Here is a 112,566-nt window from a genome sequence, read left to right as displayed (position 1 = left end):
TTCATAATGAAACTCCACTTCTAGTTTTTTTTAAGTTGAAGCAGAAGATTCTTGAATTTAAATTCTTAAGTTTATCATACATTTTTTGATATTAAACACTATAGAATTATTTTTACTCTTCTTCTGTGTGATTTGTGGCTGTGAATTTGTGTTTTGTTTTTTTTTCGGCATTTTTTTTGGATTTTAGCAAATTGTATAAATTGTATAAAGAAGTATGAAGGTTATGTTAAGTAATGAAAGACAAAATGTGGATAATGGCGATTGCTATTAATGAGTAAAAAAAAAAAAAGAGTAGATCAAAATTTCGTGATCATTGTGATGAAAACGATGATGATGATGATGATGATGATGATGATGATGATGATGATGATGATGATGATGATGATGATGATGATGATGATGATGATGATGATGATGATGATGATAACGACAATGACAATAATGGTTAAATAATTTATAATTTAAACATTTTTAGAAACTATTAAAATATTATTACCAGCATTTTTGCTGCTGCAGATCCCATCTTGTTTCTTGGAGAAATTATGTTCACGCCCTGAATGGTTGGTTTTATTTTTTAAAAAAATATGAAAATAAAATTATTTTAGCTTAGGAGTTTTTTACCTGTTTTAAGTTAAACGTGATAGGAAATTTTGTTCACCTTGGCTTTAAGAAAATAAACAAAAGCAAAACGAACTTAATTAAAACCTTTTCCTATATTTACATTCGTTTTAATAGCAAGCACTTGGTTTTTGCGCCTTTGAAATATTCACAAAGACAAAAGGAATTTTCGCAAGAATAATAAGAAATAGAAAAGAATAAGGAAAAGATGCCTTTGTTCGAAAGTATTTGACATCGTAATGAAAGGCAAACATAAAAAACAAAACAAAGAAGATCGCCTTCAAAAAAGTTAGAAAAACTTTGATAATAAAGGAACGCTGTTTTTTCTTCTGTTTTTTTTTTTAATTTTAGTGTTGCGAGTAAAGAATAGAAAAAAAAAAGAAGGAGAATAAAAAGGTGAGGGAACAAAAATTTTAAAACTTTTATTACATGGAGTTGTTACTAAAAAAAAAAAAAAAAAGTCCTTTTTCTTACTACGAGTACGATTAATGAACAAGGTATGAAATCTTACAAAATTTATTTTTTTAGAACTGAATAATGAAAAAATCTGGTAATAACGTTTATATGGCGTAAAATATTTTTGATTTTTAGAGTAAGGTACAGAAATAAATCGATTGCAAATAACCTTTTTTTTATGCGAAAATCCCAAAGCACTTCCTTTTATAAGCAGTTAAAAATAAAAAATTCTACATGCCAAACTTTACTAGTTAAAATGTTTATCTATTTCTGTACATCTATCTGAATACTTCTACACCCCCCTCCCCCACCATATATATATATATACATATATATATATATATATATATATATATATATATATATATATATATATATATATATTTATATATATATATATATAATGTATATATATATATTTATATTATACATATAAATATATATAGATATATATGAATATGTGTATACAGATATATGCATATATATAGATACTCATACATATATATATATACATTTATACATATACATATATATATATATATATATATATATATATATATATATATATATATATATATATATATATATATATATATATATATATATATATATATATATATATAAATGTATATATATATGTGTGTGTGTGTGTGTGTGTGTGTGTGTGTGTGTGTGTGTGTGTGTGTGTGTGTGTGTGTGTGTGTGTGTGTGTGTGTGTGTGTGTGTGTGTGTGTGTGTGTGTGTGTGTGTGTGTGAAAGCGTATATTACTTTTAAAATTTTTTAATTTATTTTATCAAGACACATTTAACTCAGTAACTGCTCTTTTTTTTCTTTATTTTTTCTCATCATCATCATCATCATCATCATCATCATCATCATCATCATCATCATCATCATCATCATCATCATCATCATCATCATCATCATCATCATCATCATTATCATCATCACCATCATCTTCTGTTCATTAACAATATCATCACCATCATCATCATCATCATCATCATCATCATCATCATCATCATCATCATCATCATCATCATCATCACCATCATCTTCTGTTTATTAACATCATCATCTTCTTCTTCTTCTTCATCATCACCATCTTCATTATCTTCATCATCATCATCATCATCATCATCATCATCATCATCATCATCATCATCATCTTCTTCTTCTTCTTTTTTTTTTTCTTCTTCTTCTTCTTCTTCTTCTTCTTCATCATCATCATCATCATCATCATCATCATCATCATCATCATCATCATCATTATCATCGTCATCATCAGTTTTTTTTTTGATCAAGAAACAAAACTTAACTTCAAAGATTATATTACTAATTAGGTTTTTTTTGCTTGCCGATCTTTAGTGTGCTTGCTAACACTGTTGAAGCCTTTTATAAGAAAATTCAAATTTTTGTAAAACAATTTACATACCGATTCACAACTTATTGTTATTTCTACACACTGAATAAGTAAAACGTACCACTTACGGTACAGAATTACTACCTTGCTATGAAAACCAAAGTCATAAAATAATTTAGCTAAAGTAGGTATTTATCTAAATTAGCTCATACATTTTATTATCATTAACTGTTAGGCATATTGTCTGTAAGCAAACTCTAGCTTGCGTTTGACAAGCTGTTGTGCATAGCAACCATACAAACGAGCTTGATTTGTTAACTGCTATGATATACTGCTTGTTGCTTTCTCCCGTCAAAAATCTAAATTCAATATTTAAAAGAGTTACAAGAAATTTATCATAATATCGAAATAAACAAGCGCTTTAACTGCTCTTAATTATTGTAAAAAATTTAGGAACCCTAACTCGAAATTGGCCTTTACAATTTTTATCCAACGCGGTGTTTAAGAAGAAAGCCTACAAACAAAATTTTAACTAAAATAATTTTTTGTCGATTATGGATTTTGTTCATCATTTTGGATGTTGTTTGAAATGTCATAAACATTTGTGCCCTTGTTTTTATCTTTTTCTTCTTCTTTTTTTTTTCAGTTAAATAGTAAATGGTAGTTGAAATATCTTTGAAAAAGCTCTTCACTCCATGGCTAAATGTTTTCATGGGATTCTCGCATTCAAAGTCAGCATCAAAAACAAAGCGTTTAAAGTAAGTTTCTTTAAAATTACTCTCCGTGCTTCACATTAAATTCTTTGGTTATTAAAGTTTCTTTTTGGAAATAAGAATTTAATGCTGTAAAATTGCCATGAATTTATGTCTCTTATCCGCTAAAAAAAGCTGGGAATGAATGGTGAAATTAGGAATAATAATGATGAGAATGAGGATGATGGAGACTGGGCATAAAGGTGAAGTGGAAGTGCAATTGGGTTTATGCTTTTAAAAAAGAAGTTAATATTATTATTACTAATATTTAATTAATTCATCTAAAAATTTGTAAACAAAAATTCTACGTATATAATACGCATGCGCATTTTTATTAGAGATGAATTTATAAATTCATGCAAAGCATAAACATCAAGCTTATTATATTAAATTAAAGGAGTTTTCTTTGGTTAAATTTGTTATTTTTTCATGGAAAATTCCACATTTGCAGATTGTTGAATTTAAAACTGTGAAGTTGTCACTCACGCATGTTAATTCTACAGGAGCTCACACAATACGATATTATGAGTTGAAAAATATCATATTATGTGTTGAGCATGTATTAAATGGGTTATTACTATTAAGAGGTATTATCCGATAGAATTATTTGTAAAAGAATTAAATTGGTATTTTATTTAATGCAGTTCCTATGTATTTCCTAAAAAGTTTAAGTTTAATCCGATCTTTTAATGTATAACTTTTAATCTGGTGTCGTAAAAGTATAACCTTTAAAAGGCTACTTTGATTTTGCTTTTACGATCAAGCCATTTGTGATTGTTAGATAATTCATAAAATGTATGGTTGTTACCATTTGTAATTTAAGGTACTACTTCATTATTTCTTTATCTTTGGCCGTCTTTTCGTTACAACAGTTTGTTTTGAAATTTAACCTCGAAATTCGGCTCGATTTTTAAGCTCAAAAGCGAAATTTAAACTCGGGTAAACACTTTTGCTGCTTATTGCAGTATAAAAATATAATCTTTTTAAAATGGAAAAGTTAAAATAGAGGGAAAGAGAAAGTGACCGTAAAAAAAACTGCAAAAAATATTGAAGCATGATTATAAATCTTAAATATTATCAGACTTTTCTAATCTATCTTTTACATAGCGCCCCACCCATATCCCTCCTTAACGTTTAATAATAACAAATGGGAAACGTTCTTTTTTAAAAAAAATTTCAATTTTTAAAACGATATTATGTCATAATTTAAAACTCTTTATTTATTGATTCTAAGAGCGAGAAAGGAGCCTTTTTCAAAGCGAGACCTTTTTACTCTATTTTGATATGTTTGATTTTTTACTTTTTAACATGATTTTCATGTTGTTTTGATTGTGGGAAAAAATATCCTTTTTACTCCTTAAAATTTCAAGCAAATCGATAAGAAATTTTTTTATTTAAGCTTTTTTACTTATATAAAACTGTTTAAAAGTCATTAAAGGGGAAATTTTTACCTTGCAAAAAGCGGAAGAGGTAAACTATCGAGTGAGAAGGCGTATAAATAAAAAGTATACAATTTTTATACAATTCCGTACAAATGGACATTTGGCGGTCAGATGCTGCCAGGAAGAGTTACCGTTCATAATTCGCATGTGAAAGTTTCTGTAATTTATCATTAAACCAACATAGTAATATGATCTAGTAGTAACGTTTTACCTTGTTAAGGGTTTTTTTTCCCTTCCTTCTCGTTTGATAATACTAATAAATATTCATGACGTTCAAACGCTATATAGCGTTTATTTAATGTCAATTTGAGTAGTTCCATCGAAAAGGAATATTAAATTTGTGTAAGTAAGAAGTATTGTTGATGATGTCTTTGCGATGATAGCACGCGATAAAACTATTTATTTACATAAATAACTGACTCGCATGCGATTTTCACTGAGTCTTCTGTTTAAATATAGTTTTAAAACTTTTATCCCTTCTGATTTATTAAACGCATTAACGCAAGACACACCGTTACTAAATTGAATATCAAATTAGTTTAGCATGACAATGGATATAATAAAAACTTTTATTGTTGAATTGGGCTCGTTTATATATTTTTACTATTTAATTTGTAACAATTATTCGATACATTTTATTTTGTTAAAACATTTCAAAACAACAGTTTAATACTGGAACGACCACTAAATCGACAAATGCTATAAATAGTAAAACTTACTTGGGACAGTTGAAACAGCAAAAACAACGCCAATAAATTATCAGCAGCACCAGCAAATAAGAGAAAAAATAAAAACTTAATCGCTTAAATTCTCTGCAGTTAGCAAATATTTTACAATAGAACCTAAGGCCATTGATCCATAATTAATGTCTAACTCCACCATTTTCATTGCATTTAAAAACAGAAAAAAAAAACAAAAAAAAAAACAACAACACCATCGTAAAATATAAAAACAAATTCAAATAAATTACATTGACCTCTAAAAAAAAAATTTTCGAAACTTGCTGTTCGATCAGATAACGCAGCTTTCTGGCGACAACTTTTTTATTTCGAGACAATAAACAAACATTCGAACGATGGAAAAGGTTGATTTCTTAACGTAACTAAACTTGATTTCTGTTTTAAATGCGTCGATTGATTAGAAAAATAAAGAGTGATTTTTTCAATATCACTTCAAACAACATCAGTGAAAATTATTTTAAGTTAGTGCATGCCTTTTTTAGGTTTAAAAGTTGCTACTTTAAAATTAATACTTAGTTTGAAAATCTCCACAAATATATTGTTTTTAAAGAAAATCGTTTATTTGGTTTAGTTTTCTTAAATATCTGCATTGAATGATATATATGGAGTTACTTCAAACTAATTATGCATATATGGTTTTTTGTATTTGTGAAGCGTTTATGAATTCATTTTCGTATTTCTTACTGATTTGTGTGCGCCAAACTAGATGTTTTAAAAGAAATAATGACAGCATTTTACAAGAGTTTAATCTAAAAAAATTTTCTTTTTTACAAAAAAGCCATGAAGCTTGGAATGTGAAGTTTTTAAAAACAGATTTCCGATATTGAATTTTACTGAAGAAAATGCAAAGAACTAGTCTTTAAGTGCAATTCAAATAGGTTTGCTTCTGTTTAAATATTATAACATTTTATTCGTTTGATTGCACTTGTTGCATTTAAATAGCCCAATAAATAAGTAATTGAATAGTAGAAAATCAATTCTTAAAACCTTTGAATTGTTGATGTTTACAAGTAGCAAAATTAAAGTCTGAGTTGTATTGAATCTGTTAATGAAAAGTAAAACTATTTTAAAATCTTCACCGAAAGCTTTGGCTATAAACATTGTGAAACTATTCTTGTAGTTTCTGTGAGTTATTTTCTTTATATATGTCCCCATATGTTTGTGTTTTTTTTTTGTTTTGTTTTTTATCTAATGCTAAATTTTTGCAGTCTACCATCATTATTTTCTTTGTTGGTATTATTATTTTTAAATTATTAATATTAAGTATGAAATGAAATAATAAATATGATAAATAAGCTTTTGTTATTATTTTTATTCATACATAAAAAATTTAAGTAGAATTGTTTTGGAAATATCTGATTGAAACATATGCATGATTTATTTATATGTTAATGCATCATGTTACAACTACTTAAAATAATTGCAACTCTTGTAATACTAAGCATTTTAAAATCTAGTTGAAAATTATTGCACCAATATAATAAAAGAATGGGAAGAAAAAGAAACAGATTTCATAACGAAAAAAGTGTAACAATTATATGCAGGAAATGATGAATTGTTTTTAATAATGCACTTTGCAATAATAACATTTAATAATTAAATATTTATATTTAAAATTTCAAAAAAAAAAACCTATTTGAACGCTTAGAAACGTTAGATAAATTTTAATCTTATATAAATAAACATATTTATACTTTAAAATGTTTGTGGTTTAAAAGTAATGTTGATGAATTAGTTACTAAAGTTTTCTCGCTGCGAACAATTACAACTTGTTTGAAAATTATTACAACAATTTACGTATTATTTGTTGTAGTGATTGTATATAAAAGTAATCTTAGGAAAATATTATGTTAGTTTAAAAATAACATCCTTTTTTCGAAAAAAAAGTTAAACTTTTTAAAAGTCGTAATAACCATGTTATGGAATTACAATGACCTCATTCTAAGAGATTACTTTTAATACAAATCTACAACATAATACACGAATCCAATATTTGCGATATTTATTAGCAGAAACAATCTTATCGATGAAATTTGAATGCATAAGAACAGATATAATAAGATCCCTATTATACAGCAGTGGATTTATTTGCAGTGACTATTCATTTATGAGTTCTTTAAGGGACATAAATGAAGGTTATTTGATAAAATACCAAAAAAGAATATCGGTGGTATTTGTCGGAAATTACCAAAATATTGAGTTATATTTAAACTTTAATTTTTTATATTACTTACACTTGAATAGTTTTAGTATAACTAATATGACAGCAAACCGAACTAAGTTCGGTCCTTCGCGACTACACTCCATTGAGGAAATGGAAGATGCTCCAAATTTTAAGAGCGATAAGGTTTTGCGGAGGCAGCAGAAAGTGGAGACAGAACAAAGGTAAATAGAAAACCCCTTTTATTTTTGCAACGCTTCGCAGTAGAAACAGATTCAGGCTTTATTTTCAAAAATCGATATTTCTTTTAAAACGAGCGAAGGTGTTTTTTCGGTTAAGAATAATTTAAGACGCTCACATGAAACTTTTATGTAGGGAATCTTTTGCTATATAAGAAACTTGATTAAAATAAATATAATATATAGGAAAAACTTCTTTAAAATAATGGAATATTCTGTTAGAGCTATCCTAAGAATGTGTATCCTAAGAAAGTAAAATTTGATATTTGTATTGAGATGACTTAAAAATGCTACGTATTTCCATTCGTAGCTAAAATTTGATTAACTCGAAATGTAAAAGAAACTTAAAGAAACTTAATGCTCTTAAGCATCTCTTGTTTTAGTCTGAAAAACTTTAAGTTTTAAACGTTGCCATATCAATCATTATCTTCGTAGGCTCTGATTTTCTTTCTAGATACTATTCTAAAAGATTGCGCTTTTTTCTTTCGATTTTATAGGCTTCTAAGTAGTAGGTTTTTAAGTTTTTATTTATGATTTGTCATTCTACTTATCACAGTTTTTCCTAATGTTCAGAGGTTCATTCTGCAGTTTTTCCATTCTGCATTTTTTTGTTAACCAACCATTCTGTATTGTTTTGTAAACCAATAAACATTAAACCTGATATGTTATTGCAGTATTGACCAGCAAGGTAGCAGCGAGTCAAGAAAACAGTATATATATATATATATATATATATATATATATATATATATATATATATATATATATATATATATATATATATATATACTGCTTTGTTGACTCGCAGCTACCTTGCAGGTAGCAGCAATTCAATAACCCAACAAATAGAAGATGTCATTATAAGTTTTAAGACGATCAGACGTCATTGAACGTCTAAATGACGTCTCACAGACGTCATTTAGACGTTGAAAGTATTTCTCAAACAATATATTTTTTTAAAAACTTGTTTTTGTTTAAAATTTAGTTTAATACATACATGAGTCTGTAGAATTGATAATCGTAGTAGCTAAAAGAGATCTCTTACAAAAAATTGCGATTTTCCAAGAAAACAAATAAAACTTGGATAGATTTGGAACATTCAAAAAAACTGATAAATACTGCCATTTCCTTTTTTCTAAACATTTTCTGTATTGGAATGGCCTAACTTCATTTGTTAAATTTAAATTAGCCGAGTTTACATTTAACACTTCTGTTTTTTTTAAAATAACATCCATCTAACAACTATTTCTTTTCAATTATTTATACTGTTTTTTGTCAACTGATGTCATGATATCTATAACTTTCTGTGTTTTTATTTCATTACCTCGTAAAAACGTTGGTAAACGACGTCAAATGTAATATTTTTTTCCGCCTGCCAACTACAAAAATATCAAGATAATTTTTGTTTGTTTGTTTTTTTGACGTACGGCGCAGTTAAGAATGTTGGGATTTTACTCATATTGAACCAATTTTATTTTCTCTTACGTAATGTGCACAATACTATGGAGCTGATATAAAAAAAGCCTAATTACCAACTATCAAACCTCAATTACGAAGTATTCGACGATTTCCTTCCTACTCGCTTTCCATACGCAAAATACTGCAAGAAATAGCAAATAGCCATCAACATTACTTTTATTAAATATTTTCAGTATAATTTAAAGTAATATTCATCAAAATAATCTAATCACTATTTTTCATTTTTCGGCATTAATTTTAAAGTTTATATGTTTAGCAGGACCTACTAAACTTTTATGGTTAGCAAGATTTTGTTAAAATATTTGTTAACTAAAAGAGAGTGCTGGTGAGAAGCAAATGAGTTGCTGCGCGAAAATCCACTTCTTTTCTCTTTATTAGATCCCCTTGGTCGTTATATAATTCTTTTTTTTAAAAGCCTTTTCTAAAATTGAATTCATAAAAGTTAAACTTTAATAACTGAAATTTATTTTGAAACGGTTTGAAATTTAAATAATTCGCTTATTTTTTTGGCGCGTTTTTCCGAAGAGCAACAAACATTTGTACAAAATTTGTCTACGAAAAAGAATATTCATCAGAAAAACATTTTGTCATAAGTAGCTTATCTTTGATGTACTTTTGACGGCGTCGATGCTATATATTTTTAAAAAAACTCGTTTTTAAAAACGAAAAGTGCTGTTTCATAATTTTTATCGGAGTTAGATGTTACACTCATGATGTATTATTTACATATTTTACTTATAAGGCATCCTTTACACGAGGCCGAAGAAAACGCAAACCGGTCAAGATAAAAAAAATCTGATTAGTTTAAATGTGTATTCAGCCAATCAGAATTTTTGTTTTATCTCAAACGGGTTAGGGTTTACATCGGTCTCATGTAAAGGCTGATAACATGATAAATTAAAAAAACAACAACCAGCTGCCATTTGTTTTAAAATAAGTATCCTTTGTGTAATTTGAATAAATTTGGTAGAAAAAAAAAAAAAAAAGTTGGTGCAGCATTTTTCTTAGTCTACAATAATTGGGCAACATACATGTCGCTCCCTACTTGTAAGCAACTAAATTAAATATTAACAAACGTTTATTTAGCATTTTTGAGTTGATGTTTTCAGAAATTAAAATTAAAATTTATTCTATTATTAGTAATAAAATGATAAGAGTGCTAAAAGAAATAATGGGAATACTTCCGTTAGCTTCACGAACATCGGTAACGGATTTTTAAGTTAATCAGTGTCATTCAAATGAATTTCTACGACTATTCAATACTATTGTTATCAACCAATTTAATAAATTGCACCATATGGAAATACTTTTCTTAAAAATAGAAAACCACGCACTTTTTCTGAAAAAGACCACGCACTCATTTTCGTTTAACTTAATATATTAGTGCTTTACCATCATAAAACTTGTTGAAAACTCCACAAGACTATCAAGAAAATAAAAGAAAGAAAAAAAAAAAAAAAATAGTAATAATAATTTAAAAAAAAAAAATTACGAGTCAGCAGAGGAAGCAAAGGTCGGGAACATTTCTTCGATTAAGTATATTAAATGTCGCTCACATTCTCCAAAAGTGCATTCTTTTCTGTATTTCTATTGTTATTTTTAGTGTAGATTTTAATGAATTTAGTTTAATATAAAATTTTTTATCTGTTTTTATTATAGGAAATTTTATTTATAAATTTTATTATTAACTTCTATTATATCAGTATTTTTCTATAAGAAAGATAAGTTTCTAAAATCTTCTATCATTTTATTGTCAAATAGCCGTTATTTTATTGAATGAAAATCCATTATTTAATTGGTTAAATATTCGCTTTGTGATTGGTTTAATATCTTTACTACATATTACTCTTCATAAAACATCGTTTTTTAACTGTTTTCATGCATATTCACTTTTCATAATTTGGTTTGCTAGTAAAATCTGATATCAATCGTCTCGTGATAAATCCTAAAGAAGCTTTTTATTTTATCGTGTCTGTAAATTGGATATTTTTAACTTATTTCATACCAAAAATATTTGTATTAAAGGGGAGGAGTTTAGAGACTTATCTGCGGGAAATATAAATTCTGCGGGACTTATCTGCGGGAAATAGTCTGAAATTAAAATTAAATTATTAACTTCTTGTCTTTTTATGTACGATCTTGCACTATGAGGCCGAAGGATTTCCGTTTTTCAAGTGTTGATAACCAATAATCAGCGATTAGTAAAAAAAAAAAAAAAAAGGCCTCTTTTGTATTCACTTGATTTAGCTTATAGTTTAAATTCGAGTGATTTTAGATTCTCTTTGAAAATTCAAATCACATCAATTTAATTTTTATACTTACATTTTTTTTGTCACAAGTTTTTTTTGACAATCTTGTTAGCAGTAGCCCTAAATTAAAAAAATGAAAAAAAGACCTAAAGTTTGTAAATTTCTTATTTTCAAGGTCTTTTTCTGATGTTTCAAATATTATGTTTTCTTTCTGATTTTTCTTTCATTTTCTTATTTTTTTAAGGGAAAAATTAAAAAAAAAAAAAAAAAAAAAAACCATCCAAAAGTATCCGAATTCGGACTTGATTCTTGGTTTTAACCTTTTATCGTTTATTTAAATGTCTCTAAAAGGAATCCTTTATTAAATAAGTTAAAGTTTATCTGAAAGTTAAGCATATCACAGAAACAATATCTAACTATACAGCAACTTGAAAAGTTTCAAAGGTCGATAGTTGTAGGGGCAGCCTTTAACAAATTATCAGTTTTTCTGCACACAGAAGTTTATGATTAAGTCATGCGACTATGAGGGAAAAGCATTCAGAGAGTTAAGGTTAATTTCGGCAAAAGTTATTCCAAAATACTTAGCTAGCATTATCAAAACTTTTGTCACAAAAACAAAAATGTTTATTTAAAAATTAATCATACAGTTTTTAGGTTTATAAAAATTTATTTGGTGTTTTTTAAAATGCTGTTCGGCAAACTTCTGTCGAAACCATAAAAAAGTAGAACCAACAAGAGCATTTAGCACGTTTTTAACAAAATAAAAGTTTTTGAATTCAATTACAACGAATCTGCTACGGTTTCTACGGAAACCTTTTATTCCTGATTTCTCTGTTATTCCTCACGATATAAATTATTAATTTTTTTTGTTTAAAAGTGCCTTTTGACAATATTCGGTAATGTTTAACAAATCGTTTCACATTATTTGTGACAAAATTGTAAAACGAAATATTCGGTTATTACTTATATTCGATTGAGTATTCTATTGACGTATGGTCATAATTGAAATGTTTTAGCTTTGAACATTTTAACTAACTGTTAACAGTTTGTGCGATTATACAGACGATTACATTGGCCGCGATAGAGTCGAATTTAGCCGGATAGAGCCTTTTTTTTTTTTTAACGAAAAATCTGGCGAAGTTTTTTTTAACATTAAATTATTAGATAAGTGAAGAAATCTTTCAGATGGAGGCTTTCTATCGCTATTCATCGTGTAAATATATGCCTCCTCAGCGAAAGCAAATGAAAACTTGCTATTACACTGATTTTTTGCTATTCTAATTAACGTAATATGTTTGTATTGTGTAAATTAGTGTTATGCTTCAATAATTGGTATTAAGTATTATAATTTCAAAAATTCGAGTTTAAAAGTTTTTTGAGACAAGTTCAATGTTAAGATGTGTATACAAAAAATAGCATTTCTATAGCATTACTCTAGAAAGGAACAGCGATAGAGAAATGTGTTTGTTAATAATAATCTATTTTAAAGTTCATTTGCACGAACAGATGTAAGTATTTTGCGGTCTTTTAGAAGAAATTATCGACAGTGTGGAGCTAACAAACTCTATCTCCTTCTCTATATTAAAATTGCTGCTATTTTGATGAAGAAATATTTTCACATCTAATCTTTTTTAAAAGGAATCTTAATTTCTCCCACTGTCTTAAAAATAGTTTCACATAAAAGAAGCAAGAGGAAAAGTAACTTCATAAATCACATAAAACGAAAAAAAAATACAGTTATTATATCCCTATTAATGTATATTTATCTGCTAATCAGGCAATCGAATGTTGCAATCGAACGTTGGAAAGTGGCGATGATTTTTATGAGTTATTTTTTTTGTTTTATGAGAGATCTTGCTCATTTTACATCCGTCAGCTATTATAAATTTTTTGAAAAAATATAATACATTATTCTGTTTTTTTTTTTTTTTTTTTTTTTTTTTCTTAAAGCGTAATAATGAATATATAAAATAGGTGATAACGCAATGCTTTCATTTTAGAATTAGACAGAAAAATATATCTAAAAGAAGTGCTTAGTAAAAGGTATCCTAATTGTGTAGCCAAATGTATTCTCAAAATGATTCAGAAGCATAAAAATGCTTCCATTCAAATATGTTTTATCAACATCATTGGTCAATGAAGGTTTAATTGAGCATTTAGAAGAAAAAAGAGAGATGTTTTGCCCCGTTCTGAGTTCGTAAGTGGCATTAATATGGCTTATTACAAAATGTAGAATTGTAGAAGTTTAGCTTTTGGTTATGCAAATATGCAAACGTATCCGTCAACTAGTTTCTTTAATATTAAACAAGTTTATACCGAGGTATTGAAATGTTTCCTTATGAGCTTAACTTATCCGATGCGTTGATAATTTCTTCTCTAATTTTTACGATATTACCAATTGAAGAGCTCAACCAATTAAAAAATCTCACATCTTGATGTTAAAGATAATTAACATTTAATAAAATTCTATTTTGTATCCAAAGGAATTTTGATAAATATGTCTGCGTATGGGTAAGATAGCAAATCTAATTTGCAACTTTTTTTATTTTGATAAGTTAAAATAATTACATTAAATATCACCTGCGAAAAAAATCGAAAACTCGTTAAAAAAAAATAAATGTAAAATCCACAAATTCAAACTTAATCTAAAAAAGCGTTACTTTGAAAAGTATTAAGGGCGCCCTTATCCAGTTGGAGGCATGGCCATCTGTTATGTTCTAATTTAGTAAAAAAGTTATATGGTAAAACTTTATATAGATAGTTAGGATATGGCAATTACATGGCACATGTATAGTAAAATATAACTTAATAAGGCTGCAATTTTCATTACAAATCAGCAAAGTTTAAAAAAGTTGCGAGTGTTTAAAGGGTCATAATTATTATTTTACCATCAATTCATTCTGGATGCTAATACCATTTAAGAAAGCTGTTGTCTTGAAAACAATTATGAAACCCAGCTGTCGACTTGTAAACAATGATTTTAAATAAAGTTTCGCAAATTTATACAACTTTTTTATACCTTACATTTTGTTTGATTGCTATTACGGAATGCAAATAGTTTTTTCTTTTCCAAAATATAGTTTTATATTTTCTTTTTTCGTTTTTTTTTTTTTTTTTTTTTTTTAAATTGATATTGAAGGTTTTCTTACTATGAGGTAACTGGGTTAATACTTTTACTTGAATAATATATTTAAACTCACGAAGAATTTTTTTCTTCTAATCTGCATTACTAATGTCTCCGCTGAAATATTACGGTGATTTTTTAATCGTTTAATAAAGAAGATTAAAAAAAAAGGTATTTTAAGCGTTTCATCAGAAAGCTTTAATGGTCCTTTTGAATAAATAACAGTTTAACTAATTATTATCTTTAAATTTTTTCTATAATTTAGAGAATTTGAATAATTTTACCGCCAGCTTCCTTCAATTTAAAACCATTAATAGGGTACAATTTTTAAAGCAGCTTTTGACTATTTCTATTATCATATGACTGAATGTCTTTTCGTTTAATCTACTAACACTTCAATTTTTTAGATAAAAAAAATAGGCTTCTTTTAATGATGTACATTTTTCCTTTTTCTAAACCGGAGAACTGTTACTTTAAAGCAAAGAGTACATACAAATCTAACAAGCTTCTGTGTTTGGTTTTTCGGTTGTTAGCGTATAACAACGAATTAAGTGCCAACTTCTATGTTAGTCTTTAAAGACTAATTGATTCTTCTGAAGTTTATTAAAACAGAACTCTGTGCGTTTAAAAACAGCAAAGTTTTTAGTTTCAGTTCATTCATAAATTTATTATTCAAAAATTGGTTATAAAAATAAGTTTTACGATTTTTTGATCGAAGATCATTTCTGCACAAAATTGCTCGAACGGTTGAAATAAAAATAACATAAGAGAATTTGGTATCGCTGTTTTTTTTTTTTTTTTCTTGAATCTTTTAGATTCGTGTGTTTAAATATATAAATTATTTTAAACTCGATTTTTCAGATGGTTGATAAAAAAAAATTTGAAAATTATTATTTGCTAAAAACGCCGATGCTTAAAACCTAATATTGAAAATAGAAAAGTGTACAGATTTTATTCAACTGTCGCTTATGTACTGTTGCAGTCTATTGAAAACGGAATACAACCAACCGTCTCAAATATTTGGTTAGCCGTCATTTTAATTGAATAAGTAAAGCTGTTCCCATACTTTTGATTCAAGATTATTAAATAAAGCGGTCAGCGTGGAGTCAGCTTTATATTTAAGGTTTTCTTTTGCTCTATTAATTTTGAATATGAGATGCGAAGGTGTACATAAATTCTTCTGAAAAAGTAAAATCATTTTTATTGGCGAAGATCGATTGAATTGAGATTTAGACTTATATTAATAAAATAAATAAATAGAGAAGGAAGATTAGAAAATAGTAAAAAAAAAAAATTATATAATAAAATACGAACAAATACAATAAGTCATTATAATATTTCTAATTTACAGCTTTTCGGTGGTATTTCAAATGGGAATTTTTGAAAGCTTAACACGTATAAAAGAGTATATGCTTAATATTACAACGAATAAACCTGTTCATTTATTTATAGGATTATTGTTAAAATTGATCAAGTTCCATGGATGTTTTTATAATTTGTGGTATAAAATGCTGAGGTAACTTTATTGTTGACGCTTGGAGATAAAGTTTTCATATTTATCATTTTAGAACCAAGAATAACATCAGATAAAGGCTTCACCGGTTTAACAAATTGTTGATAAATTTTTATTTTTTTGAATTGCTAAAATAACTTCAGAAAAACCTCAACAAAATTTAGCGTGCCATTTACTTAATTTTCAACGCAAGCAATAAAACCCAGTTTAAAATGCTTGCTACACGCTAAATTATAAACTTTTGAATCGAATGTCATTAAATTTAAAAGAAACTCTTGTAGTACCTTGCAAGTAATGTAGCGCTGTAGCGCCCAAATATTCTAAAACTTTATATAAAGTTTCTATTTTATGACAAGTCGTAATTTTTTGTAGCTCATCTTTAGTTTTCATTCATTTAACTTTTATTGTTGTTGTTGTTGTTTTTTTTTTTTTTTTGCTTTTATAAACGAATCATAAAAAAGAGATTTACGCTGATTTTTATAGGGCATGATTAGCGATTTCTCTGATGAACTGGCGTTCTTTTCAATAATGCTTTAGTTTGATATAACACATTAGTATTAATTTTCGTCGTTGTTGTTTCAAAATAGTCATTCATTCTATTGTCTACGACTCGGTTTTTAAATTGTATGTGTGTGGTTTCTAAAATTTCCTCAGAATTCTGACAACATTTTTTTTTTAGCTAAGTAGAATAATATTAAGAAGTTACAAAATAAATAAAAATTTTGAAAAAAAATCTAAAAAATTATTCCCAACAAAATATTTACACAAAACAAAAAAAAAATCTTTGAGAAGTTGCAAAGAAATTTATTCTAGATTACCCAAAAGATCAATGTTCTTTGTATAAACACAATATTTCTTACAAGATCATTATAAATACTTTGAATTTTTTTTGCTTGTTGGTCCCTGCCATCTGTTAATATTCCGATCGAAAGAGAAAGGTTGCTCTGGGGTTATTTTAGTTATTGCAGGATTTACAAGAAGTTAGAATATGCTTACATAATAAGGAATAAGCTGCCGTGCCATAGTTCGGCCGAATCTTCAGTTGATTGCAAATTTTGATGAGGATCTCAAGGGGAACATTAAGCATTTCATTTAAGAGAGAAATAGACTCAAGATCTTAAGTTCAGGTTTCTTTTTTTTCAGGTTTCTTTTTTTTTTGTTTTTATTTAAAGAAAACTTCAAAAGTTTCTTTTTTTTTTTTTTTTTTTTATTTCTATTCTCTTAATCTTTCCACATTTCTAAAAAAAAAAGAACAAAAATATTAGTTTCGGACAAAATTAGTTTCGGACAATTAGGTGACCTTTGACTTCTGTCATTAGTGAACTTCTCAACACCTCGTAATTTATGATAATTTTCTACATATGCCACATTCTAATTGATGAATCTTTTATCAGGGATACAACAATATTGGTAGTTGTTCAAATTTGGATGTCTGTTCAATCAGCCAACTTAAGACCAATAGTTTCATTGAATTTTCATATTTCAAATAAATAGTTTTTAATTGTTAGACAAAACAAAAAAAAAACAAAAAAAAAAAAAACACCGCTAACCGAACTTGCAAAGCCTCCATCACCCACTTTTGTTTTTCTCATTATTTTATTTATGTATGTTGAGAGTGGATTCTTTTATGTTTTTAATGAATAGTTTAAATTTTTTTATCTTTTCTTCCCAGCTATCTTTTAAAAAATCTTTTTTACATGACTGAAAATCAATCAGCATATGTATAATTACTTTATTTTACCTTATTTAAGTATTTTTCTCATATTTTTACCAGTTTTTATAGTTTTTAATTTAGTAAATCATTTTTAAAGGGATAAAATTTAAAATTGCTTTGTATATATAAGTGAATGAAGGGCCATGATTAGTACTTCATATAGTGTATTATTTCCCATCATAATAAAAAACACAGCAAAAATTGATTCAGTTGTTCAGTATTCAGTCCTAATGCATGAATGTAAAATAAAATAAAAAAAATTAAATTTTAATTTTTTTGTTTGTGCTTATTGCAATACTGTGATGTTTATTATAGGAATTGGATAGATGTTAAATTTTTGAATTATGTATCCCAAACCTTAGGAATGTACATAAATGTAGGTATTTATTTTAGTAAAAGTCAAGCTGTTGATACAAGCAAGCTTCTCAACTCTCATGGGCCAGCAATTGAAAATGATCGATTGCAAGTGCATCCAGTTCCAATTTATCCTCTTCAACGTAAAGGAAGTTTTCTCTATCGTCCAGAAAGTGATAATGAAAATGGAACACCTCGTTCTTCACGAAATTCTTCTATTTCAAATGAAGGGTTAGTTAATAGCTTGTAATAGAAATAAGTTTTTATATACAATTAATTTTATAAATTAGTTTTATTTGTAAATTAAAAACTTTACATAGTTTCTTTATAAATAAACATATTTATGTAGTGTTTCTGTGGTTGAATCAGTACATAAATTTTATTTTATTTCTTGAAAAAATCAATTTGTAAAAGAAGGTAATCTTTTTTTGTTTTTTTTTATAAAAAACATCAGCCTATTTAATTATTTACCTTGTGTAAACTGCTATGTAACTCAATATCAATTATTTACCACTTCTTGCTAAAAATAATGAGGTGCTTTCAGGATGAGTATGAAAGTGTTTTATGAAAGAATGTATATATGTAATTAGAATAGCTTAAAGTATTTAGTAATTTTGTTGGCAAGTTAAAAGTAGTTAGGAATGACTCAAAATATGTATATTTTTTTTATTTATCAGTGTTGGTATATTTAAGTGTTAAAATATTTATAAATCATCAGTTTTTCTTCTGTTTATTTCAATTTGTATTGCTACTTCTTGTTAGTCTTGTGTATCTTTAATTCAAAATTTAATTTTTCTAGAGTGCATAGTGAAGAATTAATTACTCCATTTGCACAAATTCTCTCTTCACTTCAAAGTATTAGATCAAATTTTGTGTTGTTAACTAATGTTCGTGACAGTCGTTTGAGACGTGGATCTGAAGGTTTTCATGCTAACTCACGCTCATGTCAGTTGTATGAAACAAGTGATGGAAGCATGATTAGAGGTTTGTGTAACCTTTATTACAAATTTTCTTTTCAAATTAAGACAAACAGCAAATTTATTTTTTACAAAAATAAATGAAAAAGGATTGTTTTTCTTGATAAAAGTATATTACAGAAAACACAATTGATAAATACTTTAAGATTGTTTTTTTTGCGTTCAAAATTCAGTTAAAAGCTCAAAATGATAGTTAGTATTTTTCCATTTCTTATGTTTTAAATCACATTTGGATTATTTTTGAAAATATTGCTCAATTTTTTATTATTTTTATTTTATAGATAACATGTTTAGCAAGGTAAGAAATGTCAAATTCAGAATTACTTATTATTTATATACATATTGATATTGTTAGTGTAACACAGGTTTACAGTTGCAATCATATTTTGATCTTAACTTAAAAAAAAAACAAAACACGGATATTCATTATATTGTTGAATTTTTATACTATTACATTGAACACCTTCATGTAATAAGATGATAGAAATCCAAAAGTTAGTTCAATTTAGGGTTTCTAAAACTTCTCCCAATTCAATTGATGCTTGTTAAATTTTTTGGATTTTTGTCTTTAAACAAACATTTTCCACATTACTTTTTCCTTAGAGGAGAGGCTGAGGGGTTTTGAAAATGGGTTTAAATGACTTGTGATTCCCCTTTACTACATTTAGACTCTTGAAAAAAAGAAAATCAGTCCATAATACTGATTTTAGATTTATTTATGAAATGGATAAATTTTGTGATTATTTTTGCATTTTTTTACTCTTACAATAACGTAGGTACTTTTTATAATTTATTGCGGATCAATTAACATAAAAAAAAAGACAATATTAAATTTTCAACAAAATAATAAATTTTGTTAACTTCACTATTTTATGTTCTATTTTTAAAAGAAACATGGATGAAAAATGTTTATTGTTCAAAATCATTCAATTTATCACAATGATTTGAAAAAAATCTAAAACTTAAGAATCCAGAGTGTTCTTCTTGAAATAGAATACAGTTTTCTGCTTCTCTATACACCCTGGAGGATCTCAGATCTCAGATTTTTATCAGAATTTTACACTAGTCCTGCACAATCTTTGTCTCTCACTGCTATATCATTTTTGAATTTGACAGTCACAAATGATGTGGCAGTAGTAAAGCTTCCCTAAGAATCCTTGATATTGGCAAAAACTTATATTCTAGGCTAAGATCTGTTTCAAACAACTGATATCAAATATCCTTGAAGAATGGCCTTTCCATTAAAATCATCAATCTGATTGTTGCTCCCTTGTTTATGCCTGTTTTGGAAGCAGTAGAATCAAACCCTAATATCCTGATGCACTCTTCCAAACCCCATTTCTTTATTTGTAGGAGAACCTTGTGTCTTTTTTTCCCATAATCATATTTTTTCTCCTCTCTGGTCAATTAGAAATTCTAACCTTGAGTTTTTGTATTAGAATCTAGAAAAAACTAATCCTCAACAAAGGCTTGGTTTTTTCTCCAAATGTAAATAGGCTATATCAAATAGTTTCTTGTTGTCATTTAGAAATTCTTGCACTTTCTTATTCTTTTTCTCACTCTTTCTGGGCATTCTCCTATAAAATTATTATTTTAACTTTTTATAAAAGTGTTTGGGCAATAGACATTGACAAAGAAAAACTCCTATTTTTATCTTTTATTATCAATATTTTAAAAGAAATCCAGATCTAGCAGTTTCATCAAAAGTAATAGCATTAAATAGTCTTACTTTTGCAGGTCACAGTACTTTTTATACATCTTCCTTACACTGTCTCTACTCTGTACACAACTTTGGTTGTGTACCCAGCTATACTCCAGTACCTTATAGGTAAAAAAAATTGAAATTTAACAAGCTTTAATAGATAATAGTGGAGCTTGATGGGATGGAATAAGCACATTTATCCATTTTTTAAATTGTCTAAAATTAGTATTAATGGACCAGTTTTCCTTTTTTAAAGGACTAAAGGCTACCATAAGTTATTTAAATCCATTTTCAAAACCTCACAGCCCTTCCTGTAAGAAAAAAGTAACATGGAAATTATTTTTAAAAATGCTAAAAATTCAACAAGTTCAGCAAGCTAAAACCAATTTTGGGGAAGTTTAGAAACCTTTAAGTTGGACTAATTTTTTGATTTTTATAATTTTATTATAGGTAGGTGCCACATGCAGGGCAGAACACTAAAATTTTTAGAAATGTGGTAATTATAAATATGGGAATTCATCAAATTGAGATGACTGGGTAGTTTCTTAATTTTAAAATTTTTCTGGCCGTCATAAATTAATTTGAGTTAATAACTACATGATTTTACAAAGCATGATTAGGGGTCAAATATGCTCAAGCATAAACTTGAGAGTATTTTTTGTGATATACTGCAAAAAGTGGTGTTAATCATTATAACAAGGATGCATCATAGTGCAGAGTGTCTCGCAAAATAAATATATGAAAAGATTTACTTCCCAGGCTTTTCTTCTAAAAGTAAGAATATGAAGTTTGTCCTTATATGAGGTTTGCCTATAAACCCCTAACATTTGAAAAGTTATGCAAATTCGTGTAAGTTTTCAAAAAAAAAAAAAAAACATTTTAACTTACGTTTGAAGATGTAGTAGAATAGTACTTCTTGAGACTTTTACATTTTGAGATGATTTTCAAAAGTAATATTGATAGCCATTCATATGATTGATTAACATGAATTTACAGAAGGTAACCTTTTAGGAGTCTCCATAATGGGAAAACCAAGACAAGCAAAATGTTTTAACTAATTAACAAAACTAATTGAGGAATGGGAATTTTTTGATAAGTCTACCAGTAACCATTTGTCATTTCATTAAAATTTCATGTGTATTGCAGTATTTCATTAACTTAGAGACAAAATAAAAAAATATTTAAAATATATACTTTCTAACTTGGTATTAGAAACTTGTCAGTTGTTTCCATTAAAAATACTTGTATCTGACAATTAAAGAAATAATTGATATGGTTACTCAGCTGTATTTGGTTTCTTCAGTTTTTAATGAATATAAGTTAACATTTATATCAGTTTTTAATGAATATTAGTTCACATTTATAACATTTGTATCAGATATTCATACATAAATTTCTTATTTAAAACTTATTATAGAAGTGAGTTCAACAGTTTTAATAGAATAACAGTTCAATATCTTGATGAATTGAAACAAATGACATGAGATGAAAGGCATTTTAGTTTTTTTTCTGGAATCCTATAGCTTTGTATGTCTAAATATGTAAATCATTTTTAACTTGGTTTATTTCAAATGAAAGATATACAAGCCAAAAAAGCAAATACTGATGCTTAGTAAAAGTTTACTGTTGTTGGAGATAGTAAAATTTTAACCAAATATTGATGATTTTCATAAAATGGTGTAAAGTTCTTGTTTTAATACATACTTCCTCTGTTGTAGTTGACCATGGAAACAATGAAAGAATTTGATTGGTGTTTGGATCAACTTGACACTCTTGGAGCTAGTATGTCTATCAGTGAAATGGCAACTAACAAGGTAAATCTTAAATTTTTCTGCTATTTTGGTAAAACAGATTTCTTGTTTTTACAATTCAAAATAATTTAAAAGAAACAATAATTATTCCTTGATACATAGTCAAATTAAAAAATTAACTAAGAAAAAAAAAAGAAGTTCATAAAACTCAATAGTGGGGCATTTCATTTACATCAACGTATTGTTCTGAGATTATTCTATCATCACATAGATACCAGAAAAGAATAAAATGTGATCTTAATTCCATTTACATTTACACAGCTTTTTTACTTCTTATAGTATCCATAAAAATGTAGATTAATTCTATTCTGTTCTTTTGATTATCATTTCTTTAGTCCAGATAATTGGTATAAATGTTATACAATGTCACATTTTGTTGACAAAATTGACTTATTTGTAAAATTGGAACCAATTTCATACATTTTATTATTTCTTGTACTTAAAACGTTTTTGATATTATATTGTTTCAATATCATTTGCAACTGTACCATGCATAAGCTTCAATTATCAACTTTGTTTTTACAAAAAGGTTTACACATACCCAACAATAGCTGTTGTGTTATTAAAACAACATGGAAATATATATGCTTTATATAATCATAATTATAAATATTTGTACCATTTCATATTAAAATAACTATATAATTATCTTAAGTGTTATGACATCTTCATACAAATATATCATGGAGTATCATAAAATATTTTCCATGATATACTGCTTTTTTTCTTTTGGTGTGCATATTTAAAAAGGGCATTTACAACCTTCAGTTGGAATAGAGTTTCTTTTTCAGTTATGTAAAAAATGCCTAATGAGACCATTTGAGAATTTCCTGGAAACAATGCTTTATTGTTACAAAATGATGTCTGAGATAACTTCTAAAGTAAATATGATGAAATATGATGAAGTATGATGATATATGATGAAATATGGAATTTGCAAAAAAAAAAAAAAAAAAAAGTGAGAATCAAGCAAACTTTTAAAATGGTTGCTTGCCATTAAGTAAGGTTTTTCTAAAGTACTAGCTTTTTAAAGGGTATAAAAGAAATGAGTTTTTTAAAATTTCTTTTATTAGTTCAAAAAGATGCTTGACAGAGAGTTAAAAGATTTCTCTGGGACTGGTCTCGGAGGAGAAGAAGTTTCAGCTTATATTTATGATAATTTTCTTGGTAAGAAAGTTTATTGCTGATATGTTTTATAAAAATAAAGATTATAATTTTTTTTTTGCACTTAAAAACATCCATTGAATTTGTTTCTGATGTTAAGTTTTGAAATTTTTACAGAAAAATTTTTTTGAAGTAGTAAAAAATGTTAATACATTCTTTAATTATATTTTTATGTACCAGATAAAAAAATTGAAGCTGTCACAAAACGTCAAACAAGACCTTTGCGTGCGCGTTCCAAAAGTCTAGTTCAATCATTAAAACAGTTATCAAGAACTGTTAGTGGATCTGGTTCTGTTCCAAGGTTAGTATATTTTTTTTTTTATCAATGTTAAGATGAAGTACCATTTGTATCTGAAATCATGTTTAAAACTAAGGTTTAGCATTAGTTTTACTTTTATTTGGTGTAAAAATAATATCAAAGCTTATTAAAGTTCCATTTTTCATTAAAAAATTTTAAGTTTAGTAATAATTCATTTTTAGGTTTGGTGTTGAATGCACAGACGAAATAAAATTAGAAAAAGTAAGTTAATTCTTTGTTAAAATTGCTACTTTATTGTTAAGTGAAAGATGCTTTGAATGTTTCCTGAATTCCACCATGCTTATGCTTTTGAATAAAAAATTCATAACTATATTCTACTTAACTAAATATAATTTCAAAGCAAAACACTTAAGAGCTAATTCAATATAAAACTAATGCCTCTATATTTAACAACTTTAGTAAAACCATGACACATGTGCATGGATGTTAGATACTATTTGATACATTTATAAATCTACATTATAAAGGTTGCTTTATCATACTTATGTATAATTATATAGTAAAGTATCTTATTATAGTATGAAAACTTTGTTATGATGGTAATTTTGATCATTAAGATCGTTAACGTAACCTAGTGATGATGATATTGATTATTTTAACTTTTATAGATAATGGGAAATGTTGATAAATGGAATTTTGATATATCTCAACTTGCAGTTTTCACAAAAAATCGTCCACTGATCAGTATCACTTACACAATACTTCAGGTTTGTCCTAAAAAATGGTATCACTTCATAGAAAATACTTCAGCTAATCTACTTGACTAATAATGTAAAATGTTAAAAAATTCATATTATCATTTTACTTTTAGACTAGAGACTTGTTAAGAGTGTTTAAAATACGACCATGGGTTCTTGCAAACTACATAAATATTATTGAGGTATGTGTTTGGCTTAAATATTTTACTATAACTATATATGCATACATTTACATAAATGTATGCATGAATATATATATGTATATATATATTTACAAATATAGATGCATACATAAATACATACATACATATATACATACATACATACATACATACATACATACATACATACATACATACATACATACATACATACATACATACATACATACATACATACATACATACATACATACATACATAAATACATACATACATACATACATACATACATACATACATACATACATACATACATACATACATACATACATACATACATACATACATACATACATGCATACATGCATACATGCATACATGCATACATACATACATACATACATACATACATACATACATACATACATACATACATATATACATACATTCATACATACATACATATGTCATGTATCATATATCATATATAAAATATATATGTATCAAATATATTGTTTTGTTATATGTATTAAAAAGAACTAAATCTAAAGTTCTTAAGTGTTGGTAAATTTTCTATTATCATTTTTATTATATTGTAATAGTTTGTTATAACTAATAGTTGATTTATTATTATATAGTTAGTTGTTGATATTAAATAATTATTATGTATTAATAATAGCAGTAATAAAGATTTGGTATTCTTTAGTCTCATTACATTAATGAAGTCCCATTCCACAATTCTCTGCATGCAGCGGATGTTGTTCATGCTACACACTGTCTCTTATCTTCATCTGTATTTGAAGTAAGATTTATGTGTTTTTACCATATGAACTGTTAAATTAAATTTTATTTGATATAATTTTTATCTTTTTGAACATAATTCACATTCAATTAATTTTGTTTTAAAGGGTGTTTTTAATGACATGGAAGTGTTAGCTGCAATAATAGCTAGTGCTATTCATGATGTTGATCACCCTGGTGTTAACAACCAGTTTCTTGTCAATACCAGCTCACAAATGGCGCTAATGTACAATGATGAGAGTGTATTAGAAAATCATCACTTAGCTGTTGCATTCCAACTCATGCAAAATGAAAATTGTGACATTTTAGACTCGCTATCTAAATCAGAGCGACAACTCTTTAGAAAAATGGTCATAGAAATGGTCAGTTGTGCTTTAAATTTTGTTAAATTTGGCCTGTTTTATTAGAACCTGTGTTTTTTGTTTTTTAAACAAACTATTTTGTTAAAATTTAGGTGCTTGCCACAGATAATGCCAAACATATGAATATCTTAGGCTCTCTCAAGACTATGGTAGAAACCAAACGGCTTTCAGGCAGTAGTGCAGTTAAACCAGTGCAACTTGATACTTTAAATGAAAAAATGCATGTACTTAAATGTTTAGTACATTGTGCTGACCTTAGCAATCCTACAAGACCCCTCAATTTATACAAAATGTGGGTTGAACGTCTTATGGAAGAGTTTTTCAGACAGGTAATATTTTAATCAAAAATCAATTCTTTTCAAAACATTTTCTTAAAGTAAATTTATAGAATGTCTTTATCAATTCATTTAATTTTTCTCTTACCTAAGTAAGCTATTGATGTTATTTTTACATCAGTAAAAATAGTTGTAATAACTTCCTTAGCTAAGAGAAAAATTAAATTTTCACCTCATTTTTACATCATTTTTACATCAGTAAAAATAAATATCATTTTATTATTTTTTTTTAAATTTCAATCATAACTTTTCTTCAAAAAATTTATTGTTCATAAATTAATCATTAGTACAAAGTGTGAAAGAATTTTTTTTTTTAAATTATCCCAGGATTTTTTGTTATATTGGCATATTGATGTTAATTGAAGTTGAGTTAACTTCATTTTTAATTTATAGGGTTCACATTTCTTTGAAATTGCATAAAAGTATTTACTTTCATCTTCTCAAAAAACTCTTTGATTTTATTTTTTTTTATGTATAACTCTTGTGGTGCTTTGTAAGAAATGTTTAATAGTTAATCTCCATTAAGCACTAAAAAGTTTTTAGTGTTTATATTGTTTGAATATGGTTTAAGGAAAAAATTTATTCTATTTAAGGGAGATATTGAACGCGAACGTGGAATGGAAATTAGTCCAATGATGGATAGATTCAACCCAAATATTGAAAAATCTCAGGTAATGTAAACGTTTTTCTGCAATTTAGATATAAAATTCATTTGAGCTTAAAAGTTTTTCCTATTTTATCATAAAATTATGTGGACTATATATGTTTTCATTAAATAATTTTTTAAATGCATTTAGTAATTATATGATGCTAACATGCTACACAATGATTTTATTGAACAGGTTGTATTTATCGACTACGTAGTCCATCCATTATGGGAGACATGGAGTGATCTAGTTTATCCAGATGCACAAGAAATTCTTGATCGACTTGTGATGAATCGAGAGTATTACAGGTCATTAAGTTCGTCAAGCAGCAGTGATATATCAGCTACATCTTCGACCCACACAACAAAAACTATGACAACTTGTGACAATGAGATTAGTGGTATATTTTTTATTTTGTTATACTGTCGTTCAAATTTAATTTCGGTATTTACATTTAATCGACTGTCTGGTCAATTAAATGGAAACGTCATATTAAATGTTTGAACGACACCTAAAAGTTTCTAATTGCAGATTTAATGAATAATATTCATTTATTAATGAAATGTTTATATTTTGTATCTGATAGATAAGCTCATCCCTTTCATCCTGCTAACAAATATTGCTACTAATAACAAATATAAACATTCTTTATATTCTAATTATATGTTTAACATAAATATAATATACATATGTTATAACTACATACATACATACATACATACATACATACATACATACATACACACACACATACATACATACATACATACATACATACATACATACATACATACATACATACATACATACATACATACATACATACATACATACATACATACATACATACATACATACATACATACATACATACATACATATATATGTATATATGTATATATATATAAAGGTATAGCTAAAAGATTTTCCAGCTTATTTTGTGTATTTTTTTTCAAAAATTGTTTTTAGAATCTTCGTCTGATGTAAAAAATAGTGTTTCTATACCTAAAACCAATGTTAAACTTTTTCAACAGCATGAATCTGAACGAATCGAACTTCTTAGTATAGGTAGTTTACGGCGAATGTCTGATACCGACGTTTTAAGATACAAAAGTAAAGGAATTAAGTCTACAGAAGTTATTTATGAACAAGAATCAAACAAAAGTAAACTTTGTAGCCGCCAATCTTTAGATACAGCAGCTAAAAATTCGAGTACAGACGAAAATCAGAACTTATTAAACGGTGACTTGCTAACGAACTTAAGGACTAATGTTACTAGCATCCGACCGCAAGTTTCATAGCTTATTGCACTGATAATATAGGTATGCAGTTCTTTTGAATAAACGGGAGTTGATTTTTTATGTTACTCAACGAAAGTGCAGAGAAAAAAGGTCGCATAAAGGTCGAGAAATGTAAAGACCGACAAGTTTTTGCGTGTTTTGAACGATAGTATCAAAGAGTACAGAATTCTCGAATATTGCATTAACTCATCACGGGTGACAGCGGTGGTAAAATAAAAGCTAACAAAAAATAACACGTTTGCATTGCGCAAGCTGCGTTGCAAGTCGCACAGATATTTCGAATGAAATAATCGAATGTGTATATCTTTCAAGAATAAATCTTTATATAAATTTATTGTAGCTTTCATATGATATATAGGTGTATTTTATTAACTCTTTAACGACTTCAGTTGAACCATACTCAATCATTTTCTGTTAATATTTTTTATACCTTAATTATAAATGAGATTATATTAATTAAATTCGTGTGTATGTTATTCGCGCTTCCATTGCTTTATAGAAAATTTTTTGTTTTGTTTGTAAACCGTCATTTTCGACATTTTTTGTTTGCGCGATCGCGAAGTTCGTTGAGCAACCATTTTGTTCATCTTCGTCATTTTGTTACTGATAAGGCACTAATTGTGCTCATTTTTATTTATTAACTTTCTTATCAGATCTAGTCCAGTTTAGACTGCATGGTATTTTTAATTTATTTATATTTATGTGCATATTTTGTGCGCTTTGATATTTGTCATGTTTTCTTATGTTTGCTGTGTTATTTACTTAAAAAAACTAATGGAATTCTCGGTTGCAATTTTTATTAAATCGAAAGATCTAATGACTTCTATCTTTTGTCATTCAATTTTACTTTTGTAAATGTTCTTCTCCACACATTCATCAATCTCTGGGTTGGTGTCATCAGTTTTTTTGATGTCTTTTTTAATCAATTGATAGTTGTTTGGCAAATAGATATGCAGGAATTACTTAATAAAAGTAAGGATAAGAAGGGTGAAAGTTGAAAATTCGTTAAGTTTATAAAAAGCTTCTAAAAAGTGCCAAATTATTTATCGCCTAAAATACAACTGGGATAACAACCGCTCTATAAAGGTCCTAGTTGTGTCCTGGTTTTTTAGTGCTGTTATTCAAAGTAACTTAAAATTGCCACAAACGTCACCTTTAGTGCACTTTCGCGGAATGTTGCAAATTTATTTTTTATTCAAGAGTGAATAAATTTTAATACTTTTTCTTGCCAATATAATAAGTAAATTTTAAGTTGTCTTCTTAGTATTTGTTGTAGTTGAGAAAAAGTTTTTTTTTTTTTTTACAGTACAAAGTCAAAGCTTTTTTGAAAGATTATCGAATTATCGAATTGAACCATGACATTACCGAAGTATTCCATATTTAGGAAAAATATTTAGGAGTAACATCTGCATAATTAACAAATTTCGAATGTACAAGATGATCTGGTAAGTTGGCTATAAATAACATAAAAGATGATTGAGATTTCCCGATTTTTTTTTTGATAATGTTCATTCATTTCTAGATAGATCCCATTTTTGATAAATAGTTGGTACACCTCCAACATCTCCATCATTTTTGGGCAGTTTTTGTTAGCCAAGAATTTCTTAGTGAGACGAAACCATGGACCATTTGGTGGATTAATTCTCTTCTTTAACAAAGAGGCTTAATTCTTCTAACAATATTCCATTGCTTTTAATAAATAACGGTGTGAACTTCCTCTTTCTAGATAAGACGCTTTTCGCCATTTTGTGCCATGGCTAAGAAAGTGTTTTTTAAAACCATGAAAAAGTAACAGGCATCTAGACCTAAATCGAATCCTTCTCAAAAGGTTGCTTGCAACGCTTTGTATGCTTTCGTGGATCAATGCTATCAACTTAGATGAACTTGAGTAATACACAAGAAAAACACCAGTTTAATATTTTATATAGAAAAACACCAGTTTAATATATCTGATTTTAACTTTGGTTTCCCAGAGCACAATATGCTCGTGAACGGCCCTCAAGCTTGTTAAGAACAAACAAGCTGCAGTTGGGCTTTTTATCTTTATCTTTATCTAAGGCTTTAAACTCAGCAGAGAAATATTTCGAACAAAAGCAAGGTGGAGCTGCTCGAAGAAGTTGAACCTCTTTCGTTATACTTACACACAAACACACACACACACACACACACACACACACACACACACACACACACACACACACACACACACATATATAAAAAATCTTTTTACTAAACAAAAAAAAAGCTTTATAAGAGGTGTTTCTTTTTTTTAAAAAAAAAAAAAAAAGAGGTGCGAAATGTTGGCGCTTACAAAAAATAAAATCCTCATAAAAATAGTGAAATGTCTGAAATATTTCTCGCAGAAAGCATTTAAAAAATAGTAGTTATGGATTTTTTTTTTTGAAAAATTGCTAATCGCGGCTCGATGTTTTTATCTTGTCTTTTTTTGCGCGAGTACTAAGAGCTAGGGATAAGCGTTCAACTGTTTTGCCCAATCTTCGGTTCAGCTGAACTTTAGAAAATGTTCGGCCATAATTGTATTTAAATTATCGTACTTTTGCTTTAAAGAATATAAATTAGTTCTTAAATACATTAGTACTAATGTAGCAAGAATACATGCTTCCATTTTACAATAGATTTATTTTAAGTGGCAAGATTCAGACTTGTGTAAAAGATTTACCTCAGCAGCAATTTTTTCTTTGATCACATTTTAATTTAGTGGCGCTTTAATATGAAATATACTTTAGTGTTATTGCGAGTGTGCTATTCTTAGAAGTGAGGCCTATGAAAAACCCGGACCATTTTTAGTTCTCCACACTACACTACCAACAGCCCATCCTAAAGCAGATTTCCCTTTCGAAAGATCTCTTTCCATTTTTTCACACAAAATTTTTCTAATTTAAATTTTTAGGTTATCCACAGCGTCGTAACTTGAAAAGTTGCGCTTATAAAAACGTCTTGATCATTGCCTTTCACTTTTCGAAAAAATTTCAAAGTAAAATTTCAGAGTCGAGTTTGAAGTTTTTAAGGTAAGGCAACCGAACCGTTTGGTGTTCGATAAAAATTCATAACCGAACTTTTCTCTTTTTCTTCTTCTTTTTTTCGTCTAAACATTTAATTGGCATAAACGTAATTTGAAAACATCTCGAGCACTAAAGATAAAAAATACATTTTTTGAAGCTACTTCTTTAAAATGAACATTAAGGTTGAAATGAAACCCAATGTCAAAACTTCCATTCTAACTGCATTCCAACTGCATTCTAACTGCATTTTCACGCTTTGTTCGCGATTTCTTAACGAATGAAGCTGTGAAATCTTTGTGATCGAATTTTTTATTTTAGAAACTGTTTTTTTTTTTTACACGAATTGCACGTTTCATCCAAACCCTAAAGATTCGAGAAAGAGAAGATTTGAAGAAACGAAAAGACAAAAAGAAAATCGCTTATGAACTATTCTTGTATGATTCGAGAAACTCTGAGCTCGTTTCCACGAGATAAAATCACATTCAACAAAAAAAGTTCTCCAAAGAAAAAGATGCGAGTAAAAAAAATCCTTTGTATTTTAAAACGTCTATGATTTATTAAAAGCTGCATTTAAAAAAAATTAAAAAAATTAAATATTGGAAGGTCAAAGAAGATAAAAAAGCCAAAACAGATTGACAATTAACTCGATTGAATACTTTAAGCAAATAAAACGAATTTTCCAAACTAAAAAAAGCAAAAAAAAAAATTTTTTTTTCTTCTACGCCTGATTTTTTTTTGTCGAGATTTTAAGTTTTATCGAATTTTTTACATAAAAAACGATGAACTCATAAATTTGATTTCAGATTTTTCATTTGAAGTTTTTGAAGTTTCATAGCTAACGCCATATTACCGCTGATCTTCACCTTTCCTTGGAGGAAAGCCTGCAAAAGAAGAAAAAAATGAATAAATATAGAAAACTTTCAAGAGTTAGAAAATTTATTGAAAACTGCGAACTCAGAAAAAAAAAAGTATTTGTTATAGGGATTCAGATTAAACAAGAATCTATTTCAGGTCTGTAAATCAAATCGAAAAAAAAAAAAAAATCTTTCAAGTCGTTTTACCGTTTGTGGATTAAGTTGTCCGACCATCATTTTGAAGCAGTCTTCATCTTTCATTTTAATTGTACAATCAGCTTGTAATTCTAGAAAAAGAGAAATCACGCGGAACACTCACCTTATACTGACTCTTTTTATATTTTATAAAAATTCTTGCTAATAATAAAAACAAAAAACCCTAACTGGAATCTTTTCCTCTATAAATAGCTGCGCTAGATTTAATGTCGACCGTCCAAACTCCAACCTCATCTCCTTTAGTAAGTTCGAAGCGAAAAACCGCATTGAACTCTTTTTTCATCGACTCCGCTTCCTGTCAACAAAAGAACGCCACAAATAAAACGAAACGTTCAACAAGATTAATTTCTAAGCAATGAAAGTAACGTACGCTTTTAAATTTTCTTTCGATTTCTTTAAACACAGCGTCAGATTGAAAAGTGCTTTCTACACTCGTTTCTTCTTTGATAAGTCCGGTTCTTAAACAGAAAGTTTTCAAGATAAAAAAATGCGTACAAAAACTGTTACTAGTATTATCAATGGATATCACGGTATTAAACGTCACATCTTAAAGTTTATGGACCGTAAAGCAATTATAAAAACCAGAGCATAATTTAATACAAGAGGAATAACACTTACTGCTCCAGAGGAATCATTTTTTTGTATAAACCGACAACGCATGCACCACCTAACCCAAGATTATGCTGAAGTCCAATGACGGCATTTTTTACCTGTCTTTGGTCACACTCGCCACGGAGTTGGCTGCACAACTCGAAGCATTGTGCAAGACCTAAAAAGAACACTGCATATTTAAATGTGTTACTCAAATATTCAATAAGTTATTGAAATATTTGCTGAAATTTTCTAAATTAGCTTCTATAAACAGGTCACATCTAATACGTCACATCTAATACGTCACATCAAATAAGTCAAACCTATTCAATAGACAATCCAGGAGCAGTTTCAAAAATCTTTCAAAACTTGATAATAAATCGGTTGAATCAAAAAATAAGTTTAAAAGAAATTTCATTTCTTACTCTTTTATAATAATTTTCAAATGATTTTTAAAACATATAATAAGGTATTATATAAGCTTTATTTACACGAATTATTTGTAAGCAATAAATACTAAAAAAAAATAAAGTTCATATATTTATTGTGAAAAAATATTGAATGATAACTACATTAAATTTATTTAAAAAAAAAAAAAAAAGCAAAAAATTTAAAACAAACAGAACAACAAGTAAAATGCTGGACAAACCAAATATTTCACATGATTTAAAGATTTTTTTGGATAATGCTTTAAATTTTTAACTGTAATTTATTGAAAATTTTTCTTTTTTGCAAATCTTTCTATACTTTTAGTTTTATAAAGTTTCAGAAAATTGAAGAATATTTTTCCTTTATTAAAAAAACTATGTTTTTACTTTAGTAACTTGTACCTTCAGTTGATAAAAACGTTTTTTCCAAAAGGGTTTTGAGCAAGATATGCAACTTGATAAAAAATTTTCACAAACCTGTGGCTCCAAGAGGATGTCCTTTTGAAATGAGCCCACCACTTGGATTGATAACAAATTGTCCACCATAAGTATTATTGCCCTTGTCTACCATATCACCACCTTTTCCTAAAGGAACTCAAACACTTGAACTGCCAGAAAACACTTTTTCAAAAAAAAGTTTTGTTAAAAAGTGGTAAAAACATTATCTTCATGTAAACTCATATTTTATGGAACTTCAACGTTGTACTCACTTCGCTGTGCAACGTTGCACTTGCTTTACTGTGCAATGTTTCGTTGACCTTACCTTCAGGACAAAGGCCAAGCCCTTCATATGTGATGAGTTCATTAGTAGAAAAGCAATCATGCAGCTCAACAACTTGAACATCATTGGGTGTGAGCCCTAGTAGAGTAGTAAAATAACACTTTAGAAAAAATTCAAATCTTATAAGATCAAACCATATTTGATCACATTATAAGATCACATCACCTCAGATGTGATCTTGTAAATGTGATTCAACATTTTGTAGTCTTAAATATCAATAAAGTTGACATTTAAGACTACAAATTATTTTTAACTTTTTTTTTTCCCATTTCTATTTTTAGCTATTAAAATAAACAAAAAAAATGATGACCTGCTTTTTTAAAAGCCAATCCAGCAGCTTTCTTTGTCATATCTTGGCCTGCCTACAAAATCAAATTATTCACGGATTAATTTCATGTTCTCTGCTTGCAAACAACACAGCAACAATTAGAAGTAAACTGCTGATTGAAATGTATTAACACCTTTACTTTTAATGAACTCAGACTAATTAACGTATCGTTTGATGTCACATAATGTAATTGGTTACATATAATTTATCTGCACTTAACGTATCAATCTGTAATTGAAACACTGCTCACCACTTTAATCATGCTTTTTTCTTCAAATAAACCATGAACATCAGTTGCCATTTCCAAAGCTAGAATTTCTACTGCTCTCTTATGTAAGTTATATTTGCTGAGGAATGCCTCGCTGCATATGATAGCTGCTGCTCCGCCATCTGAAGTTGGACTAAACCAAAATGAAACTTTTTTATTTTCCTATACTTATATGACAAAACTGAGACTGCCTTCAAAATGTCATTTGAAAGCTTGAGAAAAAACTTGATAAAGAAAAAATAACACAACAGAAAATATTCTTAACATTCTTCTTCAATAATTGTAACACAAAAAATCTTTACTTCAGTAAAACCTCTTAAATTAAAACAGAAGTATAGCAAATTTAAGTAAAATAAACTCACTATTACTACACTAAATAACTATTTTTATGTTTATACATCCCTTAAAATGGACATGCCAAACTAAACATCTCTCACACATTTTAGACTTTGATTACTTAGTCAGACATTGAGTAATCAAAAGTTTAAAATCATTGAGAGATTGATAGGAAATTTTGTTTGACCAAAAAGTGTAAAATGTTAATTTTCTTGAAAAACTTGCTTTACTTTAATTTGTGTTCATTTTAAATGTTTTAAAATTTTATTAATACAACAATAACTTAATACTTAAATATAATTTTTTGTTATTAATAATAATATTAATACTTGCACTTAGTTCAGCCTATAAAAAATCAAAATAGATTTCTTTATTGAATAAAAGTTAAAAAAATAAAAACAGTGAAAAAAAAAGGTGAAAAATCAAATCATTAAACTCACCAACATTGAAGTTTTGTTAGTGGACTGTGTACTTCACTTGATTTCAATATTTGTTCTAATGTGTAGTCATCACAAAATTGAGAACGCCTTCAAAAAAAAAGTTTGCTTTAGATAATTTATGCATATTAAAAGTTCATACAAATTTAAAGAAATAAATTTGATTTACAGAGACAAATTTCTCCAGATATTTAAAGGAGCATCATAAGATAAATACAGAAGAGTATCTCCAGATAAAAAAAATTTTATTTTTAGGCTAACTTGTTCATGACGGAATGCCTGTGATTTTTTTCAGCGATCTTTGCAAAATGCTCTTTCTTTGTTCCTTTAAAAAATCTCAGTTTATTTAAAACATGAACTAAACATAAAAACAGGCAAAAAAAAAACAAAATTGTTAAAAAAACTCACCATACTTCTCCATGTGCTCCCTTCCAGCATTTCCAAATATTTGGGCAGCAAAAGGGGAGGCACCAAGACCATAAGTAGAATCTAAAACCTCGAGGTGTTTGTCAATAGGAATTGTACGATCTGTGTACTAAAAGTAAGCAACAAATATTACAACTTTGAAAATATTGAAAACAAACTAATAAAATATAAAACTAAAAAAAAAAAGAAAAAAATCAACAAACAACATTGCTGCAAGAGTTCATGTAGTTTTTCAGCACTATCAAAATTTTAAATTTTCAGTCATGAAATATGTGAAAAAAACAAATTAAAAAAAAAAAAACACCTTGGTACCAAGAGAACCTCGTTCCATCTTCTCAAAACCAACAGCTAGAACACAATCAGCTATTCCTAAAAAGAAAAATGTAAAACTTTCTTTTCGGATGTGAAAAAAAAAAAAGCATTATAACTTTACTAAAAGCATTACAAACTTAAATTTTTAAATAAAATAAATTTACTTTTGAGAAGAAAAATAACAACTGCACAGTATTTCAAGAAGAACTTGTTATTGGGCCAAACCAATCTTTTATTAAACTATAATTTTCCATTACTTTTTGAAAACACCTGTGTATATAAATCAGAAAAATAAAAAAATTAACAAAAGTACCTCCTTCTACCAACTGCTTTGCTATATAGAGAGCTGACGAGCCTGTGGAACAGTTGTTGTTCACCTAGAAAAGAATTTATCAAATTAAAACATTAAAAACATATAAAACTATACATAATTTTAAATCTTTAAATTATTTAACTAAAAATTATTGTGACACGTTTTAAAGCATTAAATAAGGGATATTGTTAGAGCAGTAAACAGATGGTTGATTTTAAGAACAGTAATAGAAAGTCTTACATTTAAAATAGGAATTCCAGTTAAACCAAACTGATATAATGCTCTCTGACCACAAGTTGAATCACCTGAATTAAAATATAGCTAGCTTAAGCTAATATAACATAATAACCCTGATTATAAGTAATTTAAAAAGAAAATCAACAGCAAAACCTTTTTTTCTTCTTCAATGCATAAAGCAATAGTTTTGTCTTTTTTAAAAAACTTTGAAACTCTAAACTTCCATTAAAACAACTTAAGAACATCAAAGTTATTTATTTGAAAATTCCATTTCAAAACTTTTGAATAAAACTATCACTGAAATGGGCTAATTAAAAAAATGTTTTCTACCCTTTGTGAATTGTTGCAAGTGGAGTAAGGCTGAGTGGAGGGTGGTGGTGATGGGGGGTTCACTGTTTAAAGTCAAGAGTCGAAATTTAATACTTACATGAGCCGAAGAGCGGCAGAAAATTACTTTTCACAGATAAAAGTTGAAAAAGTGAAAATAAAAAACTACACTTTCCTTTTTCACTTAAAATAAACTTACTTTCTTTTTTTGGTTTCACTAAACTTAACTTTTCTGCAAAATATTATGTCAAACTTATATATTTTACAACTATTATAATTAATATAAACTAAAATGAGGTTAACTAGAAAGCCTTAAGACAATCCAAATGTATGAAAGTCTTAAAACTTGCTTTCAAAGCCTTCCAGTAAACTATATAATCTTCCCTTTATGATTCAAGCCCATTACAGTCATATTGAATATTAGGAAATAAACCATCTTTATGTCAGAAAAATAAGATACGATGTTTCTTTCAAATAAAGTAATTTTTTTTTCTGAAAATGTTAAAACAATTTAAGGCAAGACAACTTTTTTTATAAAATTTTTCAACTCTTAGTTGTAGAAGAGATCTTATTAACGCGTTCCCTAAACAAATTTAGTGATTGCATTATCATAACAGCAGTAAGATTAACTTCTCAGATATACTGAGAGCATTTTCATCTTTTGATAAAACAAAGGAAATATTTCATGTGTAATGAATTTTATGCAACAAAATATTCTGTTGGGTTAACTTATACCTTCTTTGCATTGTTAATGTTAAATATTGTTACTTATCATTATTGTTAATGCTGTAGTTAAGTAATTTTGATTTAAACTGCAGAAATTTTATTTATTTCGTTAGCAGAAGATTTATATATTTTGTTAGCAGAAGATTTATATATTTCGTTAGCAGAAGATTTATATATTTCATTAGCAGAAGATTTATATATTTCGTTAGCAGAAGATTTATATATTTTGTTAGCAGAAGATTTATATATTTCATTAGCAGAAGATTTATATATTTCGTTAGCAGAAGATTTATATATTTTGTTAGCAGAAGATTTATATATTTCGTTAGCAGAAGATTTATATATTTCGTTAGCAGAAGATTTATATATTTCGTTAGCAGAAGATTTATATATTTCGTTAGCAGAAGATTTATATATTTCGTTAGCAGAAGATTTATATATTTCGTTAGCAGAAGATTTAATGCAACAGATTATCATAAAAATCTTTGAGGACTGAAGTTGATTCTTTTTGGTTATAAATGTTCTCTAAAACAAAACTCAAATAAAATAAACCTACATTTAAAAAAAGTTTTCAAGTTTAGTAAATGAAATTCATGCAACATTTACACAGTTCACTGCCAGAAAAACTACGACATTCAGGTTTATGTATATCTTACATTGTCCAATATCAGTAGCTATAAATTTTAAATATAAAGAATAGCTTCCAATATTATCCTTTGAAATTTGAAAAAAAAAAAAAAAAAATGCAGCTGGCATGATTTTAGGCGATTTCATACAAATGAACAAATACACAATTATATTTAACAAACTTAATTAAATTTATAATCATTTCGGGGGGTTGCCTGCATGACTTTTTAAATCAAATGATATTTTTTAATAATTTAAATTAAATGATATTTTTTGAAGATTGGGAAATCAACGTTTCTTAAAATTTCCAAACTCAAGTATAAAATGAAAAGCATAGCTACTAAATATTTTTAAAAAAGTAAAATTTTTATTCATTTTTTGTTTAAGTATTTTTAAAGTACCCCAAGTCTGTTTAAATATTGTCAGTGACCAGGTTATTAGTTTAGTCTTTCTGGCAACTAAGAACTGTATGAGTAAATAAGCATGATATGAACATTTATGAACATGTGCGTTATGAATATTTAAAGCATGAACCATATAAAAAGTGACACTTTCATCCAAGATTTGAGGAAGAATCTTTACAATCTCAATAATCCTGATCCCAAAAGCTATAATATCAAAACTCAATCCTAGAGCTTCCCAATAAGGTTTATAAGAAATTCTTCATATACATTTGAATATGCCCAAGGGGAAGTCATTTTATCTTTTCATGAATTTTTCAGCCCTGAGGTTTTTTTTTAACCTTATTTACAAATCTATTTCCCCCTCTCCCCTTCCCTGGTTTCTAGGAATTATACTTGTTTGTGTCTTTAAAATAAATGCTACAGGGCTCACCTAAAGTAATATTATTATCTTCATGGTTTAACTTCATTAAGTTATTTTTTTGAATGGCTTTAGGAAAACATTTCTCAGTAAGATTTATATCTTCTGCAAAATTTTCTTAAATTCTTTCGTGAATAAAAACTTTTTGATTTTGATTCAACTATCTTTGTGTAAAACACAAGATAGATGCACTTTGTTGGTCAATTTTTGAATAACCTAAACAATGATAACTCAAAAAGCACTCAATAAAACATTTTAAAACCTTGCATTCTGACAGTAAGCAATGAAAGGTTTATATACCTGTTTGTCTTTCCTAACGGATATATTTTGCGTTGGAGTTTTTCCAGATAGGTGGGAGTTTATCATAAAAATAAGAAAACAAAACATACCATACCATAAACATACCCACATACAGCTTGTTGTATCTTATCATAAGTTATGCCAGCATCATTTAGCGCCTGAGTAACTGTGAATAGAGCAATTAGTATCTCATTATGAAAATCAATATAGCTTGTTCACCAAAATAAATTTTTGTTTTTAATTCACTTACCAGACTCTTTTACCATGACAGGATAGTCAAAATCTTTTCTTGCACCAGGTTTCTCAAACTATAAATTCATTAATAAAAAGAAATGTATTTACTTACATAATAAAATTTAATATGTATTTACATAACAAACTAAAAAGACGATTTTAAAGTGCAATGAATCAAAAGGTAAATACTATAAATTTTTAGAGAATTAATTTAGGTTGCAGAAAATCTATTTGAAAATTAAAACAAAACAACATATCATATTTCTACCTTGGTCATTCCAACTCCACAAACAAAAACTCTCTTTGTTGGAACAACAGACATCTTAGGTTTGTAGCTATGTTATAACAAAATAATTTATAGGAGAGTTACAAATAATAAATCTTTTCTCATTCATAACAGACATTCTAAGTTCATCCTAAGAAACTGAATCTTTACATTTCTTTTAAATAACATAACATACCCTAAATGAAAATAAATAAAAAATAACATAAAATAATCTAAGAAACTGAATCTTTAATCGTTTAACCATAATAAAGTAAAAATTTAAATTTTTAAAAATCCAGAAAAATTTCTTCGACAAATAAAATAAACTACATCAGTAATATTCGACAAATATCGCTTTATATTAATTTGATCTCAACTCAACAGCACAAACAAAATAGTCACAGTAATATATAGTTGCCAATTACATTTATCATTGAAATTTTATTTTCTATTGAAAATAATAATACAAAAACTTTTATCAACACAACTTTTATAAACTATATTTTTAAAAATAAAAAAGCTATGAGTTATGGAAAGAAGAGAAAAAACTACATATCAACAAATCTGTTGTTCCTCTCATTACAGTTGACTTACAATGTCCCATTCATATACAACGCAACAATGTCTTACATTGACAGGTCCTTCTATACATAAATAAAATAATGTTTTTAGCAATTAACGCTGAAATCATCTGAGAGATGAATGCTTGACAAATGCAATATGACCATCATATAATTATATCTAAGATAATTATTCAGCTTGACCATCAGATTTACCACGACTTCCACGCCCACCTCGTGTACCACGCCCACCTCTGCCTCCTCTTCCACCACGAGGTGTTCCACGACCTTAAAAAAATGCATTATGAAGAACATTATGTTAACAATATGTTAAAATTGAAACATGGGGAGAAAGTCATATGTAATAAAGTACTCTTAACTTATTGCAAATTATTTTTTAACCTATATTATCAAATCAACTCAATAATACAAAAATAAAGCCAATGTTATATTCAATTTTATGGATAACACATATTATGCAATTAGTATATACAGAAGAAGTAAACAAGAAAGCATTAGCTTCTAAAAATGATAAATCTATAGTTTTGAATGGTGATACGCACACATTGGTATATGGACATATATTATGATATTATGGATTACAGAACACCACCATAACAAACTTTATAACTTCTCTTACCACGGGTTCCTTGAGATTTTTGCTTATTTCGCTGAATATCTTCTTTAACCATATCAATTACCTGAAGCAACACAACAATTATTTTTAACTATGGAGTAATACAAAGGATATATTTCAGCATATATTCAAATATATATATATATATATATATATATATATATATATATATATATATATATATATATATATATATATATATATATATATATATATATATATATATATATATATATATATATATATATATATATATATATATATATATATATATATATATATATATATATATATTAACAACAATCATTTTTTATTTAATTGTTTTATAAAAATCTGTGCTAAAAACTACTCATTAATTTAAATGCTTAATGTACAAAATAAAAAATATACCTCATCTGGAATTCTTAAATATTTAATTGTGCTGCCACGAATGTAACATTGTGACATTCTCCAAAACCTGTCACCATCCTAATCAAGATCCCCCAAAAAAAAAAAAAGAAAAACAACATTTTTTTGAACATGTATCAATTGTTCTACATTTGAGATGAGGAAAACATAAAAAAATCTTTAAGCTTTTACCAAAAAATCCATCACTTTTTTATGCATAAACCTTTAATAATGTTTAATAATTTAACCTATATAAATGAAAAAACTTTTCTCCTAATTTCTTTCATCTTTAACAGACAGTGGTCAGGGCCAAGTATTAATTTTAATAAGTAGTTGTTGACATGTGAATGTAAGACATATGTTGTGAAATCTTATCTTGCTGTGAATGATCTATGAAAGACCTATGGGCATAAATATTATCCACAAAGAATAAACTCAACTTCTAATTTTTGATTTTAAATTTAGTTTTTTTGAAGAAAAAACTTTTTGACATTTTTTTGTTTTTGTTTTTGTTAACAATCTAAAAATTTTGCCCTAATGATTACTGTTGCAGAGACTGGGTAATGGTTGGTACCTTAAAACTTAAGTGATAAATAGTTATGACATAAAAAAAGTTAGTAAACATAAGTTACAAAAAATTTTAAACAAATTTTATAGAAACAAATTTTATAGCAACAAACCCTGGATGTACAAATGACTTCTCTAAGGTTTATATTCATCCAATTATCACAAGTAACCAAATGTCCATTATATGTTTCACCGTTCTTTAACTCAACAAGCTGGTAAGAAAATTGGTAAGCAAGTAAAAAAAAATTCTTGCTGTTAAGGAAAAAAATCATTAACTGCATTTCATAGTCTATAAAGATAATCATGATAAATACTTCAAAACATTGGTTACTACTGAAATATTCATCCAGAAAATACAGGTAAATATTTTCATAGCAACTTATTAGTATGATATGCAAAAATAATATTAAAAAATGATTTATTGTATATATAAAATTAATCCAGTATGCATGTCCTGCTTTGGTAATAAAATACTTAATGAACAAACCACACTCCTTTCTTACATCATTTATCAATACATTTTAATAAACAAAAAACAAAAATTACCAATCTAAATGAATTATTTTACACAGAATTATTTACTTCAAGTTCATAAGCTAATTTATTGAACTGTTGCTTATATCTAATTTACAATGTCTTCGTAGCCAAAGTAATAATAAAAAAATTACCATTGGGTGATTTTGAGAAGTTTGCAGCAAAGTCAATGGCAACTGAAATGTTTATAAAAAATATTAAAACAGATAAAATAGAAGATAATTTGTAAGTAAAAATAAGTAGTAAAAAGTAATAAGCATTACCATGACAGTAATAGCTTAAACTTAACTTTTATATTAGGCATTTCTTTTAATTGTTAATTTCAACTCAGTGTTAAATTTTATTAAAATAAGTCTTTTTCATAATTGAGTTAGTGAAAAATACTTTTAACAAAAAATGATGAAAACTTTTTTGCTAAACATATGTATATCAAATACTAAATGTTTATTAGGATTTCAAAAGAAACCTCACACTTGTTTTTTTTTAGTTAAAGTTAACACTTTGGATCTATGAAAAAATATTTCAAACAAAACCCTTTTTACCCAGTTTAGACATGGAAAAAAAACATTAGATATTTCTAAAAGGGAAAAATGCTATAACACAGTGTCTTTTATGCCCTTCTAAGTTTTTAAAATTTAAGCTACCAGATTTTTTTTTTCTTTTTCTTTTATAATGATAAGCAAATTTGGATATTTCTAACCAATCAACTAAAATTAAATACTACTTACAACCATTTTTAAGATAAACCTTTTTTCTTTGGTTTAAGTTTTTTGTAGTTTAACTTTGAGCAAATCAATAGATTCCTATCAGTTGTTTGGTTCTAAACAATACATTTCTATGTTATAAACAATCGATTATAAATTATAAAGGAAATCTCATTGACAAAAAATTAAGTTGCTAATAATAACTTTAAGGTAAGAAGTGTAAAGTAAGGTAAAAACAAACTATTGAGAGATGATTTTGATGAAACCAAAAATTGGTGGTTCCATTTGATCCGAATTTTTAAAATTTTATTTCCCTCCTTGAATATTATTTTTATACCATGAAGACATCGAAAATTCAAATTTGTGTTCATCATAAACAGTAAAAACAAATCACATATGTTTTAAAAATTAAATTTTATCAACATTGGATATCAGAAGTACAATTTTGGTTTATCAGAAAATTTTAAACCTTGCTAAAAAGTAGGAGATATGAATACAACTCACACACTTGACGTGTTTTTTCACGTCAACTGTCATTTATTCTGTGTTTTCAGATATTTATTATTGACTCTGCTGCGCAGTTGGAATGGTTTGTTAAAGCACCTCACTATAAAATTCAATGGAAAGCATGACCTCTTTCGGCATCTTTGATGGTTTCAACGCTAATTCCAGCAACATGACAACTCGGATGATTTAAGGCATGTCTGGGGTTTATCAGTGTTCAGTAGCACCACTAAACATTTCTTTTGAGCATAAATTTTTTTGGCAAACAACTCACTTAAGTGAACGTTACCAGGCAAAAGTTGTTAAAAAATTAAACTTTTAGTTTTTTACGACGTTATGGGTTAAGACGGATTTTGTCTTTTCCGAAAAAGGAGAATATCTTTGAAATTAAAAAAAAAAGATCTTTAGGCACAGCTTTTTCAAAAAGTTCAGACTAGTACACTTCGATTATTGTTACTATCCACTTGCACAACTTGTAATTTGTGGTGCGATTAGAAAATACGACGTTTTTTATAAACTTCCGGCGTCGCCCCTAACACGACTATAAGGAGGGAACATCGTTAATGACACTTTGAGCAATAAAGTCGATAAGCTTATTTAAGCTTTATTTTTGTGGGGTGAAACCATGTGATCAAATTAGCATTTTTACTTGAAAACACCAGGTTGTGATTAAATAACTAATGTTGAAAAGCTAATACTTAAAAAAGTGAGTTTCTTCTGCCTTTGGTAAAAAAAATTATATAATGATTAGTAAATAAAAATATCAACAATGAGCAAACAATCTTATATAGTCAATCTTACATACATACATACATACATACATACATACATACATACATAAATACATACATACATACATACATACATACATACATACATACATACATACATACATACATACATACATACATACATACATACATACATACATACATACATACATACATACATACATACATACATACATACATACATACATACATACATACATACATACATACATACATACATACATACATACATACATACATACATACATACATACATACATACATACATACATACATACATACATACATACATACATACATGCATGCATGCATGCATACATGCATGGCCGCCGAGAGGGGGGGGGTGGGCGGGGAAGATTCCCGGGGCCCCGTGTGTGAACAAATAATTTTTTAAAGTAATTTTTAAAAGATTTAAATAGTTTTGACTTTTAAAAGATTTAATTCACTTTTATTTTTAATTTTCAATGACCAGAGCGCGCTTCTTTTGGTCCTGGTTATATAATTGATCATAATGAGGGCCCCTTAAGAAAACTTCCCCAGGGCCCCAAATTTCTCTCGGCGGCCATGCATACATGCATACATACATGCATACATACATATTTTACTACCTTATGTTTATCTATAAATTTTTATTTCCTAAGCTCGAGTAAGTTATTATCTTCTGATTTATTAAAGTCAAATGTTAAGATGTAGCCTATGCTAGTAAATTGTCCAATTTTTTCCATAAGAAGAATTTTATTAGTGAACCAATAAAGGCATTTCTGAGCAGTATCCTCAAAAAGCATGCAATATTTTGGAACCTCAAGTTCAGTAAGAACATACACTTTAAATAGGTAAATATAGATATTTATATTTAATAAAAATAAAGTACTATTTTAATCAAATATAAATATCTACATTTACCTGTAAAATTTTAACTATTATCGATTGTTTTCATAAAAACAATGTCGGCCTTTGAAAACGGTATACTTTATGTCAAATTCTTAATGCGATCAATCCCGCGATGTGAAAATACGTCACACGCGTTTAAAAAAAAATAACACGAAAAAAAACGAAATTTTCTCAGACTGGCCTTAAATCACCAAAGAAAGGCTTTGCGAGAGTTGTATTTTTAAAAAAATCTAAGCCGATGCATGCCAATTAAGACTATATTTAAAACAAATCAAACTTATTAAGGCACCTGTGAAGCGTTGCACAAACTGCAATAAAACGTACGCTGGCGTCATTTTTTTTAACTGTAACTTTTTCCAAAAGTTTATATTTAAACAATTTAACCAAAAGATGATGTGCAGCATTCAACAAACCTTCTATTAAACTAACACAATATTCTCCAAGTTAATGCAAAGCAGTTAACGCGTAATGGGCCGCGTTTTACTGAGTGGTTCAACTTTTCAATCAACAATAAATTAGCTATCGTCAATAAAACGACGGCATGTAAACAACCTTTTCTTCCGAACATTGTGTATTTTGTAACAAGTGTCCAGTAAAATATGAAACAAATTTAGTTTGCATGTAACAACTTTTAGTTATTTTCTCAAGTTTTTTTTCTTTAATGATAAAGCAACTCTTTAGCTTTCTGTTCAATTTATTTCTTATTTTACATGTTTGATTCATGTATAAATTGTTAAACGAACCACTTTTGTCATTTTTGGAAGCTTTTTAAAACGAAGGTAAAGCTCGTTCACCAACTTACACATGAACTAAACATGTAGAACAAGAATTAAATGGTACTAGAAAGAAAAGAAGCGGTCGAAGGCTGAAATTCAACACTTCTAGTCACAGTGCTCAACTAAAACGTTTGATAATAAAAAAAAAAAGAACTCCTTAAAAAGAGCATCAAAAATTTCAAATGTAACAAAAAAAGACGATTTCATTCATACTCAAAAATATAAAGAAACTGATAAAATCTTCTATAAAAGATAAAATAGATCACCGGTACAACGTTTGGTAGTAAAATTTTGGTACCCGAAATGCCGCACATTTCAAATATAGAAATTGCAATGATATAATTGATGATGAGTCGTACTTCACATCACATCGAACGCCATTTTGTCTGGGAATGACATTTTTATTCCATTGAGAGAAATAAGGCAGATGACAGTGTCAGATATTATCAAGCAAATTACGAAGACAAATTATTATATAAAAAAGCATCGTTCTAATGACTCGGTCTACATTCTGGCCAGACTTGGGGTCTTCACATTATGCAAATTCGGTACAAACATGGCTTTAAAACAACAAGATCCTGTTCATATCAAAAACCATGAATGTTGCAAACAGAAAAAGTACAACTAAAGATTATTGAGCGTTTCTCAAATGAAATGTGTACAAAGCATTTTGTTTGGCAGGTAAAAAGTTTAGATAAGCCAAAAATAAAATATCTAAATGCATCCGAAATATCGATATCAAAATCGTTAAAAAATTCGTTAAAGACAAAAGTGTATCGCTAAAGACACGATCAAAAGAATCGATAAACACCATTGATTTGGTGTTAATTTTTGAATCGAATTTTCCTTAAGTTTTTACATGATTAAATATATTTCCGCTCTTTTTTCATGAAAATAAATTTTTATGCAAAAAAATCGAGTTGGATTTTTGACTCAATTTATTGGACACATTCTATTAGCAGACTGTCAAGGAAACTGAGGTTTAATGCTACAGTCTTGTTTCCCTTGCTCTGATGGTATCTTAAATCTAAAGTTTTATATGATTTAATAAATGTTAGAAATAAAGCTTACAACTTTAATTTAAAAGAATTAAATATATTGATGATGAATCATGCTATTTAAAACAAGTCATCAAAGTAAAGAATTGAACTATAAACAACGAAAAATGAAACACAGAGGTATAAAATGAACTGAGTTAATGGGGGAAAATGCTGTTCAACAAGCGAACTGCTCGAGGAGAGGAGAAAGAGAAGAAGAAAAAAACGAACTGGTGAGCTAAGTTTTTAGCGTTCTTCGTTAAATTTTTTTAATGTTCCTACAATCAACCAATCAGCTTAACTTAACCAACTAATCAGCTTAATTTAATTAACCAATCAGCTTAATTTGGCGAGTGATGTTTACATAATAAACAATTAGTGACTTGATATTCTTGATAATCGTGTAGTGGCATCATTTTTTATTGTAAACCTGAAATGAGACTTTAATGACATCACAAAAAGAGAATGTTGGCATTTAGTAAGAATTCGAAACTTAAGTTTAATATAAATTAGGCCGTTGCTACTTGAAGCGCAATGCGCTCTATGCAGCTATATGCTACTCGGAGCGCAATACTTTGTACGCATGCGCTAAATTTTTTTTTTTTTAAATCTTGTTGATGTTAACCCCATCCCCATCCCCATCCCCATCCCCATCCCCATCCCCATCCCTATCCCTATCCCTATCCCTATCCCTATCCTTAACCCTAACCCTTCCCCTAACCGCCTATCTAACCAGCTTTATTGCGAAATATAAATCGCATTGTTATAATAAAATAATTGCGGATGCGTGTACAATATTGCGCTCAGAGTAGCTTATGGCTACGAAGAGCGTATTGCGCTCTACGATGACATTTCGTATAAATTAACTATAAAAAAACTTCCACCCATTTCTGCATGCGCAACTAAACAGAACTCTGCTCATTTTTATATACTTTCACATTTTCATTACTAGATATCTAGTTAAGTGAGGTAAAGCTCTTCAGTGACAAAGTGTAAATAGAATCTCAGCTTAAAAACCTAACGCACAACCATCTGATCGGCTGTCTGATCCACACCATAAAACGCGATTTCCCTGGCTATCATGCTGAATCTGGATAACTTGTCCACGCCCAAACATCATTCGATTGAACCCCGATATAATTATGACATCATGTCCGAGTTCCTTTAACTCTTTAATGACCTCTTCGGTTGTCCCTTCTTCTAGATATGTAACTGGTACTTTTGAATTCCTAAATTTAATATAACAACGAGGGTGGCAGAGTGCGCTTTGAGGAGCCATACCAAAGTCAATCATGTTTGACAAAACCTGACATCAGAAACAAAAACTCATCGTGAAATACTCGGTTCAACAACATTAAAAGCAAAACGTTTATTGTTTTAACGAAGAACATTCTAACCTGCATGTGACCTTGAGGTTGCATAAAACCCCCCATTACTCCAAAGCATGCAAACAACTCATTATTGGATGAGTGAGTTGCCATTCCCGGAATAATTGTATGATAAGTTCTTTTCCCAGGCGCAGCACAGTTCGGATGGTTTCTGTCGAGTGAGAAACCCATCCCTCTGCTCTTAAAAATATGTTTTTAAAAGTGAAATCTCTAGAGTAAATATGAAAGATCGATAAAGTAAATACTTAATGTGTTTCTTACTTGAAGTGCGAACCCACAGTCTTTTGGAACCAAACCACAACCAAAGACTTGATAAAGGCTATTGATGAAGGAACAAGCGTTTCCTTCATTATCAACAATAGAGAAATAGACTGTATCGTTGCCGACATTTACAGTGGAGCGGAAAAAGTTCTTCGGGGAAGCTCTGAAAGAAATATTAGATGATTGAATCTTATAATCATAAACTTAAAAATGTAGCAATACATTTAAAAATATGATAATACACTGGTGAATCACAGTAACAACACACTTTTAAGAATAAAACAACATTTTTAAATAAAAACAAACGATTTTTATTCAAGGGGGCAGCAACTTAACAACTAACGACGTACTTTTTAAGGTCGATACGATTTCTCTTTTCTTCTGCGCGAGTTTTAGATAACAATTCATCAAGACAACAAGGATTTACTGAAGAATCGGTTATAACTTTAAATCCGTCTACTAAAGCAAGAGCCGTTGCCTCAATCATTTTATGCAAGTATGATGACGACATTCTGTTTTCTGTGAAGATAATAAAAAAGAAGTTAAATAAACAGTTGAAATTTACGCATTTAGCAACAACAAGTTTGATCAGTAAAAATCATAAAAAAGTTTGATCAGTAATCATAAATCAGAAACGTGGTATGCTTTAAGTTCTTGCCTTAAACAAAAAGGTTACCGTTTCCAAAATCATATCCTTCTAAAATATTCAGACCCATCAACGCAACGATTCCTTGACTATTTGGCGGCACTTCCCAAACTCTATAGCCTCGATAATCTGTGTATACTGGCTCGTCAAAAGTGCTGCAGTGAGACTCCATATCTTCCATCGTTAAACACCCGCCGTTTTCTTGGACTGTTTTAACGATAGCTTTAGCAATTCTTCCTTTATAAAAAGCTTCTTTGCCTTCTTTTGCCAACTCCTGTTGATAGTCATGATAAAGGTAAAATACATCTAACAACCTGATTTTATGTTTACAGACTTTTTTTAATCGAATAAGATTAAAACGAAGAAGTTATTTATTTCAAAGTAGGATCATATTGTAACGGAATTTGGTTGAAGAATCAAATCATAAAGACATCTTGCATAAAAACAAAACCGTTGTAAATACATCAAACATCTTTTATCATATTTTGAAACAAACCTTGAGCACTTCAGCAAATTTTGGATTTCGGACTACTTGACCAGCTCTCGGAGGGTTGCCATTAATCAGCAAATCGCTTCCATGAGAACTAGCATTGGTCTTTAAGTGTGTGTAGTTCGATTGTTGTAATTGAGCAGATACTTCGTGCACAGGAAAGCCGTTTTCAGCCAATTGAATTGCAGGTAGAAATATTTCTTCCAAAGACATCTACAAGAAAAGTTCGCAACTAGTAAACAGTTATATTGATATTTAAATATTTAACAGAATCTCATGTAGCAAAATGACAAAATATTCAACAGAAATCATTCAATGACGTAAAAAGTTTGTTTATTATTATATTTATGATCACTACCATCAGCAGTTTTTTTTATTTATTACTTTTTTTCTATAGTTTTATGTTGTAATACAAAACGCATTTACTTATGCGTGAGTTTCGCGCGAATAATGTTCTTTGCAAAACCAAGAAACAGCAAACTCAAAAGATACCTTTCCAGACCCAAACTTTTCAACACAATCAATCCATCCTGCTGCTGCACCCGGAACGGTCACAGAAAATGCTGAGGAACGAGGAATTTTGTAGTTACCGTTTTCTCTGGAAATACCATGGCTCGATAGCAAATCCAACGTTAGATCTTTCGGAGATCTCCCACTAAATGTTCGAATCAGGGTATTACATGCTTATATTTCATGAAACTATTCTAAATGAGTAAAAAAAACGAACCTTCCGTTTATTCCTTTTACAGTCTTTAGTTTGTTGTCATAAAACAATACAAAACAGTCTCCGCCAAGACCCGTCATTCCAGGATCTACTAAATTCAAAACGGCTGCTACGCCAACGGCAGCTTCAGCAGCATTGGCCCCGTTTTTCAACAGACTTAAACCAATTTCGCTGGCAATCGGATCACTGGTAGCAACGGCAGCATGTGTAGCGAGAACGTTTGATCGTCGTGAATGAAATTTCTCATTGAACATCTTTAAAACTGTTACAAAGTATCTTCTTGAGTTTTTAATTTGTTTAGATATGTTGTTTGTATGCAATAATTCCAAGATGTTCAGAGTTATTCACCTTTACGAAAAAATTCATGGAAAAACCATGAAAAATACTCATGGTATTATAATTGGTTTTTTTTTAAAAACCGAAAAAAAGCCAAAAAATTCCTAAATGAAGTTTTATAAAAAGCAATTAAAATACAATTAGTTTTTTTTCATGGTTTCATCTCACGGTCGCGTTTTGTTAAGCTTGGGTTACACAAAACCTCTTTTTATCGGACACCAGCATCATGCTCTTGATACTTTATTAAAACATGTGATGAATAATCATTTTGAAGGGGTGTGTATCTCACCTCATCTCAATTATTGGTTTATTATTAAAATAACAGAAGAATATGAGCAGCAGAAAACATCTTTCTACAATTCTGGATTTGTTCTGAAAGAAGTAGAAACATTTTTGCTAGATAATATGGCTTTCCTTCATCACTTGATTACTTATTACGGTCAGTTTAAGAAAACAGGCTGCTTCCCTAAAGTAAGTTTCTTAACTTTGCCAAATATTATCAATACTTCCATAACTTCAACAATCAGTCGAAGGTCAGTCATCATGTGACTTTACGAGCAACACGTGGAGTGACATCTGGCTTTCCAGCCAGTTTCATAATTTGGTTAACTACAATAATCTGGGATAAGTTTGAAAAGATCGCTCAAAGACACTGAAGATATTAAGGGTTGTTTGGTCTGTTGCGCCAATACCAATTCCAACTCAACGTTTAAATATTTGTGCTAAACATTTAAGTCACCCAGGATTTACTTCCATTGTGCAAAAGCATTGAAAAAATTAAGTTTATTTTGATAAATGAACACTAAAAGCCTATTTTTTTTTTGCATTTTTCATTAAAAAAAAGAGACCATTTTATATAAAGAAACTGTCTTAAGGGTTACATTTTTTAAGAGTTGCCATTTCTATTTTCTTGATTTTTACATAAAAACTCCACAAAAAACAACATGCGGGTAGAACTTTAAACTTTGTCACATCCTTTTCATATGCAAGTGTTATTTATATAAATTTCTAATATTAATTGTATTGAAAAATGTTCAATGAAAAATCATAAAATAAATTGAAACTAAAACACTTAAATTAAAAAACACAACAATTTTTTTACCGAAAATGTAACGGATTTTAAATGTCAATATTTAAAAGGAAGATCTTTAACAAATCATCGATACAATAAAGTAATCATATCAACTGGGCACTCGATTTCTTATCTGTAACAAATTAAAGCAATACACTAAACATTACTGAATAACAAAATAACAAAGTCTATATACAGTCGCTGTAAAAAAAAACTTTATAACAATCTTTTTTAACAGTGTTAAACGCAATTCAAAATTCCTTTTGTTAACTTACGCTCTGTTGCACGAAAGTAATGACGAATGATCGTTGCCTTGAGAATTATAGAAGCATTGGTTGGTCAGGGATTAATAATTACCGCATCAAATTTCATTAAACGACTTATGTTACCAAATCTGATATTAAAACAGTTAAAAGTAAAATCTTCAAAAATAAAACCATATCTCTGAAAACTAAAAAAAGAACTTTTTTTTTATTGTAACGATGAAAGTAGAAGTTTCTAGGAATTCTTTTTGTAAAAATATAGTTGTTCTGACATATTAAATGGAATTCTTTGCTCAATATTTTGGCAGATATTGTGAAAAATAAAAATATTAACATACAGTATGCGACAAAATTATTCACGCCCTGTTATAAAATATGCTGTAGCAATAAAACAAAAACCAAATAAATTTAAATAACTTTAATAGAAACTAGAAAAAAAATTATTATAGCAACTATTAATAAAATTAATATGATATCATTAAATAATAATAATAATATAATATTATTAAACAATAATATTAATAATATTTTCAAAAATAAACCTTGCTTCTAAAAAAAAAAAAAAATAATTTAAAAATTGTGATATTAGGAAGCGTCTAATGTATTCATACCTCTTAAAGTTTTTTGTCTTATAGTTAATTAAAGAGTTTTTTGTTTTACAGTTAATTAATATATACTACCAAAAAGCAACCCGTAATACGGGTTATGGTCGGTCTGTTAATTTATGGTGGCTGTTTTCCACAATTTAAAGTTGCGAAACCATTACTAATACCCTTTTATAAAAACGCCTTCAAATTGACAAAATTAAACCATCTGTAAAATTAAAATAAAAAGTATGCGGAGGTAAAATAATTTACCAATTATTTAACATTATTTGAGAAATTTAAAACTAACATGTCATATCAGTGTAAGGCAGAACCATTTTACTCGACATTAATAAGTTCAAAACAATACGTTTTTAGTCACTGACAGAAAATAATTACACTTCATCATGCTTTAAATTGACGAAAAAAGCTAAATTTTTGTTATATTTCTTATAACATGAACTTTGATTAATAAGAGTAAAATAAAGCGAACGATAATTATACATGAACTATTACTTTTTTGGTATCCCCTTGATACATGTTTCTTTAAAAAAGGAAATTGTCTTTAAAACGTTAAATGCACACAACTAAATAAATCAAAAATAACTGAACATTTGACCATTAGTATTCATGGCACTAATCTGACCATTTTTATATATGGCCTCTTTGTTTCAACAGTTTTTAATAAACGGTAATTTGCTACCATTTACTAAAAATTCCTTTCGTTACTCGAAATTTAATTCTCTTAAATATTTTGACACTAATGAAGGACCTCCCTTCCCCGTTTTTGCCTTAATGGTGGTCAGGAGAATAGAGCTATTTTTATTAAGAGTAATCAAGTTTTTGATGAAGACCTTTTACCAGAATAATAAAATGTGAAACAATGATTTAAGAATTTAACATATATAAGAATTTTTCTTTCCTCAAAATTAAGCTAATTAGTTAAACACCTTATAAAATTTAAGTAACTCGATATTTGACAAATGCGCAAAACTACAATATTCATCCCCCGTTTAAAAAGATCCCCTAAGTTACGTACAACAAATATTATTAGGCATAAAATAGAGAAAATTAAAAAAAAATTGAACTAATTGCATATATTTATATCATTTTAACTGACAAAAATTTACAATAAAAGGTAATCAGGTTTTCTTTTTATAAATCGTATAAATGCGTCAACCGTAAATCTTAAAGAAAAAAAAAACCACATAAAAACTGAAAACCGATTTACCTATTTATAGTAACCTATTTTGACATGGCAGTTAATATAAACATTTAGCGAAAATGTAACTATAAAATCTGTTTCGAAGTGCAAAGGATTAACAATACTAAAATAAATTAAAAAAAAAAAAAATCAAATTAAGATGTAAACTGCATTTTTAGCATAATGTTGTCCTGATTTTAGTAAATAAATAAAAGCAGTAAGTTCCAATAATGAAACTACCTATTACTCATTTTTAACAATAGACACCAACGTGAAGGTAAGCCAAGCAGTCTATCAACACAAAACATCACAACAGTAACTCATAACAATAGAATATTTATACGCTTGATCCTAAAATCCAGCGAAAATAACAAACCAAATTAAAATATGAAAGGCAAAATTAGAAAACCAATTTAATGTTAACTATATATTTATCTTTTTACTAAACATATAACTACATAAAAGTATATTTGTTTTTATGTTCAATATTAGTTGTTCAATTACTTCAAATTTAGGACATTAAAACACCCTAGATTTAAAGATCAAGGTTGCATACTCTCCCATACACATTACGCTAAACATTAACAGACATTGTGTTTCCAGAATAACTAAAAAAGGCTAGACAACACAACCTAGCTCTGAAGCAGTAAAACCACCTGACACTAAATGCTGCCAAGTCACACCTCTGCTATAAGTACACCACTTGGCTGGCAAGGTTATCAATCTTGCTCAATATAATGACAACTCACACCACTTTGAAAACATGGAAACAAAATATTTTAAACATATATACAGCTATAAACAAATATGGTTTCATATAACACATATAAACATATTAAATGACAGGTATATTTATCAAAAACTATGAAAAAAATATTAAAGTAATAAAAAAAAAAATAACATTATTTGTGTAACACTTTTCACCTACCATACCTTGAATGAGATGCTTATCAAGTTTGAAAAACAAACTATTAAATGCTCTAGTGCTTGAACATGCAACATATACTTGACCATGAGAGAAACACGGGTTTTTGAGATATACCCCAACTCTATCAAATGTTTGACCTTGACTTTTAAAATTGTCATTGAATAAGCCAATCTGACAGGAAACTGACGACATTTCAGAACAAAAGGTAAATTAGAATCTGATGGAGCCAACTGAATTCGAGGAACAAAAACCCATTTACCACAGAAACACCTGTCAAAACCTCTGCATCAATATAATTATTTTGAAGAGCACAAACTTTCATTCGAGTACCATTACATAACCCAGCTTTGAGATCTAAATTTCTAAGTAGCAAAATTACACAACCAATTTTCAATTTTTAACAATGAGGTAGCATACCTGAAGGAGTTAAGCTGTTCAAAAACTCAACAGGAAAATTGTTTCTTTCATTAATGTCATCAGTATCAATTTGATCAGCACTAAAATAAATTTTGACCTCACCCGGCAGACATTCAAGCTCTTCTTCATTGATAATGAATCAACATTAGTTGGTGTTAAAATCAGGCGTTTAGAATAATCATTTTGATCAGCATCTCCAAAAATCTTTTCAACAATTGATTTATTTTCTCTAATAATGCACTGATTTGGTATTTCAATGCATCCTTTAAAAGGATCCTCCTCTTTGACAGGTATTGTTCCATTCCCAAGTTTTAGTACCCATTGGGAAAATTCACCTTCCCCATCTTGTACTCTCATATTTTCAGTTAATGCAAACTTCTGCACCCATTGCCAATGCAAAGAACATTTTACACACAATTCTACTATTTCAGCTGGTTGTGTTTATACACAATTCTACTATTTCAGTTGTTGAACATTTTCATCAAAAGTTTCTAGATTTAAGCCTATAAACTCATCAATAACAGGCAGATTGTAATCAGCCAGCATTTTACCACTTTCATTAATAATCTTTTCAATTTGATGAAGAGTAGCTTGTTCAGCTATTAGAAGTGGGATTGAGTGGTGAATGAAATCTTCCATCATAAAAGCTTTGCATGTATTCCAGAGATGTAAAGGATTGTCAGATTCACAAAAGGTCAAAGTAATTGAAAACAACTGTCTAATTTGCTTTGGCATACGTGTTAAAACCGCCTCAGAAAGAGTATTCTGCCATTCAGTGTCATCTTACAACAATTCTTTCAAAACACATGCTTCACGAAACGTTTCAAGGACAATACCATTAACAGAACGCACATCCTCCCAAGATATTGCTCCTTTTGCTTGCAAAAATAACAGTTTAAGAAAAAACAGTTCGTCAGTTGGATTCACTTCATACATTCTTACTATCACCTTATTACCACCCCTTTGTCTAACCTTCCATTTACAATGTTTATCATCAAATATAAAGTGATAAGGAATGTCTACATAAGAATAGCAATGTGCTCTTTCATTTTCAGCATTTAACTTAAACCATGCCGTTAGGTGCGTATCACGTTGAGCTGCACAATCTGAAGCCATTTGTTCTGCTCCTTCTCTAAAATACAATAATTGATTTTAAGGTAGATGTTTACCAAGTCACAGTACTTGGAAAACACAGAAACAACATAACATAAACATGTACCAACTATAAACACAATAAATGTGTTTAAATGTGTATATAAGGCTAAATATATACCTTATATACATATTTCAACACAATTTTAAAACAATTATATAACACATATTAACACATACACAAACAATAAAAAAACACTTTACATTGTTGTAAAAACACATTGATAAAATAACTAAAAGGCACTTATTTCAACATATACATACATATCAAAAAAGCATATATGCAAACAATAAACGTGTGCAAACAAAAATTTTAAAAATAACGCCATAAAATTTAAAAAGATTCAAAGTAAACAAAATATATATATTTACAAACAATATTCTTTACCTTCTTTTTTTTTTTTTCATAAGAACTGTAATCCTCATAAGAAAATTTAACCTTTACATACAATAACATGTGACATGCCATGTCAGTTTTGGCACAAAAGTTTAATTTATTTTTCTAAATTTTCTAAAAAAGAACAAAAATAATTAAAAGCATCACAGAAATTTCAAATAACCATTTTATGGAAGTAGCATTAGTGTAACTTTAAATAACATCCATACCCCTATTTTCTTTCTAAAAATTAAAATAACAAAAATAAAAATGCTGAAAGAAAAGCTAAAACAAACAAAATACAAACGATTTAAAAGATTAAAATCCTTTCTACTTTTTCTGATAAAAATTTAAATCCTTTCTACTTTAGCTAATAAAAATGTAGGCGCTAGTGCACTTTCGCACCACCCACCCCCCCCCCTTTTTTTTATTGCAGATTATGATAGAAAATTTCATGCTGATTCAGAAAAATATAAAAACATATACTTGAAAATTAACGGAAAGTGCTCTAATTCGAAGTCAAAGTTGTAAAAAATCCTACTAAAAATCCTAATATTCGCCATTTTTTAAAAACCTTTTTCAAAACGCTTTCGGTTTTAAAGAAAATTAATTACCGTTACATTGCGCAATAAGCAGACCTGGTTTCCATCAGCCTTTGCATTAATATTTTAAAGTATTATAACGAAATGAAATTAATGGAAGATTTCAAATAAAGGTTGAACGTAGAATGTGAGAATGTAGACAAATTAATGAATAATTATTATTGAATCGCCCTATCCCTATCCCTATCCCTATCCCTATCCCTATCCATCCCCATCCCTAACCCTTACCTTGACCCTAACCGCCTATCCAACCAGCTTTATTGTGAAATATAAATCGTACTGTTATAATAAAATAATTGCGCATGCGTGTACTATATTGCGCTCTGAGTAGCTTATGGCTATGTAGAGCGCATTGCGCTCTACGAAGACACTTCGGAAAAACATACTTTAACGACTTTTTTAACGTAAAAACCATGCTATTAACGTATTGCTTTTGTAAGCTAAAAGATTATTAACTTACTATTCTCAAAATGGCGAATATTAGGGTTTTTAATGGGATTTTTTACAACTTTGACTTCGAATTAGAGCACTTTCCGTTGATTTTCAGGTCCATGTTTTTATATTTTTCTGAATCAGCATAAAATTCTCTATCATAATCTGCAATAAAAAAAAGGGGGGGGGGGTACGAAAGTGCATTAGCGCCAAAAATGTATATATAACTATTTTATATACTTACTTCAATTGTAATATGATCTTAACGATTATCATTTCTCTTAATATGATTCTTTATGTAATATATCTAAACTAATAATTAAATTCCAAAAGGAAAAAAGTTTCAACTCGCTTAAGAGATCTTTCTCCAATGGCCGCGTGCATTTAGAGAACGCGCTTTTTCAAAGCCTAGTAACTAATGACGAAACGACGTTGAGCATTAAACATTAAACGTTTCTGTGCTAATTATATTAAGATATTAAGATGAGGACAATTCAATGCGAGTGTTGTGTATTGCTTTGGGAACGGTTGGAATTAGTCTTTTGAGTACGATTGTAGCCAGTCCAGCGGCGATTGCTTGTGAAGGTGTGGCTATTGGAGTAGGTTTTTTATCCATTGTTGGAGGGCAAGTGAATAAAAAGTTGGCGTTAAAAGCGGAAAAGCATGAAAAGATAAAAGTGTTGGCAGAGTCAAAATTGAACACGATTAGCGACCATATTTCGAAAGCGTTGGTGGATGGAAAAATAAGCGATTCTGAGTTTCAGTTGATTTTGGAAGAGCTTCAAAAGTTTAAAGAGATGGTGGAGGAGATAAGATCAAAATCTAAAAAAGGAGTAGATGAGTTGACTAAAGAGTCTTTGATCCAAAAAGGACGAGAAGACGCGATTCAAACGTTTAGCAACCTATTTAAAAAGGGATCTTAAACTTTATTGTTACTTTTTTTTCTGCGTATTTAAAAAAATGACCTTTTATAAAATACAAGACCCGAATAAACGGGATGAGATTGTGAAAGAGGTGATGTCGAGAAGAAATAAAATTTATCAAGACAGTGTGAATGAAAACATGATGGATTCTCAATTTCAGACGGATTTGAGCAAACTGTTAAACCGATCATCGAGAGCAATAAAAAGATGATAAATAGCATTAAGTCTGAGGCTGAACTCAGGCCAGTGATAGAGTCTACTGTTATAGATGAAACAATTCCTTTAGGCAATATTTTTGCAACGTATTTGAGTCTTAAGAATAAAGTCAACCGAGGGAAAAGAAATTTTAAAAACAAGTTTGAATTGAATAGAAACGATGGTCAATATACGATTGGAAAAATGGGAGTGTTGCTTGATGGAGATGATATGATTGTCGGAGGTTAAAGTATGAAGGAACAAGAGGTCTTTGGGGGTTGATGACTAGTCCAAACATTTTAAAGAATTTTGACGTAACAGATGAGGGTGTGGCTAATTATTCGAAAATATTGATAGATAGCGGAGCCGTAAAGCCAGATGCAAGAATGAACAAACCCAAAGCTTCAGAGGTTGAGAAATACAATCAACTCATCATGCCTAATGAAAACGATCTCAAGTCTCGAAAAGGTTATGGACTTATCGTTCTTCCAAGCAATCCGAATGCGTTGATGGAAAAGCTTCAATTGAGTATCGCTTCTAGTCGTGCTGGAAACGCGGCTTCAAGAAACGAGGCTGTGAGCATATGCGATGAACTGCTGAGACAAAAGGTGATTAGCAAAGATCAGTACAAGTCGATTCAGAGATTCATTGCAAAATAATTTTTTTTGCTTATAAAAAAATGATCGTTTACAGAAAGAGATATGTGAGAAAACACGTGATTGGTGGAAGCGGTATATTTGACACGTTTAAAAATTTTATGAGACGAGCGGCCGCGTCGAGCGCCTCGAGAGCAGCGTCGACTTTGGCTAATAAAATGGTGAAAAGCGAATTGGGACGAGAGGCGATTATGGCTGCCAAGTCTGCTGGAAAAGAATTAGCTTCATCAGCCATCTCCACTGCTAAAGATCTGGCTGTTGATAAAGATAAAAAGGCAATAGAGAAGGTGTATGCTAAAACTTGTACGCCTCTTACTCAAAAGAGCAAAGTTCTTACCCAGAAGAGCAAAGTCATTATTTCAGAGTTGGTTACACCTAAAACAGGATTTGTGGACGAATATTCTATGATGGGCGGTTCTTTGAGTCATGCCGTTCGAATCCAAGACCTTGTTAAAATGGGAAATGGTCTGAAAATCGTCTGATTTTCAGAGGCCTGAAAATAATCTGAACTTCGGAACTTCGGAACTTCGGAACTTCGGAACTTCGGAATTTTGGAACTTCGGATGTCTTCTAAAAAATTTTTTTTCTTTTATATAAAAAAATGGCAAACTCCGAGATTTTAAATTTTACAGAAGAAGTCATGATTGATGAAGGAATCGAGATATTCGAGTTTTACGAGTATGAGCCCGTGAGCACCAATTTAAACAACACTGGAGAGATAAGAACTAATATTGAACAGAAAGATTTGTTTACGCTTCCCTCTGAGTCCTACCTTTTAGTCGAAGGAAGACTGACCAAAGCAGACGGTACGGCTTATGCAGACACAGATGTGGTTACTTTTGCAAACAACGGCATCATGCATCTGTTTAGCCAATGTTCTCACTATTTGTCCAATCAAGAGGTAGAAACCATCTATAGCCCTGGTCAATCCACCACTATGTTTGGCTATCTTAAATATCCGGTAGAGTTTCAAATATCTAAAGGAATGAATCAACTGTGGCAGCGAGACACGACCGTGGATGATGATCTTGCTAATAACACTGGATTTATCAACAGACGCGCTTACAACATCAAGCAGCCTGCTGATAAAGGAACCTTTTCGTTCTGTATTCCTTTGAAGCACATTTTTGGTTTTTGCGACGATTACGACAAAGTTCTTTATGGCTTTTAGTACACCTTTACCTTTGTGAGAAAGAGCGACACTGATGCGATTTTTAAAGCCAACGCCACAGGCGCAGGAAAAGTTGATTTGACAAAATTGTCTTTGTTTATGCCTCATGTCACTCCCTCTCTTTTGGAGAGCAACAATCTTTACAAAATCATCGAGTCTAAAGTAGACGTCCCATTATCGTTCAAGTCTAGACAGTGCGACACCATTTCCGTTCCCGTGGCAAACACATTCAGTTGGAGACTAAGCGCGAGATCTGCTAGCGAAAGACCGAGGTTCGTCGTGATTGGATTCCAGACCAACAGAAACGGAAGTCAAGGCCGAAATCCATCCGTCTTTGATCACTGCGACATTAAAAACATGTATGTGACCTTAAACAGCGAAAGGTATCCTGCTGTGGACTACGACTTGGACTTTAAAAACAACAAATTCTCAAGGGCTTACAGAGATGCGTGCAAGTTTGACAATAGGCTTTACGGAATTGACGACATTGTGGCTCAACCTAATATGACCGGCTTAAATTACAGATACATTTGCCCTCTTTTCGTCTTTGATGTGAGCAAGCAGGCAGAACGATTAAAATCAACCGTGTTGGACGTTCAAATCAAGGCCACCTTTAATGCAAACGTTCCTTCAGGCACTCAAGCCTTTACTGTAGTGATCTCTGATAAGATGCTCAGGATTAAATCCGACGGTAAAAAGATGAACGTTGTTTATTAATAATTTTCAAGCCTCTTAAAAATGAGGCACACGAAAAAGGATTCGAAAAAGCTGCTGAGAGATAACGGCATTACTCAAACGTCAAAAAGCAAAGTGTCTTTGTTAATGCTGGAGGTGGAGAACCATCTGATTGATAAGAGCGAATGTATGAAAGACGTGATGGAAGAAAGACCTGTGGGACGATCTAAAAAAGAGAGTTAAATAAATTTCTTACAGAATTAAAATGTTAAGCAAATTTGCTAGAGATGTAGAATTTCACTGTTCTTGGGTAAAAAAGGAAGATCTTTTAAATGCTCTCGACGATGACGCATATTTATCTTCTGATGAGGCTTTTCTCAAATTTCAAAGAAAAGTGAGAAGACTTCCAAAGGAACACAAAATCGCTTTTAAAGGAATTGTTGAAAGAGAAAGCATGCCACTTGAAAAATTGTTAGACATAAAATCACATATTAATTTTCATAATTCTATTAATGTATATTGTTCTTCTCAAAATAGAAGATTATATCCTTCAGGACGCTTAATTTATCGTAGTTTAGCTGAATTACTGAATCATTTTTAAATTCGCTTCTTGTGAAATTTAAAAATTGACTTTTTTGGAAAAGATTTTAAAAAATTGAATTTGAGTTAGGAAATTTTTTTCTTATCTATTAAAAATGGATAGAATGACCGTGAAAGACTTAAAAATGATGGCTAAAGACCGTGTCATCAAAGGTATCTCAAAAATGAGAAAAGCTGAGCTTATTGAAGCCATAAAAAATACAAAACCCAATGATGGGTTTGGACCTGATCCTCGCCGTGATGAAAGACCTACTGTTGTGAGACTGGTTAGGCCTGCTATAAAAGTTAAACCTGCACATAGGTCTTCTGTAAGGTTTGTTGTTGGACCTGATACTAAGCCTCCCATTGCTCCAAAACCAGCCATTATTCCACCTGTTGTTGTGAGACCTCCTCTTCCTCCAAAACCAGCTCATTTGCAAAATCCTGGGTTATTTTCAAGGCTAACGACAGATGCAAGAAATGCTGTTATTAGCAGTTTTAATAGTGTGCTCTCGTCCATTGATCCGTACGTCCCAGAGGCGGTGAAGAAAACAGTAAGAGATGCAAGAGACGCAATCCTATTCAACAGACCGCTTCCTATTGTTGTGAAACCAATTCCCGCACCTAGACCTGGGTTAGTTTCAAGGCTTGTAACAGCTGTAAAAAATGTCGTTCAAAGACCGGTTCCTGTACCAAGACCTGCTGTTCAAAAGCCAGTTCCTGCACCGCGTCCCGTTAAAATAAAGTTTATATTAACGGATTATGCTCTAAATTATATTACCAAGCAATTTTCTTACAGCCCTTCTGTAATTTATCAAGACCCTGCAGCCTTTTTAAACATGGTTAAAGAAGCAGCCATCAAAGTCATAGAAATAAACACAAGAACGAACCTTGTTTTAACATGTGAAATGACACAGGTAAATATGGTTACAGGATTAGAGAAGATTCAAACTGTTTCTTTTCCTTCTAAATATGAAGTTATTCTCGAATCAACAGATTTAGAAGATAACTATAAAACATGGGGAGATAGAGTTCTTGAAAACGTGGTCAATTGCAGCAATGAGGGGTGTAATTGGAAAGTTTCTAAAATTTTAAAAATAGATGTTAACATGATTAGTTACACTCCTCTCACCGCTTCTTCCTACATCGAGCTGCCTGATGACTTGAAAAATAAAAAGGCCATAATTAATATGAAAAACAAAGACAATCAATGCTTTAAATGGAGCGTTACCAGAGCGTTAAATCTGGAAAACAATCATAATGAAAGGATTAGCGAAAACTTAAATGGGAAGAACTTGATTTCCCCGTCAAGCTTAATCAAATCGACAAGTTTGACAAGAAAAATAAAGAAATTAGCATCAACGTTTTTGGATATGAAAACAAAAAACTTTACCTTTTAAGAATATCTAAATATTCAGATCGAAAGCATAATGTTGATTTACTACTCATTTCAAACGACAAAACTAATCATTATTGCCTCATTAAAAGTTTAAGTCGATTTATGTCCTCTTCTACATCATCACACCAACATAAAAAACATTATTGCAGAAATTGCTTGCAAAGTTTCAACTCCGAAGAATCGCTTCTTAAACATTGGGACTACTGCATTGATCATAGGTCGGTAAGAATTGAACTTCCTGAAAAATGAACCACCACTTAATTCCAAAACTACAACAGATCAATGAGAGTTCCGTTCGTCGTATATGCCGACTTTGAAAGTTTCGTCAAACCCATTAACGATGAAAATAAATATCCTGACGGCGAGTCTTACAAGAGACAATATCAAAAACACACTCCAAGCTCCTTCTGTTATTACATCAAAGGTCCTGAAGGTTTTAAAGAAAAGACTGTTACGTACACAGCAGAAAGTGATGATGATGACATAGCTCAAAAATTTATAGACAGTCTTGAAAAAGATGTTCAACCTATTTACAATAAATACAAGTTTAAAAGAAAGCCTGTCATGACTTATGAAAATAAGAAAAATTACAAAGATGCAACCCAATGTCACATCTGCAAAAAAGATCTTGACGGTGATAAAGTCTTAGACCACTGTCATTTAACTGGAAAGTATCGTGAAGCTGCTCATAAAAAATGCAACTTAGATTATCAAATTCCTAAATTCAATCCAGTGATTTTTCATAATTTGACTGGTTACGACAGTCACTTGTTCATCAAGAAATTATCTAGAAAATTAAAATGTATTCCAAACAACGAAGAAACATTAGTACATTAGCTTTTCAAAAGTTAAAAATTAAATTAGGCGAGTATATTAAAGACGGGAAGGTGAATGATATAAAACGAGAGTTACGATTTATCGACAGTTACAGATTCATGGGAAGTTCATTAAAAGATTTAGCAGACAACCTTATTAAAGATTTGTGTCATGAATGTAAAACATTAGATGTGGAAACGTGTAAGGAAAGTTGTCAAGATAAAAAAGGAAAGGTCTGCTATTGTAAATGAAACTGTAAAGATTGTAAAGATAGAAGCCTTAAAAAAGCTGATATTATGTGTAAAAACCTCAATTTAATGTATAGTGGAGCGAAACGAAATTTGCTGTTAGGAAAAGGTGTATACCCCTACGATTGGGTAAACTCGATTAAAAAGTTTTCTGAAACAGCATTACCTCCCATCAATGAATTTTACTCTAAACTTAACGACAAAGGTGTAGAAGTTGAAGACTATGCACACGCCATAAACGTTTGGAATGAATTTGGATGTGAAACGTTTAGAGATTACCACGACTTGTACAATGTGTCTGACGTCTTAATACTAGAAGATGTCTTTGAAAACTTCAGAGACGTATGTAGTGAATATTACGGTCTTGATCCCGCTTGGTATTACACCTCTCCAGGTTTGGCTTGGGACGCTTGCTTAAAAATGACTGAAGTGAAATTGGAGCTTTTGAGCGACCCTGACATGCTTCTCATGATCCGAAAAGGAATACGTGGTGGAATCAGCATGATTTCAAACCGACATGGAACTTCGAACAACAAATACATGGGCGATTCGTATGATCCTACAAAACCATTTAAATTCATCCAATATTTAGACGCTAACAACCTATACGGATGGGCGATGAGTAAGCCTCTTCCTACTCGCGGATTTGAATGGATGACTGAAGACGAACTTTTAAATTGGAAAAATATTCCATGCATTTTGGAGGTTGATTTGGAATACCCTGAACATCTTCATGACTATCATAACGAATACCCTTTAGCTCCTGAAAGAATGACACTCAGCAAAGTCAACAAGCTTGTTCCGAATTTAAACAACAAAGAAAAATATGTCATACATCATTCCAGCTTAAAACTTTATGAACGATTAGGTCTAAACATTAAAAAAATTCATCGAGGTACCACATTTGAAGAAAGACTTTAGATGAAAAAATAAATTGATCTTAACACTGATTTAAGAACAAAAGCTGCTAAAGACTTTGAGAAAGATTTTTTTAAACTTATGAACAACTCTGTCTTTGGAAAAACAATGGAAAACATTGAAAATCATGTAGACGTCAGACTGGTGACTAAAAAAGAAGAAGCTAATAAGTTGTCTAAAAAGCCTAATTTCGAAAGTCGAACCATTTTTGATGAAAACTTGATTGCTGTGCACATGAAGAAAACAAAGTTAGTTTACAACAAGCCTATTTACTTGGGAATGTGTATCTTGGATTTAAGCAAAACTTTAATGTTTGAACACCATTATGATTATATCAAACCAAAATATAACGACCGTGCAAAGCTGCTTATGACTGATACAGACTCTCTCATTTATGAAATCAAAACTGAAGATTTTTATAAAATCGAAACTGAAGATTTTTATATTTTTGTATATTGCTGAAGATGTTGAAAGCAGGTTTGATACGAGTGAATTTAGCAAAAAACATCCTGCCATTAAAAACGTTGGTTTCAAAGTTAGAGCAAATAAAAAGTTCATTGGCATGTTCAAAGACGAAACTGGAGGAAAGCAAATTGAAGAGTTTGTTGGACTTCGACCTAAACTCTATTCTTACAAGATTCTTAAAGAAAAAGACGGACACAAAAAATGCAAAGGGGTTAAGAAAAGCGTTGTTAAAAGTGCGTTAAAGCATGACAATTATAAAAGCTGCTTAATGAACGGAGAAAAAAAGTTTGCAAAAATGAACATTAGTAAAATAATTAAAAATGAACATTACTAAAATAATTCTCAATGCAAAAATGAACATTACTAAAATAATTCTCTTATCATCTTCATTGCTGAGAACAAAGTTGCTCTCAGCAATGAAGATGATAAGAGAATTATTTTAGAAGACAGAATTAGCACTCTGGCTATTGGACATTATAAAAAAAGACCTTGTCCTGATTTAATTGATAAGCCTTGTTTTAACTTGATTGATTATAATAAAGTCTTTGGTCTTGATAATTGATATATTAGCTTATGATATTTGCAAGCTATTAATAAAAACTAGCAAAAAGCAACCCGTAATAGGGGTTATGGTCGGTCCGTTAATTTATGGTGGCTGTTTTCCACAATTTAAAGTTGCGAAACCATTACTAATACCCTTTTAGAAAAACGCCCTCAAATTTAAAAAATTAAACCATCTGTAAAATTAAAATAAAAAGTATGGAGGTAAAATAATTTACCAATTATTTAACATTATTTGAGAAATTTAAAACTGACATATGTCATATCAGTGTAAGGCAGAACCATTTTCCTCAACATTACTAAGTTCAAAACAATACGTTTTTAGTTACTGACAGAAAATAATAGCACTTCATCATGCTTTAAATTGACGAAAAAAGCTAAATTTTTGTTATATTTTTTATAACATGAACTTTAATTAATAAGAGTAATATTAAGCGAACGTTAATTATACATTAACTATTAATTTTTTGGTATCCCCTTGATACATGTTTCTTTATAAAAGGAAATTGTCTTTAAAACGTTAAATGCACACAACTAAATAAATTAAAATTAACTGAACATTTGACCATTACTATTTATGGCACTAATCTGACCATTTTTATATATGGCCTCTTTGTTTCAACAGTTTTTAATAAACGGTAATTTGCTACCATTTACTAAAAATACCTTTTGTTACTCGAAATTTAATTCTCTTACACTAATAAAGGACCTCCCTTCCCCGTTTTTGCATTAATGGTGGTCAGGAGAATAGATCTATTTTTATGAAGAGTAATCAAGTTTTTGATGAAAACCTTTTACCAGAATAATAAAATGTGAAAGAATGATTTAAGAATTTAACATATATAAGCATTTTTTCTTTCCTCAAAACTAAGCTAATTAATTAAACACCTTATAAAATTTAAGTAACTCGATATTTGACAAATGCGCAAAACTACAATATTCAACCCCCGTTTAAAAAGATCCCCTACAATATTCACCCCCCATTTAAAAAGATCCCGTACAACAAATATTATTAGGCATAAAATAGAGAAAATAAAAAAAAAATTGAACTAATTGAATATATTTATATCATTTTAACTGACAAAAATTTACAATAAAAGGTAATCAGGTTTTCTTTTTATAAATCGTATAAATGCGTCAATCGTAAATCTTAAAGAAAAAAAAAAAAAAAACCACATAAAAACTGAAAATCGATTTACCTATTTATAGTAACCTATTTTGACATGGCAGTTAATAAAAACATTTATCGAAAATGTAACTACAAAATCTATTTCGAAGTGCAAAGGATTAACAATACTAAAATAAATCAAAAAAAAAAAAAAAAATCAAATTAAGATATAAACTGCATTTTTAGCATAATGTTGGCTTTTAGTCAATAAATAAAAGCAGTAAGTTCCAATAATGAAACTACCTATTACTCATTTTTAACAATAGACACCAACGTGAAGGTAAGCCAAGCAGTCTATCAACACAAAACATCACAACAGTAACACATAACAATAGAATATTTACACCCTTGATCCTAAAATCCAGCGAAAATAACAAACCAAATTAAAATATGAAAGGCAAAATTAGAAAACCAATTTAAACTTAACTATATATTTATCTTTTTACTAAACATATAACTACATAAAAGTATATTTGTTTTTATATTCAATATTAGTTATTCAATTACTTCAAATTTAGGACATTAAAACACCCTAGATTTAAAGATCAAGGTTGCATACTCTCCCATACACATTACGCTAAACATTAACAGACATTGTGTTTCCAGAATAACTAAAAAAGGCTAGACAACACAACCTAGCTCTAAAGCAGTAAAACCGCCTGACACTAAATGCTGCCAAGTCACACCTCTGCTATAAGTACACCGCTTGGCTGGCAAGGTTATCAATCTTGCTCAATATAATACCAACTCACACCACTTTGAAAACATGGAAACAACATAATTTAAACATATATACAGCTAGCTATAAACAAATATGGTTTCATATAACACATATAAACATATTAAATGACAGGTATATTTATCAAAAACTATGAAAAAAATATAACATTATTTGTGTAACACTTTTCACCTACCATATCTTGAATGAGATGTTTATCAATTTTGAAAAACAAGCTATTAAATGCCCTAGTTCTTGAACATGCAACAAATAGTTGACCATGAGAGAAACACGGTTTTTTGAGATATACCCCAACTCTATCAAATGTTTGACCTTGACTTTTATTAATTGTCATTGAATAAGCCAATCTGACAGGAAACTGACGACGTTTCAGAACAAAAGGTAAATCAGAATCTGATGGAGCCAACTGAATTCGAGGAACAAAAACCCATTTACCACCAGAAACACCTGTCAAAACCTCTGCATCAATATAATTATTTTGAAGAGCACAAACGTTTATTCGAGTGCCATAGCTTAACCCAGCTTTGAGATTTAAATTTCTAAGTAGCATAATTACACAACCAAATTTCAATTTTTAACAATGAGGTAGAATACCTGAAGGAGTTAAGCTGTTCAAAAACTCAACAGGAAAATTATTTCTTTCATTAAGGTCATCTGTATCAATTTGATCAGCACTTAAATATATTTTGACCTCACCCGGCAGACATTCAAGCACTTCTTCATTGATAATGAATCAACATTAGTTGGTGTTAAAATCACGCGTTTAGAATAATCATTTTGATCAGCATCTCCAAAAATATTTTCAACAACTGATTCATTTTCTCTAATAATGCACTGATTTGGTATTTTTCTCTAATAATGCACTGATTTGGTATTTTAATGCATCCTTTAAAAGGATCCTCCTCTTTGACAGGTATTGTTCCATTCCCAAGTTTTAGTAGCCATTGGGAAAATTCACCTTCCCCACCTTGTACTCTCATATTATCAGTTAATGCAAACATCTGCACCCATTGCCAATGCAAAGAACATTTTACACACAATTCTACTATTTCAGCTGGTTGTGTTTGTACACAATTCTACTATTTCAGTTGTTGAACATTTTCATCAAAATTTTCTAGATTTAAGCCAATAAACTCATCAATAACAGGCAGATTGTAATCATTCTGCATTTTACCACTTTGATTAATAATCTTTTCAATATGATGAAGAGTAGCTTGTTCAGCTATTAGAAGTGGGATTGAGCGGTGAATGAAATCTTCCATCATAAAAGCTTTGCATGTATTCCAGAGATGTAAAGGATTGTCAGATTCACAAAAGGTCAAAATAATTGAAAACAACTGTCTAATTTGCTTTGGCGTACTTGTTAAAACCGCCTCAGAAAGAGTATTCTGCCATTCAGTGTCAACAATTCTTTCAAAACACATGCTTCACGAAACGTTTCAAGGACAATACCATTAACAGTACGCACATCCTCCCAAGATATTGCTCCTTTTGCTTGCAAAAGTAACAGTTTAAGAAAAACAAATTCTCCAGTTAGATTAACTTTATACATTCTTACTATCACCTTATTACCACCCCTTTGTCTAACCTTCCATTTACAATGTTTATCATCAAATATAAAGTGATAAGGAATGTCTACATAAGAATAGCAATGTGCTCTTTCATTTTCAGTATTTAACTTAAACCATGCCGTTAGGTGCGCATCACGTTGAGCTGCACAATCTTAAGCCATTTGTTCTGCTCCTTCTCTAAAATACAATAATTGATTTTAAGGTAGATGTTTACCAAGTCACAGCACTTTGAAAACACAGAAACAACATAATATAAACATATGTACCAACTATAAACACAATAAATGTGTTTAAATGTGTATATAAGGTTATTTCAACACAATTTTAAAACAATTATATAACACATATTAACACACACACAAACAATAAAAAAACACTTTACATTGTTGTAAAAACATATTGATAGAACAACTAAAAGGCACTTATTTCAACATATACATACATATCAAAAAAGCATATATGCAAACAATAAACGTGTGCAAACAAAAATTTTAAAAATAACGCCATAAAATGTAAAAAGATTCAAAGTAAACAAAATATATATTTACAAACAATACTCTTTACCTTCTTTTTTTTTTTTTTCTCATAAGAACTGTAATCCTCATAACAAAATTTAACCTTTACATACAATAACATGTGACATGCCATGTCAGTGTTGGCACAAAATTTTAATTTATTTTTCTAAATTTTCTAAAAAAGAACAAAAATAATTAAAAGCATCACAGAAATTTCAAAGTAGTAATAACCATTTTATGGAAGTAGCATTAGTGTAACTTTAAATAACATCCACACCCCTATTTTCTTTCTAAAAATTAAAATAACAAAAATAAAAATGCTGAAAGAAAAGCTAAAACAAACAAAATACAAACGATTTAAAAGATTAAAATCCTTTCTACTTTAGCTAATAAAAATGTATATATAACTATTTTATATACTTACTTCAATTATAATATGATCTTAACGATTATCATTTCTCTTAACATGATTCTTTATGTAATATATCTAAACTAATAATTAAATTCCAAAAGGAAAAAAGTTTCAACTCGCTTAAGAGATCTTTCTCCAATGGCCGCGTGCATTTAGAGAACGCGCTTTTTCAAAGCCTAGTAACTAATGACGAAACGACGTTGAGCATTAAACATTAAACGTTTCTGTGCTAATTATATTAAGAAGAATATCACTTCGTTAAATGAAAAAAATTTTAAAGCATTCGACATTGATGCTTCAAATGACATTGAGAACTTTAAAAAAATATCCGTTGAAAAAGCATTCTTTATTGCAAAAACCATCCATCTTGTTCAAAGGTATGAAGATATTTTACAAACAAAGATTCCCTTTGAAGAAATTGATAAATATAAAGATGAAAAAGAAGACATTCGAAGAAAATACTTTCAAATGGCGATAAAATTGTCAATAATAAAAAGTGGACTCATATTAAAATTGAGCAAAAGCCAATCTACTTGTATAAATGCAAATACTACTCCAATAAAGACCTGAACAAGTTTGAATTAGATGAGTGTGGTAAAAGGTTTTGCATAAAATGTTCTTGCCAACAGGATACTCTAGACATTAAAATAGAGTACTATCACTCCAATATAAATAGACTAAGTTCGTCAAGAGTTATCCATTTCCAAGAATGCATAAAACAGTATAATGGAAAGCAAAAATGCAAAGTTCAAAAGGAGGTGTTTGAGAAACTAAAAAGCAAATTTCAAGCTTTAAACCTTCTAGTTGACTCTAATAAAAAAAGCATCAAATGTTCTAAAATTACTAAAGAGCATATACTCATCTTCTTAAAGCAACTTGGGTTTAGTAATCACTATGAAGATGCAAACTATATTTATTTCGTGCTGACTGGTAAAAAAATTGATGACATTGAATACTTGGAGGAGCAAATCGTTAAAGACTATATAAAATTCTCTTCTCTATATGACGCTTTTTATGAAAAAGACAAGTCGAAAGAAATTAATAGAAAAAGCTTTATTTGTGTGCAATATATTTTGTTTCAACTTTTAAGAAACAGAAATCATCCTTGCAAAATTGAAAACTTCTCATTTCCAAAAGCAATTGATAAGAAAAAGATGCATGATGAAATTTGCTCTTACCTTTTTCAAAAACTTGGATGGACTTTTACTCCCACTTTTTAATTATTTTAAAAACATTTATTTCTTGTCCTAGAATTGGCAACTCATAATAGATTAAATAAATTAAATTATCATTATTATTATTAACTATTATTTGTTAATTATTATTACTAGCAATAAGCAACCCGTAAAACGGGTTATGGTCGGTCTGTTAATTTATAGTGGCTGTATTCCACACATTAAAGTTGCGAAACCATAACTAATACCCTTTTAGAAAAACGCCTTCAAATTTAAAAAACTAAACCATCTGTAAAGTTAAAATAAAAAGTATGCGGAGGTAAAATAATTTACCAATTATTTAGTATTGAGTAATTTACCATTGACATAGGTCATATCAGTGTTAGGCAGAACCATTTTCCTCGATATTACCAAGTTCAACGCAATACGTTTTTAGTTACTGACTCAAAATAATAACACTTCATAATGCTTTAAATTGACGAAAAAGTGAAGCTAAATTCTTGTGATATTTTTTATAACATGAACTTTAATTTATAAGATTAATATAAAGCGAACGTTAATTATACATGAATTATTAACTTTTTGGTATCCCCTTGATACATGTTTCTTTAAAAAAGGAAACTGTCTTTAAAACGTTAAGTTCTCTTCAATATTTTGACACTAATAAAGGACCTCCCTTCCCCGTTTTTGCCGTTTTACCTTAATGGTGGTCAGGAGAATATTTTTATTAAGAGTAGTCAAGTTTTTGATGAAGACCTTTTACCAGAATACCGAAATGTAAAACAATGATTTACGTGTATAAGAATTTTTTCTTTTTAATATTTATAAGAATTTAACATATATAAGAATTTTTTCTTTCCTCAAAAGTGTTGCAAATGCAAACTAAGCTAATTAATTAGTTAAAAACTTTATAAAATTTAAGTAACTCGATATTTGAAAAATGCGCTAAACTACAATATTAACCACCAAATTACGTACAACAAATTATTAGGCTTAAAATAGAGAAAACTTTAAAAAAAATTGAACTAATTGCATACATTTATATCATTTTAACTGACCAAAATTTACAATAAAAGGTAATCAGGTTTCTTTTTATAAATCGTATAAATGCGTCAATCGTAAATCCTAAAGAAAAATAAAAATGGAATTATGATACTATAATTACAACAACAACAAAAAAAAACAAAAATAAAACACCGCATAAAAACTGAAAATCGATGTACCTATTTATAGTAACCCATTTTGACATGGCAGTTAATATAAACATTTATCGAAAATGTAACAATAAAACCTGTTTCGAAGTACAAAAGGATTAACAATACTATATATGTATATAAAAAAAAAACCAATTTAAGATATAAATTGCATTTTTACCATGTTTTCTTGGCTTTCAGTAAATAAATAAAAGCAGTAAGTTCCAATAATGAAACAACCTATTATTCATTTTTTACAATAGTCACCAACATGAAGGTGTCTATTGTTAAAAATGAATACCAACACAAAACATCACAACAATAACACATAACAATAGAATATTTACATCCTTGATCCTAAAATCCAGTGAAGATAACAAACCAAATTAAAATATGAAAGGCAAAATTAGAAAACCAATTTAAAGTTAACTATATTTATCTTTTTACTAAACATATAAATACATAAAAGTATATTTGTTTTTATGTTCAATATTAGTTATTCAATTACTTCAAATTTAGGACATGAAAACACCCTGGATTTAAAGATCAAGGTTGCATACTCTCATACACATTACGCTAAACATTAAGAGACATTATTATGTGTTTTGAGAATAATTAAAAAAGGCTACACAACACAACCTAGCTCCAAAGCAGTAACTCCGCCTGGCACTAAATGCTGCCAAGTCACAACTCTGCTATAAGTACATCGCTTGGGTGGCAAGGTTATCAACATTGCTCAACATAATGCCAAATCACACCACTTTGAAAACATGGAAACAACATAATTTAAACATATATACAACTATAAACAAATATGGTTTTATATAACACATTTGATTAATAATCTTTTCAATTTGATGAAGAGTAGCTTGTTCAGCTATTAGAAGTGGGACTGAGTGGTGAATGAAATCTTCCATCATAAAAAATTTGTATGTATTCCAGAGATGTAAAGGATTGTCAGGTTCACAAAAGGTCAAAATAATTGAAAACAACTGTCTAATTTTCTTTGGCATGTCTTAAAACCGCCTCAGAAAGAGTATTCTGCCATTCAGTGTCATCTTGCAACAGACCTTTCAAATCACATGCTACACAAAACGTTTCAAGGACAATACCATTAAAAGTATGCACATCCTCCCAAGATGTTGCTCCTTTTGCTTGCAAAAGTAACAGTCTAAGAAAAAACTATTCTCCAGTTGGATTAACTTTATACATTCTTACTATCACCTTATTACCACCCCTTTATCTAACCTTCCATTTACAATGTTTATCATCAAATATAAAGTGATAAGGAATGTCTACATACGAATAGCAATATGCTCTTTCATTTTCAGTATTTAACTTAAACCATGCCATTAGGTGCATATCACGCTGAGCTGCACGATCTAAAGCCATATGTTCTGCTCCTTCTCTAAAATACATTAATTGATTTTCAGGTAGATGTTTACCAAGTCACAGCACTTTAAAAACACAGAAAGAACATAATATAATAATATGTACAAACTATAAGCATAATAAATGTGTTTAAATAAGTATATAAGGTTAAATATATACTAATACTAAAATAAATAAATACCTTATATACATATTTAAACACATTTTTAAAACAATTATGTAACACATATTAACACATACACAAACAGTAAAAAAACACTTTACATTATTATAAAAACACATTGATAAAACAACTATAAAGCACTTATTACCAAATACACATACATATCAAAAAAGCATATATGCAAACAATAAACGTGTGCAAACAAAAATTCTAAAAATGATGCAAGAAAATTTAAAAAGATACAAAATATATATTTACAAATAATTCACTTTACATTCTTTTTTTTCTCATAAGAACTGTAATCTTCATAACAACATTAAACCTTTACATACAATAACATGTCACATGCATTGTCAGTGTTGGCACAAAATTTTAATTTTTTTTCTCTTAATTTTCTAAAAAAGAACAAAAATAGTTGATAGCATCACAGAAATTTCAAAGTAAAAATAACAATTTTATGGAAACAGCAATAGTATAACTTTAAATAACATCCATACCACTATTTTCCTTCTAAAATATAAAATAATAAAAATAAAACTGCTAAAAGAAAAACTAAAACAAACAAAATCTAAACGATTTAAAAAATTAAAATCCTTTCTACTTTAAATCCTTTCTACTTTATCTAATAAAAGTTTTGATCCTTTCTACTTTATCTGATAAAAATGTATATATAACTATTTCATATACTTACTTCAATTATAATATGATATATAATTGATTAAGATGATTCTTTATGTAATATATCTAAACTAATAATTAAATTCCAAAAGGAAAAAAGTTTTAACTCGCTCAAAAGATCTTTCTCCAATGGCCGCGTGCATTTTACCAAAGCCTAGTAACTAATTCAAAGCCTAGGAACTAATGACGAAACGACGTTGAACATTAAACATTAAACGTTAAACATTAAGCATTTCTGTAGGAATTATATTATGATTCACAAAACTTTACAATATTACGTTCTTCTATTCCACATAAATACATCATCTGATAAATCTAAAATGAAAAATGTAATGAATAAGTAAATAAGAAAAATATTACATACAAAAATGAAAATTAGTGTACATAATAGAGAAAAGCTGTAGTGATTTACCAGAGTAGTAGTTGCAAAATACTATTATTTCATGTTAGCTTTTACAAAATAATTTATGTTGGAACATCATGATTCCAAAATATTCATAACAAAATCATGTAGTAAACAGCACTAAAGACAAAAAATTAAATTAAGATAAAACAAATTGTATATATGGCAAAATAATTTGTATTGGCTTTTAGTGAATGATTAAAAGCAGTGATTTTTAAAAAAATTACCATTTTTAACAATAGACACCAACATGAAGATAAGCCAAATGTCTATTAACTCAAAAGATAACAAAAAAAAACATCACAGCAACAACACACAACAATACCACACACCATAAGTTAATATAATATGTATCTATAATATAACTTAAGTAAGGTAACATTCATATATAACAAAACATAAATAACAACATTACGCAAAATGTTATTAAAATACATTATTATGTATTTTTAGAATAACCTTTAATAAAGGCTTGAAAACAGCTAGACCTAAAGCAGTAACAGTTTGACACTAAACACTATTGTGTAACCCTCTGTTAAAAGTACATCACTTGGCTGGCAAAGTTGACAAACCTTGCTCTACATGTTTACCAAGTCACAGCACTTTGAAATCATGGAAACAATATAATATAAACATATGTACCAACTATAAACACAATAAATGTGTTTAAATATGTATATAAGGTTAAATATATTCCTTATATACATATTTAAACACATTTTTAAAACAATTATATAACACATATTAACACATACACAAACAGTAAAAAAACACTTTACATTATTATAAAAACATTATTATAAAAACACATTGATAAAACAACTATAAAGCACTTATTACCACATACACATACATATCAAAAAAGCATATATGCAAACAATAAACGTGTGCAAACAAAAATTTTAAAAATGATGCGAGAAAATTTAAAAAGATACAAAATATATATTTACAAACAATAATCTTTACCTTCTTTTTTTTCTTCATAAGAACTGTAATCCTCATAACAAAATTTAACCTTTACATACAATAACATGTGACATGCGTTGTTAGTGTTGGCACAAAATTTTAATTTATTTTTTAAATTTTCTAAAAAAGAACAAAAATAGTTAATAGCATCACAGAAATTTCAAAGTATTAATAACCCTTTTATGGAAATAGCATTAGTATAACTTTAAATAACATCCATACCCCTATTTTCTTTCTAAAAAATAAAAAAATAAAAATAAAACTGCTAAAAGAAAAACTAAAACAAACAAAATCTAAACGATTTAAAAAATTAAAATCCTTTCTACTTTAAATCCTTTCTAGTTTATCTAATAAAAATTTTAATCCTTTCTACTTTATCTGATAAAAATGTATATATAACTATTTCATATACTTACTTCAATTATAATATGATATATAATTGATTAAGATGATTCTTTATGTAATATATCTAAACTAATAATTAAATTCCAAAAGGAAAAAAGTTTTAACTCGCTCAAAAGATCTTTCTCCAATGGCCGCGTGCATTTGAAAAACGCGCTCTACCAAAGCCTAGTAACTAATTCAAAGCCTAGGAACTAATGACGAAACGACGTTGAACATTAAACGTTAAACGTTAAACGTTAAGCATTTCTGTAGGAATTATATTATGATTATTTTTTAAAAAATTTAACGCGCTTAAGTATGTATAAGGATTATGTCCCAGAATCGGCAACTATGTAAAAAGTGACGCCATCTTTAAAATTTTCAAGCCTCTTAAAAAATAGTACCCTTAAGTATTGAAAATTGGTAATGTCCCAGAATCGGCATTTTCCTACTACTTCCAATCCTATTCAGGAAATATTTTACATGAGGCAGCAATGGGTTTTTATCTTTTGCATCCATTATGTTAAAAACGATAGAGCAAATTTCTACATACACCCTGAAGGACACGGGAGAAAGTGTCCAGACGAAGTGTGCACATTTTCGCTTGATTATATGAAAAACCTATTACCACCAACAGTAAAGAACCTTATTTTATTCAGTGATTCATTTGGCAGACAAAACAAAAATCAAACATTAGTAAGATTCTTAAGGAATTTGTCAGCTAACAAGGTCTTCGAAAACGTCACGCATTTTTTTCCAATCAGGGGTCATTCTTTTTAACCCTGGATCATTTTTTTAAGAATGATCGAGAATTTGGAAACATGAAAAGGTTGATCCGTTGATTCGATTGAGTTTACACTCCACAACATGCGGAGCTCGTCACGAGAGAAAGTAAACTGAATAAATTTTCTGTTAAGATGATCAACGTGACAGATATTCAATCCTTTAAGTCAAAAATGCATTAAAAAAAAACAAAGAAACTCTGATGAAATTTCTAGAAGAGGCATACCCAAGAATCAAAGAACTCCCTTCCAAATATCAAAATTTTTCCAGTATGACTAAAAAGCGACCAATGTGGGGAAACTACAAACAAGGGAATGGATAAATGGTTTTACCATAAATAATTTTAGTGGGGCCGATTTTACCAAAACTCTTCCTGCTTTGCGAATAGAAAAGGCCGTCAGACAAAGTACCTATAAATACAAAAAAGCGTTTTAAATGTCTTTGTTAGAATCACGATACTTTAATTTCGTTGGAGAAAATACATTGAACATTTTAAATTCAATGTTGCTGATTGTTGACTGATTGTTGACTGATTGTTGACTGATTGTTGACTGATTGTTGACTGATTGTTGCTGATCAAACAAAATGTAACACAATGTTACAAATTTTTACAAAATTTTTTGCCCACACTAAAAATTTTTTATAGTTTATCAATTAATTTTCTCTGCTAAATCCAAAAATGTAAAAACTTTTTTCTGTATCATCGACCGTTTCAAAGTTAAAAGGTTTTTAGCGCCAACCGGCACATGAGCACCCATAGATCGTCGGTACCTCACAAAACATTTCACAGAAGGTTGTTAGTGTACATCACTCGCAGCCTAGAATTGGATTAGGAAAGAAAAGTATTGGGTTACAATACAAAAAGTAATACGTATATTTTAGATGGAAAAAGGCATCATTAATAGGTACTTTTAATACGAGGTTTTCCGTTTCCGCATCGTAAAATCTTTCATAAAACTTATAAAAAAATATTTCGCATGACTAATATCAAATATAGATTTAATTTTTGCGCTCAAGACCAAAACAAATTGTTAAGCTACTCTAAATGCGTTTCTGGCACGCATTGTATAGTCATTTGTGCCTACTAAATCCTATTCTTCTCATAACGGCTACTAAAGGATGTTGAAATCCTCCTGAAATCTTTTGCTATGCATGAGGATATTGGAAAAAGTAGGTATTACATAAAATCGTTAAAAGTATATTGTTGATAGTGTACGAAAAATATTTTGGAATGCCCATGGGTGATCAGGACAAACTATGTGATACGTGAAACCTGACAAGCTACTCTAGCGGAATGGCTACGAGGTAGAAAAAAGTCATTGCCTTCCGCCGTTCCCAGAGTATGGAGAGAGCAGAAGAACCATCATGATGATTGTTAATTTTGTATGATTGGTATTACGAAGTACAGAAAAGCTAAAGGAAGAAAAGCTCGTTAATATCTAGACATACCATCATCGATAGCACCTGACTCAAGCCACGACAGCCTACAAGTATTGCGACCACCACAAAATATAAGTATACTTCTCACTATACTCTCCAAAAGTCTTACATTTACTTTAATTAAACATGAAGTAATTACTATGCATCTATCTTTTAATGAAGTTTGAACACAACTGCTTTTTACAACTATGTTGAAGTTGCTATATGTTCTTTCGTTCTTTTACGAAAGAAATTGCGATGAATAGTCCATTTCAAGAACCAGCAAGTAACAGTAGCGAAGACACAGAGAAAGTTTTTGTACCAATAACGACTTTTCACCCTCACTTTCCAAATCTGAGTGAGCGAGATGATTTAATCAGAGATTTAGGTCTTACTAGGTCAGGAGCTGAACTCTCTCATCAAAGCTGATGGAATGGAATCTACTAGGCGAAGACTGCAGGGCATGTGTATACCGGGAAACGACATAAAGAATTTGAAAATTAATATGACTTGTGTAATAATCTATGTTGTTGTAAATATGCGACAGTTTTGTTTACTTCTCTTAGACTTGAGTATGATTCTGCACAATAATGACTGTTCATAGATAGCTCAAAACTTAATCTCAAAGCAGTGTTGCTCCACAACGGAAATAAATACCTTTGACTCTTGCACACATGATACAGAAGAATGAAGACCATGTTAATGTCAAAAAACCTCTTGACATAATTTGTGATTCTAAATTCAAATGGGATGTTTACAGTGATTTTAAGATGCTTGCTTTCTTACTCGGCTTGCAAGGGGAAAAAAACACAAACTATTCATGTTTCCTTTGATTATGACAGAAGGGCTGATGATGGTTATTACAAGAACGTTCATTGACCCCCACGAGTGGAACTGCACCCAGGATTATTCAATGTTCTTAAGCAGCCTCTAGTAGATTCCTACAAAATCTTATTACCCCCCACTTCATATCAAACTAGGATTGGTAAAACAGTTTGCAAAAGCCTTAAATTTTTGAGAAGTTTTACTAGAGATTCGTCTCATGTTTCCAAAGTAATCTAAAGCAAAGATCAAACTTGGCATATTCTTTGGATCCCAAATAAAAGCAATGCCAAAGTCAGAGAAACTTGAAAGAGCGATGACAAAAGTTGACAAAGAAGCTTTGAGTGCATTTCTTGATGTAGTTCGTGGATCCCGAAGAAATTGCAAATACTCTAATTACAAACAACTAGCTGCAAACCTTTTTGAAACATTCATGAAACTGGGCTGTCGCATGTTCATAAAGATTCATATGTTGCATTCACATCTAAATTTCTTCTCCGAAAACATGGGTGTGTCAGTGAGGAGCATGGTGAGTAAATATCAAAAATGGAAAGTAAAGGACGATGGGATACTGCTATGATTGGAGATTGTATATGGTCTCTAATCAGAAAAGTTCAAAGTTCAAAGTTCACTCTAGAAAATATCGATCATCAAAGCACTTCTAATCTTGAGGAAAGGGTTTATAGTAAAGAACTGTATTGTTTCTTCTTGTTTTCACTTTCATTTTTGTTATCTTACTTCTTAAATACCATTCAATATATGAAAAAGTGCTGTATGCTGCCTAATTATCTTTATAATAATAGAATAGATTGATATAACATACTGAAGAGATAGAGAAAACTTGCGCTAATTTCTAAGCTTCAAGTAATAGCAAGTTACATACCCCAAGTTAAAGCCGAGTTGCAAGTTTTTTATTGTTTTATGGATATTCTGAGATTAGTAAATTTGTGCACATATTCATATTATTTATATTATTTATATTATGAAATTTAAAATTTCCTCATAAAGTTTACTATACTTCTTTATTACTGTTTAAAACATCTTGAACTTTTAAAAGTATGGTTTGTGTACTTAGTTGTTCCCCCTGGTTAGTAATTGTTTGAATTTGGTTTTTAGATAAAACAAAACGTACACAAGAAGACTCATCAACTCTTCATATAAATAAGTGAAAAAGCGTTAGAAGAAAACTTTAATACAACTGGGAAAAGACGTTAACGCGAAGACTCATCAACCTGCCACGTTTATTGAGTTTTATTGTATAACAGAGTATACTGAGGACGGCAAACAAAACCTTAACCTTTAACAATTAAACCTTGCCCATTCTTAACCAAACTATCCCCAAACCTCCCCCCTTCCTTACCAAGTAATCCCCATTCCATCAACTTCGATCCCAAACTCTACATTTACCTTTCCACATAAACCTAGAGTTCAAACATTCCTATATCCTTAATCCCTCATCATCACACTACAAACATTAAAACATTAGTTAAAATAATTTAATTTATTAAAAAATGCCGTCCTCACAGTATACAAATTTACATACTAACTCGAACACACGAATAACTCTCTGAATTGATATATTGCGATGAGATCTTTGTCCTGTAAGCGATGCTTACATATTTAAAAAATATAATAACCTTGGTTTCCAATTTACTGAGTTGACAAAGTTCAGCAGAGTTAAGCGCAGTTCAAAATTCCTTTTGTTAACTTACACTCTGTTGTACGAAAGTACTAACGAATGATCGTTGCTTTGAGAATCATAGAAATATTTATTGGTTAAGAATTAATATGGCATTAAATTTCATGACAAAAACTCTTGTTACTGAAGCTGATTATACTGCTGTAAAGAGCAAACACGCAGGAGCTTCGTGGGAGGATCACTCGATAAACACGTAAAATTATCCAAAGAATTAAAAGTAAAATTTACTAAATATGAAAATTTGAACAATTGAAAGAAAAAACTCCAAAAATATTGTAATGTTATTTAGAGTTAAACCATTGATGAGAACTAAAAACGAATTTTTTTTTTTTTTTTTTTGTAATTTTGTAAAAAAATGGTAAAGTAGAACTTTTCTAGAAATTTCTTTTATTCATCAGTGAAATGAAACTGTAAAACAGAGGCTCGCAGAAATTCTTTCTGTAAAATATAGTTGTTCTGCAAAATAATAATAACATAAAATTATTTTTCGTACTTCTTTTTAGAACTTTGGAACTCTTTACCAAAATGTCTACCTATGTTGGAACCATTCTAAAAAAGAAAATCTCTCAAATGGCTCCAAATAAAACTATTCTCGCTGGATCTTTTTATAAAAGTTTGCATCCAAAAAAATCCTTTTTCTTTGTATTGAAACTCGCATCCAAAACCTTCCAAAAAATGTTCTCAACTATGTTTTTTTTATTTGTCAGGTTTTTCTTAAACCAAATGTTGTTTCAGCATAAAGTTTACGGTTCGTTTAATATTTTGATGTTTCGTTCGTTTAATATTTTGAAACTGTGATGCTTTCGAGAGTCTTACAAAATAAACTATTATCACTTTAACAATGTGATTAAAAAGAAATCATTTTCATTTGGATTTTTAGTTATTACTTCGAAACGAAATGTAAACTTCGATTGTGTGACAGTTTGATCTTCATCCAAGCTGTGTTTAATTTAAAAAACCGAGTCCGACATTTTTTCGAAATACCCTTAATAAGAAAAATTAAATAGTTTTCAAAATTTAATAGTTTTTTCAAAATTTATCTATATTTTTAAAAATTTTATAAAGACATTAGATTTATATAATACAGATACATTTTAGACATTTCATCGTTTAGGGCTTTAAATTAAAATTTAATTATTAATTAAACTTTAATTAATAAATTTTACTGTTAAGTACTTTTTATTAACTTTTCATGATAAAGAATTTAATTATATCAGTAAAAACATTTTTGATATTTTGCAAAATTAAATACGATCAGATTTCTTTGATAATACTTTGACCTCTGATGACCACCGATGCAAACATCCGCCCTCTGATGACCACCGATATAAACATCCGCCCTCTGATGACCACCGATGCAAATATCCGCCCTCTGATGACCACCGATGCAAATATCCGCCCTCTGATTACCACCGATGTAAACATCCGCCCTCTGATGACCACCGATGCAAATATCCGCCCTCTGATTACCACCGATGCAAATATCCGCCCTCTGATGACCACCGATGCAAATATCCGCCCTCTGATGACCACCGATGCAAACATCCGCCCTCTGATGACCACCGATATAAACATCCGCCCTCTGATGACCACCGATGTAAACAAACAAAAAATTCAACTTCGAGAAGTTTTAACTAAACTTTAAGTTTTTACGAACGAATTTTGGGTTTATTTCATAAAAAATAACGCAAATAAGAAGGTGAAGGCTTAAAAACTGAACATATCAAATAAAAAAGAACATCTTTAGAGTAGCTCATGTTCTAAGGTCTCACTTATTACAAAAAAGCGTTAAGAATTGCCATGTGAGCTGAAGAATTGTAATGTGAAGTAAAATATTACATAAACTTTTTAAAAAAACTTGCAAAAAGTCTTTGGAGTATCTTACTTTTATTACCAGAATTTGTTTTTAAGTTGAAAAATGAACGTAAAAATTTTACTACAAAATTATATATTTGCAAGCAGATACATACATACATACATACATACATACATACATACATACATACATACATACATACATACATACATACATACATACATACATACATACATACATACATACATACATACATACATACATACATACATACATACATACATACATACATACATACATACATACATACATACATACATACATACATACATACATACATACATACATACATACATACATACATACATACATACATACATACATACATACATACATACATACATACATACATACATACATACATACATACATACATACATACATACATACATACATACATACATACATACATACATACATACATACATACATACATACATACATACATACATACATACATACATACATACATCAAATTACTGAGTTTTAGTATCATTGTGTAATCTGTTATCATTTTCCGTTATCAAGTTTCACCTTTTCAATTTCTTTTTGTTTTTGTTTTATTGACAAAGCAGAATAAGTTTGTTCAAATAACACATACAAAATTTATTGCCCCAGCGGAAAGAAATAAAATATTTTCCGTCGCTCAACAGGTATTTCATCGAATCTTGTATATTGTCGAGTAACCTTTGATTTTGATGCACTTTTGTTGTCTTCTTGGTACTGAATTGACAAGTTTCTGAAGAACAGACAATTCGATGATCCGTTCAATCTTATTCTTCAGATGCTCAATGAGGTTGAAATTGGACGAGGATGAAGGCCAATTAAGTTTTTGAAAATTGTATTTGCTTTAGTAGTCCTTGATTAGATCTGATGTATGTTGTGGATCAATGTCGTGGGCGAAGAAAAATTTTTGTCCAAAATTAAATTTTTGGAATCGATGGTAAGAAATGCTCTTAAAAATTACGATAATAAAATTGATGTTAAAATTGATGTTAAATCACGATAATAAAATTGTGTTGTCCAAAATATTTTATTTGCCAATTCCATTTTACGTGAAACAACCCCAAAAGGTAACAGACATCAATGCTTGACAGTAGCCACAGTACCATGTGGAGCAAATTCTTCCTTGGGTGTTCTTCATGCTATTACCACCCGAACCAGATTATTACGAATTTCGACTCATTGGACCAAATGACAGTTTCCCGAAACTTAATTGGCTCATTCAACATTGTTTTGACGTATTTCAGACGTTTACCTCCATTGACCATGTTGACAAATGGTTTCTTTCGTGCAACACGAACCAAAGCCCAACTTCATGAAGTCATATGGCATCTAACGGAATGGTATTAGTGTGTAATTATATTAATAGTTTGGTCTCGACCTCGATCTTCACAGAATTGGCAGATTTACGTTGATCAAACTTTACATTGTATACAATCAATCGATCCCATGTTCCGGTAGTTTTTCTTTTTCGACCTCGTCCGGCGAGGAAGTGATTATGAAATTAATAATTTTAATAGTTTTTACTAGTGAAAACCAAAAAAATTGTTAATATGTGTTAGCGGTTTTTTTATGAAGATTTTTGAGGGATATTTTTGGAAAAGTATTCGGTATAAATGAATGAGAAAATTTGTGAAGACAGGTTTTCGTTTGGAGAGAGAAGATTATTGTAATTTGTCGATGAGTTTGTTGCGAAAAAGCTACGTTAGTAGTTTAGTTTCCAAAAACATCACTTCATAGCTAAAATTGCATTTTGATTAATACAGTAAAGTTTTATATTCTAATTGCTGGAAAACCCGACGCATTGCACTGGGTATTCCAGCTTGCTAGGCTGTATAATACAAGTCATTAATTAAAGAAATGAACCATAAATAACGAAAAATGACTATAAAAAAAACTTTCACTAATTTCTGCATGCGCAACTAAACAGAACTCTGCTCGTTTTTACTTTCTTTCACCTTTTCATTATTAGATAACTAGTTAAGTAAGGTATTAACCTCAATGAGAAAGTATATATATAATCTCAGCTTAAAAAAATTGAACTCAGTGAAGATGTGTAAGTAGAATGTCAGTTTAATAACCTAACGCACAGCCATCTGATCGGCTGTCTGATCCGCACCATAAAACGCGATTTCCCTGGCTATCATGCTGAATCTGGATAATTTGTCCACGCCCAAACATCGCTCGATTGAACCCCGATATTATTACAACATTATGTCCGAGTTCCTTTAACTCTTTAATGACCTCTTCGGTTGTCCCTTCTTCTAGATATGTAACTGATGCTTTTGAACTACTGAACTTAACAAAGCAACGAGGGTGGCAGAGTGCGCTTTGAGGAGTCATACCAAAGTCAATCATGTTTGACAAAACCTGACATCAGAAACAAAAACTCATCGTGAAATACTCCATTCAACAACAACAAAAACAAAACACTTTTTGTTTTAATGAAGAACATTCTAACCTGCATGTGACCTTGAGGTTGCATAAAACCCCCCGTAACTCCAAAGCATGCAAACAACTCATTATTGGATGAGTGAGTTGCCATTCCTGGAATAATTGTATGATAAGTTCTTTTCCCAGGCGCAGCACAGTTTGTATGGTTTCTGTCGAGTGAGAAATCCGTCCCTCTATTCTTAAAAAGATATTTTTAAAAGTGAAATCTCTAGAGTAAATTTGAAAGATCAATTAAGTATGCACTTAAACTATTAAAGTAGATAGGAGTAAAATGGAGAGATTTATCTAGTATATAGTTATTGCGTTTCTTACCTGAAGTGCAAACCCACAATCTTTTGGAACTAAACCACTACCAAAGACATGACAAATACTATTGATGAAGGAACAAGCGTTTCCTTCATTGTCTACAATAGAGAAATATACTGTATCGTTGCCAACATTTACAGTGGAGCGGAAAAAGTTCTTTGGGGAAGCTCTGAAAGAAATATTAGATTATTGAATCTTATAATCATAAACTTAAAAATGTAGCAATACATTTAAAAATATGATAACACACTGGTGAATCACAGTAACAACACACTTTTAAGAATAAAATAACATTTTTAAATAAAAACCAACGTTTATTCAAGGGGGCAGCAACTTAACAACTAAAGACGTACTTTTTAAGGTCGATACGTTTTCTCTTTTCTTCTGCGCGAGTTTTAGATAACAATTCATCAAGAGAACAAGGACTTACTGACGAATCGGTTATAACTTTAAATCCATCTACTAGAGCAAGAGCCGTTGCCTCAATCATTTTATGCAAGTATGATGACGACATCCTGTTTTCTATTAAGATTATAAGAAAGAAGTTAAATAAACAGTTCAAATTTACGCAATTTACCAATTAGTGGAATCAGTAATGTAACTATAAAAAAGAAATGTGGTATGCTTTAAGTTCTTGCCCAACACAAAAAAAGGTTACCGTTTCCAAAGTCATATCCTTCTAAAATATTTAATCCCATCAACGCAACGATTCCTTGACTATTCGGCGGCACTTCCCAAACTCTATAGCCTCGATAATCTGTGTATACTGGCTCGTCAAAAGTGCTGCCGTGAGACTCCATATCCTCCATCGTTAAACACCCGCCGTTTTCTTGGACTGTTTTAACAATAGCTTTAGCAATTCTTCCTTTATAAAAAGCTTCTTTGCCTTCTTTTGCCAACTCCTGTTGATAGTCATGATAAAGGTAAAATACATCTAACAACCTGATTTTAAGTTTACAGACATTTTTAATAGAATAAGATTTAAACTAAGAAATTACTTATTTCAAAGTAGGATCATATTGTAACGAAATTTGGTTGAAGAATCAGATCATAAGAACATCTGGCATGAAAACAAAACCGTCGTAAAGATATCAAACATCTTTTATCATATTTTGAAACAAACCTTGAGCACTTCAGCAAGTTTTGGGTTTCGGACTACTTGACCAGCTTTCGGAGGGTTGCCATTAATCAGCAAATCGCTTCCATGAGAACTAGCATTGGTCTTTAAGTGTGTGTAGTTCGATTGTTGTAATTGGGCAGATACTTCGTGCACAGGAAAGCCGTTTTCAGCCAATTGAATTGCAGGTAGAAATATTTCTTCCAAAGACATCTATGAGAAAAGCTCGCAGTAATATTGATATTTAAATGTTTAACAGAATCTCATGTAGCAAAATCACAAAATATTCAACAGAAATCATTCAATGACGTGAAAGGTTTGTTTATCATTAGATCACTGCCATCAGTAATATTTCTACAATATTTAGATTTTAGGAATGCAAAATGCACTAACCTATGCGTGAGTTTCGCGCGAATAATGTTTCTTGCAAAACCAAGAAACAGCAAACTCAAAAGATACCTTTCCAGATCCAAACTTTTCAACACAATCAATCCATCCTGCTGCTGCACCCGGAACGGTCACAGAAAATGCTGAGGAACGAGGAATTTTGTAGTTACCGTTTTCTCTGGAAATACCATGGGTTGATAGCAAATCCAACGTTAAACCTTTCGGAGTTCTTCCACTAAATGTTCGAATCAGGGTATTACATGCTTATATTTCATGAAACTATTCTAAATGAGTAAAAAAAAAACGAACCTTCCGTTTATTCCTTTTACAGTCTTTAGTTTGTTGTCATAAAACAATACAAAACAGTCTCCGCCAAGACCCGTCATTCCAGGATCTACTAAATTCAAAACGGCTGCTACGCCAACAGCAGCTTCAGCAGCATTGGCCCCGTTTTTCAACAGATTCAAACCAATATCGCTGGCAATCGGATTGCTAGTAGCAACAGCAGCATGTGTAGCAAGAACGTTTGATCCCCGTGAATGAAATTTCTCATTGAACATCTTAAAAATTGTTGAGAAATATTTTTTTTTAATATTAATTTGATTAGATTTGTTATTTGTTAGCAAAAGTTCAAAGATATTTTAAAAAATTTTTCTAATGAAAGTATTTTTTAAAATAATTCTTCTTTTATATAAGTTTACACAGATGAAAACCAAATGAAAATGACAAATAATGAAAATAACATGATCACAGCGTTTGAATAGGAGTTCGTCGCTCTACAAAACAAGGGGTTGAATGCTAGAGCGTTTTGTAATAAAAAAAAAGGTTTAATTCAGTTTTGTAAATACTACAGCTTTTAAACTCTTGTTTTATAAAGTGACCGACACCTATTGTTAAGTCTTTCTCTCAATATCGATGTAAGAAATAGCTAAAGCTTTTGGTAAAAAATTACAGATTTTGAGAAAGGTAGAGGGATTTACAAAGAAAATCAGTTGAAGAAAAAGAAGTTGGTTAATGGAAAAATAAGAGAAATTGTTTTGCGACAACACCGATCCCAACTCAAAGTTAAAAAACTTGTGCTAAACATTAAAGTCACGGAGGATTTACTTCCGTTGTGCAAAAGCATTCAAAAAACTATAAGTTTATTTTGATAAATGAACACCAAAAACTATGTTTCCATTCTTCATTAAAAAAAAAAAGACCATTTTATGTATGGAAACTGTCTTAAGGGTTACATTTTTTTAAGAGTTGATGCCATCTCTATTTTCTTGATTTTTTGCATAAAAGTTCCACAAAAAACAACATGCGGACTTTAAACTTTGTCACATCCTTGTCAAATGCAAGTGTCATTGAAAAATGTTCAATGAAAAATCAAACAATAAATTGAAATTAAAACACTCAAATTAAAAAACACAACAATTTTTTTACCGAAATGTAACAGATTTTAAATGTCAATATTTAAAAGGAAGATCTTTAATAAATCATCGATATAACGAAATATTTAATTACATAAACTGGGTACTCGATTTCTTATCTGCAGCCAATTAAAGCAATACACAAAACATTACTGAATAACAAAATTACAAAGTCTATACACAGTCGCTGTAAAAAAACGTTTTATAACAACCATCTTTTTTAACAGTGCTAAACTTAATTCAAAATATATTTTGTTAACTTACGCTCTGTTACACGAAAGTAAAGAAATATTAGTTGGTCAGGGATTAATAATTACCGCATCAAATTTCATCAAAAGACTCTTATGTTACCAAATCTGATAATACTGCTGCAAAGGGCAAACATGCGGGAGAGCTTTATAGAAGGGTTATTGAAAACACACAAAGAAATTTCATATTAAAACAGTTGAAATTAAAATCTTCAAAAAAATTGCAATGTTACAACAAACGAAACCATTTCTCTGAAAACTAAAAAAGATTTTTTTTTTTTTTGTAATTTATTGTAACGTTAAAAGTAGAAATTTCTAGAAATTTCTAGAATTTTCTTTTATTCACTTGTGAAAAAAACTGTAAAACAGAGGGTCCCGGGAATTCTTTTTGTGAAATATTGTTGTTCTGGCACATAAAATGGATTTCTTTGCTCAATATTTTGGCAGATATTGTGAAAATAGATATATTTAATATTAACATACAGTATGCGACAAAATTATTTATGCCCTATTATAAAATATGCTGTAGCAATAAAACAAAAGCCAAATAAGCTTAAATAATTTTAATAGAAACTAGAAAAAAATTTATTATAACAACTATTAATAGTATTAATATAATATTATTAAGTAATAATATCAATAATATTTTCAAAATTAAACCCTGTTTCTAAAAAAAAGAAAATTATTTAAAAATTGTGGTATTAGGAAGCGTCTTATGTATTCATACCTCTTAAAGTTTTATCAAGTAAAAAATCCGAGTTTTTTTATTTTAGAGTTAATTAATATTTATTTTAAAGTCCATGAGCATCGATTAGCGACGCCATGAGCTCACAAGCGACGAGGAATACTATCAATTAAGTTTTGTTATTATATTTGTTATTATAGTTTTGAGCGATAGTATGCCAAGTTGCCTCCAAAGCTAAAAAGAAACTTTGTTTCTTGATACAGTGCTCATTCCTATTAACCTTGTCATCCATATAATACCACAAACTTTCAGTTGGATTGATATCCGGATGTTGAGCAGGCTAATCTAACAATTCTATTTCATTTTCTTCAAAATATACTTTGGCAATCTTACAGGTATGTTTCGGATCATTGTCTTGTTGGAAGGCATATTTATCCGCTAATCCTAATTTATTTACGGAGAGCATAAGGTTTTATCGTAAAATATTTACAAATCCAGGTCCTGTTCATTTTTCTTCAATTTGAACTAAGTTACTAACTTCGTTGTAACAGAAACAGCCCCAAACAAGTGCATTACCACCTCTGTGTTTAATTGTTGCTTTTATAGTTTTTTTGTCCAAGGGTTTTCCTTTTATTTTTCATACATTTGGTCTTTTTTGGATTTTTCTAGTTCCAATTTACTTTCATCAGACCATAAAACTGATTTCCAAGGATCTAGTGGCTTTAAAAAGTACTTTTTTGCAAAGGCAAGGCGTTTTATTTTATCTTCTCTCAAAACGTAAGGTTTTTTTGTCACACAAAATCCATAAAACCTTGCAGAGCGAAGTTTGCGTTGTATTGTTCCTTTAGAAACGTTCGCGTTTAGTTTCTCTTTAAAAGTTCTAGCAGAAATAAAAGGCTCTCGCTTTATTTCTCGTACAATAAGCTTATCCTCTCGAGATGTTACTTTTGGTTGACGGTGTGAACTTGCTTTTTTTTTGCGCGCTTTCATTTTTTTAAATATTTTTGTGTTATTGATTGTACCGTTACCTTGCTTTTATTATACTCTGTTTAGCATATTTTCTATATCCGAAGCCTCTTTCATGATTATCAACAATTACATGCCGTGCCTCAGTGTTAATTTCGTAGATCTTAGGCATTTTGTAAAAATTTTGTAGAAAGAAAATAAAAGAGGTAACTACTAAAATACTTTATGTTTTACTTCTGACATAAAAAATTAAATAACTTACCAGCAACAACAATCAAAAAATATACTTACAGCGCTAAATAAATCAATAAGTATGAATACTTATGTCGTATATAAAATTGCACTTTTAATATTGGATACTAAATATGACCAAAAATAATAACTTAACATCGTAATTATCAACTCAGAATTCTTTACTATAATCTTTTCGCATTTTTATTTTTTCATCGCAATAAAGAATAAACACGTTAGAGAATGAAAACGAAGTTTAGTATTATGCTACATGTATGAATAATGTCGCATACTGTATGCTCTTTCACGTCAATTATAGTACTTAATAAATGTTCCAAACAACTCAATTATATTCTTTAACACTATACAAACAATAAGTACGCGTTGTTTTTTTTTTATTAGAACGTGTTTATAAGAAATTGGTACTAGAAGCCCCAAAATCTTCAGAAACTGTTTTTATTAAGTTTTTCGATAAGAAATTTATTTTATTAAGAGTTTGATGAATATTTCCCAATTTGTGTTCTGTTCAGGGACAAATCTGAGGATTGCATGACATTGAATGATATTGATGGAACTCAAGTAATTTTAGGTGACTGTAAAAGATTTTATCTTTTGATAATCTGGAGCTTAAGCTTTTTTAGCACAAGAGTTGAATAAAAAAAAGTATCCTTAAAATAAAAAACTTTCCAGAACAATCCCGTTTGCTTAGTTTCTTATAAACAAACAAACAAAACAAAAAAAAAAAACCCGTAACACACCATAAAGTTTCATTCCAATCTTATTTTAGCACGTTTGAAACTCTCTACGAAAACGTCTGCATGGGTTGGAATCATTCCTCAAAATAAAACCTCTCAACAGTATTTTAAATCCAACAAAACGATTCTCGCTCTACTTTTCTCTTGAAATTTCCACCCAAAAACCCACTTTTCCTTCTTGCATCCAGAATCCTTCTAAAGTTTCTTTTTCTATATCTCCACAGAGGTTTCTTAAATCAGGTTATGTTTCAGTATAAAGTTTTCAGTTTGCTAAATGTCTTGACCTTTGTGTCTTACCTCTCTGAACAGATTTTGCAAGTTATCATTTGGTTTTTTTTAAACTCGCCTCTGGTTTCAACTCGTTAGAAAAAAATCAGAAAGAAGCTGCAATACTTTCGCGAGTCTTACAAGATAAACTATTTCCGTTTTATCAACCTTATTATAATTGTATTTTTAGTCATTGTTGTGAAAAGAAGTTCAAACTTCGATTGTGTGACAGCTTGATCTTTCATCCCATAAACTAAAATTATAACCTCATACTTTTTTAACTCTTTCGGTAAGATAACATTTAAATGTTGGATTTCCTCACAAGGAATTTTTTGAAGCTTACTCACCGAGTTTAATCCGACACTCATACATACATACATACATACATACATACATACATACATACATACATACATACATACATACATACATACATACATACATACATACATACATACATACATACATACATACATACATACATACATACATACATACATACATACATACATACATACATACATACATACTAAATTTTAAACTGATCTCCGTTTTATTTGCCTCTCAACAGAACTGTTATTCATTACTAGTTGTAAATAAATTCATAATTATATTTGGTTAATTAAGTTTAGTTTAATTTTTTTTTTTTTAAAAAAAAATTGCATAAAACTGCTAATGAGGACCAGTTTGGCCACATTTAAAAAATTTGAAATGCAACTAAACTGATCCTCGTTAGTAATTTAGATGGAACAGAGAAAACTAAGTTTAATGCCCTGGCCAGCTTGATCACCAGATCTGAATCCAATCGAATCAATTTGGGCTTGGACGGATAAAATTAGTCATTGCCAGAAGGCCGTTTAGAACTAGACAAGAACTAGATACCAAATGGAGACTTCTAACCGAAATTTGCAACAAACTTGTTACATTGAAACAAAAAAGATGCAGAGCTTGCAAAAAACACGTTGTGGATATAATAAATACTAACTTTAATGTGTGCTGTTCACGAGGTTAGAATTATTTTATTCTATCTCCCATTTTAAACGTTGGGAGAAAATGAGTTATTAATTTTAGAAAGTAATGATTATTTTTAAAACGCAGTTTATTTATAAAAATTTTTTCTAAATAGTTTGTTTAAAAATAAATTATTTCTTTAAAGTTATTATTTTCTTTAAAAATTGAAGCTGAAACTTCAAGTAATTTTTACTTTTAGAAAAAAAATCAAAAACTTTCTCCCAACGTTTAAAATTGGAGATAGAATAAAATAATTCTAACCTCGCGTGTTGTTTAGCGAGTTTTGATTTATCGCAGTTTTTTTTTATTAACATATTCATATAGATATATCTCAATTGTATTCAATAATATTTTAAGATATAATAGTATGTCCTAATATGACACCCTGATGCAAGATTTTAAAACTATTTCGCTGTGCAATACATTTTGAGATTTTTTGTTCACTGCGCGCACATTTTTCAGTGGTTGCGAGTTTATTCGTGTCAAGCACACTGATCTCTATAATAACTGGATAGCGCAACTCCGAGCAAAACTTCAAATTTTTTTACGCCAAAATCGCCATATTGGAAAGCCCCAAAAATTTAAATCCCATGAGCTTTACGTTCTGTTTTTCGACTAATCGCTTTAAATACACAGTATCAGTTTTCAGCGTTCTGGGGCTTTCCAATATGGCGATTTTGGCGTGAATTTTGATATTAGAGATGCGCTATCCAGTCATTATAGAGATCAGTGGTTAAGCAGTTTGAAAAAGTTTGATACAGGGAGTTTTTTCGTTTAGAACGGTTAACAACTATTTTTAAAAAACAAGAATTATAAATTAACGTAATATCTGACTTTAAAAAAATTTAACGAAAAAAATCCTGAAGTATCCTATTTTTTCGAAAGTATAACAGTTGCTCAGCAACAATTCCTCGTAAAAATCAAGACGAAAAAGTGATTAATTTCCGTTTCAAAACAAATACTACGAAACTACACGAGCATAAAGTTATGGTGTTGGATCGTACGTTAACAAATCGCCTTCTAATAAGTCGTTCTTGATGTCATCTAAAATTAAAATGTTGTAATGTTTAAGTTTGAAATTCAAGACAAGTTTTCCGATCAACCCTTTAATTATAATAATAAAGACTTCTACTTTGGTGCAACATAACACGAGTTAGCAAATTATAAGTCAAAGTTCTCCAAAAAACTGAAGAAATTGGATTTCATTTTTAGCAATAACGAAAAAAAAATCTCATCAATATAAAAAACGCGCTATACCTAAATCATTGTTAAGCGACTCATTAAGTGAGATTTCCTCTGAATCAAAAGAATTTTTCAATGCGCTATCCATAGAATCGTTCAACTCTTTTTCAATCAGTCTCTCAGATCCATCTAGAGATTGTAAAAAGTCTTTTTTGCTCTTATTATTTGTATTGTGCTGTTTTGAATCAGAAAGTTCAAAAGCTGAAAACGAATCCTCCAATGATTGCTCTAAGTCACTAAAAGACAACATAGTTGAAACAGGGCTGGAAAGGTTATGCAGTTTCTTTGCTCCATTTCTTTGACGCGATTTCTTGTGACTCGAAGGTGAATGTAAACTGCTATATAAATTGTTGATGGAACCTAAAAAACAAGAAATAGTTTAAAACATCAAACGAAAAAAAAAAAAAAACTAAAATCTTGTAAAAGATTTTGATGTTAAAAAAAGAAGTCCAGATTACTTTTCAGAGTTGTGAAAAATGTATGAAGCATGATGTTTGATCAAAAATGTAGATCATGATACATGATCAAAAATGTACGATGCATGATGCATGATCTAAAATGTACAATGCATGGTGCATGATCAAAAATGTAGATCTTGATGCATGATCAAAAATGTAGATCATGATGCATGGTCAAAAATGTAGAGCATGCATACATGATCAAAATTGTAGAGCATGCATGCATGATCAAGGCACCTGCTCACATTGATTTTTTTTTCCTGTTAAAGAAATTTTGGCTTTTAATTTGCAGCAAATTCCACTGTTAATACATTCTAATGAATCTGTAGCTTATATCTCAATCAAAAAAAATTTACAAAAAAAATTTAAGATAATTTTACTAACTCGATAGATCAGGTGAAACTTTTGACAAGCGTTTTTTGTTTCTTGAGCATTCTTCTTTCAGGTCGTTTAATTCTTTGCTAAAATTTTAACACCATATGTTATAAATACAAAACTGTTCGCAATAATGTGACAAAAGAAGTTTTATAAAGCTTAAATGAATTGTAACTTTTTAAATGGAAATATTTCTTTTTTTTTTCACCTTATTTTATGCAGCTCCTTTTTGACGTTCTCTAAGAAGTGTTCTTTTTTTTTGGCTGAGCGCTGAAACCTGTTTTGGTTTTCAGCGATGTATTTAACATCCTAAAAAGCAAATCTTTACAAAACAAAAAAGATTCAAAAAAAAAAAAAAAGAGACGAAAAAAATTCAATTCTTTCATAACTAAAAATTCATTAGGCAGTCTTACAATAAAACTTTTGTTAAAAAAAAGATGGAATACTTTTTCAATGCATGATATCTCACAACCAATATTTCTTGAATTTGTTTGGATATCTCGCTCCAGAGCTTCTAAAACAAGAAACCTTTATAAGAAAAAAATTTTAAAGTTCTATAAAACAATCTATAAAAAAAAAAGATGAAAATATATAAACATATGACTAAGTATAAAGATTTCTAAAAAAGTAAAAAAATTTAAAAAAGTATTTAAAAATTTGTATTCAAAATTTCAGAAACCATTACACAGTAAATAGTTTAATTTTACTTTAACAGCTCTAATTTTTAATTCATCTTTTTAAAAAGCTTTTTCAATTAAAACATTCTTCACACAAATGTCTTGAACCTATAATTTATCCACAAGATGTTTGACATGGTTAAGTTTTTTTCATTTACAAAAATAATGTGATTTTAGTTCCTTTCTGTCTTTCAAACATACCAAGAAAACTATTTTCAAAGGACCCAAAATGCAAAGTAATCTGAAAAATGTTTACTTAAAAATAACCTCTTTTTAATTAAATCAATGTGGTTGAGTTTTTTTCTTTTTCACTCACTTATTTTGTGTTTTATTTGTGATGCTTCTCTTCTTACTGTGTTGATATCCTCTTCTAAAGACATTCTAAAAAACTGAATTCTTACAATACATACATGATGCATCTTATAATTGGAGCTAGGTAGTACTTGTAAATTAGTAAATTTCTGTACTACTTTATCAATTAGCATCATATTTTTATAATATTAAAAGCATGTATAAAATAACAATGTGTTTTTTTTACTTATAAGTTTAAAAAATATATATATATATACATATGCTGTTGTTTATCAGTTAATAATCTGTAAGATGCGCTATGATCATGCTTCTGCTGTCCGGAAATTATTGAGTAAATTGAATCAATTTGGAATTGTAAATCTTGTCTAATGGAGTCAATACTTTTTGTTTTGCTTATTTTGTTTTCAATATCCAATTGGTTCTCTTTCAAACTTTGTAACTCTTTTTCTTGTAACTGGACAGCTTCTTTTAAACTCATGATAATCTAAACAAAAAGTTTCAAACCTCTAAAAAGCACAATAAACAATTACATTGTAAGTACTAAAAAATTTTCATGAATAACTACAAAGAAAATGTTTTAAAGATTATCTACAGAAATACATGTAAAAAGTAAAAAATAATGATAAATAAAACAGTTAGAAGAATCTTTTTGGTCTTAACTTCTGAGAGCTCTTCAACTTTTGAAAATAATCCTTTCAAACTGGAGGGGGGTGATTCAATTGAAAATCTATCATTCAAATTCAGATTGTTTGACTTAAAGCTTAAACATGAAACCGTACTCTCTTCATGATTCCTGTTTAGTGAAGGAGTACTTGTCAATCCTAAAGAATCTTGAAACTTGTTAACTTTCATACTTGGTGAGATGTTTAACAAACTACTCGAAACTAAATTTATAGTAAAAGAACAATCATTTTTTGCATATCTGACTTTAACCAGATTTTAGTTTCCAGTATCAAATATAAATAAACATACACATAAACATACATGCATACACATATATTAGGGTAGGTTGATTTTACCATTTTTTTCAAATATACTAGGCAACAAAATTTTGTTTCAATCTATTAAAATTTTTTTCATAATTCAAACATGGCAATTTTAGTGGTGAAGTTTATTTTTGTGTCGCTTTAGGTGTTTAGTTTGTTTAAGTAAATGACTATTTTTTTCCTTTATTGTAATTACATTATTACTTTTCTTTCTTATTTTTTTTAGGGAACTAAAAAATTATAAAACTACTTATTACAATGGCTTCTAGACTTTATAAATTACCAGCAAACTACTACAGCTACATTTGCAGACGTTAGATTGGACCTTCTCAGGTGAAATATGCAATCCTGGGCTCTTCATGTTTTCTGTGGCTGTTGCAAATCAAGATTGGAAGGATGGTTAAGAGGCACCAAGAAATGAATGCCATTTACAGTACCCAGATTTTGGAAAGAGCCAGCAAACTATCTGAATGACTGTTACTTTTGGATGGCGGACATTTGTGGTTATAAGAAGGCTGAGGACAAGAAGAAGTTTGTCTATCATACTGTACCAACTTCTATAGCATCAGTGCCACATGATGAACACATCCTTATTCCAGTTCAACGAAATACAGATCAAGTAAACACGGAAATATCTGATAAGGATGATGATTATATGGAGAAGCAAGAAGATGGAACTTGGTAATCTGGTGAACCTTACTTTCCCGACCAACATGAATTTCACAATCTAGATAGAGATTTGAATCTTCTAAAAGCTGATGCAGAACTGCTTGCAACCAGATTGAAAGAATGGAATCTATTGAAACCAAATGTGAGAATTACCAACTACCAAACAAGACATCCATCCTATGCTCAGTACTTTACAGCCAACAAATCTCTTTGCTTCTATTCAGGCCTGATGGAACTGTTTCAAGTAATTGGTATCTCACATCAAACTGAGCAATAGCAAATAATTATTGACCACTTTACAAAGAGTTTAAAGGCTTTACTACTTCACAATGGAAATCAACCTCCTTCCATACCATACAGACACAGTGCAAACTGAAATGAAGACTTCATTAATGTTAAGATTTTGCTGTAAAATATCAACTATGATTATTATAAGTGGGATGTGTTTGGAGATTTCAAGATAATTGGTTTTCTTCTTGGACTGCAAGAACACTGTAAAATACTCCTAAGACACCGTAGAATCTCTAAAGAGAATGGACTGAAATAAATGATTTGCAACCAGGGGTCTACAATGTGAAAAATGTTGATCAAGTGGACAAAGTTCTTCTATTTCCACTCCACATAAAATTGGACTTGACCAAACGATTTGTGTAGTCACTGGATCAAAGTTGCAAAATATCTAAGGAGTACAGATCAATTTTTCCTAAACTATCAGAAGCTAAAGTTTTAGCTGGTGTGTTTACTGGAACACAGGTAAAACAGATGTTTGCATTAGGTCTTCAAAGCAAAATGGAAGAGAAAGAAAAAAGAGCCTGGGTTACAATCAAGCACATTGTTTCTGAATTTCTGGGAAACAGCAAGAGTGAAAACTATAAGTAACTGGTTGATGAACTACTTAACAGTTATCGGGAGTTGGAGTGCAGAATATCACCCAAACTGCATTATTTACACTTTCATCTTCAATTCTTTCGTCCAAATCTGAAAGGTATTAGTAAAGAATATGGAACAACTTTTTCGCCAGGACATTCAGGTGATCAAGAAGTGGTACCAAGAAAGATAGGATGAAGCCATGATGGATAACTTTATCTGGAGTTTGGTTAAAGTAGTGATGTTTCCACTCACAAAAGACAAAAATGATTTAATGTACATCTCTGAGCATTTGATGTTAACTTACATTATGTTAAATTCTATCATATAAATTTAACTTCAAATTCAATGCAAATAAATGTTAATTGTAGTTTGTCTATTTTAATATATAGTATTTTTCTTTTTAACTTATTTTAGTATATAGTATTTTAATATATAGTATTTTTCAAGCAGTAGGATCAGCTGGAACACACTATAAACTGCTTATCTGCACAACCGTTATAGTTAGATTAAAACTGAAGTGGTTTTCAGAATCAGCAGGTAAAAATTTATCTAGAAACATCAAAATTACAAATGAAACCAAACTTTCATGAAAATTTGTTGCCCAGTGATGTGAAATTGAGTAATAATACAGTTACTGTAACTAGGGTATAACTATAATTCCACCAAAATTCAGGTATGCTGTATTATAAATAGCTTTCAGATTTGCATTTAAAGTCCTTAGTTATGGACTAGTTTTGTTAGGCTGCTAAAAATTTCAATTTTTGAAATTTTAAATCTCAAACAAGCTATCTTGTTTCAAAAAATCTCATTTGAATATATAATGCAACCAATAAAATATTTGTTGTATTACAGCTGCCAATCAAATTTAGTGTATTTGGCGATTACAAAATAAATAAACAGATAAATATAAAATAGTAATCATAAATACTTCAAAAAGATTTATAAATATTATCAACAATACAAAAGTGCTAAAAGTTATAGTTACACCGTTTAAAAGAAAAAAAAGTGAAAAGAAATATGGTGGTATTTTATGTGAAATGTTAATCACATACCCAAGTACTTACAGACAGGCTATTCAATGCTACAATTATCATACTTATATCAACCCAACTGCAAATACCATAGGTGTACCTTAGCAAATTAAAAATAATTTAAAACCAATATGAGCTGCAGTGATTCTTAATCTACCTCTGATAACTAACAAATCTAATGCTAAAAAGATAAAAGATCTTCTTGTTCTCATGAAAAACAATTGCAAAGATGGTAGAGCAAGTACCAAACAAATTCTAGAAAAAAATTTTGATAAACTCTTTGATATTTCTGCTTGTTCTTGCTGATTGGATATTTTACCTTGCAGTGATAGAAATCATGTAATAAAGCAAATTGCTCAGAAGAACATACTCTATGTATTTGCTCTTAAAATGTGAAAGTGCCTTTTGAAGACAGAGTTTATCTTCAAAACCAAAATCAGAAAACTGGTCCTAAGGGAGCATATCAACTTCCTTCAGTTGAAAGAGTAGTTTTCAAAAGAAACGAGAGGATTTTAGATTTTATGAAGTTACTAATTTAGAGTAACAACTTTTTATAAATTTATAATCATAGATGATAAAATAGTGTATAGAAAAGTATTTAACATGTTCTCACAACTTCAAGTTTATTTTTCTGCTTATTGCACTTTTTATTGCATATTTTATAAATCATAATACTCTTTAAAACTAAATCTGCAAAAAACTTTTCATCCACTGAAAAATTGTTTGCACACTGAAACTTTGTGAAAAAACTGCAAACCTATGCAATAGGCTAGGGTAAAATTAACCTACCATTTATATATATATACACACACACACACACACACACACATATATATATATATATATATATATATATATATATATATATATATATATATATATATATATATATATATATATATATATATATATATATATATATATATATATATATATATATATATATATATATATATATGATAACTAACTTTTAGGTGTATATGGCAAACTATTTGTCTTTGTCTTCACTTGCAACTGTTTCTGAAACAAAAGTAATATAAAAAATAATATAAACAACAATAATAATACTAACAACAGTAATATTAATAATAATAAAAATAGTTTTAACAATAACAATAGAAATAAAAGTAATTTTAATATTAACATAAGTATTAATAACAATAACAATTATGACATAAATAAAAACTACAAGTACAGATACAGAAATTATGGACTAGGAAAATGCTTTGAAAAAAACTTACTTTAATTGATGCAAGATTTCTATCTGTATCTTTTATAACGTTATGAAAATCTTTACTCCAGCTTTTATTATTAGCCATTTAAAACTAAAATAAAGTATTTCCAAATTGTGTGTATGTATATATGTATGTATGTATGTATGTATGTATGTATGTATGTATGTATGTATGTATGTATGTATGTATGTATGTATGTATGTATGTATGTATGTATGTATGTATGTATGTATGTATGTATGTATGTATGTATGTATGTATGTATGTATGTATGTATGTATGTATGTATGCATGCCTGATTATCATTATCTTTTAAGATAATATGATTCTTTAATAGTAAGAATAACTTTCATCATCAAAAGGCATTCCAACAAGTTAGTGCTTTTCTAGGTCTAACTTAAGTTTACATTTCAATTCTTCGATCGTAGTTACCGATCACTAAAGATATAATCTAGCGTAATCTTAGCACGAAAATTAAACCAGTTAGTGCTGCATGTTGATTAAGTCCAAGAACAATTATTCAACAATTTTCTTCTTTCGGATCTCTTTTCTCGTAATAGGAGTTAGCTTCTTTTTGCCAAAACTATCTTTTGAATAGATAGGCATCAGTCGAGTCTTATTATTATTGACTTTATAAGTTACTATTCTTTTTACCTAACAGAGTTAAATTTTAATCCAACGAGGGAAGATTTGCGGCTCCTATTTACACAATTAACTTCATAAATGCCTGCTACTTTTTATTTAATAAATTTACAAAAATTTTAGTTTTTAGCAATTTCTAATTTGCCTTAAATATTTTGACCATTTTGCAGCGACCAATAGAAAATTAATTTGTCTAACGTCAATTTTAAATTTTTCCGACCTGAAAGGGACAATTTTCTCTTTCTGTAATTTTAGTTGCCTAGCAACATCTGGTTAGTCGCTTTAGTCGAATATGTTTTTAGTTACTTTGAAGCGAAAGTCTTGAAACATGTTGCAAGTCCGGTAAATTGCTAAATATATTTTGTATTTATTTCGTATTGTTAAGGATGTTAAAAAAAACACAGGTCATTGCAAATAGTAGTTCACTAATAAGACGCAATGACCTAAATAAGCTAAAGAAAAGACAAAAGAAAAAAATTAGAAATAAACTTATTACATAATAAAAGTAGAATTTTACAAAAATTTGCATTTAATTCCCATAAAACAGACTTAAAAGAGATAAAAAATATTGGTCAAAGAATTTATATATCGCATTCACATATGCATGCACATATATACAGATGTACTTAAACGCAAATAAAAAATTATAAGATGAGCATATACACAAAAAAAAAAGTCATCGAAGTAAAGAATGAAGTTAAGCGTAGCTTTTTAGGTATAAATGATGGATTGAGTTTAAGAACAGGTTCTAGGACCTAAGGATAAAATCTATTTATAGGGTGTTCGGAAGGATGTTCCAAGAAAGGATACACTGGTATGTAATGGAATTTATTCCATGTATAATTTTTTGTTTTAGTGAGATAGTTAAATCTTAGGTAATCGCGAGGTTAGAATTATTTTGTTCTATCTCCAAGTTTAAATGTTGGGAGAAAGTTTTTGATTTTTTCTAAAAGAAAAAATTGTTTAAAGTTTTAGCTTTTATTTTTAAAGAAATAATAACTTATGCTTTAATTAATTTATGTTTAAGCAAATTATTTAGAAAAAAAATTAAACAATAATGCGTATTTTAAAAGTTATTATTACTAACTAAAATTAATAACTCATTTTCTCCCAACTTTTAAAATTGGAGATAGAACAAAATAATTCTAACCTCGCGTAATGTCTACACGCTGTCCTATCATTAAATTAGTTATAATATATGGTAGGAAGGAGACCGTGTAGTTGATCTCAGACAAATGAACAATCTAGGAACTGGATTAACTCATAGGAATGAAGAGTTTTAGATGTAAGATACAGGATGTCACTAGGGATTCTCTTAGGCAGAAATGAATAATTCTTGCTCTATTTTGAAATGAAATAATTTTAGAAAGACAGACGGCTTTTGATTGTCCTCAAACTTGAAACTAAAAATTGAGTTATATATAGATAGTAGAGTTTCTAATTTAACGTAATGTCGAACTTTTGCTAAAATGCTGTTGAAACGGGTTAATTCAAGAGAAAGATGATTTAAGTGTGTTTTGAATGAAAGTTTCTTATCTACCACAACACCAAGATAAGTTATGTTACAAGACAAAGACATTTGCCACTTATTCTAAGGTTCAAGAAAATAGGATGATTCTTATTTGTTTTTTTAGAAAAGTTATTATGTTGCGCCTTCAATAATTCTATTTCTATTTTTTTAGTATTTAGTGAGATTTATTTTGCACGGAACCATTGACCAACACTGACCAAATCCTGATTAATAAACTTAGTAAGTTTTTTGAGAAAGTTTGTTACTAATTGAAGATTTGTATCATCAGCAAAATGATACGTATTTGAATGTTTGATAGAAAGATTAAGATCATTAAAATGGATGACAAAGAGAAGAGGACCTAATATGGATCCCAGAGGGATACCAATTCAAATGCTTTTAATGTCTGAGAAGGTGCCATTTAAAGTAACAAACTGTTAACAATCAGGAAGGTTTGATTTAAACTTTGCAAAGGCCGCGTTACACCATAATAGTTAAGATTTAATAGGAGAGTTTCAAGGCCTAAGGTATCAAAAGCTTTTTGTAAACCAATGAAAACGCCATAAGCAAAGTTCCTTTTATCAAGATAAACTCTTATACTTTCTACAAATTCGATAAGAGCTGTAGAACGTTTTCTTACAAAAACCAAACTAGTGTTTATATATGCATTGATTTTGGTTTAGGAAGTCGTATAACTTATTACACAGAACTTTTCAAATATTTTGCTTAAATTAGAAACAAGAGAAATCGGACGATAGTTGGTGCAGTGATCTTTAGTCCATTTTTGTGAACTGGAATAACTTGAGCTAACAAGCAACCTGTTGGGCTTGAAGACATCAGGAAATATTTCTTTGCAAAATGAATTATTTAAGATAAAACTTTGTGTTTGCATAGAGTTTATAACACCAGTTTGAGATGTTTTGTTGAAAGGCTGTTCAGTCCATTACTCTTACTTTCAATGATAGTGAAATTTATATAGCCTAGGGTTTCCTCTTTTGTTATTGGTTAAATAGAAAGAGTTACTAGTAGGATTGAGCAGGTACTTTTGAAAGTTGAATCGAGAATTTGGAATTCCGTCGTATAATTTTGGAGCAATCGTAGTGAAGAAATTATTAAACAATCCGTTGCACTTGTTTGTTAAGTCAAGATGCAAATTAATATGCCTACAAATACTTTTGTGCTTATCGACAAATTCTTTCCTCTTTTGATGGAATTTTGGACAGAGACTTGTGAGAAAGTTTCTCCACTAAGATTATAATTGTTCAGGATAGATGTCCTGACCAATTCATAGAGACATTATTATCTATTAGTAATTGATGTAAACATTGAAAAGTTAAAGGTATAATATATTAATTGAATAAAAATTACATTAAAAAACTGTATTAAGAAAAATTGCTTATTAACATTATTTAGAACGATGCATATTATCGTCAGAACTTCCAAGTATTTGATAGTGGCAGTGCTCATCATGTTGGGAGTGCTCAGTGTGGTGGCAGCGCCTACCGTGATGCCTGTATAACACATAGTGCTGCGTAAAAAAGAGAACATCAAACAAAACGGAAAACAAACCGAGAGCGAACTTTGTGAAATCGCCGAAAATCGAATCCCATTCGTCTAAAAAAAAAAAAAGAATAAAGTAAGTTAAACTATGTTAATTAACTCGTGTTAATTAAAAAAAAAAAAGATATAATTGTAGGACATACTATTGTTGTAAGCAAGAAGAATCATTTGAATGATACTCAAAGAACCACCGGTGAAGTCCAGTTTTATATTTTCAATACTCCAGCCAACTGTTGACTTTCGCTTGTAGTTCATGTAGGCCTGTAGTTTAAGTTCTCAATTTTTATTTAAGCGTTCATCAAATGATAAAATTAAAAAAGTTTTTTTTCCTGCTTCAAAAAACATTTCTCTTATCCCTATCATTTCAAAAATCGCAGTTTCAATAAAAATTACCTGAGGAATATATTTAATAAGAGTGACTCCCAGTTTGATATACGAGAAGTAATAAAGGTATGTCAACCATTTTAACTTTGACAAACACGCTGGTATAAGAGCACAGAATGCAAACAAATAAGTTACGCCGAGCAACACCATGCAAACTCTAGAAACTTTTTGATCTCCTCTCTGGTTTAAAAAAAAAAAAAACATAACAAATGCATAAAAAGACTTAAGCAACAGTGTTTGAGATACTTAATGAGTGATAGATTACGAAAAATTTTAAAAATATTACCTCGTAAATAAAACATTGCACAATTGTAATTGCAGTCAAAGTTACTGCGTGCAAGCTAAAAAATACATCATTAGCCTGCACAGGAATATCTGTACCTCCATACTTCTTGAAATAATCAGCCTAGAACAAAAATCTTTAGAGCAATAAGTATGTAAATATTGCACTCTCAAACAATTAAGATAAATACGGATGATTTGACAAGAACAAATAAAATATTGACTAACCTGTATAGATGGTACCCAGAACAATCCGACATTGAAAAAGCTGTACGCTAGGAAACCCGTGATGTTGTAACAAACAAAATCAAAGTTTAAGCCTACAACACTAAAAAAAGTAAAAACAAAACATTTAAGTTTGATTAACACTAAAATGTAGCACTGATGGTGTGTGTAAAGTCTATAAAATATACTATATTGTGTGTGGTGTATGATCGTGGAGGTCTGTAGAATATACTATGGTAGTGTGTGGAGGTCTGTAGAATATACTATGGGAGTGTGTGGAGGTCTGTAGAATGTAAACACAAAAAAGTACTGATACCTTTTTCTTTTAAAATTTTTGTAAGTCTAAAAATATAATCAAAATATATATTGTGAAATAATAATCCAATGATATAAATACAATAAATATCAGTTAAACTATTTCAGAACAGCAATAAATATTAACATATATTTCTTGTAAAAAACTTTTTTAAATGCAACTAAACTAGTTTTCTGTATAATTATTTGATTTCTTTGTTTTCACTTTATAAATTGCGCTTGCATTCAAAATTGTTTATTATTCAAAAAAACTTGTTGTATTCTCATTTTTAAATGGTTTAAAAAAAAACTTGTGTAGCGCATGATTTCATCTAATTATGAAAAATAGTTCAACTTTTAAATTTAGCACCATGAAATTGTATAAAAACAACTCATAAGCAATGTCTTACTAGAAATAACTTTCAAATGAAGTCCTTTTATTGTCAAAACAACTATGGTTCTATTTTCTATCTTCAATTTAAAATAACTGGTTACAAAACAAACTACTTAAAAATATAAAAGTAAAAAAAATGTAAAAGTAAAAAATATTTAACCTGAGGGTAGAAGGAAACAGACCAAGCCAAAAAATAAACCCAACCAATCAAAGTACTAATAAAGTTGATAGTCAATGAATGAACAACAACAATCCGAACTCGATCATGTTTTGGGCTTTGTAATGAAAAAAACACATAAATTGACAAAGAAGATAGAAAAAAAATAGGTAAAAGATAAAAGTAAAAATAAGTAAAAAAACAATTTTTTTCTGGAAAAAATTCTCACTCTTTTTCTATCTCTGTGGAGTTGAAAATGATATCAATATATGTGTTACCAATATCAACACCATAAACAAACACTAATTGTGTTGTATCATCTGATGGCAGAATTGTTATCTAAACACAGCATAAAAATATTCACCCAAGCACAAAAAACCTGTCTGATTTAACAATTCTTGCTTTTATATTTTTCCTGTTATCTTTTTTTAAGAATATGTAAAAGATATTTAAAAAAGGCTCTCCTCTTAGCTCTAAGAAAAACCTCTTTAAATCTCTTTTCAAATAAACTTAATTACATTTGTGAATATTGAAAATAAAATTATTTTCATTTTTTTTTTTTTTTTTTTTCCTTTTATTTCAATTATTTTGGTTGATATCAAAATTTACTCACACTTTTCTTTAAAGAATACGCAATTTTCGGGTTTTGTGTAGTTAGATTGAATGTGACAGGTTCAGATACTGGCTCACTAAAGACAAGAACATTCTCTTTAAATAAAAAAACTTTGATATATATTGAACTTACTACAATCTTATGAAAGTCATTTATCATTCAGAAATAATTACATAAATATAAGAAAAAGTATCAGCATACTTTTTATTTTAAAGCGTTTAAAGTAGGAGCATGCAGCAAAAAACATTTAAACTAGGTGCATGAAGCAAAAGATACCTGAGTTGTAAGGCAAACATGGTTATGTGATAATCTAACTCAACAGTTTGACAATCTGTAACAGTCATCTGAATTTCTAAAAATTCAAATTTATAACATTTAACTCAAATATTTATCTAATTTGAGCCAAGAAGATTATAAAAATGAGAATATTTATAATAATGATAGTATATATCTTAACAGATTTTGAAACAATATAGATTTTTTTAGTAAATATAGCTGCTCATAAAGTAACTAAATGATATTAAAAATAATATATACACACACAATTATTTTAGATAAGAGTATATAATTGTTTTTAATTATATAAATAATGCTACTAACTTTTGAATTCAGCATTACCAATGTACAAAAAAAAGCTGATTAATATAAAAAACTTCGTCATTTTCTAGGCAGCTGTATTAATCCAACTGAACTTCATTTACACCTTTGTAGCTTAACAAACCAATCTGTAAATAAAATATACAAAGCTAAGCATCTACATTTTATATATTGTATACTATGTAAAGTAATGGATATGTAATCTGTGATACTTGTGTATGTTTTGTTTTGACATGTGTATGCAACATGTGTATACGTACGTAATGTGTATAACAATATAATAGTCAGACATAAGATATTTTTTGCAAAGTACCAACAGTGCACTAAATAGATATTACATGGTGTAAAACTTCTCTAGCTACGTAGAAAGTAGTTTAATGATTAAATGCAAAACAAAGTTTTGTAGTAAATGTTTTGAGTAGCGAAAATATGGGATTTCGCATCTGTAATTTACCTCTTTGAAAGGTTCCTCTATAATACTTATGTAACTTAGTTCTGCTAAATTTCTGTCTTTTTTACTTATAAAAACTTTTTTACTTATAAAAAGTTATCTTTAAATCCCTAATCAGGTGACTTAATTTATTTGCATTAAGAAATGACGATTTAGGTCGATGATGCTCATTGAGCGCGTAATTAAAACTGCTAATCAGCATTGTCCAACTCGATTTCAAAGACGTTTAAGCAAAAGAATTAGAGTATTTTTTTCAAAAGGAAATTAACTCACATTTCACATCCTTTAAGAAAACTAAAAAAATCCAGTTATCTATTTATACTTTTAACAAATGTTTACTATAGTATAAAGTAGTGATTCAGCCACACCGATCCAAAGCATTGTGTATATCATATCTGACAGAGATTTAAAACCTTAGAAATCTGGTCCATATTTTAATTGTGCTTTAATTTTATCCGGTCCTTCGAGAAAACTTTGTTTAACTTCACAATAATGATCGTAAATTTTCTTTATAGCATTCAAATGTAATTCTAAGACTAAATAATTAGAATTAATTAGAAGTAATTGAATAATTGCATCAAGCATTGCGATGTTTGTCTTATTATCTAAATTAGACCCCCCCCCCTTCCACCCATCTCTACTTGCCATCTGAATTAGTTTACTGACATCCCTTCTTCCTTTCGGAAAAACCAAATTAAAATATGATCTTTTTTTGTTTACGAAAAAAAAATTTGTTGAAGGGTTTAATCTTAAGACCTTTTAAGTATTAAACTTTATAATTATATTTAAGGACAAATAAAACATTTTACAGTTGTGGATATATTTATGATGCGTTTTTATACAGATAAGTGTTATTTTTATTACTTTTTTTTTTAAAATTTAAACAAAAACGGAAAAAGATAAATAAAAATCTTTAACTAGGGTCGTTATTACAGGTTTTCGAAATTCATTAAAAATTTTGCTACAAGTTGTTACTTGCTTTTTATATTTGTATTTTTTGTATGAACAACTTGCCCATGCACTTCCATTTAAATACAAAGAAACCTCAATACATTGTTACTTTCATGAATACAGTAGATTTATTACGTCCGCACTTAAAAATACTTTTTTTTTTAAGTTACAGCAGTTAGAGAGTTCTCAAGAAAGCTTAACAAGTTTGAAAGGATTAGGTAAAAGTTTAATTCTAAATTGAACATAATTAGGTATATAAAACATGAATAGCTTTTGATATCAATAAAACTGCCCATTATTACAGTGTAAATAAAGTATTTTTAAATGTACGATAAGTATGAATTAAAAAATTGACAAATCTTGTTGCTTTGTTCCCAAATGCAACACATATCTTGCAGCCACTCGATGTTGATATTTTTGGGCCAGTGTAACCAAAATAGAAATCCATTTGGCGACAATGTCGCACCGACCATGAACGACAGGAAAGAAACAAGGAAAATCTACGAGTAGCTTTAAATTCATTCATAAAATTGTTCAAAGACTCGCTGTGCCAAATGTAATACGCTCCAACTACTTATAAAAACCAAAGCCTATCAAATGTGACTTTATCAGCTTTTTCTCACAAAATCTTTATTGAATCTTTATCCTGCATTAATAAAATCTTTATCTTACATTAATCCAAGCATTTTAGAACAGTTCGAAAAAGTTGACGGTCATTTAGATAGGAAAGGTGATCTTGAACACATGCAGATATTTCGTTTTCGAAAAAAAAAAAAAAAGTCCCCCTCATTTAAGACAAGTAAATCCATAACTTTACTCTGATGACGTAGAACAGAATAATAAAAATCAACCACCAAGTTGTAATGTAGAAAATGTGCAAATTATGAAATGTGCCAATGTGGAAATGCTGATAATAACTGCAGCGGCAACACCAAAAACAACTTGTTTCAGTTTAAAAACAGCAACAAAAAATGTGAATCCAGTTAAAAACGTTTTATAATGGTCAAAACAACCAGTGGAAATGTCGAAGATAAATTTAAAGTTAGTGCATAAATGATATAAGTTTCAGGGCGAAAACAATTTTAAACAAACCCTAAAAATATCATATTTATGGTTTTTTAGTAATCTAACATAATACAAAAATTTTCGTAAGTGTTGAAACGAGCCTAATTTTAACAGAGTTTTATTTATCATCTATCTATATTTATATTACTTTTATTTTTAAATTCTTTTTTATTTGAAAAATAATTGGATTTTAAAAATAGTGTTAATTATTATGCAGATATTTAAAGATGGAAGCGGAAAGTAAAAACTCCGAAAAAACCACTGAAAATTGATTTCTGAAAATTTACAAAACTTTGCTATAAATAAGACCTAAATCCTAAAAATTGTTAAAATTTTTCAAAAATTGATCAGTTTTATGTTGAACATTTTATTCCAGTTAGTGATAAAAACTGGTCCTGGTCCGCAGAAATAATGGTCAGAAAAAGCATATCTGAAGTGGTTCGATGGAAAATGATTGCTATAATGAAAGCTGGTAAACTGAAAAGTTACAAAATTATTTATGCCACCAAGTATATTTCATGCCCCTAGCATATTTCTAAAATTTGATTTCATGCTCTAAAGTGTTTATAGTAAAAGGGGGTAGAATGAAATAGAAGCTAGAATGAAATAGTTTTGACTATATTTATTTTTTTGCTCTTAATTAATTATTGAATAAACTTTTTGCAAATATTTTTTGATCATGTTGTAGAGGTTTTTTTTTCTGAATAAGATGATATCAAATTTTAATTAAAAAAAAAAAAATTTTTTTTGTAATTTGTTAAGCCTTCGAATGCGTAATGATATTTTTTTTTTTTTTTTTGAAAAATGAACATAAAACTCTCGGAAATTAAATTTGATATCAATGAACTTAACAAGTATACTAGTAGAACATTTTTTTTTTCAAAATTAAATTTGCTATTCAGGGAAAAAAGTTATGAAGTTGAAAACGAAAACAGAGAACTGTGGGGTTGAATAAAATACGCTAATTGCTCACTTGTTAAATGCGGCTTTTGTTAACTAAATTTCAAGTGACCAATCAACCTCTATAAATTTTTTGTATAAATTTTAAATCGATTATTTTTATATCTTTTATATATAAAATATGCCTCGAAAAATTTTGCACTCAAAGAAAAAAGAAAAACCATACACCGAAGAGCAAGTTACGCTTGCTGTAGCCAAAGTACAAAGCGGTGAATTTTCA

General features: G+C 29.2%; 9 protein-coding genes and 2 long non-coding RNA genes across 23 annotated transcripts; 2 read left to right on the top strand and 9 right to left on the bottom strand.

Annotated features, from left to right (window-relative positions):
* Positions 1 to 2,296: 2,296 nt before the first annotated feature.
* On the bottom strand, positions 2,297 to 5,634 carry LOC145192254 (uncharacterized). Its single transcript, XR_016448315.1, has 2 exons — positions 5,352 to 5,634; positions 2,297 to 2,797 (listed from the first exon to the last, which is right to left on the bottom strand). It is a non-coding gene; the product is annotated as an uncharacterized LOC145192254 (long non-coding RNA).
* A 1,749-nt stretch (positions 5,635 to 7,383) lies between these two features.
* LOC145192250 (3',5'-cyclic-AMP phosphodiesterase 4C-like) lies at positions 7,384 to 29,266 on the top strand. The gene is made up of 16 exons (XM_090074424.1): positions 7,384 to 7,757; positions 18,245 to 18,436; positions 19,005 to 19,189; positions 19,464 to 19,480; positions 22,603 to 22,698; positions 23,769 to 23,862; positions 24,040 to 24,160; positions 24,340 to 24,379; positions 24,787 to 24,885; positions 24,990 to 25,058; positions 25,744 to 25,839; positions 25,946 to 26,200; positions 26,293 to 26,529; positions 27,129 to 27,206; positions 27,378 to 27,582; positions 28,152 to 29,266. Exons 1-16 carry the CDS (start codon positions 7,399 to 7,401, stop codon positions 28,481 to 28,483), a joined length of 2,475 nt encoding a protein of 824 aa, XP_089930550.1. The 5' UTR covers positions 7,384 to 7,398; the 3' UTR covers positions 28,484 to 29,266.
* A 2,655-nt stretch (positions 29,267 to 31,921) lies between these two features.
* Positions 31,922 to 40,575, bottom strand: LOC145192252 (sterol carrier protein 2-like). Its single transcript, XM_090074432.1, has 18 exons — positions 40,338 to 40,575; positions 40,086 to 40,143; positions 39,930 to 40,001; positions 37,037 to 37,101; positions 36,797 to 36,860; positions 36,476 to 36,540; positions 36,154 to 36,280; positions 36,007 to 36,070; positions 35,749 to 35,835; positions 34,955 to 35,105; positions 34,687 to 34,738; positions 34,359 to 34,454; positions 34,073 to 34,180; positions 33,195 to 33,345; positions 32,947 to 33,034; positions 32,745 to 32,871; positions 32,568 to 32,647; positions 31,922 to 32,387 (listed from the first exon to the last, which is right to left on the bottom strand). Exons 1-18 carry the CDS (start codon positions 40,389 to 40,391, stop codon positions 32,292 to 32,294), a joined length of 1,605 nt encoding a protein of 534 aa, XP_089930558.1. The 5' UTR covers positions 40,392 to 40,575; the 3' UTR covers positions 31,922 to 32,291.
* A 314-nt stretch (positions 40,576 to 40,889) lies between these two features.
* On the bottom strand, positions 40,890 to 44,063 carry LOC149895044 (U6 snRNA-associated Sm-like protein LSm4). Its single transcript, XM_090074442.1, has 7 exons — positions 43,965 to 44,063; positions 43,748 to 43,839; positions 43,154 to 43,195; positions 42,599 to 42,697; positions 41,922 to 41,999; positions 41,535 to 41,595; positions 40,890 to 41,182 (listed from the first exon to the last, which is right to left on the bottom strand). Exons 2-7 carry the CDS (start codon positions 43,751 to 43,753, stop codon positions 41,085 to 41,087), a joined length of 384 nt encoding a protein of 127 aa, XP_089930568.1. The 5' UTR covers positions 43,754 to 43,839; positions 43,965 to 44,063; the 3' UTR covers positions 40,890 to 41,084.
* A 4,546-nt stretch (positions 44,064 to 48,609) lies between these two features.
* On the bottom strand, positions 48,610 to 52,581 carry LOC149895043 (uncharacterized). Of its 2 annotated transcripts, none has more exons than XM_090074430.1 (8): positions 51,235 to 52,581; positions 51,000 to 51,162; positions 50,514 to 50,720; positions 50,048 to 50,291; positions 49,722 to 49,890; positions 49,372 to 49,534; positions 49,120 to 49,290; positions 48,610 to 49,028 (listed from the first exon to the last, which is right to left on the bottom strand). In XM_090074430.1, the coding sequence occupies exons 1-8, from the start codon at positions 51,483 to 51,485 to the stop codon at positions 48,732 to 48,734; spliced, it is 1,665 nt and encodes a 554-aa protein (XP_089930556.1). In that variant the 5' UTR covers positions 51,486 to 52,581; the 3' UTR covers positions 48,610 to 48,731. The 2 variants fall into 2 exon arrangements, with proteins under 2 accessions (XP_089930556.1, XP_089930557.1); XM_090074431.1 differs by having other exon boundaries at positions 48,764 to 48,951.
* Positions 52,582 to 54,568: 1,987 nt separating this feature from the next.
* Positions 54,569 to 58,970, bottom strand: LOC149895042 (uncharacterized). Of its 5 annotated transcripts, XR_016448277.1 has the most exons (4): positions 57,576 to 57,697; positions 55,619 to 57,167; positions 54,931 to 55,443; positions 54,569 to 54,814 (listed from the first exon to the last, which is right to left on the bottom strand). XR_016448277.1 is itself a non-coding variant. In XM_090074441.1 (3 exons), exons 2-3 carry the CDS (start codon positions 57,611 to 57,613, stop codon positions 56,819 to 56,821), a joined length of 387 nt encoding a protein of 128 aa, XP_089930567.1. In that variant the 5' UTR covers positions 57,614 to 57,698; positions 58,842 to 58,970; the 3' UTR covers positions 54,569 to 56,818. The 5 variants fall into 5 exon arrangements, 1 of the variants encoding a protein (XP_089930567.1); XR_016448259.1 differs by having other exon boundaries at positions 54,931 to 57,167; XR_016448265.1 differs by having other exon boundaries at positions 54,569 to 54,673; positions 54,931 to 57,167.
* A 14,803-nt stretch (positions 58,971 to 73,773) lies between these two features.
* LOC149895041 (uncharacterized) lies at positions 73,774 to 77,703 on the bottom strand. Of its 3 annotated transcripts, XM_090074447.1 has the most exons (4): positions 76,622 to 76,727; positions 75,806 to 76,524; positions 75,280 to 75,384; positions 74,790 to 75,147 (listed from the first exon to the last, which is right to left on the bottom strand). In XM_090074447.1, the coding sequence occupies exons 2-4, from the start codon at positions 75,838 to 75,840 to the stop codon at positions 74,973 to 74,975; spliced, it is 315 nt and encodes a 104-aa protein (XP_089930573.1). In that variant the 5' UTR covers positions 75,841 to 76,524; positions 76,622 to 76,727; the 3' UTR covers positions 74,790 to 74,972. The 3 variants fall into 3 exon arrangements, 2 of the variants coding, with proteins under 2 accessions (XP_089930573.1, XP_089930578.1); XR_016448303.1 differs by lacking the exons at positions 74,790 to 75,147; positions 75,806 to 76,524; positions 76,622 to 76,727 and adding exons at positions 73,774 to 73,908; positions 77,579 to 77,703; XM_090074452.1 differs by lacking the exons at positions 75,806 to 76,524; positions 76,622 to 76,727 and adding an exon at positions 77,579 to 77,703.
* Positions 77,704 to 86,300: 8,597 nt separating this feature from the next.
* On the bottom strand, positions 86,301 to 90,485 carry LOC145192251 (uncharacterized). Of its 2 annotated transcripts, XM_090074429.1 has the most exons (10): positions 90,338 to 90,485; positions 89,138 to 89,388; positions 88,901 to 89,063; positions 88,448 to 88,654; positions 87,983 to 88,226; positions 87,678 to 87,846; positions 87,331 to 87,493; positions 87,026 to 87,196; positions 86,608 to 86,934; positions 86,301 to 86,561 (listed from the first exon to the last, which is right to left on the bottom strand). In XM_090074429.1, exons 2-9 carry the CDS (start codon positions 89,386 to 89,388, stop codon positions 86,638 to 86,640), a joined length of 1,665 nt encoding a protein of 554 aa, XP_089930555.1. In that variant the 5' UTR covers positions 90,338 to 90,485; the 3' UTR covers positions 86,301 to 86,561; positions 86,608 to 86,637. The 2 variants fall into 2 exon arrangements, with proteins under 2 accessions (XP_089930555.1, XP_089930554.1); XM_090074428.1 differs by lacking the exon at positions 90,338 to 90,485 and having other exon boundaries at positions 86,503 to 86,558; positions 86,604 to 86,934.
* Positions 90,486 to 95,340: 4,855 nt separating this feature from the next.
* LOC145192274 (uncharacterized) lies at positions 95,341 to 103,101 on the bottom strand. 4 transcript variants are annotated; one of them, XM_090074434.1, is made up of 11 exons: positions 102,557 to 103,081; positions 102,268 to 102,351; positions 101,995 to 102,046; positions 98,131 to 98,354; positions 97,728 to 97,954; positions 97,475 to 97,539; positions 96,928 to 96,995; positions 96,690 to 96,790; positions 96,491 to 96,567; positions 95,664 to 96,008; positions 95,341 to 95,450 (listed from the first exon to the last, which is right to left on the bottom strand). In XM_090074434.1, the coding sequence occupies exons 2-11, from the start codon at positions 102,343 to 102,345 to the stop codon at positions 95,392 to 95,394; spliced, it is 1,296 nt and encodes a 431-aa protein (XP_089930560.1). In that variant the 5' UTR covers positions 102,346 to 102,351; positions 102,557 to 103,081; the 3' UTR covers positions 95,341 to 95,391. The 4 variants fall into 4 exon arrangements, 3 of the variants coding, with proteins under 3 accessions (XP_089930560.1, XP_089930559.1, XP_089930561.1); XM_090074433.1 differs by having other exon boundaries at positions 102,916 to 103,081; XR_016448228.1 differs by having other exon boundaries at positions 97,475 to 97,528; positions 102,268 to 103,101.
* A 49-nt stretch (positions 103,102 to 103,150) lies between these two features.
* On the top strand, positions 103,151 to 104,653 carry LOC149895040 (uncharacterized). Its single transcript, XR_016448318.1, has 3 exons — positions 103,151 to 103,245; positions 103,682 to 103,717; positions 104,586 to 104,653. It is a non-coding gene; the product is annotated as an uncharacterized LOC149895040 (long non-coding RNA).
* Positions 104,654 to 105,738: 1,085 nt separating this feature from the next.
* Positions 105,739 to 109,795, bottom strand: LOC145192223 (cystinosin-like). Of its 2 annotated transcripts, none has more exons than XM_090074437.1 (12): positions 109,644 to 109,795; positions 108,923 to 109,047; positions 108,599 to 108,674; positions 108,323 to 108,398; positions 107,939 to 108,048; positions 107,713 to 107,827; positions 107,181 to 107,206; positions 106,868 to 106,967; positions 106,644 to 106,763; positions 106,367 to 106,537; positions 106,117 to 106,234; positions 105,739 to 106,027 (listed from the first exon to the last, which is right to left on the bottom strand). In XM_090074437.1, exons 2-12 carry the CDS (start codon positions 108,981 to 108,983, stop codon positions 105,819 to 105,821), a joined length of 1,182 nt encoding a protein of 393 aa, XP_089930563.1. In that variant the 5' UTR covers positions 108,984 to 109,047; positions 109,644 to 109,795; the 3' UTR covers positions 105,739 to 105,818. The 2 variants fall into 2 exon arrangements, with proteins under 2 accessions (XP_089930563.1, XP_089930562.1); XM_090074436.1 differs by lacking the exon at positions 109,644 to 109,795 and adding an exon at positions 109,374 to 109,591.
* Between the last annotated feature and the right edge of the window lie 2,771 nt (positions 109,796 to 112,566).

Source organism: Hydra viridissima, unplaced genomic scaffold (genome assembly GCF_058129835.1).
Source record: "Hydra viridissima isolate aposymbiotic clone 2 unplaced genomic scaffold, HvirCarnegie_v1 scaffold_1, whole genome shotgun sequence".
Classification (NCBI taxonomy): domain Eukaryota; kingdom Metazoa; phylum Cnidaria; class Hydrozoa; order Anthoathecata; family Hydridae; genus Hydra; species Hydra viridissima.
Note: the sequence above shows the minus strand (reverse complement) of the source record. Positions and strands in the feature narration are given on the sequence as shown.

What these genes read in the sequence shown, in the direction of transcription:
- LOC145192250 (XM_090074424.1), top strand. Translation starts at nt 7,399, where the DNA reads ATGAAATTTGAATGCATAAGAACAGATATAATAAGATCCCTATTATAC. An exon ending in GTGAAATGGCAACTAACAAG is followed by an intron (nt 22,699 to 23,768) that starts GTAAATCTTAAA and finishes TTCTTTTATTAG; the next exon opens with TTCAAAAAGATGCTTGACAG. An exon ending in TGGAAGAGTTTTTCAGACAG is followed by an intron (nt 26,530 to 27,128) that starts GTAATATTTTAA and finishes ATTCTATTTAAG; the next exon opens with GGAGATATTGAACGCGAACG.
- LOC145192252 (XM_090074432.1), bottom strand. Translation starts at nt 40,391, where the DNA reads ATGTCTGTTGTTCCAACAAAGAGAGTTTTTGTTTGTGGAGTTGGAATG. An exon ending in TGTCATGGTAAAAGAGTCTG is followed by an intron (nt 40,002 to 40,085) that starts GTAAGTGAATTA and finishes CTCTATTCACAG; the next exon opens with TTACTCAGGCGCTAAATGAT. An exon ending in TTATAGAGGAAAAGATTCCA is followed by an intron (nt 32,648 to 32,744) that starts GTTAGGGTTTTT and finishes CTCTTTTTCTAG; the next exon opens with AATTACAAGCTGATTGTACA.
- LOC149895044 (XM_090074442.1), bottom strand. An exon ending in CTTCTCAAAATCACCCAATG is followed by an intron (nt 42,698 to 43,153) that starts GTAATTTTTTTA and finishes TTTTCTTACCAG; the next exon opens with CTTGTTGAGTTAAAGAACGG. An exon ending in ATTTAAGAATTCCAGATGAG is followed by an intron (nt 41,596 to 41,921) that starts GTATATTTTTTA and finishes GTGTTGCTTCAG; the next exon opens with GTAATTGATATGGTTAAAGA.
- LOC149895043 (XM_090074430.1), bottom strand. Translation starts at nt 51,485, where the DNA reads ATGTTCAATGAGAAATTTCATTCACGACGATCAAACGTTCTCGCTACA. An exon ending in GTAAAAGGAATAAACGGAAG is followed by an intron (nt 51,163 to 51,234) that starts GTTCGTTTTTTT and finishes TCGAACATTTAG; the next exon opens with TGGGAGATCTCCGAAAGATC. An exon ending in AATCGTATCGACCTTAAAAA is followed by an intron (nt 49,535 to 49,721) that starts GTACGTCGTTAG and finishes TATTTCTTTCAG; the next exon opens with AGCTTCCCCGAAGAACTTTT.
- LOC149895042 (XM_090074441.1), bottom strand. Translation starts at nt 57,613, where the DNA reads ATGAGGATTACAGTTCTTATGAAAAAAAAAAAAAGAAG. An exon ending in ATGAAAAAAAAAAAAAGAAG is followed by an intron (nt 57,168 to 57,575) that starts GTAAAGAATATT and finishes ATTGTATTTTAG; the next exon opens with AGAAGGAGCAGAACAAATGG.
- LOC149895041 (XM_090074447.1), bottom strand. Translation starts at nt 75,840, where the DNA reads ATGAAGATTACAGTTCTTATGAGAAAAAAAAGAAT. An exon ending in CTTATGAGAAAAAAAAGAAT is followed by an intron (nt 75,385 to 75,805) that starts GTAAAGTGAATT and finishes AATGTATTTTAG; the next exon opens with AGAAGGAGCAGAACATATGG. An exon ending in GAAAGAGCATATTGCTATTC is followed by an intron (nt 75,148 to 75,279) that starts GTATGTAGACAT and finishes GTTTTTTCTTAG; the next exon opens with ACTGTTACTTTTGCAAGCAA.
- LOC145192251 (XM_090074429.1), bottom strand. Translation starts at nt 89,388, where the DNA reads ATGTTCAATGAGAAATTTCATTCACGGGGATCAAACGTTCTTGCTACA. An exon ending in ATTGTGGGTTTGCACTTCAG is followed by an intron (nt 87,197 to 87,330) that starts GTAAGAAACGCA and finishes TATCTTTTTAAG; the next exon opens with AATAGAGGGACGGATTTCTC. An exon ending in AACCTCAAGGTCACATGCAG is followed by an intron (nt 86,935 to 87,025) that starts GTTAGAATGTTC and finishes TTCTGATGTCAG; the next exon opens with GTTTTGTCAAACATGATTGA.
- LOC145192274 (XM_090074434.1), bottom strand. Translation starts at nt 102,345, where the DNA reads ATGGCTAATAATAAAAGCTGGAGTAAAGATTTTCATAACGTTATAAAA. An exon ending in ACTGATAAACAACAGCATAT is followed by an intron (nt 97,540 to 97,727) that starts GTATATATATAT and finishes TCAGTTTTTTAG; the next exon opens with AATGTCTTTAGAAGAGGATA. An exon ending in AGTTTCACCTGATCTATCGA is followed by an intron (nt 96,009 to 96,490) that starts GTTAGTAAAATT and finishes CTTGTTTTTTAG; the next exon opens with GTTCCATCAACAATTTATAT.
- LOC145192223 (XM_090074437.1), bottom strand. Translation starts at nt 108,983, where the DNA reads ATGACGAAGTTTTTTATATTAATCAGCTTTTTTTTGTACATTGGTAAT. An exon ending in TCTGGGTACCATCTATACAG is followed by an intron (nt 106,764 to 106,867) that starts GTTAGTCAATAT and finishes TTTTTGTTCTAG; the next exon opens with GCTGATTATTTCAAGAAGTA. An exon ending in TCTTCTTGCTTACAACAATA is followed by an intron (nt 106,028 to 106,116) that starts GTATGTCCTACA and finishes TTTTTTTTTTAG; the next exon opens with ACGAATGGGATTCGATTTTC.